The sequence below is a fragment of the Odocoileus virginianus genome, chromosome 17, assembly GCF_023699985.2.
Source record: "Odocoileus virginianus isolate 20LAN1187 ecotype Illinois chromosome 17, Ovbor_1.2, whole genome shotgun sequence".
NCBI classification, from domain to species: Eukaryota; Metazoa; Chordata; class Mammalia; order Artiodactyla; family Cervidae; genus Odocoileus; species Odocoileus virginianus.
The window spans coordinates 53,986,421-54,099,176 of record NC_069690.1 but is presented as its reverse complement, the minus strand read 5'-3'; the positions used below and the strand labels follow the sequence as shown (position 1 = coordinate 54,099,176).

Here is a 112,756-nt window from a genome sequence, read left to right as displayed (position 1 = left end):
GATGCTGCCCGCTGCCGCCCGGGAGACGCTGAGAGTCGGACGGACGGCCAGGCAGGCGGACGGGGCAGCGGATGCGTGTGGCTCGAGCAGGCGGAAGGCAGGGAGCACGGGCGCCCACGGGGCGGGCGCAGAGCCGCGCCGAAGGCCCAGGGCGACGCTCCCCAGGAAAGCGGCGCAGGCTCGGCGGCCTCCCGGGCGGAGGCGGCCACCTCCCGATGGCAGCGCAAGGGGGGCGGGTCGCCGTCCGGGCCCGCCCCTGGCCCCGCCCGCCCCGGTCCGCGCCCTGGGCCGCGCGCGCCTTGTTGGTTTCGGGTTGTCAGGCAGCGGCCGCGCGGGCCCGGCGGCGGTGGGCGTGCGGCTCGGCCATGCCCACGATCTCGGCCTGAGCCCTTCCGCCCGCCGCAGGCATGAAGGACAGCGGGGACTCCAAAGACCAGCAACTCATGGTGAGACCTGGTCAGCCTCCTCCTCCTCCTCGACCCATCCCCGGCCCCCAGAACCCAGACTCTGCCGGCGGCCCCCAGATCGCATTGGGTGTTTCCAGTAAGGGGACACTTAAGACCAGGGCTGCGACGGTCCAGAGCAACTTTGCCAAGTCGTGGATATCGAGAAGGAAGGCACCCTGGCCACCCTGCTAAGACCTGAGAAGTTGGCCAGGCTTCAGTCCCACCCCACTTTACACCTTCCCACCAGGGGACACCCTGCCGCCAGACTGCTCTCCGATCCAGAAGAGACAGGGGCAGGGGGCGCCTGACCCATCTTCCTGGAGAAGGAAAGTGGAGGTTTCCCGGTGAACCAGGGCACCCAGGACTGGTGGGGTTTGGGGGACCACAGGTGGGCAAGAGTCCCCACGTGTCAGAGGAGCGGGCACAGGATTGAGGGGGGTGGTTATTGAGTGGCTGTCCATGTCAGGACTCTAAATATTCCAGAGAAGTGCTGGAAGCCATCGAGACGGCCCCCCAGGCCCTGGGGACTGGGGCAGAGGAAGGGGTGTGAATGGGGGTCCAAGAAGCTGCTAAGAGACAAAGACAGATTTCTGATTATCAACAGGGCCAGGTCAGGGTGATGGGGATGGGGGAGACTCAGTGACCCCAAGGCAGATGCGCCCTCCCAGCCCCTAACTTCTGAGATCTGGGGAAGCCCCTCCACCACCAGCGGGTGGGTGGTGAGGTAACCGGAGGATAAGGCAACCCCAGAGACTCCTGCCTGTCTAGGTAGGGCGGGCTCGCTGCTTCGAAGACGTACCTCCGCCTCAGGCCCCCCAGCAAGCCCAGGGCTCTGGAACATCCTGTCTGGCAGTTTAGAATTGCCTCTTTGCAAATGGCTTGCCTTGGCAGGTGTGGACGCAGGGGCCGCCCCTCCCGTCTGTGGGGTTTGACTGAGGAGGCAGGAGGGCACTCTGACCCTGCAGTGCCTCTGAGAGTGAAGGGTTCTTCCCGGGCCTGAGGGTGGCTAGTTATACCCACCTGCCCAACAGGTGTTTCCCCTTGATCAGAAGAAGAAACAGCTCCCCCTTCTTTTCGGGGGACCCACGCCCAGGAGGGGGACCCACCATCTCTCTCTGGCCGGAGGACCGAGCGAGGAGGGAGCCCTTGATGGTGCCGTCCTCGGGTAGGGATGTAGTCAGTACAAGGAGGGGAGGTTCCCTGGGCCTCCATCCCACCACCCGGCCGCCACGTGCGATGTGTCACTCACAGACTCACAGACAGGATGCCCTGGTACCGAGGGTTCCAAGTTCAAAGCCCAGGGGAGCTGCAGGTGCTTAATTCGGGCATGTGACTGATGCAGCCGGGAGGAGCAGAGAGCTGTCTCCTCTGGGCTCTCCTCTGGGGCACAGGCTCCTGGGAAATTCGTAGACGCAGACACAGCCCGCATGCTGTGGACCTGGGGCCCTCATCCTGGATGGTCGCCTTGAACCACCAAGTTTTCCTTAAGATGAGCCGGGCTTGGCTGGCTGATCAGAGAGGAACCCACGGGGTTTGTCCGAGGAAGGATCCTGGGGTCCTCTCATCCTTCTCTCGGGGGCCCAGCACAGCCCTCTGCATCTAATCCCGGGGGTCTGACCTGCCCTTCCAGGTGGCGCTCCGGGTCCGGCCCATCAGCGTGGCGGAGCTGGAAGAAGGAGCCACCCTCATCGCCCACAAAGTGGACGAGCAGGTACGTGGGGGCTGTGGCCGGGAGCTGCAGAGCAGGGCAGGGGTCTGCTCTCACCCACTGGGGGCAGGCACCTGCTCAGCTGGTGGAAGCAAGAAGGACCCCCCATTTACCCTCCCAACTCCTGGCTGTACTGTTGATTGCATCATCAAGGAAACCACCATCCTTCTTCCAGGAAGCCTCCCTAGATTGATCCAAAGAGAGCTAAAAGCTTCCCTGGTCCAGGGGAAAGTGAGCTGAGCCCTCCATTCCAGCCCTGAAAAAGTTCACACACCTTCCATGTACTCATGACTTAACTTCCCCACCTTAATGGATCTGCTACCCATAGAGCATGTGTTCCTAGGGTCACCAGACTGTTCATGGTTTGCAGAGTCTTTGGATGTCTGTTTGCTCTCTTGGTCTTCCTGTCACTATTATGAGCTGGGCAGGGCAAGCTCCACCTCCATTTACACAAGAGACAATAAATATTTATCAAGTACCCACAACACACTGGGGGTAGTGCTAGCAGCCAGGAAACCACGGTGAGCAGAAAAGACCCTGCCCTCCTTTCATGGCTTTCTTGTAATGAAACACGTGAGTTTGTGGCCAGCAAGGGCTGCAGAGAAATGCGTGGTGCTGTGGGAGTAAGAGGGAACTTGAGCTTGTCCCGGAGTCAGGGAGGACTTCCCTGAGAAAGGATGCCTGAGCGGAAACATGAGGGATGAAGGGGAGCTCTTTACGAGTGTGCTGAAGGGGGAAACTTCAACCAGAGGGACTTGCGTGTGCAAAGGCCCTGTGGTGAGAGGGGGTGGTGATGCGCTTGAGTAACTTAGAAAAGGCCAGCGTGGCTCAGGCTGGAGACAGAAGGGGTGAGAGGAGGGAGAGGAGGCTGGAGGTGCGGGCAGGAGCCGCACTGTCCCCCGCGGCCAGGGTGGTTTTTGTTTGTTTGTTTGTTTAAAGGAAGGTTTTATTTTTGACATTTCATCCGTAGTCTTTTCAAAAAGCATTTTTTTATTTTTGGTTGCATCGGGTCTTAGTTGTGTGTGGGATCTTCACTTTAGAGCTGGACTTCTCTCTGGGTGTGGCCCCAGGGCTCAGCAGCTGCAGCGCGCGGGCTGAGTTGTTGTAAAGCCCGTGGGATCTTAGTTCCCCAGCCAGGGATCAAACCTGTGTCCCCTGCATTGCAAGACAGACTTTTAACCACTGGACCAGCAAGGAAGTTCCAGCCAGGATGCTTTTGGGTTAGGCAGTTGAGGATCCAAGCGTGGGCTGGGGGTGGGCACCGTGGTGGGGGCAGCAAGGGCAGTCTTGGTGCCTGGGTAGAAGCATCATGCTGCTCTAGCCTATGGGGACCCTGAAAGCGGCCACTTGCCGCTCCGTGGCTGCTGCCGCCGGCTTCTCCTGAGCTCCAGGGCTCATCAAGGCGGCAGAGTGTGCGTTTTGGGGGGCGGGGAGTGGTCAGAGGAGGTGGGGAGGTCCCGCGTGGTGCAGAGAGAGACGCAAAGGGAGCGCTTGCTGCCCTTGATTCTGGAAGCCTGACTCAGGAAGCCTGATGGCCATGATAAGACCACAGGCGGGCAACATAGCATGAGCTGCCGGCCTGCCTCTGGGGTTCCCGGAGGCAGGTGCCTGCCGCAGCCTCTTCCTTCAGCCCTGACGAGCTGTGGGCTTTGCAGAACTGGGCGGCTCCGGCCTCCTGATTTCTCTTCCTCTGTTCCCCCTTGGAAAAGGGTAGCCTTCCTCAAAGACCTCAGGGAAAGCAGGGGGAGGCTGGGAAGACCCCACCTAAAAGCCCAGTGGGGGCAGGATGTGTGCACACACCAGTCGTGCAGGGTAGGTTCTGCCACTTACCAGCTGTGTGGCCTTGGCCAGGTTGCTTCCAGAAGCCTCAGTTGCCTCCTCTGTAACTAGGGACAGTAACCACAATGCCTTCTCTAAAGAGTCTTTGGGAGCTTCCCCAGGTCCTGGTACACAGTGGGTATTTAATAGCTGTGAATTATCATCTACTGGATTTCCCTGATGGCTTAGATGGTAAAGGATCTGCCTGCAATGCAGGAGAGACCTGGGGTTCTATCCCTGAGTTGGGAAGATCCCCTGTAGAAGGGAATGGCTACCCACTCCACTATTCTTGCCTGGAGCATTCTGCGGACAGAGGAGCCTGGTGGGCTACTAGTCCATGGAATTGCTAAGAGTTAGACACGATTGAGCAACTAACACACACGTCATCTACCATAAGTTCCCTGCCTACTAAGGAGTTCCATTCTGAGAGCACGTTCGTAAGTCCACTTTGTGCATTAAGTCCGACAAAGTTAGCCTCAGTTCAGTTCAGTTCAGTCAGTCACTCAGTCGTGCCCAACTCTTTGCGACCCCATGAATCGCAGCACGCCAGGCCTCCCTGTCCATCACCAGCTCCTGGAGTTTACTCAAACTCATGCCCGTCAAGTCAGTGATGCCATCCAGCCATCTCATCCTCTGTCATCCCCTTTTCCTCCTGCCCCCAATCCCTCCCAGCATCAGGGTCTTTTCCAATGAGTCAGTTCTTCCCATCAGGTGGCCAAAGTATTGGAGTTTCAGCTTCAGCATCAGTCCTTCCAGTGAACACCCAGGATTGATCTCCTTTAGGATGGACTGGTTGGATCTCCTTGTAGTCCAAGGGGCTCTCAAGAGTCTTCTCCAACACCACAGTTCAAAAGCATCAATTTTTCGGCACTTAGTTTTCTTCACAGTCCAACTCTCACATCCATACATGACCACTGGAAAAACCATAGCCTTGACCAGATAGACCTTTGTTGGTAAAGTAATGTCTCTGCTTTTTAATATGCTATCTAGGTTGGTCATAACTTTCCTTCCAAGTGTCTTTTAATTTCATGGCTGCAATCACCATCTGCAGTGATCTTGGAGCCCAAAAAAATAAAGTCTGACACTGTTTCCACTGTTTCCCCATCTATTTCCCATGAAGTGATGGGACCAGATGCCATGATCTTAGTTTTCTGAATGTTGAGCTTTAAGCCAATTTTTTCTCTCTCTTCTTTCACTTTCATCAAGAGGCTTTTTAGTTCCTCTTCACTTTCTGCCATAAGAGTGGTGTCATCTGCATATCTGAGGTTATTGATATTTCTCCCGGCAATCTTGATTCCAGCTTATGCTTCCTCCAGTCCAGCATTTTTCATGATGTACTCTGCATATAAGTTAAATAAGCAGGGTGACAATATACAGGCTTGACATACTCCTTTTCCTATTTGGAACCAGTCTGTTGTTCCATGTCCAGTTCTAACTGTTGCTTCCTGACCTGCATACAGGTTTCTCAAGAGGCAGGTTAGGTGGTCTGGTATTCTCATCTCTTTCAGAATTTTCCACAGTTTATTGTGATCCACACAGTCAAAAGCTTTGGCATAGTCAATAAAGCAGAAATAGATGTTTTTCTGGAACTCTCTTGCTTTTTTGATGATCCAGTGGTTGTTGGCAATTTGATCTCTGGTTCCTCTACCTTTTCTAAAACCAGCTTGAACATCTGGAAGTTCACGGTTAGGTACCCAGTTAACACCATTGGCTAGGTAGTACTGCACTGTATTAGGTTTATAATGCTTTTCACCCAAATAATATATTTAAAAACAAACACAAAAAATAAAGAAAGCATTTTTAATCTTACACGGTACAGAACCTTGAAAAGGACGGCAGTGCAGGACAGCCGTTGGCACAAGGGGCTGGCGAGGCGTGAACAAGCAAGAGGAGTTACTGCCTGGAGGGGGCGAGGAGGCGGGAGACGCTGGAGCTGAAGGGTCGTCAGCACAAGGAGGTGGAGGGCAGGCTGCGGTGTCACGCACGCCTGACGCTGATGGCACAGGCTCCAGGTCCTTGCTGGAAGGTGTGCCTTGGCATCTTTGAATGTTCGCACCTTGAAGGTTCAGTGTAGGGAACTTACTGCATTAGTGAGAGAAAGTGCCCAGGGTTGCTGGACTGGCTGATGAGAGGGGCCATCCATGACGGGCCAGGGAACTCTAGAAGAGACCCCTCCTTCCTGGCAAGGCCACTCCCTGTTTGTCCCAGTTGCCCCCAGGGTTGTCCAGGACAAAGATGCTGTCTCTCTGCACCGCTCCTGGCTCCCTGCCGGAGTGGGGGCTGAGAGATATTAACCGATGCTGATGGAAACGCTCTGGTCCAGGGCACAGCCCATTGTGTGCCCACACACGGCAAACACTGGCTCCTTTCTGTCCCTGCCAGTGGAGAGGGAGGCTGGGCCGCGCCTCTGAGAAGGTTCTAGGCTGGGCAGTGCCAACGGGCCCACTCCTTTGTCGGCTTAGACATACAGAGGGTGGTCTGAGCGGCGTGGGCCCAGGGCTCTCAACACGGACTCTGGGCCCTGCAGGAGGAGAAGGCTAGGCTTCTGCCCCCAGCATCTTCTCTCCCCACTGGGTTCAAAGATGCACTGCCTGCAACTTCCCTGATGGGCCAGTGGTTAAGACACCACACTTCCCCTGCGAGGGAGTTTGATCTCTGGTCAGGGAACTAAGATAAAACAAGGATGCACTTGCCTGGCCTGCAGTTTGGGAGAAGCCACAGCACATGGCAGGCTGGCACCTCTCAAACACCAGCCACCACTCAAGTGCTCTGTTCCTCTGACCAGTAAGACCCTGGCCGGCAGGAGGTAAAGACACATGAGTCCAAGAAGCAAAATGGGGGACTTCTCTGGCGGTCCAGGGGTTAAGACTTTACCTTCCAATGCAAAGAGCGTGAGTTCAATCCCTGGTTGGGGAAGTAAGACCCCACATGCCTCGAGGCCAAAATTTAAGGAAAGGGCAACCTCCCAGTCTGGCCAGGCGCTGCACCCTGGACTCTGTCGCTCTCTGCTGACCCCCAGGGCTTGTCTATGACCCTGGCCCCCCAGGCCTGCATGACTGACCCCGAGAGGGCTCCGCACTGCAGGCTCGGGCAGCCTCACCCATGGGCCAGCTGCTGAGCTCATCCTTCCTGAGGTCTGGAGCCCGGTGACTGGCAGGGTGAGCGTGGGAGCAACCCCAGCACAGCATGGCCATGGAGTTGCTTCCCAGCAGAGGTGCCGCTGGCCCTGGGCAGCCTGCACAACGCCTCGCCTCCGCTACAGAGACTTCTGCCCGGGAGGCAGACCCGCCCTTTACCCAGCGGCTTCCGTTGCCCCCTTGCTCATGGCCCTTGCTCACAACCCAGCCCCACAGAGGGGCTCCCAGCCTGGTCTGTCCTGGGCTTCCGGGCTTCTGGGTTCTCTCTCCCGTCTGTGATGGAGGAGTTACTTGCCCCCTGGCTTGGGCCAGGGGGTGGGGAGCAACCCCGAGGTCACTGCTGAAGCCCGGCCCTTGGTGGTCAGCAGGGAGGAGGCGCTGTTAAAGCCCGCCAGTCAGTGGTCCCAGCGGGGAGAGGTGGACCGAGGCGTCCGTCACCCGCTGGCGTGAGGGGGTCCCAGGACAGCCTTGCTTGGAGCTGGGGGTCATTCTGCTGGGGCTGAGGGAGTCCGTGTTCCCCTGGCTTTGCAGAGGTGGACCTGGACAGGGCAGGGTGTCCGCTGCGGACCAGAGGCCGGTGCCTGCATTCTGAGGAAGCTGGAGCAAGGTTTGGATCGGTAAACAGGAGGTTCGGGTGCCTGTGGTCTTACCTGCCCCACCCCCGACCCCCGGTTGATTCAGGACTGTCCTCATAGCGCTGTCAACATAATGCCTTCTTAGATGTCTCCAGGGCTTCCCAGGTGGCGCTAGTGGTAAAGAACTCGCCTGCCAAAGCAGGAGATGTAAGAGACGCGGATTCGAGCCCTGGGTCGGGAAGATGCCCTGGAAGAGGGCTTGGCAACCCACTCCAGTATTCTTGTCTGGAGCATCCCATGGTCAGAGGAGCCTGGCAGGCAACAGTCTGTAAAGAGTCTGCAAAGAGTCCGAGACAACCGAAGTGGTTTAGTATGCATACGTGGACATCTCCGTGGGTGCCTGGACGCCCAGTGCTTACCCAGTGCCTGGCGCACGGTCAGGGTTTAAGAGATGTTAGTTTATCTCAAGGGCTGACAGGCAGGATGGTTTCAAGCCCCAGAGATAGGTGAGACCCTGACCCACCACCTGCCCCCCCGCTTCTGGCTTCAGGGCTTTCCCTCTGGTGGTCCCCAGTTGGTCACTGCAACACATATATGTTCGTGGGAGAGTCCAGGAGGAGCTCAGTCTCCTAGCACCTGGGGCTGGGACTAGACCCCATGCCAGACCCTTCAGGGAGCGCCCCTGATGACTGTAAAGTGGGGGCAGGCAGCCCGAGAGGCCGGTGGGGCCCAGGAGTCCTGAGGCTGGGAAAAGAAGCTCTAGAACAAAGAGCTTCCTTCTCCCTACCCCACCCCACCCCCCAGCCCCACCCCGCAAGCCCACAGCCTGCCGCCCCTCCCCTCAGCAGGATTTAAGTGTTTATCTGCAGGATTTAAGTCACCTGCCCGTATGCATAATCCCGTAATTAGCCTTGGCTGCTCAAAGCCCAACTGTCAACCTCCCGGTGCCCCTGGGGGTCCTGTCTCAGGAGACAGGGGCTTCCTGGCCTCTGTTTTCCCATCAGAAGGCAGGATGTTAATAACCTGCTCTGCTGTTGAGAGGATTAGAGCGATCCTGTGAGGGTGAGGCTATTGTGAAAGATAAATAAAGGATAAGGTGACAGATGCTGAGCTCAGAATGGTGGGTGTTGTTCGGGAGCCAGGGCGTTTTCAGTCTGCTCCCTGCCCCAGGGGCAGAGTCTACCTGCACACCCACTGCCTGGGTGCTTCTGGCTCTGTGGTCCTGGAGGTCTGAGCCTGGTGGAGGGTGACCTGGGAGAGGATTCGGGGAGCCTTTCCCTCTGCCCTTAGCCACACCGCCTCACATCTCCCCAGCCCCCTCCCGGCCGCAGACAACCACTTTCCATCGCTATAGATTCTCCTGCTCTGGACAGTTCATGGAAACGGGATCCTGCAATCTGTGGTCCTTCTGTGGTATCACTGAGCATAATGTTTTCGGGGTTCATCCATGTTGTCGTCTGGGTCAGAGTGTCGTTCCTTTCCGTGGCTGGATGGTGTTCCCTGCTACTCCACGCTCCTTGGATTCCGTTGACCACTTCGCGGTTGATGGACATTTGGGTCATTTCCTACCTTTTGACTGGCACGAACAATGCCGCCGGGAAGCAAGAATGCTTACACTCAGCGCCTGAATGGGCGCACGGCAAGCTGTGTGCTGTATTGTGCTCAGCCATCTCTGACTCTTTGGGACCCTGTGGACTGTAGCCCACCAGGCTCCTCTGTCCATGGGATTCTCCAGGCAAGGATCCTGGAATGGGTTACCATGTCCTTCTCCAGGGGATCTTCCCGACCCAGGGACTGAACTCACATCTCCTGAATTGGCAGGTGGCTTCTTTACCACTGGGTCACAAGGGCGGTGGTTAAAAAGGCCGATCTGTGGGCCCCGTTCCCCAGAGATTCTTGTTCAGTGATTCTGGGCAGTGCTGGGAATCTGCATTTCAGAGGCTCCCAGGAAGACGATGAAGGGATCTGCAGACCCATGAGAAAGGCAGCCTTGGACCATGTCGGTCACGCCTCCGCTTACCCGGGGCTTCAGGGTCCTCAGAGTCCTGCAGGAAGGTGGGGACCCGGCCAGGATACCAGCCAGATGTGGCTCTGTTCTGAGCAGTTGGCTGGACCTCGGTGGCTTTATGAGCTCAGCATTCTGATCTTGTTTCATCTAGCCTCAGGGCTGCCAGGACCCTGTAACACCCTTCCTGGGACCAAAATCTCCTTCCTTGAGTACCCGCAGGATGGTACAACTAGAAATCTGACCAGCCATGAATTTTCCTTCTTAAAAAACAAACACAAATCCAGAAGCAGCCTTACAGAGGTGACAGCCAGCAGGAATCCGGCTTTTGCTTTGCTGTGTCTGGTTTACAGCCCGAGAATAAAGGAGCGGTGAGCTGAGCCACCTGGATGGGAAATGATGTCTCCCGAGCTGGATGCCCCCCACATTCCTGTTCTCTGCTGCGGCTTCCCGAGCAGGCGAGGGGTGAGGGCCCTGTGGGTCCTCCCTGACTTCTGGCCGGGGTGAACGTGAGGCCCAGAGAGGTGGTGCAGTCTTCCTGGGGTCACCCAGCAGTCTGGAGCCTGAACCCGATGTGCACATCCTCCCCTCCCTCAGAGAACCTTGCTGCCCGTTTGGTGGCTTGAGGGGGAACGGCGGTTTTCAAGCGGGGGTGATTTTGCTCCCCAGGGGACATGGGGCAATGTCACCGGGGAGGAGGCAGTGCCGTGGCCTCCAGTGCCAGAGGGCTGCTGCCAACCATCCTACAAGGCCCGGGACAATTCCCGCTCCAAACGGTCCAGCCCAAAGCATCAGTAGCGCCAAGACTGCAAAACCCTGAGCCATCCAGAGGCCAGAAAGACGCGGGTAGAACTGCTCAGTTGCTCAAAGCCCCACAGCTTAGCGCTGCTCAGCAGGAAGAAGTCCCTACACACTTTGCTCCTGGTATTTCTCACCTGGGAGATGCTGGGGAGGAGCCTGGTCCCTTCTGTGGCCCCATCTACGGATGACAACCCCCTCCCCTGAGTCTGAGGCCCCCCTAGCTCCCCAGTGGATCTTGGGTTCCCTGGCCCAAATCTAGAACTGTGCAAAGATCACATCTGACTTTGACTCAAGAATAGGTCTGGGTGTAGGGTGGTGAGGGCAGGGAGAAGGCAAGCCGGGGCCTCTGCGGAGTCAGGGAGCCTGGATCAGCGGAGACAGGGCCCTGCCCCAGCCGCGCCTCCCACCCCACCCCCTGCCAGTGTGGGGGGGGTGGGGGGAGCTGTGCGTCTTGTGTGGTCAACATCCCCCTTGAAACCTTCCAGAGCAGGTATCCAGCTTGCTACAGGTTGAACATAGACACTTAAGACTCAGGGATTTTGTGAAAGGACACTCCCAGGCTGGGCCAGCCACCTCCGGGCTGAGGGATGGCCCTGCCTTGGGGCAGGAGAGTGGGGGAGTGATGTATCCATTTCCAAGGCTGCTGGACCGAAATACCACTAAGTTGTTCAGTCACTCAGCCGTGTCCAACTCTTTTCGACCCCATGGACTGCAGCACGCCAGGCCTCCCTGTCCATCACCAGCTCCTGGAGTTCCCTCAAACTCATGTCCATTGAGTCAGTGATGCCATCCAGCCATCTCATCCTCTGCCGTCCCCTTCTCCCCCTGCCTTCAATCTTTCCCAGCATCAGCGTCTTTTTTAAGGAGTTAGCTCTTTGTATCAGGTGGGCAAACTATTGGAGTTTCAACTTCAGCATCAGTCCTTCCAATGAATATTCAGAACTGATTTCCTTTCAGGTGGACTGGTTGGATCTCCTTCCCTCCACATATGTCTGTGTCCTAATAGCCCCCTTTAATAAGGACACCACCACCTTATAAAAGGACCACATCCTCACTCAACTGATTACATCTGCAACAACTTTATTTCCAAATAAGGTCACATTGGGAGGGACTGGGGAGTTGGACTTCAACATTTAAATCTGGTCGGGGAGGGCGGGGGCACAGCTCAACCAAACAGAGGAGCATCCCCCCAGCCAAGCCGCTGCTGGTCCAGAGGCGGGGACGGGAGGCCTGGGTTCTTGAACCCAGCAGCTTTGAATCCAGCGAGCTCTGTACTTGGCAGTGTGGCCTTGGGTACCAATCTGACTCCTCATTACAATCCTGTGATAATGAGGGCCTGCTCTAAGTTGTCGGAGAAAAGGAGAAAGTGTGCAAAGCATTTAGCACTGCACATGGCCCCAGTGCAGCTTTATTTAGAAAGCATTCCCTGGGGGCTTCCCTGGTGGTCTAGTGATTAGGGCTCTTGTGTTTCCACTGCAGAGGGGCATGGGTTCAATCCCTGGTAGGGGAAGTTCCAGATGCCACGAGGTGTGGCCAGAAAACGTTCCCTGGGCCGATGCCCGGTGCCAGTCTGGGTGACTCTTAGGATGTACAGGAGAGGCTTTGTGGGTCAACATGTGCTCACAGAGGGGCCCCCACGTCTCCTTCTGTGGCCATCTTGGGTCTGTGCTCGTGGGATTCCTGGCAGTGAGAAGAGGAGGGAAAGTTCCTGAGCTCTCGTCCAACCCTGCCTTTCTCACGAGCTGCTGGTGATTCTGAGCTGAGGCCACCGGCCCACAGCCTGCCTCTCACATCACGGTCTTGCTGGTGATGTCCCCTTGTTTGCTTTCCCACCTCCCGTTCCTCCGCCAGTTCTTACTCGTCCTTTAAGACCTGGTGCTGGGACTTCCCTGGTGGTCCAGTGGTTAAGACTCTGCACTTCCAGTGCAGGGGGCAGAGGTTCGACCCCTGGTCGGGGGACTGAGCTCCTGCTTGCTTTGTGGCATGCCAGAAATTTTTAAAAGATAAAGTAGATACGCAACAAGGACTTCCTGGTGGCTCAGTCAGTAAAGAATCTGCCTGCAATGCTGGAGACCCGAGTTCGATCCCTGGGTTGGGAAGATTCCCTGGAGAAGGGAATGGTAACCCACTCCAGTGTCCTTGCCTGGAGAATCCCATGGACAGAGGAGCCTGGTGGGCTCTAGTCCATGGGGTCGCAAGAGTCGAACACAACTTAGCAACTAAACCACCAAGCACCAGGGATTTACTGTATATTAGCATAGGGAACTATATTAAATATCTTATTTAAAAACAAAACAACACAGTGCTGGTACCTCCTCTTCCAGGAAGCCCTCCTGTAGTGGAAAAGCTGGATCACGTGCCCCTTCTCTGCACTCTGCTTGCCTCCTGGAGCCCAGCGCTTGTTATTAAAATGGTCTGTTCCCCACTGTACTCCGAATGTCAGGCAGGAAATCACATCTCTGTCTGACCCGGGCGTATCACTTAATGCCTGGGTTATGTGCAAGGTGCCCAGCAGTGTGGTCACTCGGCCTGAACTCCCCGTGCTGCCTCGGTGGCAGCCCCGAGCACCAGCCCTCACCCCAGCCCTCCGCAGCTCAGCTCCGGTTCACCTGGCCGAGGGGCACAAGGGCTCCATTGTGTGCCCGAGTGGACAGGGAAGGGGGTGACGATGCTCTGGAGAGTGGGGTGCGGGCTGGGGTCCAGACAGATGGAGCCCCAGACAAAGCCCTCTTTTAAGAGGGGCTCATGGCAGCCGTGCTGACAATGTCCTGATTCAGGAGGCTGGATGTCAAAGGAACCAAGGGCCCACGGTGCCCATGAACTTGGCGGTGCCCAGAGGTCATATGAAGGTGATCAGTGGGTGATGGGCATCGCTGCAGGCTGCTCACCCTCCCCTGCACTGAAGGCCCCAGAGGGTGCCCCTCGGGCCGCTGGCGCTGCCGCTGTGCCCAGGAGCTCTGACACCAAGGGTGAGGGTCGTGCAGCTGGTCAGGTTCCCTTGCATCCCCCTGGGCCCCACACCCGTGGACTTGTGGGCGGGTATTTCTTCATTTGGGTCTGACACTTGATGAGGGCTCCTGCTGCTGGCATTAGGCCCCGAGCCAGGAACTGGATCCTGGGAGAGGCTTACACGGCCCTGGGGCTGAAGCCCGGAGGAGGTGGCCGGAGACAGGTGTGCTCCCCAGGTACACTGCATGCACCAGCGCCCTGCACTCAGCTCGCTGTGGCCGCCCAGCCTTTAGCGGGCTGTGAGGGGGCCCGGGGCAGTGGCCTCCTCCTTTCCATGCACAGAGCCCCAGCCCAGCCTGTCTGGGGCGTCCCCTCTCGTGGCTCCCCTGGAATCCGACCTGACTGGTTAAGACCTCTGCGTGAGGGTCCCAGGCTCCGGCCTCCTAGGAAGCTGTCTTACCTCTTCCTTCCTCCCTCCACTGAAGATTTCAGAGGAGGGCCCTGCTGGGACCTGGGGGCAGGGAGTGGTCTTAGACCAGTTTAGGTGCAGTGAGCACGGCGTCTACCTACTGGGAGGAGCCTGGTGGGCCCAAAGCTGCGGTCCTCCCAGCACTGGGGCCTCCTGCATCCTGGTGCTGGACGCAAGTGCGCCCAGCGGGACCCCTATACATATCCTGGGTCCAGGGTGCTGGACCGGGCTCCCAAGCCAGCCTCCTCTATCTGCTCCCGCAGTGGCCACCCTCACGCCGTGTCTCCTCTCAAGCTCTCTGTGGGCCGTCACTAGCCCTGACTTCCCTGCTGACCCCGGAAGGGAGCTCTGAGACCTTGGGGTGGTCCCAGGGCAGCCAGTCTGCTCAGCGTCTTGTCCTCTGTTGGGACTCGGTTGACCTTGACCCCGGCGCTCCCGGACGCCCCTCCCGCTCCTTCCCACGCCCTGAGCGGGGGTGAGGTCAGTGGTCAGTGTGGACATCGGGGTGGGCCTGGGGCTCCCGGGTGACTGCTGGCCTCCCCTCGGGACCTTTGCAGATGGTGGTTCTTATGGATCCAATGGAGGATCCTGATGACATCCTACGGGCACACCGCTCCCGGGAGAAGTCCTACCTGTTCGACGTGGCCTTTGACTTCACTGCCACCCAGGTGAGGGGGCGCCTGGACCTGGGGACACACAGGATCCCTCCTCTGCCCTCTGACCGACCTGGGAGGGAGCCCTTTGGGGACCCCGGGACCGAGCCCCAGGCGTCCCTCCATCACTCACTGTCTCCCTGCTGCATCCCCACATGCACACACGTGCGTGTGCCTTCATAGTGCGTACAGAGCCTTCTGCGTGGACACCCTGCGGTCAGCACACAAATGCCACTCTCCACGGGGACCCACACAGCGCTCCCCACAGGTGGCCCCAGGGGGGCCCCAGGAAGGTGCCTGAAGCCCTTCTGGTGCTGGGAGGGGCGCCTCGGGGAAGCTGACACCCTCTTAGGGACCCCCATCTCATCCATCTGCGGATGCTCCAAGGAGCAGGTGTGAGGCATCCTCTGGGCTGGGGACCAGGAGCCAGCTGTTGGTGGGGAGGGTATCAGGTGTCCTGAGCACTCTTGCAGGCTGGCATTCCCTCCCCACCCTCCGTGGGGGCAAAGCAGAGACATCCATCCCCCCTCCCCACCCCCACTTCTCTGGGCCCGAGTGCTCCAGGGAAGAAACTGCCTCTGTTGGGGGTCAGGGTGAGCCCGTGTGCTCTGCCCTGGCTGTGCCCAGGTCCTAATGGGTCTCCTCTTCCCTGCAGGAGATGGTGTATCAGGCCACCACCAAGAGCCTCATCGAAGGTGTCATCTCAGGCTACAATGCCACCGTCTTTGCCTATGGCCCCACAGGTGAGGGCGAGTGCCCCCAAGGGTCAAGCCCCTCACCCTCCACCTCGGTGCTTGTCTGGCCCAGGCCGGAGCAGGAATCAAGGACGTGGCGGATTGAAACTGCCCTCTCCCAGAGCCCTTTGGACCCAGAGCCCCACCCCCAGCCAAGGATGCCATCTTCTCCCCCTCCCCCCACCTCCCGGCCACCTGGGAGGCGTCAGCCTTGAGGACAGACCCAGGTTTGCCAGGGGCCCCCGCGCTCCCGGTCCCCGTCCTGCTCGCCCACCACCCCCTGCTCTGCCCCAGGCTGCGGGAAGACCCACACCATGCTGGGCACAGACCACGAGCCCGGCATCTACGTCCGGACCCTCAACGACCTCTTCCGAGCCATCGAGGAGACCAGCGACGACATGGAATACGAGGTGTCCATGTCCTACTTGGAGGTGAGCCCTCGGTGCACCCCGTCCTGTGGGTGTGGGCCAGGAGGTCCACGGGACCGGGCTGGTTTACCGCCCTGGGGTCAGGTCAGGGGGCAGTCTCCTAGGGGCGCTCATCACTGCTGCTCGCCCATGTGCCTGTGGTCGGCTTCACCTTATAAAACTCGGAGAGGCTCAGAGAGGTTAGGCAACTAGACAGAGGTCACACAGTAAGTGAGGGAACAGGAATTCAGACTCAGGACCCTGCGGCTTTAAAGCCGAGCCCTGCCCACTTGGCTACTCCAAAGTAACCAGGTCACTGAGCACAGACCTCAGCCACCCTCCCAGAGGCCATCCTCTGGACCCACTCCTGGGCTTCCCCGGCGGCTCAGATGGTAAAGAATCTGCCTGCAGTGCAGGAGACCCAGGTTCGACCCCAGGGTTGGGAAGATCCCCTGGAGAAGGAAATGGCAACCCACTCTAGTATTCTTGCCTGGAGAATCCCATGGACAGAGTACAGTCCATGGGGTCCCAGAGTCGGACACGACTGAGCCGACCCTGTTTGCTTTGCCAGGCCACCTGCAGGCACTCTGTGTATGTAGGTGCAGGTAAGAATGTTACATACACGGACAGGCTTAGGCCTGCCCCCTTCTCCACCTTCACACAGCCCCCGATGCCCACCTGTGGGAGTGCTATCACTGGGCAACAGCAGATCGGCAGGGGTGGGAGCCCACAGAGGCCAGAAGCGGCGGGAGAGCCACTGGGCTAGGCTCCATCTGGCTCCTGGCCTCCCCAGCTCCCTCTGGAAGCTGATAATCTCCTGGGCGACAGTTCAGGAGGGGCAGTGAGGCATTGCTGCCAGCACCTGCTCCAGCCAGCGTGGTATTGACTTAGCCAGCAAGATGCACTTTGGGGGCCGCTATTGGGGAGGCTGGCTGAAGGTACCATAAGGGTTGCCTAGCAACCGCCAGGGCTTGGCCATGGGTTAGGTCCCATCCTCTGCCCAGTGCCCAGTCGGCCTGCAGAGGGAGGGTACCTTTTGTACTGTTGGCTCTGGCAGCCCAGTGTTTCCCACCTGGATGCTGAAGCCCCCTTACGCCCACCCCATAGGAAGGAAGGGGTCCGTCTCCTTAACCCGGGGTTTCTCTGAGAGGAGCCTGGAACTCTCAGGAGGGATGGAGAGCCGGGCTGTTGCCTGAACCTCCTGCTCTTGGTCTCCCATTAACGTCTGTCCCCTGCCCCTCCCGACCGGGTCCCATCAGATCTACAATGAGATGATCCGGGACCTGCTGAACCCTGCCCTGGGGTACCTGGAGCTGAGGGAAGACTCCAAGGGGGTCATCCAGGTGGCGGGAATCACCGAGGTCTCCACCATCAACGCCAAAGAGGCGAGTCTCATGCAGCCAGTCGGGCAGTGGAGAAGGACACTAACTCGCGCGTGTGTGTGTTTGGGGGGTGCCCAGAGGCGGCAGGGCTCTGCAACCAGGGAGCTGCTGCGGCTAAGCTGGGCCGGAGCTGGGGCAGACACCGAGGACCCTGGACGACAGGCCCCCGGCCACGCCGACCCTGGGGACCGGCCAGGCATCCCGCCTCCCAGTTGACAGACAGGCCCTGACCTCTCGGCCCCCACAGCACACGGCGGGTTGACCCAGCCCTGCCTTGGGCCCCTTCCCAACCTCGCAGAGGCAGGACTGGGGAGCGTCCCCACGGGCCCCCAGGAGTGGCCTCCCTGCTCTGCCCCGCCCACCCAGATCATGCAGCTGCTGATGCGGGGGAACCGGCAGAGGACCCAGGAGCCCACGGCCGCCAACCAGACGTCCTCGCGCTCCCACGCCGTGCTCCAGGTGGCCGTGCGCCAGCGCAGCCGGGTCAGGGGCGTCCTGCATGAGGTGCGGCAGGGCCGCCTCTTCATGGTCGACCTGGCTGGCTCTGAGCGGGCCTCCCAGGTAAGGCCGGCTCCCCTGCGGCTGGGGGCAGAGCTTGGGGGTGGCGGGCAGGGAGGCTGGCCCACCCCGCTCCCCGAGGGGTGGAGTGGGGACTGTTTCAGGGAGGATGGGGATGGGGGGGGTGCTCTGGAGGGGAGGACACTGAGGGATGTCACAGAAAGGATGGGTTGGGCTGGGGGACCCCAGGGAGGCCCCCCCAAGGGGCTGTTTGTGGGAAGGGGCCTGGGAGTGTGAGGGTCTCTCCAGGGAAGGAGACTGCGTGTCCCGGAGGACGTGGGGAAACAGCCAGGAGAATGAATGGGCCCGGTGAGGAGCTGGGGCCCCGGGGAGACGATGTCTGGGGTGGGGGACCCTGGGCAGAGCCCGGAAGGGGACCCTGCCCACCACATCAGGGAGAGAAAAGGGCCCGCCACCCACTTCTCAGTGTTCATCTCCCCGCCGACAGCCATTTGCCCGGCCCTGCCACCCAGGCCTGGGCCCAGGCCCTCTCTTGTGGGCAAATTCAGAAGTTTCATGGTTGCCTGAATCCATGGGCATCTCACTATTAGCATTGAGGCAAACTCAAGCACCAGGGAGAAGTAACAAGGGCCTTGTGTTTGAACATGTGGGGTTGGTTTTAACAGGGTGGAGTAGGAGAAACATTCTCTTTCCCTAAAGGCCTGAGGGCTTCCTGGAGGAAGGGGATGGGGAGCAGCCAGCAGGGAGAGGGTGTGCCCCGCAGCCACCGGTCCCAGCTTCACCAGGCTGGGCAGAGACATCTCCCGAGGGCAGCTGTGGGCAGGGCCTCCTGGGACTTGGCCCTGTCCTAATCTCACATCCATTCACACACACCTTCATGCGTTTCCTAGCGCACAGGCTTCCTTTTTTTTTTTTTTTTAATATTTACTTATTATTTACGTGTTGGCTGCTTTGGGTCTTAGTTGTGGCACATGGAATCTTTAGTTGCAGCATTCAGACTCTCAGCTGTGGCATGTGGGACCTGGTGCCCTGACCAGGGATGGAACGCAGGCCCCCTGCATTGGGAGCGTGGAGTCTTAGCCCCTGGACCACCAGGGGGTTCCTCACACACCTTCTTATACACACATTACACGCTATCACATGTACACATACAATTCACACACACTCACACACCCTTCCCCGCAAACACACAAACTTCCGTCTGTCCCCTCTGGAGCCTGGCTCTCTCTCTAGAGCTGGGAGCCCACGGCCGTGCCAGCTCCCTGCTGAGCTGCCTGGGAAGTCAAGACCTCCCTCCATCTTGCCCTCGGCCCTGCCCTTAACTGTGCCAGCGGGTCAGTGCCCAGAGAGACGAAGAGCCAGGCTCTCAGCATCCTCGGGAGCCTCCTGCCCCCGCTCTTGTCCAGCGTGCATGGTCAGTAGCTTCAGTCGTGTCCAACTCTGTGACCCCACGGAGTGTAGCCCGCCAGGCTCCCCTGTCCATGAGACCCTCCAGGCAAGAGTACTGGAGTGGGTTGCCTTGCCCTCCTCCAGAGGATCTTCTAGACCCAGGGATCGAACTGGCATTTCCTGTGTCTCCTGCATTGCCAGGCAGGTTCTTTACCACTAGCGCCCACCTAGGAAGCCCCACTCTTGTCCAGAGACCTTCTCATTCTCTGACCTTCTGGAATGCCCTCTGTGATCACTGGAGAGAGGGCAGACCAGGTCCTCAGTGTCTCTTCCTTGCAGAGCCCTGGGGGAAGGGGAGGGGTTTACAACCCAGGATGGCCTGGGGCGGGGATTCACACCTGCTGCTCACCCCCTCAGACACAGAACCGTGGGCAGCGCATGAAAGAGGGGGCCCACATCAACCGCTCGCTGCTGGCCCTGGGCAACTGCATCAATGCGCTGAGCGACAAGGGCACCAACAAGTACATCAACTATCGTGACAGCAAGCTCACCCGCCTCCTGAAGGTACCAGCTGCCACCAGGCCCAGGCCCTGGGCATCCGGGGTGGGGCTGCCAGCTTCGCAGAGGAAAATACAGGATGCCCAGCTGCATGTGAATAAATAACAGATAAAGAAATCCGGTTTGGGTATCAGTATGTATGTCCCATGCCATCTTTGGGACATACTTATAAAGCTCACTCATTTATCCAAATTTCAGATCTAAACTGGGTGTCCTATATGTTAGAGCTTCCCAGGTGGCTCAGTGGGTTAAAGAAATCTGCCTGCAATGCAGGAGATGCAGGAGACGTGGGTTTGATTTCTGGGTTGGGAAGGTCCCCTGGAGGAGGGCGTGGCAACCCACCACAGTAGTCTTGCCTGGCGAATCCCATGGACAGGGGAGCCAGTCCGCGGGGTCGAGAAGAGTCAGACATGGCTGAAGCAACTGAGCATGCACTCTCAGGCCTCCGTTTGTGAACAGCAGGGAGGAAAAGAGGTTGCATCTGAGCATCTGACCGCCCCCTCCTCACCAGCCCCAAGGCTGTGGGTCTGAGGGAACTGGGAGTCATCTGCATTTGGGGGTTCAGGTGGACTGTCTCGTGGCTCCCAGAGGCTGCTGTTGCCGAGAGGCTGGGGAGGGGGTTCGCACTTCTGGCTGGGCTCTGAATGCAGTGCGTCACCCCGCCACACCCAGTTCCTTTTTGGAGAGGAGGGAGCCATTCTGCATGACTTGCGGGATCTTAAGTTAATTTCCCAACCAGGGATTGAACCCTGGGCCCTCAGCAGTGAAAGCATGGAGTCGTAACCGCTGGACGGCCAGGGCATTCTCTGCAGTTCCTTTCATCGGGTCAGCGTGTCTGAGTTTAGGGGGTCATTATTTCCATTTGCAGACGAGGAAACCGAGGCACTGAGAAGCTAAGTAACTTCCCCAAGGGCTCACGCTAGTAACGGGCTGGACGCAGGGCCCCAGCAGAGGTCTGGCTGGCTGATGGCAGAGCTGCAGGTGACCTAACGCTGGGCATCAGCCCGCCAGCATCCTGCACCCACAGGCTGGGGGTACGAGAGCCGGCTCCTGCCACCTAGCAGCCCGAGGGAGCTGAGGGTTAGAGAGGCGAAGGGGTGGGTCACTGCCGCACCCGAGGGCTTTGCCCCCAGGCCACTGTAGCCCCTCTCTCCGTTGGAGAGAGCAGGGCAAGCCCAGGGCAAGGGAGGCGGTGGTCACAGGCCCAGTTCACTCCATCACCAGCCTCGCTCCAGCCAAGACAATGGCGCCTTCCGCCGTCAGGGGGCGACCTGGGAGGCCCGAGGAGATGGCGGAGAAGCCCAGGACCCCCCACAGCTCTTGCTGCTCTGGTCCCAACCAACCAGGGGGCGGCCTTTGCTCATCCTCATCTGTGAAGAGGGGGAGGGGGAGAGCTGGGAGACCCTGACTCAGACGCTGGAAGTTTTCAAACATGACCTTTGGAGAAGAAACCGGGAGAGGGAAGAAGTGGGGAGATGGTGGAGAGGGCGGGGAGGGTCCAAGGCACCAGCACGTGTGAGAGAGGCATCGCAAGCGGAAGCAGGGTCCAGGGAGGCGGCCGCCTGCTGACCGCCGCCCGCCCCCGCCCATCCAGGACTCCCTAGGGGGAAACAGCCGCACGGTGATGATCGCCCACATCAGCCCAGCGAGCAGCGCCTTTGAGGAGTCCCGGAACACCCTGACCTATGCCGGCCGGGCCAAGAACATCAAGACCCGGGTGAGGGGGCCCCTGCTCTGTGCCCCCCGGACTCGCCTTTCTGAGCCAAGACTCAAGCCCCCTGGACTGATTCCAGGTCCTGCCACCCCCCAGCCTCCCCCGAACACACACGCTGGACCGAGCCACCACTGCTCTGGCCCCGTTACTTGCCAGGAAGACCTCAGCTTCTGGGGGTCCCCTTCTCTTTTCTAACTTATTTATTTGGCCATGGTTAGTCACTGTTGTCCTGTGCGGGCTTTCTCTGGTTGTGGTGACTGTGGTGGATTCTCTTGTTGTGCGATACGGGCTCTGGGGCGTGTGGGCACTGTAAGGGTGGCTTACGGGCTTAGTGGCCCCGTGGCATGTGAGATCTTCCCAGACCAGACACCAAACCCATGTGCCCTGCATTGGCAGGCAGACTCTTAACCATTAGACCACCAGGGAAGTCCCTGTCCTCCTCTTGTTCAAAGTCTGTGCTCATCCCCAAGGTCTGTGCCCCCAGCCCCACCATCCCCTTCCAGCTTCCTGTTTTCATCTTAAAAGACGCTCATTCAGACGTTTACGCCTCCAAAGGCCCTAACCCCAACAGTTACAGTAGTGGTGACTGTCACTGGGCACTTTTACTGGGCCCTTTATCAGTTCATCTCATGTGGTCCTCCGACGAGGCAGGCACTATTTCTGTCCTCATTTTACAGTTGAGGAAAGTGAGGCTGAAGGGAGCTAAGTGGCTTCCCGGTTGGGCAGGAATGGTGCTGAGACCAACACTGGGTCCTCCTGGTTTCCAAGGTTTCCTTACCTTTTCTGGTCAGTGTCTTAGAATCCTGGCTCTCTATGAGGTCATCTGGGCCCACCTGTGTAAAGAGTGTAAGAACCTAACGAATATTCTAACCCTGCAGCTCCTGAAACATCAGCTGGATGCTTTATCTCTGCTCTCTCCATTAAGGAAGTTAACGGTGGGAAGAGACCCTTAAAAGAGCGAATTGACAGTTCAGAATATTATCAATAGCAGGCAATCATGCCAACAGCAGGGAGGCCAGTGGTATCCCACCAACCTCTTTAGAGACGGTGAGAGGGAATCTGAAGGATGAAGAGGAGATTCCAGTAGGGAGGGAGCAGCAAGGACAGAGGCTCCTGAGGCAGGGAGGAGGTGGTGTCCGCGGCGGAGGTGGGGGGAGGAGAATGGTTCCTCCGATGAAGATGGAGCAGTGAGCCAAATGAAACTCTAGAGAGAGCAGTGGGCCTTCAACACCAGATGAAGGAATCAGGGCATTCTTCCAGCAGTAGGGAGCCAGCGAAGGTTGAATGGCGCAGAGGCCGGGGGTGGGGGGTGGGGTGCACAATTTTAGGAGTATGCCTCTGGTGGAGGCATATCGTTTGATAGGTTGTAGGGTCAGAGGCAGGGCTTCCTGGGTAGCTCAAGTGGTAAAGAAGCTGCCCGCAATGCGGGAGACCTGGGTTTATTCCCTGGATTGGGAAGATCCCCTGGGGGAGGGCACAGCAACCCACTCCAGTATTCTTGCCTGGAGAATTCCCGTGGACACAGGAGCCTGGCGGGCTACACCCCCTGGGGTCGCAGAGAGTCGGACACGACTGAGCGACGAAGCACAGGGTCGGAGGCGGGAAGTCATTACTGTCATCCAGGAGAAAGAGAGGATCCCCGAGGGCAGGCCCTGGCCTCCAGGTGACTGTACCCCGCCCCTCCCCAGGTGAAGCAGAATCTGCTTAGCGTCTCCTACCACATCGCCCAGTACACGAACATCATCGCTGACCTCCGGGCCGAGATCCAGAGGCTCAAGGGCAAGATCGAGGAGCGGGGCGGGCGGAGCCCGGACCGAGCCCAGCTGGGGCGGAGCGACATCCGCCACATCCAGGGTGCGTGCATGTGTCTCCGTGAGCCAGAGCCCGTCTCCTGAAGCCTCTCCAGGCTGCCTCAGGGTGCTCTGCGGTCAGACAGCACTGGCTGCAAAGCCGGATTTGGGCTCTTTCTGGCTGAGTAGCCTTTAAGCCTTCCGTCCTTCGGCTGTCAAACAGAATCGCGCGCTCTGCCTCAGAGACCTGACCCGAGGATGCGGTGGTATCAGAGTGAGAGTCTGGGCGTTACGCTGTGTGGGGGCTTCACTCTGGGGACTGCAGTGAGGGCTGTGAGGCTGAACCTGGCATCACCAGAAGGGATACGGTTCCCTTACAGATTTTCTGTACTTGCTTTGATGATTTTCCAGCACGTGGCAGTAAAGTGTCTAAGGGGTGCCTTTTACTACTTGACAGAAAGGTGCTCTAAAGGCTGGCGGAAGCCCAGTTCATACAGGGAGGCTGGGAGTCACCTTTGGGTCACCGCCTGAAGACAGTGGGGGGGGGGTAGTCTAGGAGGTCTTCCTGGAGGAGGTGGTTGCACAGAAGTCTTTCGGGGAGAGAGGGGAGGGCCCAGGCGGACCCAGACTTTCCTGGCCTGACTGTTCCTCCTCTGCCTACCTCCCCCACCTCCCATTCAACCAGCAGCCGAGGTGCAGCAGCATAGTGGGCAGGGCGAACAGGCTGCGATGGAACACCTTCGTGAGCAGCTGATCAGCACCTTCCAGGAGCAGATGGACATGCGGAGACGCCTGCTGGAGCTGGAGAACCGCGGCATGGAGCTGCAGATGGACACCTCCCGCCATCTGCTCACCATCGCCAGGTAAGCACCGCTGGCCTGGGCCGGGGGCCAGCAGGGGAGCTGGAGCCGCCCCTTGTGCTCCGCCCCCCACCATCCCCATGGCCTGAATCCCCCGTCTCCTGTGGGGTTGGGGCTGCGGCAGCTGGAAGCACGAGAAGTCACGCCGGGCACTCAAGTGGCGGGAGGAGCGTCGGAAGGAGTCCTTCACTAAGGATGACCCCGGGAAGGACTTGGACACCGGTGATGGCCAGCCAGACATTGAGGAGCCCGCCGAGGTGGTGTCCGCCCACGAAAGCATCACTGCCTTGATGACCGAGCAGAAGAAGCTGCGAAAGCAGAAGGTGCCTGGGGCTAGGGGACTGGGCAAGGGGGTTGGAGACTTGGCAGGAAGGGGCTGGGGGAGGTTTGTTGGAGGAGTGAAACCTTGGCTCTCAGGCCACAAATCCCCTGCGACTTTGAGTCTTTCTCATCTGCGGGTTTGCCTGGTGGCTCAGATGGTAAAGAATCCGCCTGAAATGTGGGAGACGCCAGTTCGATCCCTTGGTTGGGAAGATCCCCTGGAGTAGGAAATGGCAACCCGCTCCAGTATTCTTGCCTGGAGAATCCCCATGGACGGAGGAGGCTGGCGGGTCACAGAGTCGAACACAACTGGGGGACTAACGCTTGTGTGTGTACTCAGCTGCTTGGCCAGGTCTGACTCTTTGCAGCCCCATGGACTAGCCTGCCAGGCTCCTCTGTCCATGGGGATTCTCCAGGCAAGAACTCATCTTTAAAATGGGAGTGGTCAGCCCTAGTGGGGTTGATGGGAAGATTAAATAAATCCTTTCACATATTAAAGACTCAGAAAACTGGTAGCCAACATTCTAATTAGGACTTTCCGGATCTCCCTTCTCTGTTCTGGGGCAGAGCCATACCAGGGGGCTTCAGGGTCCACGAGTCCTGAGGGCATCAGATGGGCTGGGGTTGAGCTGGTCCACGGAGCTCATTTCCCTGGATTCTCTGGTGGCTCAGACGGTAAAGGGTCTGCCTGCCAACGCAGGAGACTGAGGTCCAGTCCCTGGGTCAGGAAGATCCCTTGGAGAAGGAAATGGCAACCCACTCCAGGATTCTTGCCTGGGAATCCCATGGACGAAGGAGCCTGGCAGTCTACGGTCCGTGGGATCGCAAAGAGTTGGACAGGACTGAGCGACTTCATTGTACAGAGCTTGTTCAAGGGATGGGTTGCAAGTAGGCAGGCACAGAGGGGTCAGGAGCAGTCCCCGCTTGCGGAGTTCGAGACACAGCTTCGAAAAGGGGGCCTTCGGAGTGGGGCTTCAGCCTGGCGCCCAGCGTCCGGGGGCTTGGACGGGTGAGGACCCGCTCAGCGGCGGGCGCGGGCGGCCCCTCGCCGGTCACCTGGTGCTGACCGCCCGCTCGGCTCCCCAGCTGGCGCTGGAGCAGCGGTGCCGAGAGCTGCGCGCGCGGGGCCGCCGCCTGGAGGAGACGCTGCCGCGGCGCGTCAACTCGGAGGAGCAGCGCGAGGCGCTCGGCCTGCTCTGCCGCGTGCACGAGCTGGAGCTGGAGAACGCCGAGATGCAGTCGCACGCCCTGCTCCGCGACGGCGCGCTCCGCCACCGCCGCGAGGCCCTGCGCCGCCTGGAGCAGCGCCGCAGCCTCTGCGAGGAGATCATCCGCGCCCAGCGGCAGCTCATCCAGGGTAGGGCCCCCGCCCCGCGTGTCCGACCCGCAGAGGGCCCGAGAGCGCGCGCTGAGCCCTGCCTTTCCACTCCCCCACCGCAGACTGCAACCTGGCCGTCCCGCAGCACCTGGAGGAGCTGTATGACGTGTACCGAAGGGAGCAGGAGGAGGGCAACCTGGAGCGCGCCACCATGATGGACCGCCTGGCCTCTCGGGCCTTGCAGGTGGGCGCCCGGGCGGGACCATGAGCACTTGCGCCAAGGGCGGGGCTGATGTCCAAGGCGGCGCCTGCCAGGAGCTGGGGTGGCCTCGGACCGGGCCAGCTGGTCCCCGGAAAGCTGACTCCTCCTCCTACTTATCCGCCCCAAAGCCTTGCCAAGCTCCCCTCCCGTGGTGTTCTCTGGCACGTGCCCCATCCAGGGTCTGAGGATCAGGGCTGGCAATCTGAGATATCACTAAGGACCCCGGATGCCCTCCCAGGAGAACCAGGCCACCAGGCGGTGCCACTGGGAATGCCTAGCAGACCACAGCTGGCCCCTGGGGACTCAGAACACAAGCCCCCCTGTCTTCTGCGGCTGCCAGCCCAGATTACAGCCCCAGACTGTGTGCCTGTCACCCAGGCTGTTTGCTCAGTCTGAGACCAAGTCTTCCGAGTCCCCTCTCCCTCCTTTCCCCTCCCCAGGACAGCGCCTTGCCCAAGATTAGCCCACCAGGAACCGTGCCGACCCCGGAGGAGTCTGACCTAGAGAATGTCAAGATGCCGAGCTCCGAGTCCCCACACCAACACAAGAGCTTCCTCCCTCTGCTCAGCACTGAGAGGTGAGCCCGAGGACCACTTCTGGCCCCCCTGAGCCACCAGGCTGTGTCTCAGAGATGCCATCCCAGACCTGGCTTCCCAGGGAGACTGGAGCAGGAACGGAAAGAGGGGAGGGGGCACAGGTCTGGAGCCAGGACTTTGGGGTCCTCGTTCCCACAATGCAGCAGTTCTCAGGAGGGGTAGGGGTGGGACCCCGTGGTACCAGCCTGGTCAACAGCTGCCCATCCTCCTCTGCTGACCTCAGTGAAGCCAACCACGTGTTCAAGGCCAGCTCCCGGGCTTGGCAAGCGAAGGGCTCCTCTGTGCCCACCCCACCCCCTATCCCGGCCGGCAACCTGGTGACACAGGAGGTGAGCAGTGGGCCCCATGGGCCCCCGGGCTCCCCTGATGTGGTGGGAGTACGGGGCGGGGGGGACACCCAGTGGTTGGGATGCAACTTTTCCAAAACAGCCCTCTGAGGACATAGGGCCCCTGCTGGGTCCAATGGCTTCTCTTCCCAACCCATTCATCTCACAGGTCGCCACTCAGGTTGGTCTGAACGGCCAGATCAACTCCTCCCCTGAAAGCATCGAGAATGTGTCGGAGATCCCCTTGTCCCGCAAAGGTGTGTCCCCTGCCTCCCCCCATCCCCCATCAGCCTGAGCCTGGCATCATCTCAACAGCTCAGAGCACCCAGCCCGAAGCCCCTTCCTTCCCTCTCTGCTGCTGAACACACCCAGGCATCATTCTAGAAAGAGAGGCACCAGTGCCCAGAGAAGAGTAACCACTTGCTCTGTGTGGACAGAGCAGGGGACACAATCGGAAACCAGAATAGGGAACACATGGCACTTGGGATCACGCCCCCCGCTTCCCACTTGGAAATAATTGTAATAGCAAATAGAGTCCGAATCCTCCCTACCCTGTGGCCATAGGCGACCCCCATTATCTCAGCTAATCCATCCTCAAAACCTGGGACTTCCCTGGCAGTCCAGTGGTTAAGACTCAGCACTTCCACTGCAGCGGGTGAAGGTTAGATCCCCAATCAGGGAACTAAGATCCCACATGCCGTGTGTCGTGGTCAAAAAAAAATCTTCACAACCCACTGGGGTTAGTTTTACCATCGTCACAGATGAAAAGAAAGCTAAGAAACTTGCCCAAAGTTTCTCACACAGCGAGCAAGTCGGGGTGAGCTGCGGCAGAGAAGCCGTGTTTGAGGTGCAGGAGGGGGAGGAAAATGTGGCCTTGATCCCGGGCTGGGTGCCCCTCTGTCCCACCGCAGGGAGGAAGGAGATAGTGAGTGACACAAAGAGCATCTCCGTGAAGGCTGCCCGGCGCCGCTCGCAGGCCGTGGGGGCCGAGGGGCGCCAGCTGCTCGCACCCACCATGAAGCACAGCAGCCTGTCTCTGCACTCGCTGGGCGAGACTGATGACGTGCGGCCACCCAGACCGCTGGCCTGCAAGCGGCTGCCCAGCCCCACCCTCCAGCACGCTGCCAGTGAGGACAGCCTGTCCAGCAGCACGGGCGAGGCGCCATCCCAGGCAGTCGAACGTCATGGCGATGGCCCCTGTCCCGCGCTGCCAGGCCAGAAGAAAAGCCTAAGCAAGAAACGAGAGGAGTCTCTGGAGGCAAAGAGGAAGCGGAAGTCCCAGTCTTTTGAAGTCACGGGACAAGGGGTAAACCTAGGGGGACAGGAGCTGGGGGTGTCTGGGCCCCCTCCTTGCTGGGTTCTGAAGGCTAGATTCCTCCAGAGGCCCCAGGGTACCCCTAGCTCTGCACCACCCTCCATGGCGTGTCCCCCAAGTGAACCTAACATCTCCTTGTATCAGATCCCCACGCAGCTCCCAGCTCATCTGGCTCTCCAGCCAACGCAGCTGTCCCGCCCCAAGACGCACATCGCTGGGCCCCGTCCCGTGGAGAGTAACATCTCAGACCAGAGGATGCCAGTGCTTGGGCACCTAACCCCTAGCATCCGGCACCAGGGAAAGGCCACGCTGCCTATGGCCAACGTCAAACTCCCTCCTTGCCAGAACTCGGGTGAGTACCAGCAAGTGTGTCGGGGGTGGGGAATAGCAAGGGGGAGAGGGGAGCCCTGGCCAGGCCAGGGAGGAGGCTGGTTGAGCTCCCTGCCCCTGTGGCTGCCCCTTGCTGGAAACTGGGTTCCTGAAGACTGTTATGGGACTGGCTTCTTGGGGTGGTGCCCCGAGGGAGTTCAGAGCCACTGTGGGTGACAAGAGGGGCATGGAGAGGCACGCCTTAAAGCACAGCTCCTGGCCCTTCCCCACCGCAGGCCCTGAGGACCTCTCCGCCGTTGCTGCCCCCTCCAGCCCAGCGGACGTTCCCGGACGGGTTACTCGGGTGCCCCGCCTGCCCCATGGCACAAGCACCCAAAGCAAAGATGGACACTTGCGGCGCAACTGAGGGGCCCTGCCTGCCCACCGAGGCTTGATGGGGCATGGCAGGACAGGGAGACGGAGGCTGGGCGGATGGGGATGACCTGGCATCAGAAGTTCGGGATCTCGGAAGGCTGGGGCCCCTGGGGCCCAGGAGTCGTGGGGGTGCCTGCCCCCCACACTTCCATGCCTTCAGTGCCACCGGGAAGGGGAGCTGAGCCCAGGAGGCGTGGCCTGGATGGCAGCGCTCCTTGGCCAGAGACTCCTGTTGCCGAAACTCTGTTCTCAGATCTGCAAACAGACTTGGCCTGAGGAATGGGGGGCGGGGGCGAAGCAGGGAGGGACTGTTAGAGGGATAGGGCTCCTGGGCCCACATCTGGGGCAAGGGCCAGCTGGATGCTTGGGGAAGGGCCCGATGGGCATTTCACTTACTGTGGCTAGGGGGTGGGAAGGAATCTAGTTTTGTTACTTAGCAGTCGCTTCCACCTTCCCCCGTCCCCCCACTCTTTTTTAACAATAAAAATCCCATTTGAGTTTTGTGGGTTGTTCCGGAAACTAGACCTTGTCTGAAAGGTGGGGTGGTCCTGACAGACTGGCTCCCCTTCCCGGGTGGTGCTCATGGTAAAGAACCTGCCTGCAATGCAGGAGATACAAGAGATGTGGATTCGATCCCTGGGTCAGGAAGACCCCCTGGAGGAATGAATGGCAACCCACTCCAGGATTCTTGCCTGAAGAATCCCATGGGTAAAGGACTGGCGGGCTGCAGTCCATGGGGCCGCAAAGAGCCGGACACGACTGAGCGACTGAGCACATCCCTGATGAAGATTCAACCCAAGTCCTCTCCTCCCAACACACCCTCTTCCTTTCCGGCTGCTTGTAGAGCACCCGTCAACAAATTCCTGGGGGAAAGTGGTTTTCCTCCAGACCCTGAGGTCTCTCCCCAGGAAGGGCAGGGCTCTAAGGCCCATTCATGTCCTCTCCCACCAGTACACACCTCTGCCCCTCCCAGGAGAGGTCAGAGACTTAGGCTTGTTCTTACCCCTCCCACCCCAGGAAGTCAGGGCTCAGAAACTGCTGAACTGAGCCCCTCAGTTTCAGGTGAGGAAGCTCCCCCAAGGTGCACCTGACCATCTCAGTGCTTTTACCTGCCCTGCCCCCTGTGGGGATGGGGGCCCTTGGGGAAAAGCTAATGAATGATGGGGAGTCCCTGACCTGTGGAGCCCTCCTTGGACTGCTTTTACCCCCAAAACTGTGTGGTTTAATCATCCCCTTGCTGCTCAGAGCACTGGTTTATTCTACACCAAGAGCATTGGCTTCCCATGTGGTGCTGGTGATAAAGAATCCACTTGCTAATGCAGGAGATGCAAGAGACATGGGTTTGATTCCTGGGTTGGGAAGATCCCCTGCAGGAGGAAATGGCATCCCCCTCCAGTATTCTTGCCTAAAAAATTCCATGGGCAGAGGAGCCTGCTGGGCTATAGTCCATGAGATGGCAAAGAGTGGAATGCAACTGAGCATATATACACACAATACCAAGAACCTCACTTTCAAGTCAATGTGAAAGCAGCTCCTGAAATCAGGCATCTGGTCTACCACCCATCGCCTGGCTTCCACCCAACTCTAAGGCCGCCAGCGCCTGGTCACCCAGCAGGCCGGGTTAGACACCTCCACTGGTCATGCCACTCCCAGTCCCTCTGCGCCATCTCTACTGGGCCTTTATTTTCCTGATCCGGAGGCGTCAGGGATTCTGAGCTCCCTGCCCCGGCCCGCTTGGCTACTTGGGGGTCCGGATGAGGGTGTGATAGACGGGCTTGACGATGAGGTGGAGATGCAGGGCATTCTCCACCAGGTACTCGGAGTTGCGCCGCTGCAGGTCGGCGTGCGCCAGGAAGTCGCCGGCCTCCTCGCTGCTCTGGTGGAAGCTGTAGGCGTGGCGGACCAGAAGGCGGCCGTGTTGGCGCGCCCCCACCAGCACGGTTTTCTGGAAGCTCACGCCTGCCGCGTCGCCGCCGCTGCTGGCCGGTGTGACCACCAGCCGCGGCCGGCCGTCCTCGGGGCGTGCGAGGGGCAGCGCGGTGCCCGCGGCGTCCGCGTAGACGGGCCGCAGGCTGACCGGCAGCCAGCGCGGCGAGAAGAGCACGTTCCAGGTGACCCGGCGGCCCGAGTCGTGGCCGCTCGGACCCAGCTGCGTCTGGAAGCTGGTACTGCGGTCGTCGCGGGCCGGGTTGTTGATGACCCACGGGGCGCCCCAGGCGGGCGCGAGGTAGTTGCGGGGCAGGAAGGCGCTGCCGTTGACGTCGAAGAACTTGGCGTAGTGCAGCGGCGAGGCGGCGTGGAACTGGTAGGCCTGCAGCAGCAGGTCGGCCACCGCCGGGCCGTGGCGCGCCAGGGCAGCCGAGCGCGCCTGCAGCTGGAACAGCTGCGCCGGAGGGATCATGGGGTAGCGGATGGCGCGCAGCGCGCGCTCGGCCACGGCCGGCGGCGGCCGCGCGCGGCCCAGCCACGCCTCCAGCGCCTGGAACAGCTCCAGCTCGTCCTGCAGCACGAGGTCCGAGCGCGGCAGCAGCCGCGCCAGCAGCTCAGGGCTCACGGCGCCCCACTCGGCGCTCCCCGCCACGGCCGACAGGTTCCAGGCCAGGAACTGCAGGCAGCTCTGGCGCAGGGCCTCGTCTCCAGTGCTCACCGCATAGTGGTACCAGCCCACCGCCGGGCCCGCGCCGCCCGCCAGGTGCGCGCGCATGTAGTCGGCCACGCCCCGCTGCAAGGAGGCCACGCGGTACTTGGTGGCCAGCTGGTGCAGGGGGATGGCCTGTGCCAGCAGCACGGTCAGCTCGCCGCAGTAGAGGTACCTGCCGGAGAGGTGCAGAGATGGAGCGCGGTCAGGGCGGGCCCACTGTTACCCTGCCCCGCGCCGCCTCCTGTGTCCCGAGGGTACCCGGCCTTGGGCAGGCAGCATCGTCCCTAATGGAGCCAACAGAAGGACCTTCCCGCGCGCATCCTACCTCACCGCCTCTTCTTTCTGGTTTCTTGTGGGGTGTGGAAATAAGCATGCATTTATTGAGCACAGGTGGCTCGGTGGTGAAGCATCCTCCTGCCAATGCAGGAGACGCAGGTTCTGTCCCTGGGTCAGGAAGATCCCCCGGAGGAGGAAATGGCAACCCCCTCCAGTATTCTTGCCTGGGAAATCCCATGGACACATGAGCCTGGTGGGCGACAGTCCATGGGGTCGCAGAGTCGACAGGACTTAGCTGACTGGGCACCCACTAAGGGTCTGAGTTCTGTGCTAGAACAAGAAAGATGCAGTTCCTATCTTTGCAGGTTTACAGTGTGGGTTCGGATTCATGTTCTGCCAGTTACTTGCTGTGAGAGTGGGCAAGCCATTTAACTTCGCTGTTTGCCTCTGGAAACAAAAGATGTTTCCCAGGATCCCTTATAGTGAGTGTGGTCGTGTGACTAAATTCTAGCCAATGAGATATCTGCAAAGGCACGGACTGGGATTGGGGGAAGGCTGGTTAAATAGAACTGACTAGGGTAGAGGTTATTGTTGTTCAGTGTCTCTGTCCTGTCTGGCTCTTTGCGACCCCATAGACTGCAGCACGCCAGGCTTCCCTGTCCTTCATCATCTCCTGGAGCTTGTTCAAGCTCTTATCCATTGAGTCAGTGATGCCATTCAACTATCTCATCCTCTGTCGTCCCCTTCTCCTCCTGCCTTCAGTCCTTCCCAGTTAGGGGGTAGAGGAAAGATGCTTTTGTCCTTCTGTGCTATCCCTCTTCCTGTTGCCTGGAAGTTGGAAGAAATGACCGATATTCTGCAGCCTCTTATCTAAGCTATTAAAGCAGGGTCACTTTCTCAGACTAGAGTGTGGACAGTGTCCCTGTGCAGCACGCTAGCAGGAAGCAGCCCCCTAGCCCTGTGGTTCAAAACCTGGACAGACAGCAGAACCACACAGAGACATTAAAATAAGAAACAACAGTTCGGCCCAGCCCTAGATACAAAGCTCGGGATACAGGGTGGGGTTCAGAAGTCTATAGTTTTTAAAAGCTCTCAAGGCCAGGTTTGGAAACAGCTTTGAGAGTATTTGGTAACTAACTTTAAACCACTCAGAGCTTTCAGGAAGGGGAGTCATGCTGCATTTTGCAAGAAGTTGGTGGGAGGGGGGAAGAGGGAGGTGGTTGCGTGGTCATCCTAATGCCATCCAGGGAAGGGGCAGGGCTAAGAACCAGGGTTCTGTCACCCTGTGAGTGGAGAAGCCAGGGACGTGGAAAGGGATGACATAGTCCCCTCATCCTTCCCCACCTGATAAACTTGTCGAAGACGGCAGCACAGTCCCGGGGCTCCTGCAGCACCACCTCGCTCTGGTTACTCAGCAGCTCCCGGAACTGCTCACTGTGCAGTCCCAGCAGCAGGCGGTGGGCGTGGAAAACTCGGACCTCGTCGGTGCCCACAGCCTGCACCCGCAGCACCACATCGCTGGCATTCCCCTGCCGCAGCAGTTCCTGCAGGCGCTGGAGCAGCATCTGGGAGTGGTTGATGGAGGTGCCCGCTGACTCCCCGCCGACATCGGCTTTCTGGGCTGCAGCCGGAAGGAACACAGAGCAGCCTGAGAGGGCAGCCTTCTGGGGTTGCAGACAGACCAGCTGGAGATGCCTGTGGTTGGATGTGGGGAAGCCTGGGGAGGCTGTGTACTCCCCTGTTTGTGCCTGAAGTGCGTGGATGCGTGTGTGTGTACAGGAGCACATCCTGGACGGGGAAATTCGTGAACCTGACCCTGAGCAGACCCAGAGAAGATGCTCTTGGAAGGGGCGGGGGGGGGGGGGGGGCGGATTCCCGGCAGGGAGAGGTCATGAATCAGGATGGGACAAAATGTCCAGAGCTGGACTTCCCTGGTGGTAAAAATCCTGCCTGCCCATGCAGGAGACACAGGTTTGATCCCTGACCTGGGAAGACACCATGTGCCACAGAGCAACTAAGCCTGTGGTCCACAACTATTGAGTCTCTGCTCCAGAGCTGGGGAGCTGAAACTACTGAGCCCGAGGTCTGCAACCAGAGAAGCCACCGCAGTGAGAAGCCCGTGCACCTCGACGAAGAGAAGCCCCTGCTTGCGGCAAGTAGAAAAAAGCCCGCACAGCAACAGAGACCCAGCACGTCCAAAAATAAAAAAATTTTAATGTCTAGAGCTGACCTCCATGATGCCAGACCCCTAGGCCAGGGTTGAGGAACCTCTTGGTCCCCACCCCCTTACCTCCTGAAGAACTGCCCACCTTACCCCTCGGAAGAGAAACGTTGGCCCAAAGCGGTGCTGCTGCTGCTGCTAAGTCGCTTCAGTCGTGTCCGACTCTGTGCGACCCCATAGACTGCAGCCCACCAGGCTCCCCCATCCCTGGGATTCTCCAGGCAAGAACACTGGAGTGGGTTGCCATTTCCTTCTCCAATGCATGAAAGTGAAAAGTGAAAGGGAAGTCACTCAGTCGTGTCCAACTCTTCGCGACTCCACAGACTGTAGCCTACCAGGCTCCTCCGTCCATGGGATTTGCCAGGCAAGAGTACTGGAGCGGGGTGCCATTGCCTTCTCCGCAAAGCAGTGCATTCCCCAGCAAATAATCTATTGAGCACTTACAATAAGCCAGACGCTCCCCTGGGAGCTCAGACCAGCACAGTGAACAAAACAAACCAGCTCCTTAAACTTATAAAAGCACAACGTAGCTTCTTAGGCAATAAATACAAATAAGCAACAAATAAGCGCTCTGGTTTTAGGCTGTGACCAGTAAGGGAGGTGACGGTAGTGGGGTGTCGGCTCCTATAGGTGCAGGAATCTGAGACAGGCTCCCTGAGGAAGTGATAAGGGGCCCGCCCGAGGCCCTGGGAGAGGCTGGGCTTGGTGCTGGGAAGGCGAGAGGATCTGCCCAAGTTCTGAGTGGGAGGCGAGGGGCAGAGCAGGGGAGGGGGCTGCAGCTTGGGGGTGGGGGGCCCAGGCCCAGCCGCCCTCCTGGATCCTGATCTGGGAGGCAGGGGTCTACACTGGCCTCCTGGGGGAGCCGAGAAAGCACAGAGCCAGCAGGTCCTGGACAGGACTCTTGGGCACCTGCGCCTTGGGACTGGCATCCTCCTGCTTCCAGGCGAGCCACACCGGACCCCCTTCTCCTGTTTCCAGGGACACCGTGAGGGTCAGACGGGGACATGTGCTCACGGATGGAAAACTGAGTGACAGAAAGCACTGCCAGCAGCTTCCCCAAGTGGAGCATAGACTGAGGCGTCGAGGGGAGCAAAGGGGTACCCCCATACCTCCACCCCCCCATGCCTGTATGGGTGCACACGCATACACACACACAGTCCCAGGGTCCACGTGGACTCTTGAGGAGGCTCTCAGGAAAGCAGAGCCTCTGTGTATGAGGAAGAGAGAGACAGAGGGCGTGAGAAAGGGTGAGAAAGGAGCTCTGGTTATTTTCCAGCCCCACCATCCCCCAAGCTGTCACTGTGAAGACTCCGAACGCTGATGGCTCCCACTCTCCCCAGCCTGGGCCCAGCTGCCAGGGACACTGGACAGTGAAGGGTCTTCCTGTGGTTAAGCCCCCTGCCCGCCCGCCCGCCTGCCCAGCCCTCCTGCCCTTGGAGGCTGGCTACCCTCCTCCAAGGAGCTGCGTGATCAAATCGACTCTGTGCCCAGCCCGGCCGGCTGGACACCGCCCCCTCCTGGCCATGGGCAGTTGGAGCCCGAAGGTCCTGCCCCTTCTCTCTGCCCACTGCCCACTCACCTGCACGAGTGACCATCCCCACCAAGGTCAGCATGGCCCAGAAGCAGGCCCAGGGCCTGGGCTTGGCAGAGCCCAGCCTGCGCATCTCTGTATCCTGCCCCCAAGCCCACGGGAGGAATAGCAGAGCCCAGACCGCTCCGCACACATCCCTCCTTCTTATATAGGATCCAGCCCGAGGGGATGGCCGCCCCCTTTCCCGGCTGGCTTCCCTCCCCCAACCCAGCCTCTGCCTTGGATTGGTGGAAACTGGCCCCAGCTGTTACCCAGGCAACCAGTTGAGCCGGAGAGCGGGCGCCCCAGGCGCTATTGTGCTGCCCTCGGGCCCCTGAGGGGACCAGATCCGGCGGCCTCCCCCACATCTCTTACCACCCGGCATAGCTAGTCACTCCTCTCCTGGGAAGCCGAAGGCTCTCCAAAGGGCAGGCAAAGGGCTCCAGAACCAGAGGCAGCCACCAGTCGGGAGGGTCCCCAGCCCCCTCCCCTGACCCCCCCCCCCCCCCCCGCCCTGGCACAGAATACACTTGGCAGCATCCCGGCTGGAGCACCATGGTGAGCCAAGGAGTGTGAAGGAAGGGCCTGGAACAGGAGGAGGCAGCAGCCCAGGCCCCGCCCCTCCCCCTCCCGAGTTGGGGTGGGCTAGCGCTCCAGAAAAGAGGACAGGGCTCTAAGTAGGGGCCGTGGGGTAGCTGATGTCACTTTGATGTCGTGCATTGAAGAATGTTCCTGGCATGCTCTGAGGAGGGTGGTGGGCCTTAGGGACATGGGGACTATGGCCATCACACCCCCACCCCGCCAGGTCAAGGTGAGCTAGGATGGCAGGGCTGGGCATAGAGCAGCTGCACCCCAGCCTTTGCACCCCTGCCCCGGAGCACCCACACCCAGAACTGGGCTGGCTGCCTCACTTGAGGCTGGTCCCCCACAGGCATCCCACCCGCTGTCTGATCAGGAGCTGCCCTGGCACCTTCCTCTAATTCACCTTCTCAAGTGGTCTCAGGTCTCTTGGTTCACCTCCTTGGAAGCTTTCTCTTACCAGCTTCTGTCCAACTTCCTACTGTAATTTTTCCCATCTCAAAATTCCAAGGAGGGGGCTTCCCTGGTGGTCCAGTGGTTAAGACTCATTGCTCCCAAGGCAGGGGGGCTGGGTTCCATCTCTGATCAGGCAACTAAGGTCTGGCTTGCTGCGGCTGAGACCTGGTGCGGTCAAATAATAATAATAATAAAAGCTGCAAGGAGACACACAGCAGAGCCTGGATCCACCCTGACAGTTGGAGACACTGAGGCAGACAGCCAGGGGACAGTGTCAGCTGGGTTAGTAGGGGAGAGCTCTTCTAAGGATAAAGGAATAGTGAGAAGAGGGTAGGGTCTGGAGCCCAGGGGGGTGGGTGGGCGGCACGGGTGGGGCCTCACCTTTTCCAGGAGCAGGAAGGGCCTGGCCCAGATCCTCACTGGAGGGAGTCCTTCCAAGTTGATAAACTGAAATGGTGTGTGTGTGTGGTGGGTGTTGGGGGGGGTGGGGGGGTGGGCAGTGCTCCGGGGAGATCCAGCTTAGTGTTTCTCCCGAGGCTGGGTCCTTCACTGGGGCTGGGTCAGAGCCCGCCCGCCCTTGCTCTCTGAATCCCAGGGACCGGCTCAATGCATTGATCTCTGCCCCAGGCTGGCACAGAGAAACCCAACAGCTCCACCCCCCACCCCTCTCTGGAGCCACAGAGAGAGCTGGAATTGGGTCTGGCACCTGCTTCGTCCGGGTTGGCAGAGGCACAGCTGTGCGGCCCAGCGGAAGCCCCTCCCGGCTGTCCCGACCTTCACGCCCGGCTCCCTTCATCCAGATTCGCCACCCTCTGCCCACTGGCTGCGCGCCTGCCCTTCCCAGGGGCACCACCTCCCTGACCCAATCCAACAAGACAGAGCCTCAGTGTGAAGGCGGGGGTGGGGGGGTGGGGGGTCAGGGCCAGTGCCGTTCAATAGGATGTTATTGATGATTTTTTACAAAGATGATGCTGAGAGAACCCACTAGTCAGAAAATGGTCTTTCAGTAAGAAAGTCTCCTTGAGGCTCAGAAGTGTGACCCACTGCGCTGGAATCTCCCACCCTCCACGTAGAAGCCAGGGCACCTGCGTCTTCTTAGTATCTTGACGATGGTCATGTACACCCCCAGCTAAGCTCCACCCGCTAGACTTAGACAGATGGCCTTTCAAGTGTGCAGGAACTGGGGAGGGTCCAGGTTACCCAGGAGACAAGAGGGTCACCTCTGATTCCCCATCTCTGAGAGGCCTCACCTCTTCTGGCTCTAACTTGTCATCCCTGAAACTCCTCTACTGATTGAAAAACTGACTTTTCAGGGACTGCCCTGCTGGTCCAGTGGCCGAGACTCCAAGCTCCCAGTGGAGAGAGCCTGGTCAGGGAATTAGATCCCATATGCTGCAACTGAGAGTTCGCATGTCGAAACTAGAGAGCTTGCATGCTGCAACTAAGATCCAGTTCAGCCAAATAAATTTTTAAAAACAAACAGAAAAACCTGGCTTTCCAGGAATATGCATTCTCTGTTTTCATTTTCTTAGTCTGAGGGTTTCTGGAGTGTATGCGTGCATGTGTGTGTGTGCTATGTGTGTGTGCCCTCATATGTACGTATGTTCGGTCTGTACGTATGTTCGGTCTGTATGTATGTTCAGTCTGTAAGTGTGTATGCATGTGCTTGTAGGTGTTTGTGTGTGTGGTGTGCGTGAGAGTCTTGGAGCTGGAGAGAGGAAGCGGGGCGTCCGCCCTGCCCAATCTTGCAGATGGAAGGTCAGAGACAATCCATTTTGTCTTGCCCTGTGCATCTGGAAGCTCTGTAATTCCTCGAGAGCAAGTCTGAGCTAGAACAATTCCCAGAGACCAGTGTAACTTCCCACCTGAGACAAGAGTATCCATGACCCAAGGGGCTTGTCTGAGGTCTCCTGGCCCAGAAGTGGCCAAGCCTGGATTCTGATGTCACTTTTCTGCTTTTCTTTCCACGCCTCCATACTGTCTCTTCTGGGAAGCTATTTCAGTAGCCACACTCGAGGCAAGGAATTGCTAGTGGTGGTAGAGCAAGCTTGGGGCAGAATGCAGAGTGTCTGGATCTGCGGCAAGGGTGAGCAGACACAGGAGGATGGAGGGGTGGGCTCCCAGCCCTCCTCGCAGCTGCAGCCTCCCTTGTACCTGTGATGTCTCACTTCCTGAGCTAGGGTGCCCCGGAACACTTAGACTGGGGACCAAGGAATCAGGAGTCTAGGTTCCAGGCCACTCGGGGTTGGGGGGGAGAGGCACAACAGTGATAAACAGGAAAGAATCGCTCTTCAAAGTAACTGACGTGATATGGAAAGCTTCACCTGAAGCCAGGCTGTCCCGCGGTGGCACCCACCTTCCAGCCTCAGCACCCTGCATCATGCTGCCCACCCACCCCCAGCTGGAGGGCCTTGTGCATCCGAGGGGTGCATCTACCGACCCACTTCCCCTCCCGGTAAAGCCTGAGCTCACGGGGGACTTGCGCTACCTGAGCGCCTGCTCTTCCAGGGGGAGGGAGTGGCCAGTAACGGCTCTGGAGGAGGGACAAGGCCAATTCAAATTCCACCTGCCGCCACTTACATGCTCTGTGACCTTAGCCTACTTGCTGGACTTCTCTGAGCTTCGGTCCCCTCTCACGTGAAATTGAGGTGTCCCACGTTAGCTTGCGGGGCTGCAGGGAGGGAGACTCGCGCGGATGGGATGGGTCCTCAGATGTCGGCAGGGACCCTCACGCCTGGCTGTAAGTGGCCCCCTGCTCACCCACAGCCTCCTGGTGCCGGGAGGGGGTGGCCTGGGGACTTATCTGTGCCACTTGCACCCCCTGTTGCTGGAGTCCCGGACACTCTGCCTGGGGACCTGAGTGCCTACTGTGCCACCCACGGGACCCGGCCAAAGCCAGTGCTCTTGGAGGCATGCAGTGCCGGACCTGGCCACCAGGAGCAGCAAGGCTTCTGTGAGTTCCGCGGCTGGGTGTGAAGGTGAGGCTGGGGTGGGCATCCTGGTACTTCCAGCCCCAGAGTGGGATTTAACTTTGCTGTTGTTCAGTCACTAAGTTGTGTCCGACTCTTTGCAACCCCACCGACTGCAGCACACCAGTCTTCCCTGTTCTTCACCATCTCCCAGAATTTGCTCAAACTCATGTCCATTGAGTCAGTGATGCCATCCAACCATCTCATCCTCCGTCATCCCCCTTCTCCTCTTGCCCTCAATCTTTCCCAGAATCAGTGTCTTTTCCAACGAGTCAGCTCTTCCCATCAGGTGGCCGAAGTTTTGGAGCTTCAGCATCAGTCCTTCAGGGAATGTTCGGGGTTGATTTCTTTAGGATGGACTGGCTTGATCTCCTTGCAGTCCAAGGGGCTCAGGTCTAACTCAGGGAGCCCAGAGACAGGCTCTTCAGCATTCCCAGAGGGGGAGCGTGGGAGACGATTCCAGGCTGGGCCTCAGCTCGCCCCAGACTCAATCCGCACGTGTCCTAGGCACCCACTACAGGCTGCACTAGTGAGTCTTCCCCACGTGGGATGGGAGAGCTGGCCAGGCTCAAATTCCAGTCTCTCCAGACTGCAAGCCACGCCGGATGGTGTTTATTTGCTAGTGACTGCTTGAAGGATGGTTCATTTCACCAGGGCTAGGAAAACAAGGGCTTGCGGGGTGCCGCTGGGTCTGGGTTTCCCAGAGCTGCTGGCAACTGGGTTTGGCTCCTCCTGGGGTTCCCGGCCAGCCCTGGGCATGGCTTCCTGCCATCCTTCCAGGCCAGCAGCCCCCCACCCCACCCAGGGGTAGCCTCCTTCTCGGCCCACCACCCGCAGTCACTGCACGACTGATTCCTTTCAGCCTGGCCCAGGGGCTCCTCTCCAGATCCGTGTCCGGCCCCGGGCAGCCTCAGTGCTCCCTCCCCAGCGCAGGTTGCCCCCCACTCCTCTCTGAGTCAGCTCCTGGGACCCTTCTGCCTTTCTTCAGAACCCTCACCCCCAGGGTTTCTGACAGCCAGACTGAGCCCAGGCTGGTTCCCCGTGCCCTTGGAGCATGGGGCAGGCCACCTAGAGTGCCAGTGCTGCCTCCAGCCTCGCCCCTTCCCTTCCCAGGCTCCCTCATAATCTTGCTTTGCTCCAGACGGTATCACTGTTCAGGCTCATCCTCCTGGGCCTCCAGCCCCACCCTCCCCCTCCTCCCCCTCCTCCCCCTCCCTCCTCCCACCACCTGCTGCCTCGCACGTACTGATCGCAGGCGCAGTGCTGCTGGAAGAATCGATGGCAAACAACTAAGAGGGAGCTGAAGGCACCCCCGGAAAAAGCCACACGGTGACCCGGGACCCAGGAGCATGCAGCTGGCAGGAGGAGAGACAGGTGAGGCGCCTCAGACCCGGGGTGGGCAGGGAGAGTGAGGTGGCAAGGCCAGCAAGGAATCTGGAGGTGGGATGGGAACGGGGAGCTTGAAGTGGAAAAAATCAAAAGCTGGAAGGTGAAACCTAAAATCCAAAAGTGTAGACTAGGTGGGGAGCGACCAGAGCATGTGTGTGGTCCTCATCCCAGACCAGCCACCAGCTAGATGTGTGTGATGGCAGGCAGGTCACACCTGAGCCTTCTGGACCCAGTCTCCCCATCTGAAAACCAGGGCCCTTCCAGCTCCAGTGGTACTAGGAGACAGAGGGAGAGATGCTCTTTGGAGTAGAAAGGAGAGAACTTGGTCACATCTCTCCTTGAAGAGGAGGTAGCTGTTTGCTACAGCAGCGGGGCTGCCGTGAGTCACCGTGGGTCCAGGCCCGTCACCCAGGATGCCTTAAGAACACAGTGCTCAAGCCCCAGTTCAGACGGTCTGACTCAGGCTGCCTGGGAACACGGTGATTCAGAAATGGTCACTAAGATGGCAAGAAAGGCCACCGAGCACTTCTTCCCATTGATAGGGGACCAAGGCCCCCCGAGCAGGGGGGCTGGGGTGGAGCGGGCGTGGCCATCGGGACTGCATCTGGCTGGACCTGACTAGGGGCTCTGCACGGAGCCAGGCTGAGTAAAGACCTCAGGGCCAAGGTCAGGGTGGGGCCGGTCCAGGCCAGGCTGGAAAGAGACCAACAGCTCTAACCTGCCATTCCGCACTTCCTAGCTGGCCAGCTACGGGTGACCCTGCTGCCCACACCCAACAGCAGTGGGCTGAGCCAGGAGTTTGCAGGCCGTTGGCCCGAGAGCCCTGCGATGTCCCCATGTGTGGCTGGGGTCATCCCTGTCATCTACTACAGCGTCCTCCTGGGCCTGGGGCTGCCTGGTGAGTGGGGAGTGGGGTCTGGGGTCCAGGGCTGGGCCAGAAATTGGGGTCCTCCTTTGATGGGTGCCAATCCTCTGTGCTGACCCCTGAGACCCAGGGTTGTAGATCCTTCCCCTTGCCTTGTGGGGGTGCCCAGGATCACTGCAGAGCCAAGCATAGTGGGGAGTAAAAGTGAGGGTGCTCGTGGCCCACCAAGCTCTTCTGTCCATGAGATCTTCCGGGAAAGAATCCTCGAGTGGGTTGCCATTTCCTCCTCCAGGGGATCTTCCCGACCAAGGGATCGAACACGGAACTCCTGGATCTCCGGCATTGCAAGCAGATTCTTTACCGCTGAGCCACTACAGAAGCTTGGCGTGCTCAATAGCGAAACCCAAGTTTTCACCAGAGCAGACAGCCCCCTTCTTCCCCCAGAAATGGGCATCTCCTAGAATAAGTTCATGCAGGACGGCCCAGAGCCTCACACTGAAAGCTTCTTGCGCCATCCGCTGCCTTCAGAGAGCAAGAGCCGGGGTGTGGTGTGGATGCAGAAGACGATGGGTGGGATTAGAGAATGGCTCATCCCTGCCTGTCGTCTGGTAAGGCAGTGGCCTGTGGTGCCATGGCTGGACAAGGCAAGGCTGATCTGGTTAACCTTCCCAATAAAGGGAGCTTTAAGAAGGTTCCAGAAAGAGGAAAAGAGAAGCAAGAAGCAGCAGGTGGGGAGGGATGATGAGAAAGGAAATCCAGGCAGCCCTTCTAACCTCTGACCTCTCCCCTCCCTGACCTCGGTGACCATCAGTCAATCTCCTGACCACAGTGGCCCTGGCCCGCCTCGCCGCCAGGACCCGGAAGCCCTCCTACTACTACCTTCTGGCGCTTACGGCCTCGGACATCGTCACGCAGGTGGTCATCGTGTTCGTGGGCTTCCTCCTGCAGGGAGCCGTGCTGGCCCGCGAGGTGCCCCAGGCCGTGGTACGCACAGCTAACATCCTGGAGTTCACTGCCAACCACGCCTCGGTCTGGATCGCCGTCCTGCTCACGGTGGACAGGTACAGTGCCCTGTGCCACCCCCTGCGCCACCGGGCCACCTCGTCCCCAGGCCGGGCCCACCGGGCCGTTGCCGCTGTCCTTGGAGCTGCCCTGCTCACTGGCATCCCCTTCTACTGGTGGCTGGACGTGTGGAAGGACGCGGACCCGCCCAGCACGCTGGACGAGGTGCTCAAGTGGGCTCACTGCCTCATTGTCTATTTCATCCCCTGTGGCGTTTTCCTGGTGGCCAACCTGGCCATCGTCCGCCGGCTGCAGCGGAGGGGACGGAGCGGGCCGCGGCCCCAGGTGGGCAAGAGCACCGCCATCCTCCTGGGCGTCACCACACTCTTCGCCCTCCTCTGGGCGCCCCGCACCTTCGTCATGCTCTACCACCTGTACGTGGCCCCCGTCCACCACGACTGGAGGGTCCACCTGGCCCTGGATGTGGCCAACATGGTGGCCATGCTCAACACCGCCGTCAACTTCGGCCTCTACTGTTTCGTCAGCAAGACTTTCCGGGCCACAGTCCGAGAGATCTTCCGGGGCGCCCACCTGCCCTGCACCCTGGGGTCACAGTCAACGGGCATGGTGGCAGAGCCGATGCTGAAGCCTCCGGGACGCCCCAGGGGGGCAGAGTTGTAGAAAGGAGCCCACGCAGGGAGCTCGGGATGGCTCACGCTCGGATTACTGGGGTCTCTATGGTTGTGCCCACAAACTTATCAACACCCTCCATGGCCACCTGGGGGTGAGGAGAGAGATTTCTTGCTTCAGGGTGGCTCCCCAGGAAGCCAAATTAATGCTGGTGGGTTGAATGAATGAATAGACGGATGGATGGATGAATATGAGCTGTTCTATCCCACCCCTTCCTGGAGCCCACCTCTCTATTCCCTGCGTCAGTTACTTCTCTGGCTTCTGCTGGCAATGCCAGGGAGAGAGGAAGATGTCCCCAGGATTCCAGGCCTTTCCTGGGCCGGGGGAACCATGTTGGGGTGCTGAACAATGGGAGAGAGCTGTCTGGGAAAGTGGTCTTAAGCAGACTCAATGTTCCAGCTCTGGGGCAACATAAAGACCTTGGTGTCTTGAGTGTCCTGGACTGATTTTGATTGACTCCCTGCCCTGGAACCAGAACAGGTTCAGGGGCCCCAAACAGCCCGCGGCTGCAGTCTTCATGGTTGCCGAGGAACAGGACTAAGCAACTAAAGGCCCTCTGAGCGCAGGGGCCAGGAGAGGGGAGAGGCGGCCCCCGCCACGCTGCTGACCTCTGCACTTGGGGAAGAAGATGCTTTCTCCACCAAGGGGAGGAAGGGAGATGGCTCCTCTGACGTGAGGCCCAGGGGGGCTCTGCCCGGCCATCCCAGACTCTCTCCTTTCGGTGGTGCCAGCCTGAAAAGGCAGCTGGGAGAAACAGCAGACGGACGTCCCACCTGCTCCAGGCATTGGGTAAACACATTAGCAGTCTGCTTTCTGCTTCTTGATCAGGCTGAACTGACCTTTCCCCTGAACAGGAGGTCCAGGTGGGCCCTCACCAGCACCCAACCCTTAGTGGGATCACAGAAGTGAAGAAGGCAGATACGCGCGGGGCAAACAGTCAGTGCAAAATAAATGCACTTGGTCTTCTCCCTTCCCTCCCTACTTCCCACCCCACAGCAGGAATGTCCAGGAAGGCACTTTCAGCTGCACCCTTAAGGAAGAAAATACAGGTCCCCAATCCTTTATCCACAGTTCTAGATTCCAAAAAGCTCTGAAAACCAAGACCATGTTTGAGTTTGCCACAAACACATCGAGTGACGAAACCTGACCAGAACAGGTGCGGGTTCAGGTGTGTCTTGGTGCCGGGAGCTGCACAGACTGCATTTCAGACTCAGCGGGTTTAATTCTGGGCTGATGCCCTACACCCTGCTAGACTGGAGATCTAAACCACACATTACCTTCCTCTATTCTGAAAAATTCTGAGACACCTCTGGTCCCAAGAGTTGAGAGAGAGGACGGAGGACCTCTCAGCAAAGTCTCAGCCTGCCCTGAGTCGGTCAGGGGCATGGAGGATTCCCCCATCGTTACTGAACCAAACGCGGGTCCACTCTCCCCAGCGCAGTATAGCCAATCCACTGACTCCGGGTTGTGGTGAAGGAAAGTGCGGTATTTATTGCAGGTGCCAAGACAGGAGTCCAGGCAGCTAATGCTCAGAAGGCTGCAACCCCCTGATGGCTTTTAGGGGAAGTGTTTTGGTTTTTTTAACATAATCTTACTTATTTATTTATTTATTTTTGGCGTGCTGGGTCTCTGGCTGTTGCTGCCAGGGTTTTTTCTCCAGTCGCAGGGAGCGGGGGCTACTCTCTAGTTGCAATACATGGGCTTCTCATTGCGGGGGCTTCTCTTGTTGTGGAGTACGGTTTCTAGCACAGGTTCAGTAGTTGTGGGTTACGGGCTTAGTTGCTCCACGGCATATGGGATGTTTCCGGACCAGGGGTCGAACCTGTGTCTCCTGCCATGGCAGGCAGATTCTTTGCTACTGAGCCACCAGGGAAAGCCCTGGGGAAAGGCTTTTAGACAGAGTGAGGGAGACGGTTGCAGGGTGAGTGATCAGCTCATGGACACTCTTCTGATTGGTGCGTAGTGAGGTAATCAGGAGTCAACATCATCAACCTTTCTGTTTGCAACCCATCCGGTGTCTACGTGCCCACCGACCGCACACAGTTGACGTCTTCCACCTGGCGGGGGTTTCAGTAGCTGCAGAAATAGCTCAAAGGACTTTGCACAGAATATTACCTATAGCTCTTGAAGAGGAATTGAAGCCTTTGATTTGGTTTAATGACTAAACTATTATGATTTTATTTTGTTTGACTGTTTTCCTTTCGTCCAACAAATGTATTTCCATGTAATTTAACATACCAAATAAGGAGTTCGGGCTTTTAAAGCACTAGGTGCCTGGACTTCTCGCTTGGCACCCTGCAATAAACGCTGCCCTTTCCTTCACCACGACCTGGTGTCAGTAGATTGACTTTGCGTGCAGGCGAATAGGACCCAGTTCTTGTTCATTAACACTGTGTGCACAAAGATGCGTCCGTGGGAAGAGCTGATGGACCAGAGCTTCATTCCTTGCTTCAGGAGGAAGGGGGTGATAGTGCAGGGTCCCCAAGAAAGGACACAAAACATGGTGCCTCCTCCAGCCCATCCCAGGGGCCACGTCCACCCTACAGAGCAGAGTGCTGGGAAGAAGGGCATCTTTTAATGCAGAATCAAATGAAACATTGCGAGGGAGAGACTCCCCCGCCTTTCCTACTTTATAGGAAACCTGCAGGGCCCTGCAGGAGAGCTGTCCAGTATCAGGGGAGACCCTGGCCATGGAAGGCAGCTGCAGTGGAGCAAGAGAAGAAGCCTCTTTCAACTGGCTGGTGGGCTGTCCTCAAGGAGACAGAAGGGACTTCGCTGGTGGTCCAGTGGTTAACAGTCCATCTGCCAGTGCAAGGGACACGGGTTTGACCCCTGGCCTGGGGACTGAGGGGCTTCCCTGGGGGCTCAGACTGTAAAGAATCTGCCTGCAGTATGGGAAACCTGGGGTCAATCTCTGAATTGGCAAGATCCCCTGGAGAAGGGAACTGCTACCCATGCCAGTGTTCTTACTTAGGAGAACTCCACGGACAGAGGAGCCAGGCAGACTACAGTCCGTGGGGTCACAAGGGGTCGGACATGACAGAGACTAACTTACCACCACTATCATATTTGTCTACGAAGCTTTAGGTGGCAGGTCCTTTTTAATATCTTTATACCCTTTAATGAAAGCAAGAGATCATCACTGTAATAAACAAGTCACTGAAATGGGAATGAAAGGTATTGTTAAAGTTGCTCATGTTTCCTTTGTGAATTTTTGTCATTAAACTGTCAATGGCTTCTGGAGAACTACACTTCTGTCTGGGGTGTGGGTTGCCCTGCTCATTTCCACCCCACCTGCTGAAATACCTTGGCAGATGGAAATCCTTTTTGAAATTCCAAGCTTTTCCCTTACAGGTTCCCCCTCACCCCACCCCACATTTTCCATCTTATCAGTTGATCTCATCTCCTATCTTTAACCCTTTGTTAATACCTGAGGACAGTTGTTTTTCATGTATTTCCCAGTATATATTTCTGCTAGTCTGGAAGTTGGTCAACAACTTGTTTTCTGATCTCTGTGTCCAAGTGTATTCATTCCCTAGATCTGCCATAACAAAATACCATAGTCTGGGAGGCTTAAGCAACAGAAATTAATTTTCTTAAGGTTCCGTGAGCTGAGGTCCAAGATTAAGGTGTCGGGCAAGCTGGTTGCTTCTGGAGGCCTTAGCCTTTGGCTGCAGATGGCTCTCCTGTGTCTTCCAAAGCTCTTTCCTCTTTGCAGGCACATCCCTGGTGTCTCTATGTGTTTCCTAATCTTTTTTCCTATAAGATTTGTTGATGTGGACCATTTTTATGGTCTTTATTGAATTTGTTATATTACTTCTGTTTTATGTTTTGGCTTTTTGGTTGCAAGGCATGTGGGATCTTAGTTCCCTGACCAAGGACCGAACCTGCACCCCCTGCATTGGAAGGCAAAGTCTTAACCACTTGGTCCTCTGGGGGAAGTCCTCTAGTCTCTTCTTAAAAGGACACCAGTCATATTAGATGTGTGGCCACCCTAATGGCCTCATTTTAACTCAATCATCTCTTTAAATTCACATTCTGACATACAGGGGGGTTAGGGCTTCGATCTACCAATTTAGGGAGACACAATTTGGCCCATAGCACTGTGGTTATTTCAAAAAGAAATGTTCGTTTGGCTGCATGTCCAGTTTTTGATGAGAAGAATTTTTCTCTTAGCTCTTTAGGGAATGTCCCCCCACCTTTCTTTCTGGTTGATGTAGCAGGATTCAACATCAGTCTTGAATCCTTAAATGTGACCTCCCCTTTCTTCCTGGATTCTTGGAAGATCTCGATGTTTTGGTTAAACTGTAATGAACAAAGATGTGAGGGCAAGTGTCTTCCCTCAAGAAGTTTCCAGAAGTCGGCTATAGAGCTCTGAAATTCCACACTGAGAATATCTCCTTCTTGTTCAGAAGAATTCTCTCCATTTTCTTAATTGTGACGGAGTTGCTAGCCCCCTTTTCCAGCTGCCGCTCTTATTTGTTCTCAGACAGGAGAATAAATTCGTTGTTTGCCATGTTTCCTGGGTTCCCTTTAATGCTCTCGCCTCCAACAGCGTTTTTTGTTTTTTTTTTTCCATTCTGCAACGGCTTAAAGTTTGCACAGGCTTCCCTGGTGGCTCAGCTGGTAAAGAATCCGCCTGCAATGTGGCAGACCTGGGTTCAATCCCTGGGTTGGGAAGATCCCCTGGAGAAGGGTAAGGCTACCCACTCCAGTATTCTGGCCTGGAGAATTCCATGGACTGTATAGTCCATGGGGATGCAAAGATCTGGACACGACTGAGCGCCTTTCGCTGAAGTTTGCACGGCTTCCCAGCGCTGCCAAAGGTTCCCTCTTCCCTGCACTCACCGCCTCTGCTCCCTCGCGTGGTTGTCAGTGGTCCCAGGGCCTTCTGCGGCAACCTCACTCCCCTAATCCCGCCATTGCCTCCTCCACCTCCCAGCTCCCACCTCCACCGCCAGTCCCTCAGCCTCCACCCCATTCATGTCCCACGGCTGTCCACGTGCTCCTGGGATGGGGAAGGGTGGGAGGGGGCATGCTGGAGACAAGGAGCCAGCCTTCTAGAGGGTCTGCCATTTTCAGCGACCATGCCCAGGGGAGGGGCTTGCCCCCTGAGAGCAAAACTTTACTTATTTACCGGATTAAATGTTGAGGCCCTTGGTCTGCCAGGTTATAGATCTGTAGGCAGGGACAATGGGATGGTCTTTGGCATGAGGGTGTCTTGGGGATCTTGGCGTCCCCCACCGCCCCCCCCCCCCCCTCACATCCCCACCAAGGCCCTGATTCCTTTGTCAGCCGGGAATCTTGGGTTCCTTAGAGGGTCTTGCAACCCGACTTCCCGCTTTGTCCCGTCACTACGGGCTCAGACAGCAGGGGGCGCTGCAGGATAAGCCGATTGCGCAGACTGGCCTGGTAGCCAGGGGGCGGGCCTTTAAAGTAGATTTCCAGGCAGATCTAAGTTATTGCCAAGAAACTGTGCCTGCCCACCTCCACCCCCACCGCCCACCCCTCCACCCCAATCCACGCCCCCATCCCCGTCACGACCACCGCCAGCAGGGAGCAGTTGGGCAGCAGGGCTCAGCCGGTCCCCTAGTCACTCTTCTCCACGCTGAGGCCACGGAGTCACGACCTTCCTCCTAGCCGGGAGGTGGCAGAGACGGGCGGGTGTCACTGTCGGGCGGTGTCCCCAGGTCCTCCTGGCGGCTGGGAAGGCTTGCTGCGCGGGGCAGCGTGCGAAGGGCCCGGTCCTCATCCTGGTCCCTCCCGCCTGGTCCGGCAGCCCCTCCCGCTGATCCCACACCGGCTGCCTGCCCTCCCCGCGGTGGGCACCGGCCTACCCCGGCTCCGCAGCCGCAGGGCCTCGGTCAGTGCCTCTAGGGCCCCAGGCTTCCCCAGCAGCTCCTGCCCTGAGCGCGGTGCCCACTCAGGGAGCGTGAGCCTCGGCTTCAGCCCCACACCGCCAGGATGAAGGGAGGGGGCAGGAAGGCAGGCCTGGCTGAGGGGCGCCCGCAGGGGAGGGAAGAAGGGAAGGGGTGGGGGGCTCGTCCAGAGCCTCCTCCTGTCTGATCACATCTCCCCTCAAGGAGCCGGAAAGGGGGCGCCCCCGGGGAGCTGGGCCGCCACCTGGCCCTCCCTCACCTTCTCCTGCAAAGGGAGCTCAGGCCACTGTCTAGGTGCCCCTGGAGAAAGCGCTGCGGGCCTGACTCCGCCTCGTGGCCATCAGGGGGTTTCCCGCCCAGGGCCCCCACCTGCCCTCCACCTCGGGGTCCTCTGGGCGGGGGCGGGGAGGGGGTGATGAGGACACCGCTGGTCCCCTTCCCACGGTCACCCCCGACCTCTGACCCCAGGTCCCATCCCCCTGGCCCGGCCTGAGGGATCAGCTGGGGCCTCCCACGCCTCCAGCTGAGGCTGGACAAGGGCTCCTCCAGTCTTGGGCATCCCTTCCACCGGTTTGCTGACCTGGCCCTGCTGCGCCCCACCTCCCACCCCCCAACTCTCTCCATGGCTGCCGGAAGTGAAAGAGTTAACAAGGTCTGTGGCGTTTCCCTCCCAGGCTCCTCCTAGATGTATATTTAGCAGACAGGGCAAAGCCAGGGAGAGGAATGCCCAGCTGCCCTGGCACTGGGGCTCCTATGGCCACACACTCCCGGGAGGGTGGGAGCGGCTCTAAATGGAAGGCTGTGGTCTCAGGCAGGACTTGGAGGCCCCTGTGGAGGAGGGCAGGACATTGCTCATTTTCCAGAGAGAAGGACTGAGTGACTGGGTCTCCCAGGGCCAGAGGAGGCGGGACTGTGGGAAAGGGGCTGATATCAGAGGGCTCACTGTCGAGAGAGGGGCGTTGGGGCAGGGCTGGCTGGGAGGGTTCCTTCCACCTGCTGAGCCTGATCCTGGCCTGGGCCAGGGACCTTGGGAACTGAGGGTCTCAGGCGGGATGCCCCAACCGGTTCAGGTGCCCACCTGGCTGGCTGGACGTGGCTGGAGGGGAGATGGCTGGGGAGCCCTGTGCCAGCAGCCGCCTGTCCACTTTGGGACAGCGGGCATGGCCAGTAGACATCACGTGGGGTGGGCTAGAGCAGGAGTTTTTCTAAGTTCTCCATTGAGAGCGCTTCCAGGGGCCTGACTGCTGAGAAGTGACTGACAGGTGGGGTGATGGCACAGTAGTTTGGCTTTAATGGTGGGGAGGCCACGGGGCTGGCACCAGGGCACCTGAGTTCTGGAACTTTCTCTGACACCAAAGCACTGCATGACCTTAGGAGAGTCATTTCCGGCCCCAGGGGTCTCAGTTAGCTCGCCTGTAAGACGTGGAGGTTGGACAAGACGGGACCTACGGTCAAGTCCATTGGCAAACTCCCGAGTCCTGGATGAACCTCAGTTCAGAGTAGAAGGGTGAGACACAGCCTGTTGGTTGGGAGGCATCTCACAGAATAAGCAGCAGCTTCTGAGACTCTCTCATGGACCAGTGTGTGTGTGTGTGTCTGTGTGTGTGTGTGTGTGTGCCTCCTGGCCTTCTGAGACCTCTGACCTCCCTCTTAGACCTGCTGTCTCCCCTCCAGGGATCTCCTCTGTGATGAAATAGAAGTGGACTCCCATCAAGTGAAAGCGTTAGTCGCTCAGTCGTGTCTGACTCTTTGCGAGCCATGGACTGTAGACTGCCAGGCTCCTCTGTCCATGGAATTTTCCAGGCAAGAATACTAGAGTGGGTTGTCATTTCCTTCTCCAGGGGATCTTCCTGACCCAGGAATCAAACCCACATCTGCATCTCCTGCATTGGCAGGCAGATTCTTTACCTCTAAGCCACCTGGGAAGCCGCAGGACCAGACACTAGACTTAATACCTTGTTTGCTGCATCTCATAGACTCTTCACAATAACCCTCAGGGGCTAAGAATTATTGCCTTCATTCTTCTAGATGGACATGAAACAAGTGAAAGAGTTAGTTGCTCAGTCATGTCTGACTCTTTGCGGCCCCGTGGACCTTCCGGACGGAGGAATCGAAACAGGGTGTGGATGAACCTTAGTCTCGATGAGCGTTAGTCTTGATGACCCGTGCGTTGCCGGCAGATTCTTTCCCATCTGAGCCACCAGTGAGGCCCATAGACGGACATCCACTGAGGGTCAAAGAGTCAAAGCGATTGGCCTGCAAAGCATGTCCAGTTGGTGGTGAGGCAGGACTCGGATCCAGGCCTGTCTGTCCATCCCTGGGTTCAGTGCATTGCGCGCTTGCGCGCGGCTCAGGGACGTGCTTGAGTGAGCGTGGAGCTCAGATCCAGGAGGGACGCAGACAGCACACATCGCTTTGCTTTCTTCTCGTTCTTGGAGTCAGGGAAGAACAGACAGCACTTTGCCCAAGCCTGGTGGGTGGGGCAGGGGCCGACGCCAGTGCGAAATGAATGAAGGGGGAAAAGTGGGCGGTGCTGGCTTGGAGGCCTCTCTAGGAGGCTGCGTTTCTTCCGGTGGTTCTTAAGATCACGTTCCGGAAGGATCCCTCCAACTGCATTATAGACGAGGGGTCGATGAGGCTGGAGACCCCTTAGGAGACCATTGGGAGGGTCCAAGCATCATAGAAAAGGTGAGTCCAGGAAGGAGGGCCCAGATGCCCCTGCAGGGTATGCTGAGTTTGGAGGAGACTCGGGGACAGAGAGAGGGAGCCTGGAGTGGCCCCTGGAGCCCTTCCGGAGGGAAGGGAGGTTGCGGAAGAGGCTGCACAGGGAGACAGGAGGATGTTTGCCTGTGTTGTGACATAATTCCAGATAGGAACATCCCAGGACTTCACTGATGGTCCAGTGACTAAGACTCTGCGCTCCTGATGCAGGGGGCCCAGGTTCAACTCCTGGTCAGGAAACGAAGATCCTGTAAACCCCATGGTGTGGCCAAAAAAAAAAAACTATTTATTAATATTGTTTAAATCAGTGTATATTAATAAATATCAATATATTTAACAATATTAATAATTAGCATCAATAAAATGAAAACAATAATAGAAGTAGAGTGTGGACTTCCGTGGTGGTCCAGTGGGTTAAGACTCTGAGCTTCCAAGGCAGGGGGCACAGGTTCGATTCCTAGTTAGAGAACTAAGATCCCACATGTCACATGACATGGCCAAGAATAAATAAATTAATGTTTTTTAAAAAGTAGAGTGTCCTATGTGAGAGGTTAGAAGTGCATACCTGGTTTTCTCTGATTGGTGCTAAGCTGGAAGCAGGGATGCGAGCTAGGGCAGCTGTCAATCATTAATCAAGCCCTGCCCATGTGGGATGATTGCTACAGGGGTTACTGTTTGGCTTTCTGGACCACTTGTTCGGGATAGCGGTCTTATTTCCTACAAGTCTGACTTACGGCAAGCAGGCCGGCTTCCTGGCATGGTTGCTGCGGATTGCGGGTCAGAGATCTATTTTTATAGATGCCCTGGCCATGATCCATCTGTATATTTAGTGTCTCAACAACAACCCATGAGTATCACCCGTTTTTCAGGCAAGCAAACGAGGAATTGAAAAGGCTAATTACTTGCAGAAGTCATAGGGTCAGAACCTGGATAGGAAGCCACTGGTTTTGAGCTTATATTTCTTTTCATTTCAGTCTTCTGAAGGCAAGGGTCCAGACCCCTAGCCTCCAGCCCCTGTGCCAGTACATTGAGCTTGCTCTCAATAAATATTTATTAAAGTTAAGTCATAGTAAAGTTTGAGGGAACCAGGTAGAAATGCAAAAAGAAAGTGTGTGTGTGGTGGGGGTGGGTAGCTCCCTGGTGGCCCAGTGGTTACGATTCTGGGCTTTCACTGCAGTGGCCCAGGTTCAGTATCTCGTCAGGAAACTGAGATCCCACAGGCAACGTGACATGGCCAAATAAAATAACAGAACAGAATGAGATGCTGGGGGATCCTGGCCGGAAAGGCACCTGCAGTTAGAGCTGTCAGGCGTTTGACCATCTTCCCTCTCGGCATCCCACTGGCATCCCACGGGCGTCTCCGCACTCCGGGCTTGGAAGCCGAAACCACAGGCTGAGACATGCGGGTCTGGGCCAGCTGGGTGGGAGGGAACTTGCCTCTGGGAGACAAAAGCCGTCCGCCCACTGCGTCCACCACCCTGTTGTAATCGATGTATTGGGAGATCTGGTCCAACCTCGCTGAGTAATTAGGGGCAGTCAAGAGCTGAGAAGGACACTTCCTCCCAGGAGCTGGCCTGGGGGTCAGTCCAGGTGAGGGGGACGGGAGCCTCCAGCCCTGTTGAAGGTGGAATTCCCAGGTGGCCACGTGATCTCGTCCTCGGGAGTTAACCGTGATTATATTATGTTACACAGTAAACGAGATTTCCAAAGAAGAGAACCACACTGCAGGGGAGGGCGGTGACCTAAGGTCAGGTGATGGGGTGGTCAGACAACCCCCACCCCAGGGTGGAGGCGGGGGCGTCAGGTGATCTGGCTGCCAGCGTGTTCTGTATTTGCTCTGAGATTCCAAACGCCCTAGTTTGTGTATCTCTGAAGGGAGCGGTTGGCCTGAGCAATCTAATGCTGCCAACTGTGATCTGGATTCCTCTGAGGCCAAGAGAGGCCAGGACGAAGGCCAGATCCCCTGGGTGATGCTGGTCCGGTGGATGTCGGTGGCTGCTTGGTCCTGGGAGAAACCACATTCGGATGTGGGTGCAGTGTCCCTGGACCCATGGGGTTCCCGCCCCACCCCCTGCAGCTTCAGTTCCTCTATGACCTCAGGTTGGAAGGGCTGCACCTAGAAGAACCAAAAAGCATGGCTGTTGATCTTTCCTAGTCCTTGGTTCTGCTTTCTCCCCGGGGCCTTACAGGAGGGTGTGGTCACAACTGATAAAGACCTGAGAGTCCAGCCAGCCCACTCAGTACACACAAAGGTTGGGCATCGGGAGCCTGAGCCAGGGCTGGGGAGGTGACTGGCCCCTCGCCACCGCCACTCACGGCCCTTCTGATGCCGTGTGGACGAAACTCACTGCAGGAGAAAGGCAGTGGGCAGGGCCTGCACACCGCTGTGAGGCGCTTCACTGGCTCTGCCTCCGTCAGCCTCTCTCTTTCTTCTTTTCCCCAGAAAGGCATCCACCAGAGGGCTTGGTTCCCTGAAAAACTCAGGGGCGAGAAAAGCAGCTAGAGATGATCACACCAAGGGAAGTAAGTCAGAAAGACAAACACCATATGATATCACTCATATGTGGAATCTGAAATATGACACAGATGAGCTTATCTTCAAAGCGGAAACAGACTCACAGACGCAGAGCAAAGACGTGTGGTTGCCAAGGGGGGAGGCAGGTAGGGGAGGGATGGAGAGGGAGGTTGGGATTGGGAGATGCAAATTATGACATATAGAGTGGTTAAACAACAGGGTCCTAGTGTATATTCAATATTCTGGGATAAGCCATAGTGGAAAAGAATGGATGCATGCTCAGTTGCTTCAGTCGTGCCTGACTCTGACGCTATGGACTGTAGACCGCCAGGCTCCTCTGTCCACGGGATTCTCCAGGCAAGAATACTGGAGTGAATTGCCATGGCCTTCTCCAGGGGATGTTTCAGACCCAGGGGTGGAACCCATGTCTCTTACGTCTGCTGCACTGGCAGGCGGGTTCTTTACCGCTAGTGCCCCCGGGGAAGCCCACACAAAGCCCTCTGGCGACTTCCTATTGCCTCGGGCAGGATCCCGCCCTTTGAGGTACCAGCTCCCAGGCTCTCAGCCTGTCTCTGCCCCTGCCCCCCTCCCAGCCATGCTCCGGCCAAGCTTTCAGATTCACCTACTCACTGCCTGACACATGGATGTTATTCTCCATTAAATTGGTACCAAGTGCCTGAGTGATAACAGGCAGTCTGGCCAATCGGAGAGCTTCCTTTTAGCTTTGAAGTTCTGAGCGGAGCCGACGGCACCTGCGTGCACACCAGTCTTAGCTCCCTTGCTATGCAGTGCTGTCCAGCGGCTCTGCAGAGAGATTCTGGGTCCCCTTGAACTGGGGGGACGACCTGGGCCTTTATCGTCCCCACCCCTTGCTGCCTGCCTGCCACTGGCTGCCCTCCGTGGGGCTCCAGGGGAAAGGAAGGGCTGCATGCGGGGCAGAGGGCCCCTGGTGGGAGCTCCGGATCAGCTGTTTCGCCAGCAGCACAGGGACCCCTCCCAGTCCTCCAGGCCCTGAAACTCACCCACGGGAGGGGAGAGCAAGGTCGAAGCCGCGGCGGGGCTGAGGTGCCAGCTCCTGGGCGAGGAGGAGGGGGAATCTGCACAAAGCGTCCTTCTGCATCGAGGGGCCCCAGTGGGCAGGCCTGCAGCTAAGAAAACATCTTTAGTGGTTTTTGCTGCAGGCACCTACATTCCTGAATAGCTGAAGGGGAGAAGGCCCCAGAAGGGGGTGGAGGGAGGCTCCCCACCTGGCCTTGCTACAAGGAACAAGCATTGAAAGGAGCTAGAAACATGGTACAGAAAGTTCTGGGAGCTTGTTAAGGGCAGACCCTCAAGGAAGCCAGGAGCCAACCAACAGACAAGGCCTGGCTTTCTTTCTCTCGGGGACAGAGTGCTCAGTGCAGTGTTGAGCTTCTTAGGGGAGTCCTGTGTCCATGAGGCTTTCAGAGAAAGGAGTTTTCTCCGAGGGAGAGGAATGCCTGTTTTTCTCTATTTGTAGATCTCCAGAGTGTATCTGGTAAGAGTTGGGGCCAGGGCTGTTGGTCACCCACCCACACGGGGTGGAACCAAGTGGGATAACTCTTCGGCCAGAAGACAAAAGAATCTCTTTAGCTCCAAAGGACACCACTCTGGGTCTCAGACTCACAGTCCCAGGCATTGCGAAAGGCAGAATTCTAAGATGCGCCCTGAGAATTGCCCCTGTGATTGCGTGCCCAGTTTCTCAGTCATGTCTGACTCTGAGACTTCATGGACTATAGCCCGCCTGTCTCTTCTGTCCATGGGATTCTCAGGCAGGAATACTAGAGTGCGTTGCTGCTTCCTTCTCCAGGGGATCTTCCCAACCCAGGGATCAAACCCACACGTCTCCTGTGTATCCTGCATTGACAAGTGGATTCTTTACCATACACCACCTGAGAAGCCCCTAAGATTATTTTTTCATTAAATGGCAAAAGGGATTCACAATGGAATAACTTTACTAATCAACAGACCTTCAAATAGAGTGGTTCTCTGGATGGGCCTGACCTAAACGGAAAGAGCCCTTTAAAAGCAGAGTTTCTCTGATGGCAAAAGGAAGGTCAGAGTCAGTCTTCTGAGCACAAGAAGGATTTGATGCACTGTCAGTGGCTTTGAAGGAGGGGGCAGGGTTGCCAGGGGGTGGGGGCTGCAGAAAAAGGATTTGAGAGCTGCCTCCAAATGGCAACCCACTCCAGTATGCTTCTGCCTGGAGAATCCCATGGACAGTGGAGCCTGGTAGGCTACAGTCCATGGGGTCACAAAGAGTTGGACACGACTGAGCGACTTCACTTTCCCTCACTTCACTTCCAGGAACGGAGAGCAGCCAGCAGCCAGCAAGAGCACAGAGGCCTCAGTCCTACAGCCGCAGGGAACTGGTTCTGCCAACAACCTAAATAAACTTTGGGAGCAAATTCTTCCCCAGAACCTTCAGTAAGAGCTCAGCCCGGCCACCTCCTTGATTTTGGCCTTCAGTTCTTAAGCATGGACCCAGTCAAGCCCATCCCAGACCTCTGACCTACAAAGCAGGGAGCTAATAGATCAGGCTTGTTAAGCCTCTAAGCTTGTGGTGACTTGTTCCTTGGCAGTAGGGAACTATTGTGCCTACACAGTGAAGGGTTCTGGTCATCATGCATGTTGACCCAAGTGAGAAGGAAAAGGCGTGATTCTGACTCACTCACAACCTGGAGGTGGCAGGCTCCTCCTACCCTCCGTTTATGTCCCTCCTCCACACCGAGGCATCCAAATCTTTGTCCATTAGCCTCTGCCAGAAGCCCCAGGCTTCCCAGCTGATGCAGTGGGTAAAGAGTCCACCATCAGTGCAGGAGACACAGGAGACCAGGGTTTGACCCCTGGGTGGGGAAGATCCCCTGGAGAAGGGAACGGCAACCCACTCCAGTAATTCTGTCTGGAGAACCCCCATGGACAAAGGAGCCTGGTGGGCTGCAGTCCATGGGGTCACAAAGAGTCCAACAGGACTAAAGCAACTGAGAGTGCAAGCACTCAGAGGCTCCAAGCTCCAATCACCCGACTAGGAAGTTTGGGCACAAACCACTTATCAATAGGCTAACTGCAGGTGAATAGTACAGCTTCTTAGGCCTAATTATCCATGTTTCTTGTATGTTTGCTTCTCTGTTAACTTTTCCTGTATTTCTGCCGAAACTGTTGGATCACTCAGTACTTGACAAAAGCTAAATCCCTTCCAGCAAGTTATCTAGGGCTCCCTGATCCAGGACCCAGAGTGTTCTTCCAGAGGGTTCCTTAAAGCTCAGAATGGATTGCTTTCTCTGTTGGTCCCGTGATCTATGTGACTTGATTTCATTCTTTGGCACAGACGGTGAGCTGTTCATCAAAATCCCTGCTCCCCTTTCATAGTATAGAGCTGTCGCTAAGGAGCTGAGACTACATTTCCCAGCTGCCCTTGCAACAAGGTGTGGTCATGTGACTAGTTCCCACCAATAGTATGTGAGCCAAAGAGATGTGCACCAATGCCTTAGGAGGCAGGGAAAGAAGCAGGTGTGCCTCCCCCATCCATCTTCTCTTCCGCCAGCCGGATGGAGGTGACAGAACAGCGGAGCCTTGAGATGGAGAGAGCCTGGGTCCCTGGATCACCGTATGGAGAAAAGCCACTGGCCAATCAAGAATCCCTGCCTTGGTGTGTTAAAAGAGTAAGAAATAAAGTTCTAAGATATTGAGACCATTATGCTTTCGGGGTCTATTTGTCACTGCTTTTTATCCCACTTTTTATGATATGTATCCCTCTACTTGGCCCTCGACCTGAATCAGATTGCACAAGGTGCTGACTAAACTCCTGGTATGAAAACCTCCAAACATTCCCTGCATTTCACTGCCCTTGGCTGGCTCCAGTCCCCATCCTGGTTTATGCTGTCTGCTTGCTCCAGAGTCTGGCTGACTCAGCTGGCCTGGGCCACCGTCCATCCGCTGTCGATGAGTGCCTGGCTCACAGAAAAATGCACATTTATTCCTCCAAAACATAGGGCTCTTTTTTTCAGCAAAGGTGGTGCAGCAATATATTTGGAGAAGTGAGCACCCAGGCCGCCGGTGCCCTGGGACACAGCCAGGAACACACATCTTCAGGCTCAGCTCTCTGAGCCGGAGCTGCCAGCGCTGGGAGCAGAGGCGGCCCAGGCTGATGGGGGGAAGGGAGGAGACCAGAGAGAGGTGACAACTCTCTCGGAAAGCAATTAAGCGCTTCTTGGTGGCCTCAGGGACAACCTCAACTTTTTTGGACTTTCCCCCCGGGAAGGCTGAGGCATGGGGGAGGAGAGCCTCTGTAACTGCAGCTCTTGAAGGCTCTGCTTAGTGATGTGGCGTGCAGAAGACTCCGAGGAGTCTTGGCAGAAAGGCAGCCCCGCCCTGCCCGCCTGCCGGGAGGGCCCTCTCCTGCGCCCGTGGCGGTCTCCGGTGTGAAGAACCCATCCTCTTGTCTGAAGCAGCCACGTGGGGAGCCTGGGAAGGGACTGGAATGGGCACCAGGATCGAGAGCCCCAGCCAGCTGTCCACACCTAGAGTACAGCTCTGGGTCTGCAGCCTCAGCAGAGAGAGGACGGGCTGGATTATGGATGGTCAAGCCACCCAGAACAGGTCCAGCAGGCCCCGGGCAGGCCCGGGTGGTGGCTCATGAATGCCACAGCCCAGCTCCGGCTGGAATCAGGATGCCCTGGAGGGCATAGACTTAACACGGCAGTCCCTTGTTCAGACAGCTCCAGGAAGATGCCTCTGCCTCAGCAATTTCCAGGGCAAATTTGCTTTTGATTGAAGCCTGGAAGAAACAGTGGCAGACTCCCCAGGGCCCAGCAATCTAGCCACTGGCTCCTGCTGGTTTTTCCAGTCTGAGCAAAAATCCAACCAAACGCACAGGCTGTCTTGGAGGTTGCTTGGTCGCTCAGTCGTGTCCGACTCTTTGTGACCCCACCGCCTGCAGCCCGCCAGGCTCCTCTGTCCGTGGGGATTCTCCAGGCCAGAATACTGGAGTGGGTAGCCTATCCCTTCTCCAGGGGATCTTCCCAACCCAGGAATCAAACCCAGGATTCTCCTGCATTGCAGGAGGATTCTTTACAAGCTGAGCTAATGACAACAAGCTGACCTGGGCTGTCCCACAGATGCCCAGAACCCACTCAGAGAGGGTCAGCGAAGGTCTCTGGGCCTCCCCACACGTATAGGTGGCCGCACAAGAACCCTGAATCCTCCATGTGCCCCCTCCAAGGGGGCACCCCCGCTTCCCATCTGGGCAGATCTCAGCACTAACCCTGCAGCGGTGATTCGCTGAGGAACCAGTGGTGAGTGGGTCTCATTCAAGATGCATCTATAGAGATTTCATTCCTTTTTTTTTTTCATTCTTGGCCACACAGCATGCAAAATCTTAGTTCCTCGACCAGTGATGGAACCTGCACTCCCTGACGTGGAAGCCTGGAGTCTTAACCACTGGGCCACCAGGGAGGTCCCCATTTAGAGATTTCAAGTGAGAATCTTTTCCCAACATCCCCCCACTTCCTTCACCATGGCTCACCACCCTTTCTGCCCCAAATCCTTTCCACAACTTAAGTCCTTCCCTCTGTACTCTCAGCGTGGTTCCTCTCATTCTGCCACTTGTAACTTAGGACTTTGCTCTCATTAGTTCCTTCCAGACGTCCCCTTTCTGAATCTAGCTGGTCTGCTGCATGCCCAGTCGGCACGTACATCTGACCTGACCCCCACCTACAAACCCCATCTCTCCCAGGGGACCCAGGGGTCTGCAGTTTGCCAGGTGCAATAATCCAGTGCATGGTGCTGGGCGCCCACAGTAATACCAGAGCCTGAGGTCCTCCCAGGACTGGCAGCTCAGATGGCTCCCAGAGCAGAATAACCTGAGCCGGCTGCCCTTTCCTTCTTGTGAGTGACTCAGCAGGAAGCTGGCCGACAGAAAACAAACCAAGTCCTGGATCTTGCAGAAGGGATAGCGAGTAAGGCCAAGGCCTTAGGCTGCGCAGGGTGAGGTACTGAGGCAAGCAGCAGAGCTGGACGCCGACAAGATGCTCAACCTCACTGAGAACAGGAGTCACATGAAAACTGTACCCAGGTCCCATGTTCCACCAAGCTGACTGGCAAACATCAAAGGTTTGATCACTCACTGAGTTGGCAAGGGTGGAGAAAGGCTTTCTCATGCTTTGCTAGCAGGGTTGTAAACCCATACAATGTCCCTGGAGAGTAATTTGGCACTCTCTACTAAATGCACAAATTCCTTGACCCAGCAATTCCACTTCTGGACATACAGCTTCTAGTTATGCCTGCACATTGGTGAAGCGACAGGTGGCATTGCTTACAAGATTGACAAGACTTGGAGGTGTTCTCCATAGGCCCCCCCTCATGGTATGCCTAGGTGATGGAATACAGCAGCCAGACAAAAGATCAGAACCATGGATGGACATGGAAACACAGCTCAGACACATGGTAACGTGGCAAGACACAAGAAAAGCAAAACAGAAGAGCAGGTTATGGGGTTCCCTGGTTTCCAGTCTCGATGAATGAGTGAAAGGGCATGCTACCATTTGGGTGAAAAGGGTGAGAAGAAACCATATATCTGCTTGTCTGGTTGAATGTGCCGAAGAATCTCTCTGGATGGATACCCAAAGAAACCGGTTTCATTGTTTTTTGGTTTTTTTTTTAAGGAACAAGCATTTTCATTATAGACCCTGTTTTATAACTTTAACCTTGTGAATTGTGTGAATATATTACATATAGAGAAAGAAAATATAGTGTTTAGAATATGTGCTCCCCACCTCCATAATGGAAAGGAATAACTCCCAGTGCTTAACAGGCAAGCACTGGCTCCTGAATAACATGCGGTGATGGAGGTCTTAGGTTCACATGGTGTGTTCCATTCTAGTTTTTTAAAAAATCTTTTGTCCATGCTGAAAGGCCTGTGGAATCTTAAGTCCCCTGGCCGGGGAACAAATCCACGCCCCCGCCCCCCGCAGTGAAAGCACAGAGTCTCACCCACTGGAGCCCCCAGGAAGTCCTGTATTCATTCACTCTCTGACAGCAAAATGATCACAGCACTTCTGACTTACCCCGCATAGTATTACCCCTTGCAAACATGTTTTTCATCAAGGTCAAATAACCTTTGATGAAAGGTCATATCTTTTCTTCTAAAGGTGGAGAGGGAACCTGTGTGGTCTTGTTCTGTGATTGTCAAGTCTGCATACACTGCCTTCCAATTCCCTGGTTTTTAGAACAGACAAAGCTGTGACTCAACATGGAAGCTAAGAGCAGAGTTGATGTGGGAGTGGATTCCGCCGGCTCCTGCTGGTCCCTCCAGAGCTTGGAGTGGGGACCACCCTCTCCCCATGGCCTACCTCGGACCGGAGACTGTCCTGGGACTGGGGGCCTCACTGTCCTTCAGCCCCATCCACTCCCAGGTCCTCTGCTCTTGACGCTAGACCTGGGGCCCCCACGTTGCTCCCCTGTAAACTGGCGACTTCGCTCTCAGACCTGCCCATCTCGTGGGATAGTGGCGAGGCTCCAACGAGCAAGCACAGAAAACATCTGGACAGATACAGCCCAGACTGGCTTCTGTGGGGGGTGGCATGGGGACAGCGGAGAAGAGGGGTCAGAGCACATGTCTTATCTTCAGCCAACTCTGATCTTATTTCGAATGTTTTAACAAGTATGAATTCCTTTTTGTAATTGAAAAAAAAAGTTTGTAAAGGTTCACAGTAACTAAATATTGTAATGCAATAATTTCAGCCCTGATAAACTCTCCTATGCCTATGTGTGGGTCGCTTGGCCCAGCTATGGATGCTTTTAGTCCAAGGATCCCAATGAAATCAGCTGGGATGGAGACCTGGGTTCCAGGGGAGGTAGGAGACAGAGGCGTGGCGTGGCTCCAGGTGGTTGGCTGGCTCCTCCCTTCCCCCTCTGAGCCCCCACGTATGAGACATATGCTTCTCCCCTGCTCTCTGGCCAGACCAGCTTGCAGGAAGGAGCCCTGGTGCCAGGAAGGAGATGCTATAGAACAGAGTGGAGTCAGCACAGAGCACATTTTTAAAAAATCAATCACCAGGGCAGCAGCCCACCAGAGTAAGAGGGCTGGGCGCCAGGGCCATCGTCCCAAGAAGCCAGCTTGCAGCTGGGGGTTCTGAGCATTCTGATAGCTCAGCAGACACTGGGGCCAGCCTTGGCCGACTGTATTCAGTGCCCATGGGCACAGCGCGGGCTGGCACACCTTTACGAGGCGGCGAGGAGGAATGGGGCTGTGCGCATTCGTACTTGTTTATTTGCTGTTTGGAGCTCCCTGCACGTGGGTGGGGGTGCACACTTCCCCATGGGGATGGAGTCTGCCCAGGACAAACCCTCCCTTGCTCACAGCCCCTCCCAGGTCTGGGAAAGCAGCTGGGGGCACAGTCCATGGAGGGGAACCCAGGAGACCTCAGGAGCAAGAAAAGGGACCAAATAAGGAGACCGCTGTTGTTCCTAACAGGGGGTGTCCACACCCACTGTTGTTTTCCCACGATGGGAGGGCGGGTCCCCAGGATGACTGAAGAAGGGGGAGGTGGGATGGCGGAGATCCGGAGCCCCTGAGTACACCAGGTCACAGCTGAGCTCACGTTACAACGGCTCTCACCCTTCTGGAATTTACCTCCTGCCCCCAGGCTCCGGCTGCAGTTATTCTGGGGCAAGGGGCCGGAAATTCTTGGTGTGCTGGGAACAAGTTCTGTCTTTTCCTCCTGAGCTGCCCAGGGCCTGGTGGACCAAGGGAACCGGTGGTTCTCTGCTGGGGTCTGCAGCTGCCCAGTGGCCAATGACAGCCTGAGGGCAGGAGTGAAAAATGACCCGGGTCCTGAGTCAGCACTGCTGAGACCTCAACCCACTCTCACCCTGAACATGTCCAGCCCATCAGATTGGAGAGACACCCACACGCAGCCTCTGACAGACAGCCTCCTACTCAAAACATGAATCTCCTCTGTCAGCCCAAACAGAGATCATCATGCAGAGGGCAGGGTGAGGCCTTCCCTAATTCAGAGGCCAATGGGTTTTTTGGTAAAGGGCCAAAGAGCACAGATTTTTGACTTAAAAAAATGATTATTTATTTTAATTGGCTGGGCTGGGTCTTAGATTCAGCACTCAGGATTTTTAGTTGCAGCATGTAAACTCTTAGTTGCAGCATGTGGGATCTAGTTCCTGACCAGGGATTGAACCCAGGCCCATTGGGAGCTCAGAGTCTTAGCCTCTGGACCCCCAGGGAAGTCCCAAAGGTTTTCGACTTTTTGGCTGCGTGTTCTCCATCACTGCCAATGCAGCATGAACATAGACAGACAATACTTCAATGCATGGCCGCAGCTGTGTTCCAATAAAACTGTGTTTATAAGAACAGGCAGAGGGCCAGCCTTCGGCCTGTATGGTTGACTGACCCCTTTGTAATTCACCAGACTCCTGCCCAGGCGGGTCAGAGCAGCCTTTAGGACTAGCCGTCCTCCCTAAACCCGGGACCTGCTGTAGCTATCCTGAGCTTCCCAAGGGCCTGACTGTCCATCATTGCAGAGAGGACAGTTTTTTGGTTTTTTTTTAATACTTATTTACTTGACTGTGACCAGTCTGAGTTGCAGCATGCAGGACCTTTAGTCATGGCATGCAAACTCTTGGTTGCAGCGTGTGGGATCTCGTGCCCTGACTAGAGATTGAACCCAGGCCGCCTGCACTGTGTGCTGAGTCCTAGCCCCTGGACTATGAGGGACGTCCCGAGGAAAGTGTGTATCGCGGGGAGAGGAAGCAGATTTTTGCTGAACTGAGCCCCCCACGCCGACCCTGGGAAATCACTTCCCCTTTGCTCAGTTTAATTCGACCTGATCAGATGCCTCCCCTGTAAACACGTGTTTGTGGCTCCATAAATCTCCAAGGTAGGCCACTTAAAAAGATGAACACGGAGTGACCCATCTGCAGGGGGATGTGAGTCTAGAGAAAAAGCGGGAAGCCTGGGGAGAGGCCATGGGGCTTAGGATCAACCTGCTGTGGGGATAAAATGGGTTCAAGTCTCCGAGCTGCCATCACTTACTAACCGAATGACCTTGGGCAAGTTACTTAATCTCTCTAAGCTTTATAGTTTCTTTGCTTTATAAAATAGAGATAAAAATAGTCCTTGGTCCCTGGAGCCCTGAGATTTAGATCAGATTACCCATGTAAAGCATTTAACACCTCATATGTTTGGGGGGCAGGGCTGCGACTGTGGCTATGACTGTTAGCTTACTTCTTCCATGTATCAGACCTGTGCTAGGGAACGCCAGGTTAAATCTTATCCTTTTTTTTTTTTTTTGGCTGCTCCAGGTCTTTGTTGCAGCATGCAGGCTTTCCTTGTTACAGAGCACAGGCTGTGGAACACAAGGGTTTAGCTGCCCCGCGGCGTGAGGGATGCCAGTTCCCCGACCAGGTATCAAACCTGCGTCTCCTGCATTGGAAGGTGGATTCTTAACCTACTTACGGGACCATCAGGGAAGCCCCTCTATAAGATAGCTCTTATTATTTCTGCATTACAGGTGAGGAAACTGAGGGTCCAGAGTAGCAATGACTCCCCCAGGGCATACAGAGTTAGTTACAGTCAAAAGGGAAGGGTAAAAAAAAAATCTGAAAAAATAAAGGTATATATGTAGAATAACTGAATCACTGGGCTGAACACCTGAAAGCTAACACAACGTTGTAAACAAACTATCTTTTTCTGTGTGAGCTCAGTTGCTCAGTCGTGTCTGACTCTTTGCAACCCCTTGGACTGTAGCCCGCCAGGCTCCCCTGTCCACGGGATTCTCCAGGCAAGAATACTGGAATGGGTTGCCATTTCCTCCTCCAGGGGATCGAACCTGTGTCGGCTACATTGGCAGGTGGATTCTTTACCAGTGAGCCCCAGGGAAGCCCCAAGACCTTCATGACTCTGAGCCTTACCATTTACTCTAAGACCATGAGACCCAGGCTATATAAAGTCTCTCGGTTCCCCTAGGAGTGGAGGGCACAGTTCTTGAGGTGGTAGCCTACTCTGTTCTACCTTCTCCTGGCAGAGGATTAAAACCTCTTCCTCTTTCTTCCAAACTCTGTCTCCGTATATTTTATTCGCTGGGCAGAGAAAGCGGAGATTTTGATGGCAACCAAAGGACCCAGGATGGGAGAAATCCGCTGGTGGACGAGCGTGGGTTTGGAAAGCCAGGGGATGTCATAGAGTTTAACACAAGCCACTTCGAGGACCAGGAATAGGGGTGGAGTCAGGAAATAAATGAGAGGAGAGGCTGGCCGAGCAGGGCTCCATTGACTGAGAACTGCACATATACGATGCCTGGTGACAAGCTCTTTATTTAAGAGAGACAGGCCACTCGATGACACATTGTTTGGTCGGCTTCTCCCTTCCACTTCAAGCTGCCCTCCCCACCCCCACTCAGGAGCTTTGCCTGCACGGCTGTCCAGCGGACAATCAGAAGCCACCCCAAGAAGCCATTCAACGGCCAGGTCAGGGCTGTGGTCAGACGAGGGCATGCGGCCAGGCTGGATGGTGGCCACGTACAGGCCTCCGAACTGTGGCTCTGACCTTGGTGCCCCAGGGCCGAGCTCTACAGGATTCCCGTGGCCCAGGGCAAGCCAGCAGCACCCGGGGGACAGGTGCAGGGGCCTAAGGCTCCCCAGTAGGTTCTCCATTGAGGGGTTTCCCCCTGTCCCCCGACACTCTCCAAAGGAGGAGATGTCATAGCAATAGCCGGTCGAAGCCAGGCAGCTCAGGAGTCTGAGTCGTGAGGACTGCCCCTTATTCTGGGTAGTAGCTTGTGTCAGAGACGGTGGCTCTCAATTCCCGCCCTCCTTATACGTACACACCGCTCCCCTCTCAAGAGCTAGAGGCCATTTCTCCACGGGCTTGTAGCCACACTGCCTTGTGGCTGCTTTGACTGACAGGATACGGCACAAGCGATGCTGAGCCAACTCCCGAGAGGACTGGCCATTTCTTTTTTCTTTAAAAAAAAAATTATTTATCTGGCCACACCTGGTCTTAGCTTCGGGGTCTTCAATCTTTGTTGTGGCATGCTAGATCTTTAGTTGTGGGCATGTGGGATCTACTTCTCAGATCAAGGATGAGACCTGGGCCCCCTGTGTTGGGAGCATAGAGTCTTAGCCACTGGAACAGCATGGAAGTTCCAAGACTGGGCATTTCCACCTGCTTTTGGAGTTGTGAAAGTGGAAAAGTGTTAGTCGCTCAGTCGTGTCTGACTCATTGCAGCCCCATGGCCTATAGGCCCCAGGCTCCTTTATCCATCGGATTCTCCAGGCAAGAATACTGGAGTGGGTTGCCATGCCCTTCTCCAGGGGATCTTCCCACTCCGGGGATCAAACCTGGGTCTCCTGCTTTGCAGGCCGAGTCTTTACTGTCTGAGCCGCCAGGGAAGCCCCTTGGAGCTGTGAGCTGCCACTTAAGAAGCAGGGCCGTCCCCCTGAACAGAGAGGCTACGTGGGGGTGGGCCCTGACCACCCGGACATCCCGTCCAGGGGGGCCTTCAGACGACCGCAGCCCCGGCTGCTCCCTCATTACAGCTGCACAGAGGCCCCCACCCCGTGGCCAAGTGAGAACGGGCCAGCGGAACCCCGTCAAGCCGCACAACGTTGAGAGATCAAAAGACAGCTTTAAAGCTACTTCATGTGGGGGCAGCTTGTTTACAAAGCTCTCAGTGGTAGGAATACCCTGGAAGAGTCGCCCAGTCTTATTCACTGGCTACTTCGGGGCAAAAGAAAGCCCCTCCACAACACCCAGACTCCAAGCCCACAGTCCCTCACTGATGATCCCACCCAATGGGCTCCCTTGGTGGTAACCGGCCTTGGGAACAGGGCTGAGTTGCTGGGAGGCGCTGCTCTTTCTAGGGTTGGTAGGAAACCTTTACATTAAAATCAACAAATATTTGTCAAGCAGCTAGGAGGTTCATGGCACTCTGAGGAGCTCAGAAAGACATACGACACTGCTTATTTGAAGAGCATTAAACAGCTTAGCGAGCAAGCTACCTTATTGAACCTCATTTCACCCATGACGACCGTGAAAGGAGAGAGGCTGGCATGATTCATTCTGTTATTGAACAAGAAAACACACACAAGACCACACAGATAGAAGTGGCAGAGCCAGGGCTGGGAGCCAGCGCACCTGACTGCCCATCCCCAGGCCGCCTTTGCACAGCACGTTATTGTCCTTGAACCATTTGGATAGTGGTCTGGGGTGGGTCAGGCCCTTCTCAGATCAAAAGAACAAAACACTGGAGAAGAGAAAGTGACCACAGCTTCTGTGTTCATGTTATGATTACAGACCCTGAAGTCACTTTCCTGGGTTCTGCCCTTGGACTTACCAGGTGGCGCTAGTGGTAAAGAACCCACCTGCCAAATGCAGGAGACATAAGAGATGCGGGTTGCATCCCTGGGTCAGGTAGATCCCCTGAAGAAGGGAATGGCAACCCACTCCGGTATTCTTGCCTGGAGAATCCCACGGACAGAGGAGCCTGGTGGGCTACAGTCCATGGGGTGGCAAAGAGTCGGACCCGACTGAAGCGACCTAGCACGCTCACACACCTCGGCTGTAATGTGGCAGTTGCTTACCTTGCCCAGCCTGTCTCTCTGTTAAGGGGAATGCTCTCTCTCTTCTGCAGAGAGCTTCTGTGAGCCCAGGGAGAGTGCGAGCGTTTGTGAATGGCAGAGCACGAGGAAGCGGCCCCCGTAATGCTGGAAACACTAAGTCACAAACCGCAAGCTCTCTGCCTCACTCTGCATGAAGGGGCTGACCTCCCCCGGCAGCCATGCTGTGAGGAAGCCCAAAGCAGTCTGCAGAGGGGGACCTGCCCAGACAAGCCCTTCCTGAATTCCTAACCCAGAAGAAACAGGAGCAGTAAGGAGACGCTTGTTGCTTGAAGTCACTATATTTAGGGGTTATTTGCTGCATAGCAACAGACAACCAGAACCGGTGGAGTTGGGGCTGGGGGAGTTAGTGGGTTGAATGGCATCTATCTCTCCCCTTCTCCTCTACTGGGAGAAAAAAAAATAGATACGTTCATTTGGAACTTTTGGAATAAGGATCTTTGCAGATATAATTAAGATAAACACCTTGAGGGAGTCCCCTAGAGGTCCAGTGGTTCCGACTTGGTGCTTTCACTCTGCCGTGACCAGATTTCAATCCCTGGTTGGGTAACTGAGACCTCAGAAGCCCTACCGAATGGTCAGGAAAAAAAAAAAAAAGATAAAGATCTTGAAATAAGATCATCCTGAATTGGGATGGGCCCTACATCCAGTGACAAGTGTCCTTCTAAGAGACAGAAAAGAGGACACAGAGAGTCAGGTCACGTGAAGCCAGAGTCAGAGACTAGAATGAGGCTGTCACCAGCCAAGGAATGCCTGGAGCCCCCGGAGCTATAAAAGGCAAGGGAAGAAAGAAAAATAAGTAAAAATAAGAGGCAGGGAGGGATCCTCTCCCAGGAGCCGTCAGCGGGTGCATGAGCCACAGGGGGTTACTTGCTGCTTTCTGAGCCCACCGAGGACCCCACAGCCTCCAGCTCTCCTCTCCTTTCCATCCTGCCTTTGCATTCCTTTCATTGTTCCCGGTCCAGCTCAGATCTCACCTCTTTTCTTACTCTCTCCTGGATTCCCGCTCCCTCGCTCCCTCGTCCCCAGCATCCATGGAGTCCCCCGGCTTCATCTCCAATGTCCTGGTGCACTTCTGTGACTATCACCCCGCATTTCAGTGACTGTTGTCATTGATCTCATTGGTTAGATTATGCGTGTCTGAAGGCAGAGACTGACTCGGTTTCCTTTACACCCTGCCTCTTGCACACACTTATCCAGCGTGTATCTGAAGACAGGTGCCTGAGGAATCAGGAGGCTAGGGTAGAAAGGGTCCTGAAGGGATTTGCTGGAGGAGACTAATCAGAGGCAGAGCTGTGATGGGAAATCCCTTCCCTGCTGGCATTTTTCTTGCACGTTGAAGAGAGGTGGGTTTGGCTTCAGAGTCGGTGAGCCCAGGAATGAGGGACTGAGCTGTGTTTCTTGAGGGGTGCCAGGACTCTGCCAGGAGACAATTTTTAGAGACACGGTGGCTTCAGAAACAGAGGGAGGAGACATGGGCCGCGGAGATGTGTGGGGAAGTCAGGAGAGGAGGTTCTGGAGTAGAAGCAGCCTCCGGGAAATGTTAGACACAAAGTCTGTGGCCAGAATCTAGAATCCACTGGAATCCACGAGGAAGTTCCAATGAAAGGACCTGGGAAAATGGCCAAGACATCAAGGACTTTTAAAGTGACCTTGAGACTTCCCTGGTAATACAGTGGTTAAAAATCTGAGCTTCCAAAAAGAAAATAAAAAAAAATCTGAGCTTCCAATGCAGGAGATGTGAGTTTGATCCCTGCTCAGGGAACTAAGATCCCACATGCCATGCGGTGCAGCCAAAAAAATAAAATTAAATTAAAAATAAAGTGCCCTAAAGAATTGTCCCTGTGCTGTCGTCACAATGTTGACGAGGCTGGCCATTCTAACCACTGGCTCCCATCACTGTTATTCCCACCAGCACCACTGTGATCTAAGACAATGCTTATTCCTATGTACAAGGTTTTACACATTACATAGCACGTGCTGAGGGTTGAATTAAGCCTCCCCACACCCCAAAAAGAGAGATATTGAAGTCCTAATACCTGGTAGCTGTCAAGGTGACCCTCTTTGGAAACAGAATTTTGCAGATGTTATCAAGTTAAGATGAAGTTATATTGGATGAGGTCGTCCTTCCAGCCAATCTGGGCTTCCCTGATGGCTAAGTCAGTAAAGAATCCTCCTGCAATGCAGGAGATCCGGATTCGATCTCTGGGTCGGGAGGATCTCCTGGAGAAGGAAATGGCAAGCCACTCGAGTACTCTTGCCTGGGAAATCTCATGGACAGAGGAGCCTGGCAAGCTATAGTCCACGGGGTCACAAAGAGTCAGACATGACTGAAGTGACTAAACCACTACCACACGTCAATCCAATGTGACAGCATCCTTATAAGAAAACCATGTGGGGACTTTCCTGGTGGTCTAACGGGTAAGACTCCACGTTCTCAATGCAGGGGTACAGGTTTGATCCCTGGTGGGAGATCCAGCATGCCATGGGGCAGCCAAAACAAAAACACTTCCAAAGATTGCCAGCAACCACCAGCTGCTGGAAGAGACACAGAAGACTTTGTCCCGGGAGCCATCAGAGAGCATAGGGCTCGCCCGACTTTGGACTTCCAGCCCCAGGACTGTGAGAAAACACACTCCTGCGTTTGAAGCCACTGTCCCTGAGGTTCAGCAGACCCGGGAAACTCACTCCGCACGTTGACATGTCTCTTCATTCGATCCTCCCAACCACCCAGTTACTTCCTATATGTTGCTGTCTGTGATCGCCAGCCTCCAAGATGGACCCAGTGGTCCTGCTGCAGCAGAAGGAACTCTTTCCAGGGCCTGAGAGTGGGCTCTGGTCTACCTCTTGGAAATGAATTGTCTAAGGAGACACATGAGCTGACAAGCAAGAGACTTTATTGGGAAGGGGCCCGGGCAGAGAGCAGCAGGGTAAAGGAACCCAGGAGAACTGCTCTGCCTCCTGGCTCACAGTCGTGGGTTTTATGGTGATGGGATTCGTTTCTGGGTTTTCTTGGGCCAATCATTCTGACTTAGAGTCCTTCCTGGTGGTGCATGCATTGTTCAACCAAGATGGATACCCTCGAGAGGGATTCTGGGAGGTGGTAGGACATGTGGCAGATAGGTTAGATGTAAAGAATGCCTGAAATGCAGGAGACCTGGGTTCGATCCCTGAGTTGGGAAGATCCCCTGGAAGAGGAGATGGCAACCCACTCCCGTATTCCTGCCTGGGAAATCCCATGGACAGAGGACTCTGGCGGGCTACAGTCCATGGGGTGGCAAAGAGTTGGACAGGACTGTAACTAACACACAGGACATGTAGTATCTCCTTCTGACCTTTCCTGAACTCTTCTGGTTGTTGGTGACTTATTAGTTCTGTGGTCGTTATCAGGACCTCCGGCAGTAAAATAACTCATGCAAATGATTACTCTGGTGCCTGGCCACGGTAAGCAGTTTCAGTGACTGTGTTTCCCCAAACAGTCCCACCCCCTGACAGTCACCTGTCTGGGTAGTTCCCTTCCACACTGAATAAGGCTGACCTGCATACCTGTAAGCAGATAGTGTTAGGGTCCCTGGAGAAAGAGAACCAGGCCCAGCTTTCTTGATAGAAGTCTTTTTTTTTGGCTGTGCCGCCTGATATGGGATGTGAGATCTTAAATCCGTGACCAGGGATCGAACCAAACCTGTGTCCCCTGCAGTGGAAACATGGATTCTTAACCACTGGACCACCAGGGAAATCCCAAAAAGTCATTTTTAGCCTAACCCATTTTGTGATCTACGCCTGGCCACAGTCCTTGCCTCTGAGCAGGTCTCTGTAATTAATGGTCTTCAGGGAACAAAGGAAAGCAGAAACAAAGGACTATTTTCAAGCAAGAGAATTAATAACAACAAAGATAATGCATCAGTTGTAAAGACCCCCAGTTCTCTTTCAATGGTAAAGATTAGTCTGAAGTGCTCATAGATCAAGGGCCCCGAACGGAACTGAAGGGGTGACAATGACTTTTTTCTGACTCTCGTGACTTCAATCAACTAAAGCCTGGACTCTGGACTCTGCTGCCCAAGCCCCTTCACGAATATGCACGTTCAGTTCAGTCGCTCGGTCGTGTCCCACTCTTTGTGACCCCATGAACCGCAGCCCGCCAGGCCTCCCTGTCCATCACCAACTCCCCGAGTCCACCCAAACCCATGTCCACTGAGTCAGAGATGCCATCCAACCATCTCATCCTCTGTTGTCCCCATCTCCTCCTGTCTTCAATCTTTCCCAGCATCAGGGTCTTTTCAAATGAGTCAGCTCTTCGCATCAGGTGGCCAAAGGATTGGCACTTCAGCTTCAACATCAGTCCTTCCAATGAACACCCAGGACTGATCTCCTTTGGGATGGACTGGTTGGATCTCCTTGCAGTCCAAGGGACTCTCAAGAGTCTTCTCCCAACACCACAGCTCAAAAGCATCAATTCTTCTGTGTTCATGTACTCTTAGCTTAAAAAAAAAAAAAAAAAAACCCTGTCACTAAGTCCTGTCTGACTCTTTGTGATCCCATGGACGGTAGCCCACCAGGCTCCTCTGTCCATGGGATTTCCCAGGCAAGAATGCTGGAGTGTGTTGCCATTTCCTTCTCCAGGTGATCTTACCTGGCCCTAGTGATAGAACCCCTGTCTCCTCTGTCTCCTGCATTGCAGGCAGATTCTTTACCCACTGAACCATCACGGGAAGCTCACTTAGCTTAAAACTTCTACAGATTTGTTGTTCAGACAGACACTGCTTTGGGAAAGATCCCAGGTATTCTCTTTACCTGCTGCAAGTAATAAATTCTTTCTTCTTTGGCTTGGTTGTGTCTTTTGGCTCAAACATCCACCAAGAGGCGAACTCAGTTTTTGGATAACATAACCAATAAGATCTTGCAGAAATAACAGTGCATGCCTTCTCTGGATCAGTCACTGTGTTCAGTTTCTGCCTTGCTCTCTCTTGGAATGCTTGTACTGGGAAAAGCCCAGAGCCCAAGGCCACTCTGTCTATGGAGAGTTCATGTGATAAAGAACTGGGGCCTCCAGCCAACAATCAGCCCCACATGAGGGCACTGTCTTGGGAGCAGATCCCGCAGCCTGCTGTGATGAAATAGGAAGGAAGGGGGCAGGGCACAACCTTTGAAAGAATGACAGAGCCCGAGGACACAGCACAATATAGACTGTACACTGTCACCCTGCTTATTTAACTTGTGTCCAGAGCACATCATGCGAAATGCCGGGCTGGATGAAGCACAGCGGGAATCAAGTTTGCTGGGAGAAGTATCAATCACCTCAGATACCCAGATGACACCACCCTTATGGCAGAAAGCAAAGAGGAACTGAGGAGCCTCTTGACAAAAGTGAAAGAGGAGGGGGGAAAAGACGGCTTAAAACTCAACATTCAAAAAGCTAAGATCATGGCATCCAGTCCCATCACTTCATGCAAATAGATGGGGACACAATGGAAACAGTGACAGACTTTATTTTCTTAGGCTCCAAAATCACTGCAGACGGTGACTGCAGCCACAAAGTTAAAAGACACTTGCTCCTTGGAGGAAAAGCTAAAACTGTTTACTGCAGATTGGGACTCGAACCCATATGCTAGGATTGAGCCTAGCCAAAACCGTGCTTGGGACTCGAACCCAGACAAAACCCACAGTACCTGGTTTCAGAACCTAATGAAGCTCAGGTACTTGATGTCTCATCATAGAAAGAATTTAGTGGGAGACAAAGTGATAGGGAAGAAATGGATTTATCAGATACAGCGAGAAACACACTCCACAGACAGAGTGGGCCATTGCGGAGGGCGAATGCGGCCGTGAAATTGGCGTGGTTAGTTTTTATAGGCTGGGAAAGATTGAAGGCAGGAGGAGAAGGGGACGACAGAGGATGAGACGGTTGGATGGCATCACCGACTCAATGAGTTTGAGTAAGCTCCGGGAGTTGGTGATGGACAGGGAGACCTGGCGAGCTGCAGTCCTTGGACACAACTGAGCGACTGAACTGAACTGACTTTCATGATAATGAGCGGGCATGCGCCCCGACCAGTAACGCTGAAGAAGCTGAAGTTGAATGGTTCTATGAAGACCTATAAGACCTTTTAGAACTAACACCCAAAAAAGATGTCCTTTTCATTGCAGGGGACTGGAATGCAAAAGTAGGAAGTCAAGAAACACCTGGAGTAACAGGCAAATTTGGCCTTGGAGTACGGAATGAAGCAGGGCAAAGGCTAATAGAGATCTGCCAAGAGAACGCACTGGTCATAGCAAACACCCTCTTCCAACAACACAAGAGAAAACTCTACACATGGACATCACCAGATGGTCAACACAAAAATCAGACTGATTATATTCTTTGCAGCCAAAGATGGAGAAGCTCTATACAATCAGCAAAAACAAGACTGGGAGCTGACTGTGGCTCAGATCACGAACTCCTTATTGCCAAATTCAGACTTAAATTGAAGAAAGTAGGGAAAACCACTAGACCATTCAGGTAGACCTAAATCAAATCCCTTATGACTATACAGTGGAAGTGAGAAATAGATTTAAGGGACTAGATCTGACAGACAGAGTGCCTCATGAACTATGGATGGAGGTTCGTGACACTGTACAGGCGACAGGGATCAACACCATCCCCATGGAAAAGAAATGCAAAAAAGCAAAATGCCTGTCTGAGGAGGCCTTACAAATAGCTGTGAAAAGAAGGGAAGAAAAAGCAAAGGAGAAAATGAAAGATATTCCTATTTGAATGCCGAGTTCCAAAGAAGAGCCAGGAGAGATAAGAAAGCCTGCCTCAGCGATCAATGCAATGAAATAGAGGAAAACAACAGAATGGGAAAGACTAGAGATCTCTTCAAGAAAATTAGAGATACCAAGGGAACATTTCATGCAAAGATGGGCTCGATAAAGGACAGAAATGATATGGACCTAACAGAAACAGAAGATATTAAGAAGAGGTGGCAAGAATACACAGAAGAACTGTACAAAAAAGATCTTCATGACCCAGATAACCACGATGGTGTGATCACTCACCTAGAGCCAGACATCCTGGAATGTGAAGTCAAGTGGGCCTTAGAAAGCATCACTATGAACAAAGCTAGTGGAGGTGATGGAATTCCAGTTAAGCTATTTCAAATCCTGAAAGATGATGCTGTGAAAGTGCTGCACTGAAAATGCCAGCAAATTTGGAAAACTCAGCAGTGGCCACTGGACTGGAAAATGTCAGTGTTCATTCCAATCCCAAAGAATGATCAAACTACTGCACAATTGTACTCATCTCACACACTAGTAAAGTAATGCTCAAAATTCTCCAAGTCAGGCTTCAACAATACATGAACTGTGAACTTCCAGATGTTCAAGCTGGTTTTAGAAAAGGCAGAGGAACCAGAGATCAAATTGCCAACATTTGTTGGATCATCGAAAAAGCAAGAGAGTTCCAGAAAAACATCTATTTTTGCATTATTGACTATGCCAAAGCCTTTGACTGTGTGGATCACAATAAACAGTGGAAAATTCTGAAAGAGATGGGAATACCAGACCACCTGGTCTGCTTATTGAGAAACCTATATGCAGGTCAGGAAGCAACAGTTAGAACTGGACATGGAACAACAGACTGGTTCCAAATAGGAAAAGGAGTATGTCAAGGCTGTATATTGTCACCCTGTTTATTTAACTTATATGCAGAGTACATCATGAGAAATGCTGGGCTGGAAGAAGCACAAGCTGGAATCAAGATTGCCGGGAGAAATATCAATAACCTCAGATATGCAGATGACACCACCCTTATGGCAGAAAGTGAAGAGGAACTAAAAAGCCTCTTGATGAAAGTGAAAAAGGAGAGTGAAAAAGTTGGCTTAAAGCTCAACAGTCAGAAAACTAAGATCATGGCATCTGGTCCCATCATGTCATGGGAAATAGATGGGGAGACAGTGGAAACAGTGTCAGACTTTATTTTTTTGGGCTCCAAAATCACTGCAGATGGTGACTGCAGCCATGAAATTAAAAGACCCTTACTCCTTGGAAGGAAAGTTATGACCAACCTAGACTGCATATGAAAAAGCAGAGACATTACTTTGTCAACAAAGGTCTGTCCAGTCAAAGCTATGGTTTTTCCAGTGGTCATGTATGGATATGAGAGTTGGACTGTGAAGAAAGCTGAGTGCCGAAGAATACTCTTGAGAATCCCTTGGACTGCAAGGAGATCCAACCAGTCCATCCTATAGGAGATCAGTCCTGGGTGTTCATTGGAAGGACTGATGCTGAAGCTGCAGCTCCAATACTTTGGCCATCTGATGCAAAGAACTGACTCACTGGAAAAGACCCTGATGCTGGGAAAGATTGAAGGCAGGAGAAGAAGGGGACAACAGAGAATGAAACGGTGGGATGGCATCACCAAGCCAATGGACATGAGTTGGAGCAAACTCCGGGAGCTGGTGATGGACAGGGAAGCTCGGCATGCTGCAGTCCATGGGGTGGCAAAGAGTTGGACACGACTGAGCAACTGAACTGAACTGACCCGAGGGCACAACAGAAACTGATTAGAATCATATGAGTCCCAAGATGGCAGACAAGTCAACTTCAACTAGACCTCGATCCAAAATATATGCGCATCATAACCCATCAGCAAGCCAAATGACACACCCAAAGTCGCCTTGATAGTTCCAAGGCCAGCGTCAAAGACCAAAAGGTGGGCGGCGGTGCAATTCCCTGGAAATCTCCACCCCTTCCCTAAAATAGTTGGAATAATCCTCCCACTCATTAGCTTCTGAGATTACCCAGACCATAAACGCTAACCACACCACATTTCAAGGCCACACTAACTCTCTGCAAAGGCCCACACTCTGGCTGCTTCTCACTAAATAAATCCACTTCTTACCTATCACTCTGTCTCTTACTGAATTCTTTCTGTGATGAGATATCAAGAATCTGAGCTTCATTAGGTACCAAAATGGTGGTCTGTGATCTCGTCAGAAGACTGTAAGTTCTGGCTGGGTTCAAGTACCAGCCTCATGGGTTTGAGTCCCAACCTAGGTATTGGTTGAGATCGAGACCCGGCATGTGGGTTCAAGCCTTAATCTGTGGTGAACAATTTCAACCAGATGAATTTGCCACCCCAGCCAACATCTTGGCTGCAGTCTCATGAGAAACTCCAGACCAGATCTCCTAGGTAATCCATTTCTTGATCTCTGACTCCTAGATACAGAGCCATAACAAATACTTATTGCTTTTATGCCACTAGATTTCACAGGACAGCAAATACACCAGGCTCCTCTATCCATGGGATTTCTCAGGCAAGAATACTGGAGTGGATTGTCATTTCCTTCTCCAGGGGACCTTCTGGACCCAGGGATCCAACCCGCAGCCCCTTCATTAGCAGGCAGGTTCTTTACCACAGAGCAGCCAGAGTAAGCATTAGCTATTGTTATTATCGAGAGTCTTCGTGGCTGTACCACCAGCTACTCAGCAATCAGGCTGAGTCCTGGACCCAGGTTTCCTGACTCCCTGCCAGCGCGCATAGTTTAACTGAATGGCTGGGGAAGTCAGATGCTCTGTGAGTCTATAATTTCTAACCCTCTCTCCCCCGGCAGCCAGTTGTTTCAGCTGCAAAGCACCATCAACAGCTGGCTGCACACACTGCGAGGGGTGGGGAGACAGCCTGTGGGGGCCAGACTGTAGCTCTTGTCCGGGGCCCTGGGGAGACCCCCTCAGTCTTTGCAGGAGAAGCATTAGAAATGCAGTGTCAGACGGGCACCCTCTGAGGGGCTGTTCGAGACCACATTTCACTGCCAGGGTGGGTCTAAGAACTGGAACGAGTCTTTGTTTTCCGCCCTGGTTAGGAATGGCCCAAGAGTGAGCAGGACAACTGTTATGAAATGCAATACAGTATTAGGGCGGAAGGGCTGTCGGGAGGAAATCTCGGTGCCTGGCTGCTTTCGTTTAAGCAGATCAAAATGACCTTGGACGAGCAGAGGTCCAGGAGCCACGGGCTCCTCTAGGAGAAGAACCCGCTCCCCTTCTTCCCCCTTAAGTTAGTGGCTCCTACCTCCACCTGACAGCAGCAAACAGCAAATGCTTGTAGTGAAATGAGGCAATGGGGGAAAAAAAAGAAATAAGAAAAAGCAGTGGCATTTGAAATTTCCTTCTGAATGAGCAGTATCATCTATGAAAATTGGATGCAAAGAATCTCCAGGTGTGCCTCCTCATGGCAAGTGGAGCTCTCTGGGAAACATCAAGGGAGGTTACTGGGCATGGTTTCCCCAAAAATTTCACTAAAGAGTGGTAGAATATACCCCAAAACACGCCTCTCAGGCACAGGGACTATTCTGAGAAACAGCACACGCAGGAGAAACTCTGAAGGCAGAGCCACAATTACCCTTTGGCAAAGGAAATTCCTATTTATGAAAGAAATCTCCATTTGCAGAGGCGTCTTCCTCTCCGTGCCAGGAAGAAGATGGCAACTCTAAATCCTGATAGTCTTATCAATGGAGGAGGTGTCGACGGAAAACTGCGTAACCTTCCTCTTGTGGATCCTGCCTTTCTTGGTTACATCCCCCTAAGCAGTCTCCCTCACACCTCTCTTTTGTCTTAAGCGGAAGACAGCAAGTCAGAATTCTGAGCTACCTCTTTGAGTTACTCACTTTCCCCTCTGGTTATGCCCACATGTGTGAGCTTCCCCGATGGCTGAGTAGGTAAAGAATTGGCCTGCAAAGCAGGAGATTTAGGAGAAGATGAAGAAGACCGAGGTTTGATTCCTGGGTTGGGAAGATCCCCTGGAGAAGGAAATGGAAACCCAGTCTAGGATCCTTGCCTGGAGAAATCCTATAGACAGAGGAGTCTGGTGGGCAAGAGTCCACGCGGGTCCCAAAGAGTGGGGCAGCACTGAGCACGCACACATCCCCCCGTGGACACAAGGAGTGCTGCTGCGGCTGCTAAGTCGCTCAGTCGTGTCCGACTCTTAGCAACCCCATGGACTGCAGCCTACCAGGCTCCTCCGTCAATGGGATTCTCCAGGCAAGAGTACTGGAGTGGGTTGCCATTGCCTTCTCCAGTACACAAGCTGTACATGTTAATAAACGTGTCTCGTGTGTGTGTCTTTCGTTACAGAGTTTACAGCGGAACTTAGGAGAGTGGAGGGAAACTTACTCTTTCCTCCTCTCTGTCACTTTGACCTAAGATGTCCCATGACAGCATCCAAGGCCTTCGCTTGAGCTGACTTGCTTTTTCTCTGAAGCTCTACCAGGTCCAAAAAGAGGAGTCTGGGTGAGAATGTTACTGAATCCAAACTCAGGGCAGGAGATGAGGTGTTGAGGCAAGAAATAGAGAGTCCATTCGACTTTATTCAGAAAGCCAGGCATCCGAGAAGATGGTAGACTCGTGTCCTAGAGTAACATCTTATCGGAGTCTTTGATACCAGTTTCTTTTATAAAACAGAGAGGGGGAGGAGATGAGGAAGTAAACAGGCTGTAAGTCTTGCAGAATATCTGCTGGCTTGGTCAGCATCGGGGACAGGATGTGTTAATTTCTTCTTTTCTGCAGTCATTCACAGGTGGGCGGGGTTCCCCAGGCAGGCCATTATGTATGGTGACAGCTATAGACAGCATCCTATCTAACAAAAGCCATCAAGAGCAAAAGTAAAGTGAAAGAAACGGATCCAACATGAAGTCAGATTCCATTCTCCCCTGTTTACAAGAAGGGGCAAGACCAGACACCAACAGAAAATAATTCAATGATAACTGCCTCTGATCTCCAGGGAAAGGAAGCCCTGAAAAGTATTTCTTTGGGGGCTGGCTCACATTTTCTTGCCTCCTGCTCCCTTCCCACCTCTGGGATCCTCATCTTTCAACAGGCAAGAGTCCAGGGGCTTCAGTTTGTGGGTCAGGCCAATGCCAGTCACGGCAACATCATCCCCTCAAGGGCTCCACACCCTAACGCACTCTCCTCACTTCACTCCCCATGAAAACTCAGCTCCCAGGAGGGCGTTCATTTAATCAGACAGCTCTGCGATCATTTACTCTCCAGTCAGCTGCCTCTCCACTCCTGAGCCCCTGTTCTGCTCATCGCTTATGTTCCTGGGAAGTATTTGCTTGTCTCCAAGACAGATTTGTATTTCAGTGGCTCTCAAATTCTACTAGACACAACAATCACTTGGAGAACTTCCTAAATCAGAGTCTGAAAAAAAAAAAAAACCCAGAAAAATAAAATACAGAGTGTGAAAAAAAAAATTACAGAGCCTGGGTGGATTCATAAGACCTACCATTTTTTAAATTTTATTTTATATTAGAATATAGTTGATTAATGTTGTGATAGTTTCAACGGCAGAGCGAAGTGATCCTATACAAATACAAGTATCCATTCTTTTTCAAATTCTTTTCTCATTTGTTGAGGCCGTTCAGTTGTCAAGTCCCATCTGACCCTCTGCGACCCCATGAACCACAGTATGCCTGGCTCCTCTGCCCTCCGCTATCTCCCGGAGTTTGCTCAAATTCTTGTCCATTGAGTCAGTGATGCTATCTAACCCTTAGAGAATGTTAAGCGGAGTTCCCCGTGTTATAGAAAATGTATAGTCTTGATAATAAGCTTCAGGCTATGATCAACTCCAGGATAACTTTAGGTTATCTTAAACGCAGGAACCATGCCTCTAATTGGAATGATCTCAGGCCTGGCTGGAAAATATTTGGGACAGGAGCACCAGACAAAGCGAGAGAAGCCCAACAGTGACTTCCGGACCGTCAGTCACGCCTTCAGCATGGGATAGCCAAAGCGTGGATGCGCCACAGTGGGATAGGAAACTGCACCACTCTCCTTTCCTGGAACGCATCCCTCGTGGATGCCCTCTGCGCTTCCCACTCTGGCTCCAGCCTTCTGTTGCAGGAGGGGGACTCCTTCCAGAGCTGGGCTCCTGTCTAACCCTTGGAAATGACTTGCCCGAACAGATCACATGCTGACAAAGCAAGAGACGTTACTGGGAAGGGGCGCCTCGGTGGACAGCTGGCGGGTCAGGGAACCCCGAAGAACTGCTCTGCTCTCAGAGTCTTGGGTTTTATGGTGATGGGATTAGTTTGGGGGTTGTCTCAGGCCAATCACTCTGACACAGGGGCCTTCCTGGTGGGGTGTGCCCCGCTCAGCCAAGACGGACTCCAACCAGAAGGGTTCGAGGAGGTTGGTAGGACATATGGACTGGTGTCTCTTCTCTCCTTTCGACCTTTCCCGAATTCTTCCGGTGGTAGCTTGTGAGTTCCGCCTTGCTTACCAGGACCTCCTGTTTTAAGATAACTCATGCAAAGTGATTCTGTCTTGCCTGGCCAGCGTGGGCGGTGTTGGTCAGTGGTTCCTAACACGCTCATCTTCCAATGACCCTCATCCCCTGAAAGCAGGGAACCTGCCCCCCTGGTTGTGGCAACACAGAAGCCTCCACAGACCATCTGTGCTGTTTGCGTTTGGCCTCTCTCCCACTTGCCCCTCCTCATAGCTGCCTTGAACAATTCTTGACTTAACCTTGGTTCTCCAAGGTAGTGTGCATCATTAATCATATTTGGGGGTGGGGAGCAGATATTTTTAAAAACAGGCCTTTAGTCTTCTTCTTGGTTAGAGACCAAAATTCCAGAGTTCAGAATGGGGCCCAGAAATCTGCTTTTTAAACAAACACAACAAACTCAAAGCTGCGTGCCTAAGTTTGGGAAAGCCTAAAGACCTTTGCCTCCATTTTCATGAGCTGCTTTCTCCTTACACAGACGGGCAGAGGAGGGAGATGAGCCTGGGACAGGAAGGTCCCAAATCACCGGACACTCCGGCCAGGGGTGCTCAAATCTGTGGTTTCCTGTCATCTCTACAGCAGTGCGCAGGGGAGGAGGGGCAGGAATCGTGACCCCATTTTACATATGAGCAAGTTCTTGCTCTTTGGACAACTCTGATGGGAAAAATCTCCCTGCAATTCGGGAGACTCAGGTTCAATCTCTGGCTCAGGAAGATCTGGAGAAGGGAATGACAACCCATTCCAGTATTTTTGCCTGGAGAATCCCATGGGCAGAGGAACCTGGTGGGCTACAGTCCACAGGGTCACAAAGAGTCAGACACGACTGAGTGATTAACACACACACTCACACATACTGCTCCTTCCAGCTCTAAAACTCTATGATCCCACGGCAGGAAGTCAGCACGCCAAGCTTAGGCTGTATGTCCCTCACTTGTGACCTTAGGAAGGCTCCCCCAGCCTGGCCTCCAGTTCCCACACAGAGGCTGGGCATTGTCTCTGGAGGCTTCTCCGAGGGCTCTCCCCAGGCAGGTTAATCACGGGGGCTTAACTTTGTGGTAGATTGGTTTCGATTATGACTCTAACCTGTTGTCAGCCAAACTCAGTCTTCATACTTGATTGTTTTACACTGCATAAGCAAGTCTTCCAGAGTCAACTCAAGAAAGAAGGAAGGAAGGAAAGGAGGGAGGAGGAAGGTAGGGCAGGAGGGAAGGAAGGAAGGAGGCTTTCAGAGGAGACCTACCACTGGCTTTAAATTTGAGCCACTGCATCAGAATGTAGTGATGGGTTAACATCGCGGGGTGAGTGGTTACATCGTGGACAAACTGCAAAACTAATGGAAAACGACCACGGGTCGTGCACTGTGAGTGACAGCAAGAATGAAGGCCGTCGTCTCGGAGGGCTGAAGAATAGATTGTGTACGCCAGGCCCCACTTTAGCAAAACCACAACTGCTATTAAGACCCTCAAACGCGCCATCAGTGGTTCTGAACTTGGCGTCCTGACCGAACTCTACCTTGTCATCAGAGGGGAGGCGAAGAGCGCCCAGACCAAAGGGGCTGAAATTCCAGCCGCTGCCAGGCGTCCCGGAGCTCCATCACCGTCCCAGAATAGCACAGCGCGGTTCCCAGAGGCCTCGGCGCACGGCGGCTGGGCTTCCGGCGAGCGAGCCGGAGTCAAGCCTCAAGCGGCGCCAGCAACAGCTGGGACCAAGCTCCACCCAGATGCCAGCTGGCCGGCCCTGCCCCGGCAGAAGAGGCGCCGGCTCTGGTGAGGGCGGGCACAGCTGGCTCTCCCGCGGCACTTTGGTTCTCTACCCCACCCCATCCCCTCGGGGTCCTGGCTGACTTTAAGAGTCAAGGGGCCCTCAAATCCCAGGCAAGGGGGTGCAGGCTGAGGCTGGGTCTTTGGAGTGCTGGTAGGTGATCCAAGCTGGTGGCTGGGGAGGCTGGTGAACGAGGGCCCTGAAGGCGGGGCAGGCTGCAGCGCACGCGCACGCAGAGAGGACATGCCCACAGTGGGCCCGCGGCGACGGGAGAACAGGCCTGAGGAAGGGAGAAGGGGCGGAGAGGCAGACCCAGCGCCCTGCCGCAGGGCACTTGCCTAGGGCAGCGCCCTTGCAAGTCCGGCTTCTGAAGGTGACAGTTTTGTTGGGAGATGAGAAGATGGCTAAGAAAGGAGGCTGCAGGCTAGAGAGCAGGTCGGCTCTGTTGCCAGCGTCCCTCTTGAGATGGCCCGTGCAGGCGCTTCGCTTCGTCTGTTTATTCCCTCGCAAACACTGATCAAGGCCCTACAAGGGGCAAGGCACCAAGGGACGCAAGGAGGTTTGGGCACATGTCTTTCAGGAGAAGAGCTTACATCCTGGTGGAGGAAGGAAGACATATATGTAAATGAACGTTCAGAGCTCAGAAAATGAGCTACAGAGAGATGCGGCGAAAGTGCTTTGGGGTACAGAACAGTGAAGAGCCAGTTCAGTGGAGTTAAAACCAGTGGATTCTAATCCAGGGCTAGTCACTTCGCCTGTACGAACCTCAGTTTTAAATCTTTAATATGGAGATAATGTCTACCTTTTGAACTCCTAGGGTTGTTAAGATCAAATATATACAAAAGATTCTTGGGAAACTGTACAGTTGGAAGATCCCCTGGAGGGGGAAATGGCGACCCATTCCAGTATTGCCTGGGAAATCCCAAGGACAGAGGAGCCTGGTGGGCTACAGTCCATGGGGTCGCAAAGGGTTAAACATGACTTAGTGACTAAACAACAACAACACAGAAATAAACTCTTATGGGTGTTGGGTTACTAGACCAGCTAGTGTTTGTCTGAGTATCTTGGCCTGGGATTCTGGGAGCCAGAGAGAGCCAGGGATCTGAGTGTGGGGCTCAGGGCAGCAGCAAGTCCAAGCCTAGACCCGGAGTCTGCCCCTTCCCCAGAGAGAAGGCCCCCAGCAACACTCAGGTCTTGGCCAATCATTCCAATCATTCCACCCAATTTACTGTATGTACAGAGCCTTACCCCAGGGCTGCAGGGCAGCTAGGCATGAAATCTGTTCCCCACTGAGCCTATCACAGAATGAAGGAAGCCAGGTATCTATATATAAAACAATTAACCGTGCAAAGCAGGGCAGAATCGTTCAATTCGTGCTAGAGGGGAAGCTTTGGGAGAGCAGAGTGGGGTGGTCTATGCTATGGAGTGGGGTCACCAGCCAAAGTTTCTGGGAGAAGCAGGGGGCTTTAAAGGGGGATTGGTTCAGAGAGGACAGGCATCAGTATCCTGGATTGAGAGTGGGGGACAGCGTGAGTGAAGCCACAGGAAGGTCTGTCCCGTGGCCAGATTCAGAGCTGACCTCAGGCTGGGATGGCCATTTCCTGTGGGGAACGGGAGGGATGGGACGTTGCAAGGGCCTTGAATGCCACTGAGCAGAGGAGTTCGGTCTTAGTTTAGGGGCAGTGGGAGCCAGTGAAGTCTTCCCAGTTGGCCCGAGTGGTAAAGAACCCACCTGCCCGTGCAGGAGACATAAGAGACATAGGTTCGATCCCTGGGTCTCCCCTTGAGGAGGGCATGGCAACCCACTCTAGTATTCTCGCCTGGAGAATCCCATGGACAGAGGGGCCTGGCAGGCTACTGTCCAGAGGGTCGCAAAGAGTCGGACACAACTGAAGCAAGCTAGCACGCACGTCCGGGAGTCAGGGAGGGTCTGAGGAGCCAAGAACGCCAGGTAGATGTCAGTGACCGTCCCACAGCTGATGGGGGTTTGCAGGTGACTGGAGGTGTCAGGGAGTGGAAGGAAGGCTGCAAGCGGGGTGATCAGGTTGGGTGCATGTAATCCCAATGGGAGGGTTGCTCCCACCCTGAAATATTCTCACAACAGTGACGGGATTGGGGGGTGGAATGGGGGATGATGGGAAACTTTCTGAAGGAGGGAAGGGGGATGAAGCACTGTATACATTTCTTTTCTGTTTGGGGGACGAGTGGGGTGGGTTTGAGGGCTCTGAATGCCTGGACTCTTGGCTGTGACCCTGGTTCCTTGATTGACTCAGTCTCTCAGTGGGGGCTCTTTAGACCCGGGCAGCTCAGAAAATCTAGCTCTCTCTTTCCACCGGGAGCTGGTCAGTGGCCACTGAGCTGTGGGCAGAGAAGCGGGAAGAGCAGATTTCGCAGCCGCCGTGGATGGGCTCAGGACCAGGCGATGTTCCAGCAGGTTCTGCCCAAGGCCCACTTCCAGGTCATCCACGGGCCGCGGGCTGTGGCAAACCCGTGTTTACCTGGCCTGCTCCCTGGCCCCCGGCTTCCTGCTTCTCAAAGGGCCATCTTGGTACATGGATCCTCTCAAAATAAAATACCAGGTGGCACCAGACTTTTCCAAGCACTCTGAAGAGTTGGAGAGAAGAGGAAGCTTGGCCAGACACAGCAGCTTGGGCAGTAACCGGTCAACGTGAGCCCGGGAGCAAGGAGGGGTCAAATGCAAAATCTGTTTGCCAGCTAGCTGTGGGCACTCGGTCGCCAAGCACAAGATTCCAGGCATCTGCCTGTCAGGGAGCCCAGGGCCCAGCCCTCAGCTCAGTGGGGACCAGGGGGTGTTGGAGAAGCAGCTTCTGCAGGAGTTTGAGTGAAACACTCTCAGGCTGTGCTGTACTTGGTCGTTCGGCCGTGTACTTGGACTGTAGCCCGCCAGGCTCCTCTGCGCGTGGGATTTCCTAGGCAAGAACACTGGAGATGATTGCCATGCCCTCCTCCAGGAGATCTTCCCAACCCAGGGATTGAACCCAGTCTCCCGCGTTGCAGGTGGATTCTTTACCATCCAAGGAGCCCTGGGCCTCTTTTTTGTTGTTGCAAAGCAAGGCTTGTGGGATCTTAATTCCTCAACTAGGGTCGGATCCAGACCCTCGGCAGTGGAAGCACAGAGTCCTAACCAACGGACTGCTGGGGAATTTCCACTGCTAGGCTTCTTTAACCGGCAGGGCTGAGATTGAAAGAGGATGGACTAGGAATGGAGAGGCTGACCACTGAGCACCTGTGAGTGCCCAGCTTGTGCAAGGAACATTCTAGACGTGGCTTTGTCTGGATGTGACAACAAGATGGGGGGTGGTATTATCATGCCCCCTTTACAGTAAAGCGGGGCTCAGAGAGGGGAAGGGGCTTGTCCACGTCATACAATTGGCAGGGCTCAGAGAAGGGAAGTGGCTTGTCCACGTCATACAATTGGCAGGCGGCAAAGCTGCACCCCATCCTGGGCCTTGTCAGTAGCTTAGACTCATACGGCTCAAAAAAGGAAGTATTCCAGTGAATAAAGGTAGTTTCAGTTGGCCAGCGGCCAGCAGGAATTTGTGAACCATACTAAGAGGGAGGGATTACAGACACCACCCAGACAACCCATTCATCCAAGATCTCTCGGAACAGCCAGTGGGTAGTATCCTTATGAGCTATTGTTGTTCAGTTGTCCAGTGGTGTCCGATTCTTTGCGACCCCATGGGCTGCAGCACACCTGGCCTCCCTGTCCCTCACCATCTCCCGGAGTTTGCCCAAGTTCACGTCTATTGCATCGGTGATGCCATCCAGCCATCTCATCCTCTGATGCCCTCTACTCCTTCTGCCCTCAATCTTTCCCAGCATCAGGGACTTTTCCAATGAGTTATCTGTTCACATCAGATGACCAAAATACTAGATATATGGGAACCACTTGTCAGAGTGTTATCTCTTGGTGAAGGCGGGTGTCCATAAAGGCTTACACGCCTGAAAGTGAAAGCGTTAGTCGCTCAGTTGTGTTGGACTCTCTCTTATTTTTTCCTAAATTTATTTATTTTCTGTCAGACTCTTTGCGACTCCATGGACTATAGTCTGCCAGGTTCCTCTGTCCATGGGATTCTCCAGACAAGAACACTGGAGTGGCTAGCCATCTCCTTCTCCAGGGGATCTTCCTGAGCAAACCCGGGCCTCCTGCCTTCCAGGCAGATTCTCTCCCATCTGAGCCACCAGGGAAGCTGCTGTGGGTTGTTAAATTGGGTAAAGGGTATTTGGGGGCACTGATGGGCCTGTGGTCGGGGTCTCTGAGGCCACAGCACCTCCCGTGGAGGAATGTCTCTTCTGCTCACTGGCTGTGTCCAGCAGCACCCATGTGGTCTGGCTCTCAGGGCCAGGGTGCAGTTCTCAGGATTTCCACTCTTGTCCTCTGCTCGGGACAGGCCCTCAGGCCCTGGGGAACTAAAGCCAAGGGCATCAGGGACCCAGCAGCCTCAGAAGCCCCAGGACATCTGCCTCTGGGGCCTTGCTTTGTTCTGAAGGCAGATCCTATTCCAGATGAGATGGGATGGGAAGGACCAGAACAAACCGTTCTCAGAAACCGCCCCGCATCTCCACCACTGTGGCAGGCCCGGCTGAGGGCGGGGTTCAGTCGTTGAAGTGTCCGGCCAATTTCCAGACCACTGTCAGCCGGTGGCCAGGCACCACCTACGCCAGCCTGACCTCTCCCTGTGCCCAGAGAGACCAAGGTAGACTTGCTTCATGGGAGAGGTCTCTGGAGGATGAAAGGGTTCCCCAAATTCAGAAGCAATTGAGATGAATCTAGAATTCACCTGTGTCTCCTTGAAGTCACTTGTCTCCCAGCCTCCCTACTACTCTCCCCGACCCCTTTCCCAGACTCCTTAGACTGGCTTTTTAAAAAAAATTATTTTTTGGCTACCCCTCCCAGCATGCAGAATCTTATTCCCCCAATCAGGATCAAACCTGCTCTGCCTGCAACAGAAACACATGGATTCTTAATCACTGGACCATCAGGGAAGCCCCAATAGCATATATATTAATTATATAAGACCCTGATGCTGGGAAAGATTGAAGGCAGGAGAAGGGGATGACAGAGGGTGAGATGGTTGGTTGGCATCACTGACTCAATGGACATGAGTTTGAGCAAACTCCCGCGGAGTTGGTGATGAACAGGGAGGCCTGGTGTGCTATGGGGTCGCAAAGAGTAGGACATGACTGAGGGACTGAACTGAACTATTTATATACATATATGCATATGTAGTATGGCATATATTGGTGTTAATATAATGGTGTATGGTATATAATATATATATCTACATATTTGACTTCGCCATGTGACATTGGTATCTTTGTTCCTCCCCCAGGGTTGAAATCTGTGCCCCCTGAATATTAAGAGCCAAATCTTAACCACTCGACTGCCAGGGAAGTCCTGAACTAGCTTTGTCGCTCAGCTGTTCAGTCGTGTTGAACTCTTTGTGACCCCATGGACTGTAGCCAGACTCCTTGGCGCATGGGATTTTCTAGGCAAGAATACTGGAGTGGGTCGCCATTTCCTTCTCTGAACTGGCTTTAAACGTATGCTAATGAGGGACCCCTCCCAGCAAACAGGTTTTAGCACTGGTTGCCTAGTTAATGAAAACTTAAAGAAGGAGGGGACCACGGAGGATGAGATGGTTAGATAGCATCACCAACTCAATAGACCTGAATCTAAGCAAAGTTCAGGAGATAGTGAAGGACAGACAAGCCTGGTGGGCTACAGCCCATGGGCTCACAGAGTCCAACTGAACAACAACAAAGCCGGAGGCCAGAGTGACTGATCCGTTTCAGGGAGCTCTGACTTTCAGCTCCCCCTTTCAGGTGGTCCCCACTGTCTGGCCCTTACAAGCGGCTGCACACCCTCACTTTTGGGGTCCCTGAAAGGTGGGGTGGGAGAAGGAGTTGGGGAAAGGAGACTGAAGTCACAACTCTGCAGCCCAAATCCCTCTTCCTCTTCATGCTGGAAAGAATTGAAACAATTCAGTGATCACCCCATTCCCCAGGTCGGCCAGCGAAGGCCAGGCGCAGAAAGAGACAGAAGTCTAGAAAACCGGGGCCCCAACGCCAGCCCAGGCGGCGGGGCAAACCTAGGCTTTATCGCTCGGGGTGTTTCAGGGAGTTTTGACTTCTGGCTGCCACAGATTGAGGCAGGCAAACAAACAGCCCAGGAGGTACCTCCCTTCTCCCTGCGCCCTCCCCTATCTTGCTACCCCCTGGCCCGCGACCAGCCGCCTCCCCTTCCCTCCCCGCCCCCTCCCCGGGCGCTCCGGGCAGAACCCACACGCCCAGCCGCCCGCACTGCCACCGGCTGGCTCCGACCGCGCGCTGCTGGCGATCCTCCAAGCAACTCGGCGTCAGGAGAACTAGCACCCCGGAGACCCGGCGCCCAGCCTTGCCTCCGCGTCCCCTGGGCCCCGGCCAGGCCCAACAACCACTCCCTTCTCGGTGCGCCGTGGCCCCTCTGGGTCTCCCGCGCTTGCCAACTGGGCCCCGCTGCGGCAGCCCACCTCCCGCGCCGCCCGCAGCCCCAGCGGGAAGGCGGCCGGAAAATCTCTTGTTTACTGGGCCGTGGCGATCCCAGATTGGATTGCTTCCCCGTTTCTACAGTTCCCTTTCTGCCGATCCCTGACGACGGAGGGAAAGGGTGGCCACCAGCTGATCGGTGGATTGGGACTCGGGTGGGGTACGGGGAGGGGAGGTGCTCGAACTCTTGGAAAAGTCGCCGGGCGGCGGGAGGGGCAGGACTCCGCGGTCAGGCTGGCGTGTCCCGGAGCGCAGAGGCCGCGGGGGCCGGGTGAAACACTGTACCTCGGGGAACTGAGCCGTGACGGCTAATGGGGACAGGTCGGGACGGGAACCGGGACGCGGGGAGGGGAGCGCGCGCTAAGGTAGACCGTGTCCGGGACGATCCCAGGCAACCCGGGCGCGGGGCACTCGGACCCGGGGATACTTCTGCCCGCTGTCCCCAGTGGTTCTGGGCCCGGCCCACCGCGCTTAGGGGCGCGCGGGGTGGAGCTCCCACGTACAGTAGGTGACCCAGGTGCGGAGGAAGGGTCGCGCGTGCAAGACACTCGGTGTGTGTTGTGTCCACGTGTGCAAGCTCTGATAGGGCAGGGGGCACAGAAGTCGTGACAAAGACATCGACTTTGCGACTGAGTGTGCCCCTCGCTCTAGTCCGGAGCGGGGAACTAGCCCGCGCGCGTCTCCCGGGAGAGCCAGGACGAAGGTGACAAAGGCTAGGTGTCCGCCTCAGAGAGACGCACCAAGGTGGCCCCCGCGCGTTGCTCGTGTGTGCGTGCGCTGGGACTCGCGGAGACCGAGAGCCCTCCGGCTAACTGTGTCGGGCCGCTCCCCAAGCCGCTTTCCGGAGCGAAAGCCGAGTCCTCCAAGTGTGTGCGCGTGAGTGTGCGCGCGCCCGCGTGCGGGGGCGTGGCAGTAAACAGCAACAACCCACCGGCCAGCTGGGCCAGAAACTCCGATCTCGCTCCGGAGCCGGAAAGGGCGTCTAGTCGGAGCCGAGAGGTGAGTCGGGGATGGGCTGGGGGGAGGGCCGGTCGGGCTTTGTTACCTTGTGAGCGGACTGCCCGCACCTGGAGCCCCGCGGGCGCCCGATAAGCGCCTGAATGGAGGTGATGTCACGGCGATGCAGGCGTCGGCCCACCCTCGCCAAAAGAAAGGAGTTGAGCGCCTGGAGAGGCCAGCGCGACAGCGAGCGCGGGAGCACCGCCAGCGCCGGGTCCCGCTGAGGCAGGCCCTGCGCCCCGATCCCCCGCCGGGGCCCCGCCACCTCAGGCCAGGGTTGGGCCTGGCCCCGCGCCCTGCGCCGAGTCCCTCCCCGCCGCGCTCGCGCCCCGCCTGGAGTTGGCCCCAAACGCCGCGCCGGAGCTGGGCCGGCGGCGCGTCCCAGGTAAGGGCTGCTGCCCGCTCGCTCCGCCCTCCCGTCCGCCGCCGGGAAGAGTAGGGTCGGGTCGGGCTGGTGGGGAGTGGGCGAGGGTAGAGGCCCGGGGTTGGGAGAACCGGGGGACGGAGGGCGCCGCTCCGACTCAGCTCGATCGCAGAAACTTTCCAAACGCAGCCGGCTGGGGACTAGGGGGTGCGGGAAGCCCGGCGCCGCGGCTCCGAGTTGGCGGCGAGGGCGAACTCCACGGTCCGGGTCTCCCAGGACCGCCCCCTCCGCCCTCGCAGCCTCGCTGCGCGGGTCCGCGGCCACCAGTGACCTGCGGGCCGGCGTCCTCTCCGCTGCCCGCCACCGTGGATCGGGAGGGCAGGTTTCTGGGGACCGGAGGGAACGGGAGAGAGGCTGCACCCTGCTGTTTCTGTTCCGCCATCCCGGGGAGTGTGGGTGTAGACCCCGGGGCCGGGAAGGATCAGGGAGGGGAGCGTTCGGAATCTTCCTGCGCCAAGTTCGGGATTTCGGTCCGTCGTTAAAGTCTCGCCTTTGGGCATCGTGGCTTCTAGAACCTTTCCCTTCGCCCGCCCCTCCCCCACCCGGGGGCTCTCCTGCGCCCTTCCCCGCCGCGGAGGTGGAGTTGAGGCGCTTCTGCCCCGACCCACAGTTTTAAACCCCGCCAAACGCGATCATTTGAAAACTCCACGCACTCGATACTAAAACGCAGGGACCGGACTGTGTTCAAATTGGGTTTTGTGCTTCCGGAAGGTCCCTCCTGGAGCCTTTTTGTGTGGCTGGGGGAGGGCGTGCCGCTGGGGGTGGGGCGCATTCCGGAGTGGCTTTCTAGAGCGAACCCCTGGGTGGTGGACTCACGTGTTTCTGAACGCTCAGGCAGTTGGGGGCCAGATGCTCACCCTCGGGTGTGAGGGTGTAGGCTGGGGTTCCCGGAAGCCCTCTAACTCCCCCTCTTCACTGCCCGCAGCAACTTGGGCGCAGAGGTCGCTCCGTAGAGGCCTCTCTGACTCCTCCGATTGGTCGGTTTAAACGCCAGAGCCCCCAGAGCAGAGGAGGATGGCAGGACCTAACCTGGAGCGGGGAGGCGGTGGGAGGCTGTCAGCGGGGCCATCCGTCTCTTCGTGGGCTGCTGAGTGGTGGCAGAGCAGGAGGAAGGAGGCTGCTCAGTGGCTGTCTGCGCGGGGCCTCTACCTGGCCATGGTACTCTTGAAGGTAACCGCTGGCTGTGGGTCTGTATCTTCCTCTGCCCCCTTGAGCGGGGGAGACAGACCAGGTCGGCAAGGTGACAGGCTCCGGTGCCTCTTTTCATGATGTTTCTCGGGCTTGCTTGTGGCTGGCTGCCTCATCCTTGCCCAGTGAAGCCCACTCGGGCTGGCTGAGCCTTGGAGCCCACCACTCTGCAGATGGAAAGAGGGAGGAGGGGTTTCTAGAACCCGACTGGGCCAACTCAGACCCGAGATGGGGGCAGAGTGAGTGAGCCTGGGGAAAGGCCGATTTCAGAGGTGATTAAAAATATTTGTATAACTGATTCCAGGGAGGTGAAGCAAAAGGGCTCCTTTGTCCTGAAAATAATCTGCAGCGTGACTAGGCTGCAGCCATGGTCTGGGGAGCACTCACGGGGTGGAAGGGGTCCCCCTCCTTGGTCCTACTGAGAATCTTAGAGCAGAGGCAGTCACTCTAAAAGGAGGAGGCAGGGCTGGAACGGGGGAGAAACGAGCACCCACCGTGTTCAGTGAACGATTTTCCAATGCCTCCTATGTTCAGTGCAAGACTCGATGTTGCGGGAGATGCTAACATAAACACATCTTGCTAACTCTGTAGACCTTAAAGCCAGGTGAAGGAGACACCGCACACACGATTCTAACCATTGAGGCTCAGACGATGAGCTGGAAATGCAGGCTCTAGGGACCCACAGGGTGGAGAGTCTGGAGACGGAGCTGGTTCTTCATTTCATCCAAATCCTTTCCCCCTGGCCACTATCTTCAAAAATGGCATCCCTTGACTGGCTGAATCTGCATTCCTGGATGTTGAAGGACCCTGGGCCGAGCTCCTGAAGTCTCCCACTGGCCTCCAGGGGTCGCTGTCCCAGGCAGTGGACAAGAGCCAGGCCCAGCTGGCCCAGTCTTCCTACCTGAGCTGGTGCGAGCCTCTCTCCCCGCTCACCCACATCCAGGTTCCCATGTTGCTGGGTCCAGCAGGCTTAAAGCATAAGATCGGGACCAACAACGAAGTGAGAAGGAAACTGGGGTGAGGGCTGTGAAGCTGCTCTAGCCCTGGCCCAAGTTCCTTGGAGGTGCTGGATTCTGGTGGGGTACCAGCAGGTATGGCTCTAAGAGCAAGACAGACCGAGAAGAAGGGTTGACATAGGAGTCCCAGGACTAAATGGGAGCTGGCTTGGGTTTTGGTAATGAAATGACCGTTAGGAGATTTGAACTTGTAGCATGGGCTTAGTATCCTTTCCCCCAAATCCAACCAGGATTTAGATTTTTTAAAATCTTTATTTATTTATGTGGGTGCATCGGGTCTTAATTGCATGAGGGATCTTCTGTTGCGGTGCACAACTCTCCACTTATGGCTCACGGGCTCAGTAGTGGTGACGCCTGAGCACCAGAGTGCAGGCTATTGCTCCGTGGCATATGGGATCTTAGTTCCCTGACCAGGGATCAAACCTGCGCCCCTGCATTGCAAGGCGGAGTCTGAACCACTGGCTCACCAGCAAAGTCCCCAGGCCTTAGATTTTATTTGGGTAAGAACCTCCATTAGGCCTTACCTTTGGCCTCTGTCTTTAACTAGGGATGACTGTGTCCTCAGCAAATGGATTGCCAATGCTTTTTTGCCAGACTCAGATCTTAAAGCACAACACTGGTAATGCCCTCACTGTGCAAAAGAATAGCCTTCAGTGGCCCCCACTGCCTTTAAGAGTCATGCCCCGAACTCCTAACCTGTTCCTAATTAGAGCGTCTCTAATCTGTCGCCAGCCAGCTGCAACCTCTTACAAGCTCGGTTCATTCGTACTTATTGGTGAATTTAATTAGAATCTGAATAAAGTGCTGTTGAGAGGTCGTCTCCACCCTGGATCCTCCTCTGTGTTCCTGTATCACTTTTCTCTCTCCAGAGGTCGATTCTTTTGTGTGGCTCTTTACCTGATTCTTCTTGGGTGGTTTTCTTATGGACCTATCTTTTCTGTTTTCGATTTGAAATAACATTATGGCAGGGATTGGGTGTGTGTTCATCTTTGTATTTTTCACTGTGCGTCTCAGAACTACTGGGCTTGGTCCCCACGAGACGCACAGTGAATTGCTGATTTGGAATAATTGTTGTAAACTGGAACCTGGAGGAGGGAGGTGGGATGAGCAGTTCTCGAAGATGCACAGATTGCTGGAGGCTAAGTCTGAGTGACCATTCTCAGGGTCCAGTCCCACAGCTTCGCCCCAAGTTCTAGCTGCTTGGCTGTGAGACAGAAACACCCAAGATGGGCCTGAGTGCTTAGAATCCCTTAGCATGTTATCCATAAATTATCTCCTGGAATGGTTCAATACACCCTATCCATTAGCCCGCTCCGATTCCTTTTTTCTCTTCCTAGTCATTGTAAATAAAGTACAGTGTGTGCCTTATTGATTTACGATTACGCAAAGTCCCCTACAAAAGCTTATTTAAGTCGTGATGTAGGGAAAACATGCTAGTCGAGCGAAACTAGCTGCGTTATGGTACCATTTATTTAGGAAAACAATATGGTAAATTCACATAAGATTGTTAATTTATTAAAAATTAATGGTCAGCGTTGTTTGGGGAAAAGGAAGCTTTAATTGACAGATGAGGTGGTAGCCAGGAATGCTGAGAGACCTAAACTATTTTCAAAGGGCATGTAGGATATCTTAAAGGACTTTCCAAGTTGATGATCTTTTTATTATGTTAGTCTCAATTTGTGTTTTATTTTCCCTGACTTAGTAGCAGTGTCCTTCCCCTTATCAATTATGGAGAGTCAGTTTTCTTTGCCTGTTAGACATTAATCAGCCAGGAACAGTGGAAACATTAAAGGGTTTTGTTGTTGTTTAGCCAGTAAGTCATGTCCGACTCCTTTGTGACCCCGTGAACTGTAGCCTGCTAGGCTCCTCTGTCCATGGGATTTTCCCGGGCAAGAACACTGGAGCAGGTTGCCATTTCCTTTTCCAAAGGGTTGTGGTGTGTTAGTTGCTCAGCTGTGTCCAATTCTTTGCAAACTTGTGGACTATAACCTGCCAGGCTCCTCTGTCCATGGAATTCTCCAGGCAAGAATACTGGAGTGGGTAGCCATTCCCTTCTCTCAGGGATCTTCCCAACCCAGGGTTCGAACCCAGGTCTCCTGCATTGCAGGCAGATTCTTTACCGTCTGAGCCACCAGGAAAACTTCAAAGGGTTACTGATGGACAAATCTACCCTCCACCTTCAAAGCAGAAGACAGGTAGTGAGTAGGATCATGCCATTCCCCTCCCAGCCACTAGTAGTCACTGTAGCCCAGGAAAGCTTGGTTGCTGTCCTGGAAAGTTCCTGGGTCCAAGAGGTAAGAGAGGAAGCAGCAGGTTTACCAACCATTTACTTGAGCACAGTGCAAATAAAAGACAGCCTTCTTGCCTTCTAGCTACAGGGTCTTGATGTCTATCATTACAGATTAATTCCTTTGGGTTTTGCTTTGCCCTTGCGTTGTTCTTGCTTTTAAAATGTGAATGCCTTATTGGAGGATTTTTGCGTTAAGTCATTAACTCCCTAACTGGGAAATTTGTTAAATTTTATCCTTGAGACTCTTTAACAACTTGAGCTTCCAAGGAACTTGGATTCCAAAGAGAAGTGTTGAAGAGAAGCGTTGGGACTAAAAGTGGGAAAATGAAGGGCAAAAAGGGTCAGTGGTAGGAAGACATCGGGGCAAAGTGTTGATACATACTATCTTTCAGTCATCTCTTCACTTTCTGGTAGCAGTTTGTACCTGTTCCTGGAGCTTGTTAAATACTCAGTGTTAAATACTCAGCTTGTTAAATACTCACTGAATGAATGAATGCATGGCTGCTTCTCTGTGGACTTGGGTATCACAGGGACAGGGTGGAGGGCCAAGTGGCTGGCCATCTGAACTCTGGAAGTCCCGGGGCAGAGACGAGCTGAGTAAATGTGCTCGTAAACTTCTCCCCCACCCTAGCTGCAAGAGCTTAGGGAATATTTGGGTCCAGGTTACAACTGGTGGAGCGAGGTGAAAATTTAGTACAGTTTCCTCCTCTTCCATGCCTTGGAAGAGGAATGACAGCTGGGCTTCATCTCATTTGTCTCTCTGGTTAGTTGACATGAGTCCCGGGAGTTGTGTGTTGAGAAGGATTCTGGGAACTTCTTGGAGGTCCAGTGGCTAAGATTCTATGCTCCCAATGCAGGGAGCCCAGGTTTGATCCCTTATCCAGGAACTAGATCCCACACGCTGCAATTAAGAGCTCCCGTGCCACAACGAAGATCGAAGACCCCTGCATGCCCCAACTGGTGCAGTCAAATGAATATGTACATAAATAAATAAGAATAAAATAAAGAAGGGTTCCGGGAAGTTGCCCAGTGGTCCAGTGGTAACACTCCACACTTCCACTGCAGGGAGCATGAGTTCAATCCTTAGCCAGGGAGCTAAGATTTCACATGGCGCTTGGCACGGCCATAAAACAGGGAGGAAAAAAGGATTCGGCAGCTCAGAGCGACAGACCCAAGATCATGCGCCCTGGTCCAGGACTGGGGGGGAGCAGCACCCTGTGTGTCGGGGTCTGGCCCAAGGGACTGATTTTGCCTTTTCTCCCCTCCGCCTCTAGGGACCCAGCTGGAGCCTGGCCTGGCATCCAGGATGGCCATCCACAGAGCAGTGCTGACATGTCTGGGACTGCCTCTCTTCCTGCTCCCAGGGGCCCGGGCCCAGGAGCAGGCCCCGCCCGGGTGCAGCCCCGACCTCAACCCCCTCTATTACAACCTGTGTGACCGCTCTGAGGCTTGGGGCATCATCCTGGAAGCTGTGGCGGGGGCGGGTGTCGTCACCACCTTCGTCCTCACCATCATCCTCGTGGCCAGCCTGCCCTTCGTGCAGGACACCAAGAAGCGGAGCCTGCTGGGAACCCAGGTGTTCTTCCTGCTGGGGACCCTGGGCCTCTTCTGCCTTGTCTTCGCCTGCGTGGTGAAGCCCGACTTCTCCACCTGTGCCTCCCGGCGCTTCCTCTTCGGGGTCCTGTTCGCCATCTGCTTCTCCTGCCTGGTGGCCCACGTCTTGGCCCTCCACTTCCTGGTCCGGAAGAACCACGGGCCGCGGGGCTGGGTGATCTTCCTGGTGGCCCTGCTGCTGAGCCTCGTGGAGGTGATCATCAACACGGAGTGGCTAATCATCACGCTGGTGCGGGGAGCCAGCACCGAGGGTGATGCCCCAGGCAACGGCAGCGCGGGCTGGGTGGCCGTCTCCCCCTGCGCCATCGCCAACGCGGACTTTGTCATGGCGCTCATCTACGTGATGCTGCTGCTGCTCTGCGCCTTCACGGGGGCCTGGTCAACCCTGTGCGGCCGCTTCAAGCGCTGGCGGAAGCACGGGGTCTTCGTGCTGCTCACCACTACCACCTCCATCGCCGTCTGGGTGGTGTGGGTCGTCATGTACACCTACGGCAACCGGCAGCACAACAGCCCCACGTGGGATGACCCCACGCTGGCCATCGCCCTCGCCGCCAACGCCTGGGCCTTTGTCCTCTTCTACGTCATCCCTGAGGTCTCCCAGGTGACCAGGTCCAGCCCAGAGCAGAGCTACCAGGGGGATCTGTACCCCACCCGAGGCGTGGGCTACGAGACCATTCTGAAAGAGCAGAAGGGCCAGAGCATGTTTGTGGAAAACAAGGCCTTTTCCATGGACGAGCCAGCCTCAGGTGGGTCACGGGACACCCTCCTCGGGTCCCCTCTTGGTGATGCCTTAGTCGCTCAGTTGTATTTGACTCTTGCGACATTGTGGACCGTAGCCCGCCAGGCTCCTCTGTCCGTGGGATTTCCCAGGCAAGAATATGGGAGTGGGTTGCCATTTCCTTCTCCAGGAAGGTTCCCTTTATTTCTAAAAAAAAATTTTTTGAAACTTTTTATTTTATATTGGGGGATATTCGATTAACAGTGTTGTGATATTAATGGTTTCAGGTGAAGCAAACGGACTCAACCATGTCTATTGTTTGCATTATTATTTGGCCATGCCATGTGACTTGTGGGATCTTAGTTCCCCAACCAGGGATTGAACCCCAGGCCATGGTAGTGAAAGCGCCAAGTCCTAACCACTGGACTGCCAGGGAATCCCTGCCAGGTCCTCTTTTATTCCAGGTGACTTATTGCAGGACCGGGGACTAGTCTCCTGAGCAAAATGGGAGGTGCCTGAGAATATCCAGAGCTCTCTGCCACCAAGTTCCTAAATTCCATTTTTTTTTTAAGATTTTTTTCTCTATACTCATGCAATTCATCAGTGTATTTTCATTGTAAAATCTGACACATTAGAGATAAAATTACCCTCCACTGTCTCCCTAATTCTACCCTGTTCCTTCCTCTTCTGTCCACAGGACTGATCACTGTTGACTGATATTTTCCCACTAGGTGCCTCAGTTTCCTCATCTGTAAAATGGGGATAATAATGCTTCCTGTTTCATAGGATTCTTTTGAGGATTCAGTTAATGCATCTTTTTTTTTTTTTGAGCCATGCTTCATGGCATGGGAGATCTTAGTTCCCCAACCAGGCATCGAACCCTTGCCCCGTGCAGTGAAAACACAAAGTTCTAACCACTGGAACTCCAGGGAATTCCCCAACTACTGCATCTTCCTGGCCCTTGGAAAATACTCCAGAAGTATCAGCCATCAGTTCGGTATTAGCTCTATCAACTTTGTGTATTACTATTATTTTTCTGTTATTATTATCCATCCAGAGCTTGTTCTTCTATTACACACATATCCATAGCCTTAGCTTCCTTTAAAAGCTTTTTCAGTTAAAAATTTTCCCTTTTTCATGAAAGTGTGTGTGTGCCACATGCTGACCTAAGCAGCACCCACTATTCAATCACTGGCTTGTCCCCAAGCTCCTGCCCCGGCTCTTTGTTAATGGGATGGGGTTCTCCTTCAGAACCAGCACTCGGGGTGCCAGGCAGGAACAGAGCCTTGGGTTTTGGAGTTAAGGGCGCCCTGGAGGTGGAAGTGGGGGAGAGAAGCCCCCGCAGCCTGTGGCCAGGCCCCCCTCAGGAGCAACCTGGGAGGCAGGAACAGTGGGTGGCCGTTCTCCGAGAGACGTGTCCAGACACGCTCCCCGCCCGCAGAAGGAGCCCTCTGCGGTTCACCGTCAGGACCACTAGCGTTTACTGAGCACCAACCGAGCACCAGGGGCTGAGCCTTTACGGACGCGCCCTGTAGCCTGCGTCTCGTGTGCTTTCTTAGCCGACTGGCTGCAGCCCCTTCATCCGCTGTGACCCGGAAAGCCTGGACTCTGACCCTGGCCTGTGCTGATCGAGGCGTCTGGGGGCTTCAGACTTGACCTGCCTGATTGGAGCACCGACCAGCTCTGGGGCTTCTGCCAGGGGTCAGAGGCCAGGGAGGTTGCAGAGTCAGAGCCCGCTGCCTTTTCTCTGCAAGCTGAGGTCCCTGTGATCCCAGCATTGGGGAAAGGCTAGATCCTCACCCTGCCAAGCGCTGATCTTTGACCTGCCCGCCCAGGGGTGGCCCTGGCACATGTACAGCCTGGGGTGGTGGGTGAGGCTCACGGACGAGTGTTGGGAGGAGCCTTGGCTGCCCCTACCTCGCCTCCCACCCGCTGCCTGTCAGGCCCAGGGTTCTCAGCCTTTGTCCTCAAGGTAAACACTTCTGGGGCTGTGAGAGGTTTTTTTCCTTTTATTTTTGTTTTTTTTTTTTTTTTCTAAATGGAAAAATCAATTGAGTGAGCCCGGCACTTAGGAGGCCCTATAGAACTGTGGTCCCTACGAGCCAAGGGACCATCAGCTGGCCGGAGACTGGCATCCACTGGCCCGGCCCTCAGGGCTCAGCCCGCTCCCCGGACCCCAGGAATGGTCAGCAGTTTTCCTCAGCCGCAGCACCCAGGACAGGACAGATCGGGAAATCGACAGCCTCGATGGCACAGGGGAGTGTTTCTGAGGCTGAAAATAGTTCTGGAAACTTGCCAAGGGGCCACGGGGCTGGATGCGCCTTCAGTCCCCTGGGGGGTGGGGGGGGGCAGGCAGTGGCTCTGGGTCCTAGGCGGTTAGCACCCAGCCCTGCCCCATGGAGACTCTCGGGCGGTGGGGTCCCTGCTGTATTTACCCCGGCGCCTGGCAGCTGGCCCGCAGCAGGAGAGACCAGAGCTGGAGGCTGGCCATCTTGGAAGGCCGCCGAAGGTCCATGTGCCCGTCTTGGCCTCTGGCCCCGGAGGGCAGACGGGGATGTGAAGGTTGCTGACGGAGCGTTTTTCAGTAGGAAGGGGTCTTGTGCTACAGGAAAACCTGAGGGGAAGGCAAACATCATGTTCTCTGTGCATCCAAACAAAGGGATGCTGGGCTCCAGTGGCGGGGTGGGGGGGCCCACACCTATGGCCTCACCCCCAGGGCTGGCCCAGCCCCCTTGTCCCTCTTCCTGCTCCCTGGGGAGCCTCCCTTGAGAGCCGGAAAGAGAGCTGAGAGCCCAGCCCTGAAACAGCACCTCTGTCTCCTTGCAGCTAAGAGACCGGTGTCACCATACAGTGGGTACAACGGGCAGCTGCTGACCAGTATGTACCAGCCCACTGAGATGACGCTGATGCACAAAGCCCCGGTGAGTGGCGTCCCCGCGTCCCCCTGACCCTGCTGGAGCCGGGAGGCCAGTGCTGGCAGGGTGGGTGGAGGTGGTGGGGAGAAGGCTGGCTCTGCGTCCGATGGGTCAGCCTTGGGGAACCCAGGGCCCCCGAAGCCGTTTTCCTGGGAGTGACAATCCCACTGCCTTCAGCAACACTGAGGCAGGGCCTGCCTGCCCGCATCATCAGGGTATCACACAACCCCCTGAGGCCAGATGCTCAGAGCGGTCTCTCTTCATGCTGGTGGGAGCCGCTAGCTGTCCCCCACGCAGGGACAAGGGGGCCTCAGCCAGGTATCTGTGTTCCTGGTGGACAGAGACGCACAGGGCGGGTCTGGGTAGATCCTGACTCCGCAACCACAGCCGTCCCTGGAGGGCCCCCAGCTCCCCTCCCCCCGCCAGCAGGCAGCCACTCTCAGCTTCACACCTCCCCTGGGTTCTGGAAACCAGATGCTCCGTTAGCCAAGGGAGGGGGGTGGGAACAGGAAGCCGGTGGGTTAGAGTCTTACTCACTCCGTTTGTGTTCCTCCTCCCGGCTGGCTGGCAGTCACTGTGCGCAGAGGTCAGTGACCCCCCCTTGGCAGGAGGCTGGGAACAGGAAGCAGGGAGGTCAGTGGGGTGGCGTTCTCATCCTCTCCCCGCCTGGCGCCCTGGGGGCTGGGTGAAGCCAGCGCACCCCACACTTCCAGTCCCGGGCTCTCCCCGGGCCTGAACCTGTGGCCTGCAAGAGCGGGCTGTGGCCAGGAGCTGGGAGGGCAGAGGAATCTCAGGAGGGTGGGAGCAGGGTCTGCCAGCCCCCAGCCGCCCAGGGTCCCCCGCCTGGCCGCCCCACTCTACCCGTGTGCATTGAGCACCGCTCCTTCAGGAAGGCTCTGGACGAACAGATGTTTTATCTAACAGTGACTCCAAAACCATGGTCCCTTGGCCCCCACCACTCCCATCACCTGTGTGTGCTCAGCTGGGTCCCACTCTGCCACCCAATGAACTGTAACCCACCAGGCTCCTCTGTACTGCACCTGGAACTTACTAAAAATACAAGGGCCGGTGGTGTGATGGAGCCAATGGTTAGCATCACTTCGGTGACGTCACCTTGATTACATGGAGTTATCCAAGTCACAATGGGAGTGACCGACCATGGAAATCTGCTGATGTCACAGATCAGGGTCCTTGAACAGTCACCAGCTCACCTCCGGGTGGGGCTCAGCAGTCCAGGTGATTGTGACCCACAGCCAGGCTTGAGAACCGAGGGTCTCGATTCTCTATTCCAGGAGCTACAAGGGAGGGGTGGGGGGGGCAGACGGTAAACGGGTGGGATGACCCACCCCACACCCCAGGTTCAAGTACATGGAAGAGCTCCTGGCCTCAGAGCTACAGGGCTCTGGTGGCAACTGTCTGCCTGGGGATGCGGCTGGTGGGGCTCAAGTTGCCCGCAGGGTGGGCCCTGGGACCAAAGCCTCAGCCTCACCCACCCAGGAACACCCACCCAGAACCACTGCAGCTCTGACCAGGATCCAGGCCACGAATTTGGGTTTTTAAGTCTCCAAAACTTAAAACTCTCCAGCCCCAAACCATCCGGGTTCTAAGTCTCTAAATTAGACTGCTAAACACGTGACACCTGGGGCCAGACAGGAGAGCGTCCTGGGCCCTGCACATCAGCTGCGATGCCGTGGGGGGTGTGGCCTCATTGGTGGGGCTCGGGAAAGACCCCCAGTGGAAGGGAGCCTGGGAGCAGAGCCGGACAGGTCACAGGAGCTCAGCCTGGCCCACCCTCCTTTGGGCCCCGCGGTCTAGGGAGTGGGATGGGGCTTGAGAGGAGGAGCCTCCCCCCGAGCGGAGCCCCCGGACCTCATTTCCACGCCCAGAGGCGTGGCGCGGCCCTCTGCAGGGTGAGATAAGGGGCTGGAGGTCAGAGGACAGCTCCTCCGGCTCCAGACTTAAGAGGCACCATCCCTGGCCCGGCTGGGGGTGGGGGCGGGCGGTGATGGGGAGGGGCGGGGGAGCTGGCAGGCACAGCCCCGCAGGAAGCAGACTGTTTGCGCATCCGCCCCGGCGGAACCCGGCTGTGAGACCGCCTGTTCTTCCTTGCAGTCCGATGGAGCGTACGACGTCATCCTCCCGCGGGCCACCGCCAACAGCCAGGTGACGGGCAGTGCCAACTCCACCCTGCGGGCCGAGGACATCTACGCGGCCCAGAGCCGCCAGGAGGCCACGCTGCCCAAGGAAGGCAAAAACTCTCAGGTGTTTAGAAACCCCTACGTGTGGGACTGAGCCGGCCCCCGGAAGAGGCGGGCAGATGGGAGGACCTGGCCCCTGGAGAGGGTCTTCTCCCCTACCCCACCCGGAGCCCGCGCTCTCCCCACCCCCTCCCTCCTTGCTGGCCCAGGGCGGGGCGTGGGTCTCAGCCGGGAGACCCTCCCCGTCTGCCCATGTTCGGATGGGCGTCCTGGCGCCCCCGCCGGCTGCTCAGTGTTTGCGGAGTCCAGGAGCCAGCTCCAGCTTCCTGCCAGGGTCACCTCCGGTGGCCACGCTCCAGCCAAATAGTGTTGTTCTTCTTGGGGTGGCGGCCGGCCAGCACCTACGTTCTCTGGAGTCTTCAGAGAGATTCCTGCCACCTCGAGAGACGTCGCAGGCGCTTCTGCCCTGCGCCGTGTTCCTCTGTGAGGAGCACGGATGCCTAATAAACATGTTTCTGCTTTGTTAACCCTTCTTCCGGGAATGTCGTGTCTGATCTGGGCTCTCGGTCTCGGATGCCCCGCTCCTCTGCCCTGGCCTGTGGGTGTCCCCTCTTTCTCCTCCTCCCTCTGAGTCCAGGTCCCAGGAAAGCCACTGCCCATCTCTCCTATCGAGGGGTGAAGGGGCTGACGCCTCCCTCCAGGGAACGGATCTTCAGCTGAGCCTGGCTCCGTGTCCTGTGTGAGCAGGATGGCTCTCAGCCCGGCTCCCGTCTCGGGTCTCATCCGGCATCTGGGCTTGTCTGAAACCAGGCCGCTTTCCTCTGGACCCCGTCTACTGGGATGGAGGGCAGGGAAGGCCGGCCCAGCAGCAGGCGGTTCTATGGAGTGTTATGTGTAGGGGAAGATGGGCGGCTTCAGCCCTTCTTCGTGGAAACAGTGGTGAAGCTGTCAGGGGATACGGTGGAGAACCACTGCTCCATCTCTCAGGTCACGTGTGTGTGCTGGGGAGTGACTCAGAGAGGACCAGCCCTTGTTTAGGAAGGTGGAGGGGGTGGGCCAGGTTCTGGTTGGTTTCACTCCTGGGCGGGAATTTAAATCCCCATTTGCTCAGTCCTTTACGGTAAAGCCTGTCCACAGCAACGCGTTTTAATCCTTGGAGCTGACCCTGAGAGATGGGTAGGATGGCACTTTCCCTTTTCCAGAGTCAAATCCCAGAACCAGACTGTTTTACGGTTACGCAGGGTCTTGGGCCTGAGTGACCAACGTAGCTCTCCCGCCCCCTCCCCCCGACAGGTAAGCAGACTGGCCCAGAGAGACCACAGAGCCTCTAGAAGCGGCCATGCCTTCAACTCTCAGGACTTTTAGCGGGTCCCAGTGACCTGGGTTCAGACAAACAGCGGTGCCCTGACTCTTGGACACCAGTTCAAGGCTTTGCAAGGGGTCTGCTAAGTGAACCCCTCCCAGGCTTGGGAATATTTCTCCCCAACTCCCCAGAAGCTATTTTCTGACACCGACTGTAGGGAAAAAAATGTTTCTGTTGGAAGGGGGAGAAAGGTTTCCAGAAGAAAAAATAAATCAGACTTCTCCTTCAGTGTCAGATTATACCATCCCCCTGGGGACGCGCTTTTTTTGTTGTTCTTGTTCTTTCTTTAGTTGTTCAAACACGTGTTCTTTCTGGTCATTTTAGGCTCAGTCCCCGCAAAATAGCACGAGATGGTAGACGCCCTCTTCCCTGGACCACATGACGTTCAGAGGTCCTCTTCCCTGTGTGGGCTGGGCAGGGCCTTTCTCTTTGGAGCTGGGAGGGCCCTGAGGTCACCCATCTGGAGTGGTGGAGTCAGGGGCCGTGTGAAACAATGAGGATGTGGCTGGGGCTCAGGGCACCCCCCCCAACCCCAATTCCGGCCTCTCCTGGTCTGGTCCCCGAGGGACTTGAGACTGCAGGAGCAGTCTGCAGACACCAGCCTGCCTCTGGACGCCCTCCCCCCACACACTGCTCCTGCTTCTCCCTGCTACGGCTCTCCAGATGACCATCCTGCAGGGCCACCTTTCTGTGTCCATCCCACTCTGCTCCAAGGTGAAGCCAAACTACGGTGAAGCTGGCCCTGGCCCTTCTCACCAGAACCTCCTGCCACCTCCTGGCCTGTGGAAGGCCGCTGAGCTGGGCACAGCTCCCTCAAGGCCTGGACAGACTGTGCCTCTAAATGGCCTCTGAGCCCCTCAGCATCACCACCCCATATCTTCCATGAACTGGGTCCCGTCAAGATGCAAGGTGGGGTGGGGCTGCATTCTCAGGGATGAACTGGGGGCCCAGGCCTCTCCCAGGACTCAGACTTGTGGGACTTGGGACAGTCCCTTAGATAAGTGACATCCACGACCGAAGATTGTGCCACTTCCCGATGAGCAGATGGCAGGGTGTCTACCTCACCTTGGGCACCTGGAAGGGCTGGTGCTACCGTCTTCACCTACGACTTGCTCCATCAGGGCCTGGCGGCCACCAAGGGAGCAAGAGCATCCTTGGGATCTGAAAGGGGCTGGCACCACCGACAAGGATGTGCACACAGCTTCAGACTCAGGGGAAGGAGATCTCTGTTGTGTCATCTCCATGGTTTCCTCCTGCCCTTGGGTACCGCCCCTGACTCATCCAAGGAGCCCATGCCAGATGTGGGAGCTCACCTCTGTGTGCGGAGATGGAGGGTGAGCCCGAGGCAGGTGCTGACTCCGAGGGCAGTCCCACAGCCCCCTGGTGCCACCCTCCTGCCCCCAGCATCTCTGCTTTAGTCACTGGGGTGTTTCTCCAGGGCTAAGTTGGGTGAACAGACCCTGCAGAGAGCATGTCTGTACCCCAAGTGTGACAACCCCCTCGCCATCCACTGATCCTTGCACTGGGCTTTCCGGTTCCACGAAGGGAGTATAACTTACTCTGATGAAAATGAAGAGGGGAGCTCTGTGCACCTAACTCCTCGCGATCTAGGTTAGTGGCCCCAAAACCGCTCGCTATGAATAAAGGCTCTGTCTTGCATTTCGAGCTGACAGTCCTGTGTGTGAGTCCTGGCAGTGCTAAGCGACCATGGGGAGCTGCGGGCGGTGAATGTGGGTTTGTTCAGAGTCTGAGTCCCCTGGGGGCTAGCAGCCGGTGAGGCTCGAGCAGGGTGGGCTCCTGATGTTCAGACCTGCCTGGATTCGAGAATACCCCTTGGCCCTGCTTCTTCCAGTCTTGGGCCAGGTGATCCAGCTGCATCACACACAAACCTCCAATGGAAAAAACCAGCATCGGCCCAAACCAGGTGCAGGGGACACCTATGTAAATTGCACACCCATCTCTGTCAAACCGTGTGGAGCAGTTATGGCTTCATCACTGTTCAGGATTAAATGAATTTATTCTCCGTTTGGGGACCGAACCCAGGTCTCCTGCATTGCAGGCGGATTCTTTACCAGGTGAGCTACCAGGGAAGCCCAATACTGCAGAATCCCTGTATGTTCATTACGAATTTTTCTGGGACTTCCCTGGCAGTTTAGTGGTTAGGACTCTGTGCTCGCATTGCAGGGGGCATGGGTTCAAACTCAGTCAGGGAACTAAGATCCCACATGCCTCAAGGCAGGCCCCCCAAAAATAATTTTTCTGGGATTTGTTAATATTTTGAATTCGACTCCTTGCCTTCTAGACTAACAAAGACAGCTTGATTCTAACTGAATTTTTTTCTTGGTTGGGGATTTATTCTAAGGAGAGACCGGGCCTCCCAAACCAGCCAGGCCCGAGATCACTGTCTCCTCGCTCTCCTGTTCTCCCCCTAAACACAACAAGCAAGGCCTGGCGATGCAAGGATAGGGCAAGAGAGGGGACCCACCCTTGTCTTAATTCCTGCTACTGCTTGGTGAGCTGCGGGGAGGGGGCAGCACTGGGTGAAATTCTGGGCTCATGGAAAAACAAGCTGGAGCCGGGGACGATCAAAACCTCTCCTGATAACCCTATATGCAAAACAGAAAAAGAGACTCAGATGTATAGAACAGACTTGTGGACTCTGGGAGAAGGCGAGGGTAGGATGTTTCAAGAGAACAGCATCGAAACATGTATATTATCTAGGGTGAAACAGATCACCAGCCCAGGTTGGGTGCATGAGACAAGTGCTCGGGCCTGGTGCACTGGGAAGACCCAGAGGGATCGGGTGGAGAGGGAGGTGGGAGGGGGGACCGGGATGGGGAATACATGTAAATCCATGGCTAATTCATTTCAATGTATGACAAAAACCACTGCAATGTTGTAAAATAATTAGCCTCCAACTAATAAAAATAAATGGAAAAAAAAAAAAAACCTCCCCTGAGCCAGGAGGACCCGCCAAGCACGACTGCCCGCAGTTACACATGTGGTCCCCAAACTCAGGGGGACCTCACCGTTTCTGTACGAGCAAGGCACAGGTTAAGTGACTGGCCCGTGGTCACGCGGCCAGTAAGGGTCCATTAGCCCTCCAACCCATTCTCACCCAGCCTAGCACTTTCAGCCCCAGGGGGACCCGGATGCTCAGCCACAGATAAGAGTGACCAGACTTTGTTTCCTGCCTGCCGTCTGCACTCTGGGCCCTCGCGGAAGCTGCAGCCCCTGCTCACAGCAGTGCATGAATTATTTAGCACCTGCATCAGCCCGGTAATGCTCTGACCTCATCCTCCCCAGGCTCAGGGAGGGGCTCTGACCTTGGTCTCCTTGAGGGAAGGCGGCTGATGGGCAGAGGCTGGGGCGGTGGGTCCCTCTGGGATGTGGGTGACAGATAGGGGCATTGGTACCCTCCGGGAAGGGGTGGGGGCCAGGGGCCAGTTGCTCGCTTCTAGCAGGAGACGACTGCAGAGGAGAGAAGCATCCCAGGAATCAGACGGCCATGGGTTCAGATCCGGGATCTTGCTCACTGTGTGACGCTGCAGCTCTCCTGACCCTCCCTCGGTCTCCTCATCTGTAAAATGGAAGCGTAAACTCTGAGTTCATATTTAGTGTTGAGCTCCTCAAGGTCACTCCATGGAAGTCATGGCCATGTACACTGGTCTAGTGTTCCCTGCCCAGACAGGCCGCTCAATAGGCCAGATTTTGTCGTCTTCTACCCTCAGGAGGTGCCGTCCTCTGCCGTCCCTCATGGGTGCCCAGGGGGTGGGACAGCAGGCTGCTGAGAGTGGACAGAGCCAGACCTGGACAGGGCCCTGACTGGCAGGGTTGGCAACCACGGTGTTAAGAGGGTCTCCTGGGCACAGGAAGTCAAGAAGCCAGACTGAAGAACTAGGACTGAACAGCTTTCAGTCCGTAAGCAAATGCTTACCAAGCTCCTGAGGACCTCGAAAGATCTGGTCCCTGCCCGCTGGGGGCTCACAGCCTCACTCCTCTGTTCCCAGGTCAGACCCAGGGGCTGGAGTGGGCGCGGGGACAGTGCTTCCATCCTGGCTCCATGTTGGCCTTAGGCGGGGAGATTACACTTCCACCAAGCAGCACCCTCCTGCCAGCCCCCCAAGTCGGCGCCTCTGCGGTCAACGAGGCCCCTCCTGGGGTGGGATGGGCTCTTCCTATCTCCCCAACCTCGGGCAGCTCCCCTGACCCTGGTTGGTTCCCCCCGAGTCTCCAGCTCTGCCTAAGCCCTGGCTGAGGGGACCCCAGCTGTTGAATAAGAGGACCCCGAAACCACAGGCTGCGCTGAAGGGGAGCCCTGGGGCCTCGACTCAAGTCTGGAAACTGAAACCGAAGTCACTCCGTCGTATCCGCCTCTGCGACCCCGTGGGCTGCGGCCCGCCAGGCTCCTCTGTCCATGGGGATTCTCAGGCAAGAACACTGGAACGGGATGCCATGCCCTCCTCCAGGGGACCTTCCTGACCCAGGGATCGAACCCGGGTCTCCCGCATTGCAGGCCGCCGCTTTGCCGTCTGAGCCACCAGGGAAGGCCTCAAGGTCTGGAGGACTGTTTGGATTCCGGGCGACCACGCCTGGCCCTGCCTGGAGCGGAGGCCCTGGGTGCGGGGGGCGGGGGCGCTGTTGGAGGGTGCCCCTGGAATTCCAGCCGGCTCTCTGCCCCCTTGCCCCGCCTCTCCGGCCCTGCCCCCCTGGGGGAGGTACGGGGGGCGGCGCAGGGAGGCGGGCCCCCGAATTCCGCAGACGCCCTGCCGTCTCCAACGCACCTGGGGCGGCAGGCGGAGGGGGTGGGGACGAGCCTCGGGCGGGCCGACGTCACTCTCCGTGTGGGCCCGCCCCCTGCCCCCAGCCAACCCGGGGCGCCTCCGGTTTCCCACCCGCAGCCCCGCCCCGACACCCCTGCAACGCGATCGCCGCCGCGGGGGCAGCAGGCCCGGACCCGCTGTCTCCACCGGTGTCGTCGGCTGGGCGGACAGCCCGCCTGTCTGGGGCCGGCGGGTCCTGCCACTTCCCCGCCTTCAGGGCCCAGCCAAGATCCGGGCGTTCCACTCAGCCTCCCCGGCTGGGGACCTTTTCTCCGTCCCCTCCCTGACTGCGAGCCCATCACCCAGCCCGGCATCTGTGAGATACAGCGTTCATGCCTGTATCTTTGGGCCGAGCGCGACGCGGGGGCTTGTTCCCTAGAGAAGAAGTCGCCTTCCTGGGCTCAGGAAGCTCGGACGGGTGGGTGTGATGAGGCCCGGGGAGCCTCGCCTCGCGCCCGCCTTGCCTCTGGGGCAGGATTTCTCAGACTGCCAGGACTGCCGTTTGGGCCAGGTCATTCTCCGCGGTGGGGGCCGTGCTATCCAGGGAGGACTCGGGGCGCATCCCTGGCCTACGCCTCTAGATGCCCGCCCCTCACCCCCCACCCCACCCCTGCCGCACCCCCACCTCCCACCTCCCCTAATGTCTCCAGACAGTGCCCAGTCCCCTGGAGGCAGACTCCTGGGTGGAGAAGCGCTCCTCTGGGGTGCCGCAGTGGGCGTCCAGCCAGGCTCCAGGGCACTGGCTTTGGAGCTGGGGGACTTCTCCCCTCCCCGGCCCCCCCAAGTCCAGGACTCTGTGACTCTGCTGGGCTTCCCCTCCCCCATCTGGTTTACAGGGACTTCGGGCCAGCCCAGGGGAACCGGACCCTCAGCTGACAGCGTTCAGGCAGCATGTGACCAGCCAGCTCCGCTGCTCTGCGAGCCCTTCTCCGCTCCTCCCCGAGCGGGCGCTGAGCAGAGGGCGCTGGGACCCGGGGTGCGGGAGACCCAGATGTTTCTCCGTCACCAGCAGTCAGTGTAGTCAGGGCACCAGGGGACTTAGAGGGTACGTTCGGCTCTGAGAGGAGCTGGGGAGTCTGAGCCCGGCTGCAGGAGGGGGCGTCCCCGTTGGCAGGGGCTTTGCTGTGGACCCCAGTCTTTGGGGTCAACCAGACGTGGCCGGGCTCAGCCTCTGTTCTCCTTCCACGTGTGTGCGCGTGTGTACTCAATTGCTCGGTCGTGTCTGACTCTTGGCGACCTGTAGCCTGCCAGGCTCCTCTGTCCATGGAATTTTCCAGGCAGGTATACTGAAACAGGTTGCCGTTTCCTCCTCCAGGGGATCTTCCCCACCCAGGGGTCAAACCTGCTCTCCTGCACCTCCTGAGTTGGCAGGCGGGTTCTTTACCACTGTGCCACCTGAAGAGCCCCTCTCCCCACAGGCAAAAAATAGGGCAACCTCTTATGCACGCCTGTTGGCACACACGCACACACACACGGACACACGTGGAGGTAGAGGGTTGGGGAAAGAGGTTTTCAGGGGACAAAAAGGGTTCAGTCCCAGCTGGAGGAGACTCTATTGGGCCCCTTAAGCAGGCCCCTTTGGGGCCGGTCGCACAAACAGAGGAAGGACAGAGAAGGGCGGGGACAATGCTCCGGTCGTCTCCCCACTTCCCTCCCCACCCCCGCCCACATGCAAAGTAGAATTTTCAAAAGGCTCCAGCCCCAGGCTGGAGAGGGGAGTTTTATTGGTCCCCGGGCTTGACTGCTGGCTCAGCTGGTAAAGAACCGGCCTGCAATGTGGGAGACCTCTCTCTAGTATAGGCTACCCTCTCCAGGATTCTGGCCTGGAGAATTCCATGGACTTCTCCGTGGGGTTGCAAAGAGTCGGACACGACTGAGCGACTTTCACTTTTTTTCTTTCCCTGTATCCATATTTTCCTGTATTTGCATAAAGAGACAAAAGACATCATGGCAGATTAAAGAGGAGGAGTCGGGTCCCTGGGACCCGCAGATGAAGGACAGGAAGACTTTTCACTGTTTTCCTCTCTCTCCTCCCTGTCCCTCCTTTCCTCCTTCCTCTCGTTCTTTCCTTCCCCATGAAAATAAACTACCTATTTTTATTTTTTAATTAAAATACTTATTATTTTATTTATTTGACTTCATGCAGCATGTGGGATCTTGTTCCCTGACCAGGGATCCAACCCGGGCCCCCTGCATTGGGAGCGCAGCATCTTAGCCACCAGACCTCTGGGGAAGTTCTGAAAATAAATTGCATATTTTTAAAAAAATTGATCTGAAAGAAAGAAAAGATGCCCCAAAGTGAACTTCCCCTGCAGCAGTCTCTCTTCCGGTGGGTCTGTGTGGTCCCTGCCCTGCCCTTCACGGAGGCCAGACTCTGCGATCCTTGGTTACACCCCAGAAAGATAAACTTCTCTCACCCTGCCTACTTTTTCCATTACATTCTTCCCTGGGGAGTTATTTCTGAGGAGGCTGAGGGGCTGGGGAAGACTGCGTGTGTTCTTTGCATGTAGGGGCATGGGACCCCCCACGCCCACCCACCCCTCCTTGCTAAATAATTGCAGTTCTCAGAACTCAGGGTGAGATATTCATGGCCCAGGTTGGTGTGCTCCCGCCCTTTGCAGTTTCTCTGCGTGCAGCTAGCTTATCGTTATAAAACATGCAGTGTCCAGAGGGCATGGGAACAGACTTGGGAACCACATGTAGCTGGTTCATTCATTCATTTTTTAAAAAAAAATTTTTTTATTGATTTATTTGGCTGTTCCAGGTCTTAGCTGTGGCATGCGGGATTTTTAGTTGTGGCATGTGAACTCTTAGTTAGGGCACGTGGGATCTGGTTCCCCGACCAGGGACAACCCGGGCCCCCTGCACTGGGAGCGTGGAGTCTTGTCACTGGACCACCAGGAAGTCCCTCATCCATTCTTCAGCTCTTCATCAGTATTTGTGAAAGGCCCTCCCCTGCCATCAGGCTCACTGCCATCAGTTTCCGAACTGAACTCCGTCATGTACACGATCCTCCTAACACCCCAGACCTGTGAATTCCGTCTGCGGGTGTCACTTCGGCTCCGAATCAGATGTCTCTGGGAGTTAAGCTGCCGCCCACCACCCGTGTGATTTCTGCAGCCGCCTTACCATTTCTATAAGGTGCTACCAAACTCTTGGGCTGCGAGGATGGTTACCCATAAGTGTGCAGGTGTCCGAGTACCTGTGTTGGGGGTGAGGGCTTCCCTGGGGGAGGTTGTCAGACCGGAAAGTGGAGCCCAGGGAACCAGCCTGGGTGGGGCGAGGGGGTCTCTTCCTTGGTCAGAATCACCAAGGCCTACAGAGGAGTTTGTGAGTCATCGGAAGGTCCCTCCTCCACGGGGACCAGTGACTAGCGAATCTGATATAACTGCTGCTTTGCCATCTGCTAAAGTAACACAGACTA

The 112,756-nt window shown here is 56.0% G+C and overlaps 4 protein-coding genes and 3 long non-coding RNA genes across 12 annotated transcripts; 4 read left to right on the top strand and 3 right to left on the bottom strand.

Moving 5' to 3' along the window:
• The first annotated feature begins 287 nt into the window (after window positions 1-287).
• Window positions 288-29,298, top strand: KIF19 (kinesin family member 19). 6 transcript variants are annotated; one of them, XM_070480026.1, is made up of 20 exons: window positions 288-446; window positions 2,077-2,157; window positions 14,466-14,576; window positions 15,217-15,304; window positions 15,590-15,726; window positions 16,962-17,087; window positions 17,451-17,588; window positions 19,410-19,556; window positions 21,145-21,267; window positions 22,953-23,118; window positions 23,743-23,917; window positions 24,039-24,237; window positions 25,322-25,592; window positions 25,676-25,797; window positions 26,256-26,392; window positions 26,635-26,740; window positions 26,907-26,994; window positions 27,649-28,043; window positions 28,197-28,404; window positions 28,658-29,298. In XM_070480026.1, exons 1-20 carry the CDS (start codon window positions 408-410, stop codon window positions 28,786-28,788), a joined length of 2,988 nt encoding a protein of 995 aa, XP_070336127.1. In that variant the 5' UTR covers window positions 288-407; the 3' UTR covers window positions 28,789-29,298. The 6 variants fall into 6 exon arrangements, with proteins under 6 accessions (XP_070336127.1, XP_020728408.2, XP_070336129.1 ...); XM_020872749.2 differs by having other exon boundaries at window positions 17,451-17,645; XM_070480028.1 differs by lacking the exon at window positions 16,962-17,087 and having other exon boundaries at window positions 17,451-17,645.
• A 739-nt stretch (window positions 29,299-30,037) lies between these two features.
• BTBD17 (BTB domain containing 17) lies at window positions 30,038-35,666 on the bottom strand. The gene is made up of 3 exons (XM_020872750.2): window positions 35,514-35,666; window positions 33,058-33,334; window positions 30,038-31,609 (listed from the first exon to the last, which is right to left on the bottom strand). Exons 1-3 carry the CDS (start codon window positions 35,596-35,598, stop codon window positions 30,535-30,537), a joined length of 1,437 nt encoding a protein of 478 aa, XP_020728409.2. The 5' UTR covers window positions 35,599-35,666; the 3' UTR covers window positions 30,038-30,534.
• Window positions 35,667-36,273: 607 nt separating this feature from the next.
• On the top strand, window positions 36,274-43,445 carry GPR142 (G protein-coupled receptor 142). The gene is made up of 5 exons (XM_070478927.1): window positions 36,274-36,315; window positions 39,306-39,509; window positions 40,831-40,882; window positions 41,637-41,795; window positions 42,574-43,445. The coding sequence occupies exons 1-5, from the start codon at window positions 36,274-36,276 to the stop codon at window positions 43,443-43,445; spliced, it is 1,329 nt and encodes a 442-aa protein (XP_070335028.1).
• A 7,156-nt stretch (window positions 43,446-50,601) lies between these two features.
• LOC139039196 (uncharacterized) lies at window positions 50,602-91,023 on the bottom strand. Its single transcript, XR_011492483.1, has 2 exons — window positions 90,830-91,023; window positions 50,602-52,302 (listed from the first exon to the last, which is right to left on the bottom strand). It is a non-coding gene; the product is annotated as an uncharacterized lncRNA (long non-coding RNA).
• Window positions 54,181-57,008, top strand: LOC110124254 (uncharacterized). The gene is made up of 3 exons (XR_002309734.2): window positions 54,181-54,306; window positions 54,498-54,577; window positions 56,895-57,008. It is a non-coding gene; the product is annotated as an uncharacterized lncRNA (long non-coding RNA).
• A 3,840-nt stretch (window positions 91,024-94,863) lies between the features above and the next one.
• LOC110124242 (uncharacterized) lies at window positions 94,864-102,945 on the bottom strand. The gene is made up of 3 exons (XR_011492482.1): window positions 102,000-102,945; window positions 101,486-101,560; window positions 94,864-100,635 (listed from the first exon to the last, which is right to left on the bottom strand). It is a non-coding gene; the product is annotated as an uncharacterized lncRNA (long non-coding RNA).
• GPRC5C (G protein-coupled receptor class C group 5 member C) lies at window positions 97,008-106,174 on the top strand. The gene is made up of 4 exons (XM_020872739.2): window positions 97,008-98,061; window positions 100,860-100,954; window positions 103,061-103,210; window positions 104,834-106,174. Exons 1-4 carry the CDS (start codon window positions 97,008-97,010, stop codon window positions 104,864-104,866), a joined length of 1,332 nt encoding a protein of 443 aa, XP_020728398.1. The 3' UTR covers window positions 104,867-106,174.
• The last annotated feature ends 6,582 nt before the right edge of the window (window positions 106,175-112,756 follow it).

What these genes read in the sequence shown, in the direction of transcription:
- GPR142 (XM_070478927.1), top strand. Translation starts at nt 36,274, where the DNA reads ATGGGGACTATGGCCATCACACCCCCACCCCGCCAGGTCAAG. An exon ending in CCCCACCCCGCCAGGTCAAG is followed by an intron (nt 36,316 to 39,305) that starts GTGAGCTAGGAT and finishes GCTCACCCACAG; the next exon opens with CCTCCTGGTGCCGGGAGGGG. An exon ending in CCTGGGCCTGGGGCTGCCTG is followed by an intron (nt 41,796 to 42,573) that starts GTGAGTGGGGAG and finishes GGTGACCATCAG; the next exon opens with TCAATCTCCTGACCACAGTG.
- GPRC5C (XM_020872739.2), top strand. Translation starts at nt 97,008, where the DNA reads ATGGCCATCCACAGAGCAGTGCTGACATGTCTGGGACTGCCTCTCTTC. An exon ending in CATGGACGAGCCAGCCTCAG is followed by an intron (nt 98,062 to 100,859) that starts GTGGGTCACGGG and finishes GTCTCCTTGCAG; the next exon opens with CTAAGAGACCGGTGTCACCA. An exon ending in CGCTGATGCACAAAGCCCCG is followed by an intron (nt 100,955 to 103,060) that starts GTGAGTGGCGTC and finishes TCTTCCTTGCAG; the next exon opens with TCCGATGGAGCGTACGACGT.
- BTBD17 (XM_020872750.2), bottom strand. Translation starts at nt 35,598, where the DNA reads ATGCGCAGGCTGGGCTCTGCCAAGCCCAGGCCCTGGGCCTGCTTCTGG. An exon ending in GGGGATGGTCACTCGTGCAG is followed by an intron (nt 33,335 to 35,513) that starts GTGAGTGGGCAG and finishes TTCCGGCTGCAG; the next exon opens with CCCAGAAAGCCGATGTCGGC. An exon ending in GTCTTCGACAAGTTTATCAG is followed by an intron (nt 31,610 to 33,057) that starts GTGGGGAAGGAT and finishes CCTCTCCGGCAG; the next exon opens with GTACCTCTACTGCGGCGAGC.
- KIF19 (XM_020872749.2), top strand. Translation starts at nt 408, where the DNA reads ATGAAGGACAGCGGGGACTCCAAAGACCAGCAACTCATG. An exon ending in GCAACCTGGTGACACAGGAG is followed by an intron (nt 26,741 to 26,906) that starts GTGAGCAGTGGG and finishes TTCATCTCACAG; the next exon opens with GTCGCCACTCAGGTTGGTCT. An exon ending in TTGAAGTCACGGGACAAGGG is followed by an intron (nt 28,044 to 28,196) that starts GTAAACCTAGGG and finishes TCCTTGTATCAG; the next exon opens with ATCCCCACGCAGCTCCCAGC.